Source organism: Nomascus leucogenys, chromosome 21 (genome assembly GCF_006542625.1).
Source record: "Nomascus leucogenys isolate Asia chromosome 21, Asia_NLE_v1, whole genome shotgun sequence".
Taxonomy (NCBI): domain Eukaryota; kingdom Metazoa; phylum Chordata; class Mammalia; order Primates; family Hylobatidae; genus Nomascus; species Nomascus leucogenys.
The window spans coordinates 56,598,389-56,742,567 of NC_044401.1; the positions used below are offsets into that span (position 1 = coordinate 56,598,389).

A 144,179-nucleotide genomic window follows, 5' to 3' on the forward strand; every position below is an offset into this window, starting at 1 on the left:
TACGTCTTCCTCACACATGCTGCTAGTACTCTGTGCTACCCCCTCTGGGATTAGGGCAGCTGCATTTCAGGGCCCAAGCACAGAGCTTTCCACCATCTGTCCCCATTAAAATTTTGCCTTGTTGGATCCATGCTATATTGTTTCAGGATGCCTGGATATTTTTGGGTCCTAATTTTCTCATTCAACATTTGGCAGCCCTTCTCATCACAGTGCCACCCACGCCATTGATGAGCATGCTGTGTGCCTTACCCCAAGTCATTGATAAACATGCTGTCTGGGCTGGCACATGCATCCCTCTCAGGCTCGCGTGAAGCTGTTACTCAACACCCTTTTGGGGGTGGTCATTCAGCACATTACAGGTTGTACATCCACATAGCTCCCATTTCTTCACCCACTCATAAGAGTGTTAGGGGAAGCCTGGTTGTGGTCTAGATTTTCTGTGTCTACACACAACTCCTGACTGAGGTGTCTTGTCTTAGGCAATGAGACAATGAGCTGAAATACCTAAGTGCGTAACAGGCCCATGCTACCTCCTAGTGATCTCTGCCCACTGTATGGAAGGTTAACAATCTCCAGGCTGCCCTGGAAGCCAGAAGGGAGGCAAGCCATGAGGCAGTGGCGTTCAGTGGGGCAGCTGCTTGTACAGGGTCCTTGGGGCTGATTAGCAGGTGATGGAGACTCTGGGCTTCTGGCTGAGGTCACAAGGAAGGGCTGCATCCTGAGTGACAGGTGCAAGGAAAGGGGAGCCTCCGGCTTCGTGCAGGTCAGCTCCCCTGTGGAACATTTCCCAGAGGCTGAACTCAGTGGGTTCATAACTAGAGGGACAATAGGTCTTACATTTCTCTGCTTTATTTTCCTTCCTCCTGTCCTTCTTTCTCTGCCTTCCTTCCCTTCCCCTCCTTCCATTGAAAAGTTTTTTTCCTCTGAGCATGGTCTCTGTGTTCACCATTGCCCTATGTATTAGTCTGTTCTCACGCTGCTGATAAAGACATATCCAAGACTGGGTAATTTATAAAGAAAAAGAAGTTTAACGGACTCACACCTGGCTGGGAGACCTCACGATCATGGTGGAAGGCAGAAGACACGTCTTACATGGTGGCAGACGAGAGATTGAGAGCCAAGCGAAAGGGAAACCCCTTATAAAACCGTCAGATCTCATGAGACTTATTCGCTACCACGAGAACAGTGTGGGGGAAACCAGCCCCATGATTCAATTATCTCCCACCTGGTCCCTCCCACAATGTGGGAATTATGGGAGCTACGATTCAAGATGAGATTTGGTTGGGGACACAGCCAAACCATATTACTCTGGGTGCCGGGTGCAGAGACGACTGAGACACTGACTTGTCCTCCATGTCACAGAGCAGCGGGAGAGACACATGGCAATCACTAACCTCCATGCCTGTGGTAAGAGGCAGGCTGGAGGGGCACACAGGGTGCTATGGGAGCATGGAGTTGCTGGGTTGTCCCAAGACCTGCTACTCTGCCCCATGGCCTTCAAAAACCATTGAGCTATCCCTGGAATGACCACACTCTGGTATCCAAATGACAACTTCCCAGACTGACTTTTATACCTGAAGGAGAATAACATTCGTCTGTTGGATCCCGGGCTTGCTCTTTGGTTTAGAAAATGTGTTCCCCTGAAGAGATGACTTTAAAGTCAGTCCAGGTCATTTTGGGATTCAAGGTGCGTTGAATTTGGAGACGATGCTTGACAGGCACCGAGTGACCATAGGTCAGTGTGATACGTAGATTTAACCAGGCCATCTGAGGGCTGGGAGCTCCCAGTACCATCTGGAGAGACTCTAGACTCTAATATCAGATAGTCTGGGGTTTGCCCAGTGGTCCCTCCTGTCACTAACTGTGTGGCCTTTAGCTTCTTAGCCTCTCGGGGCCTTAGTTTTTCTCATCTGTGAAATAGGAGTAGTATTTTGCAGAGTCATTGTGAGGATTAATGGAATGAATGCAGTACCCGGTACACAGTAGACTGTTGCATTTGTTACTTCACTGCCCTGCCTCTAATAGTACTATGAGCTCTTTTGAAAAAGCTGTGACTCTTTTAAAAAGGAAAAAATGCTGGAGAATGTGAATTATTTAGGTTCCATATGGGGCTTGAATTATGCTTTCAAAATGATTCCTAATTTGTGTTTCTCAAGCAGGTGACATTTTGTAAGTTTGCTTTTCTTTGCTGTTTTGTTAGGAAGTCTTTATAGAGAGGAAAATGCAGCTGCATTTCAAAAGTAAAAGCCTCCAGGCCTTGCCTTTGTTTGGGACAGCTGGGGCCCATAGACCAGGGGTCCAGCAGTGTTTCCTGACAAGGCAGGGCCGAGGCCTGCCTTGCTCTGTGCAGTGAGGTGTGGCATGAAGCAGGGAGCTCCAGGGGTGCCGAGCTGGAAGTGCTTTTGAGTGGCTAGCACCAGAGGAGGGAACAGTGCCATGCAGCAACACACAGGACAGACATGCGGCTTTGCCACTCACCTCTGGGCTACTGGCCGGGGTTCAGGCTGGAGGAGGCTCAGGGTGGGGAATATTCCTCCTGCGCCTCTGACCTTCACCTCTCATTCCCCATTTTCAATGCCAAGACCTGAGTTCCATGTTCTCCATCCCAGCCACTGTCCCCCCTTCTCCTCTGGCAGGACTCAGGCCAGCCTTAGATGCCAGCTCACCACAGGTCAACCTGATCCTTGTCTGATGATAATTTCTCTCCTGGGTTGGTCTCTTTTACTCCCCTTCCTCCTGAATCCCAACATTGTGTCATTTCACTAGGATTTCCCAACTGTGAATTCCTGCGATATGGCCAGCTCATGTCATTCCACACCAAGTTAAGTCAGCAGATTTTATACTATTTATAGAATGACATGGAAATTCAGACCTGGCACCATGTCTGCTGGCCTGGTGGCCACAGTAGAATCTCTTTTCTCTTTCTTCTTTATTCCCTAAAGTCTTAAAGATAACTATTTTCACAAGCAATATATGCAAATATATTCTCACTGGAAAGAATTTTAAAAATAGAGAAATATGGCTGGGTGCAGTGGCTCATGCCTATAATACCAGCACCTTGGGAGGCTGAGATAGGAGGATTGCTTGAGCCCAGGAGTTTGAGATCAGCCTGGGCAACATGGGGAGACCACATCTCAACAAAAAATACAAAAATTAGTTGGGTGTAGTGGTGTGCGCCTGTGGTCCCAGCTACTTGGGAGGCTGAGGTGGGAGAATTGCTTGGGAACAGGAAGTCAAGTTTGCAGTGAGCTGTGATCACACCACTGCACTCCAGCCTGGGTGACAGAGTGAGTCCCTGTCTTTAAATAAACAAATAAATAAAGGAAGGAAGGAAGAATACATAGAGTAAAATATTTAAGTTCCATTTCAATCAATTCTGACTATTAACAGTTTTATTCCAGTCTTCTTTCTATGTATTTGTATACACTTTGTATTGTTTGTATAAATACAAGTGCAGCTATATATGTGTGCGTACAGTAAAGAGTTTAACCTTGCCTACAAGAAGGTCTGGTTTTGCCCTCAACTCCTGGGAGGTGATCTTTGTTTGCCTAGGGCCCCAAGCTTGCCAGATAGTAACATGTGATTTCAGCTGGGGCTGACCACAGCAGAAAGACCAACAGTGCGATTGAGGGTGGGGGCTTTGGATCATGCAGTATCAGTTGACCTGGAGACTAGATCAACCATGTGGGCAATCAATCCACCAATCAATCAATCACACCTATGTAATGAACCCTCAATAAATACTCTGAACACCAAGGCTCAGACAACCTTCTCTGTTAGGCAGTGCTCTGTGTATATTGCCACATATGGGTACCAGGAGAGTAACATGTCCATGACTCCCTGGGAAGAGGACAATGACAGATCCACCTTTGGCACTTCTCCTACACTCTGTCCTATCAGCTTATTCTCTTGGCTGATTTTAATCTGTATTCTTTCACCATAATATAAATTGCACTGCAAGTGTAATCACTTTTAGTGAGTTTTTTTTAAGAAAATTATTGAAGCTGAGGGTTTTGGGAATCCCTCTGAGTATACAATTGGCGTGAGAAATGAAGGTGGTCTTGGGGACAGTGCCCTCTAACTTTATAGTTGCCTAAACTAATTGCAGTGTGTGGTTTTACCTATGTATACATGTGTGTATTTAAATTACCTAATAGTGAATTCTATTCATGGTCCTGGGATTTGAATTTCATCTTTCATGTGGTTGGAAACCTCCTTTATGCCTGTTGTGCCTCAGTTTCCTCACATGCAAAATGGGGTTGGTAACTGCAGCTTCAACTATAGGATTGTTATGAGGAGTAAAGGAATGAATGTTTGTAAAGCTCTTAGGTTGGTGCCTGTTATGCACTTAGGGTTACAAAACAGAGGATAATGATTTTCATACCAGACCATGAAAATATACCTTGTTGCTTTTAATAACTGAATGCATATCATTTCTATTAGTTACCTCTGGGATTCTCACAAAGAAAGTAGTAATTAGGGAACTAAAATGTGTTGTTGGAAAATGACTCTTGTTGTACTACAAGGTTGAGTAAATTAGTCAGCTAGTCTAGAACAACATATCTAGCACCAATTATTTATCTAGAAAACACTAAGTTGGCCAACACTATGTGCAGAGGCCCAGTGCTGATAACTGTATGGCTACAAAAACAGGTATACTGAGAGAAGCAAAAAGGGAAGGGAATGAACATCCTTTGGAGATCTAATAAGTGGCCATTGCTATTCATTTGTTATTTTATTTAATCATCACACCAACACTGGAGAAAAATAGTATGAGCTCATTTTCAAGAAGACAAAAAAAGAGTCTCAGTTTAAGAAATTTGCTTAAGTTGACAAGGCCACGATATGTTGAAGGTAGAATTTAAGCCTAGATATGTCTCATTTCAAAACCTGTTCATTTTGAACAGCATTTCACTGCTGGGCAAGACACAGATCTTGCCTTAAAAGAACTCGTTGTCCCTTTGGAGGAGGGGTGGTAGAAGTGGGAAAGATGAGACACGATGCAATTAAAGAAAGTTCAAACTCTGATAAGCACTTCTCCATTTGCAAAGTTTGTCACTCAATGAGCCATTGGAATTTTCAGAACGACTCTGATATAAGCAAACATTATAGTTTGCAGGTGAGAAAACTGAGGCTCAAAGAAGCTAAGCATCTAGCCCAGGGTCAGTATCTAATAAGGGGCAGAGCTGGTAGTTGAGTCTGCATTGCTGCATGAGTGGCTGTAATAATACTGTGAGTGAATTTCTCTATGAAGAGAAGAGCCCCAGGAAAGGAGAGATCTGGAGTTCTTGCCTCGCTCCTGACACCTTCCCACTGAACCCTGGAAGGTTGTTTGCAGATTCTTTAACTTTCAGCTCTTTCTCTTGTGACCTAGCTGTTGAAATCATTGAGACACTGCAAACATATTCCTTTGGTCTTTTGATAATAGTGCATTCCAAAATTGAACATAAATTAAAAACAAAAGCCTTAATTAGTTTCCTTTGCATCTTTATCTGCAACCAAATAAATGGCTGCCTCTGGAGAGTTTTCTTCGTTTCTTTTCCAGGCATGAATCATCCTCAGATCTATGCCTCCTCCAAGATACAGTAGAAAATGAATGGGAATTTAATGTCAGCCAAGCATAGTAGGAAAAATCCAAGTCGAATACGGGGATGGCCACAGGGCAGTCAACAATGACTTAGAATGCTTCGCTTCATTCCCTAAGTGTGGGCTTCGAAATAGTGGCTGCGCTTCAAGCCAGCAGAAGAAGGTCATGAATGAAACTGGCATTTATTTTTCCCTGTAAACTTCCATTTATGAGACCTGATGGATTTACCTTCCTTGTGGTGAGGGCCTCTCAGGCAGGCTGGGGCACAATTACTGCAAGATACCAACCCTTCCTAATCTGGAACAGCTGCTGCTGGCATAAAGGTAACCTAATTCTTCTGGAATCTGGGCTCTGTTTTTACTCTTTGGAACCACAGTTAAACCGGAGGCAAATATTGTAACCACCCTCTTGGGTTCTCGTTTTGAAGACCACAGGAGTGTTGGGATTTTGGAGATTATTCAGGAAACATCTGCTCTGAGAAACCTCCACTCAGCAGGAAGCAATAACAATGAATTTGCCCAATTCATCTAAGCTACTTTCAACTGGGCACCTACTATATCCCAGTCCAAGTGCTAGGAACTGGGGAAACAGTCATGGACAATACAGACGTGAACCTTCCCACCCTTGACTACAGGGCCTTGCTGGACTGACATTTTAATTATGAGGTGTTTTTGTAGCTGTAGTCTCAGTTTATGCATAGCAAGCATGTGGAGGAGGCATGGATTGGTTTTTCGTATCTTCCAGATGAGGGAAACTGAGGCTGGGGAAGGCAAAAGAGGGAAGGTTTGTGATTTGACAGTCACACACTGGTACTGGAACCGGATCTTCAAGGTCACAACTTTATCTAAGTGCTTGGACTTCAAAACCAGTAAACTGGTTGTTAGGGAAACTTTAGGGAAGTTACTTAACGTTTCAAAGCCCGTTTCCCCTCCTATAAGACAGGAATAAGATAATCTACTTTGCAGAGTTGTTGAGATGGTTGACTTAGATGACATAGATGGATATTAACAGATGGATGGCTACCTGTAGATATAGATAGATACAATAGATTGTAATATGCTTAAGCACTGGACATACTGCCAAGAACGTAAGAATACTTACCACTGCAATAATAACATTGGCAGATATTTATTGGGTGCTTACCCTGTTCCAGGTAATTTCTAATATTATTCCTATTTTACTGTTGACAAATTCTAAACATAGGGAAGCAAGATGACTTGTCTGAAGTTACACGATTCATTGAAAAGGTTATAAAGCAAGTATTCAAAACTTATAATTCAGGTGTGTATTATCTATAACTCCGTTGTATATATCCCCCTTTTATTTCACCAGTGGAAAGAAAAGGCAATTAGTTTTGAACTACCAGAGGAAAGGATAAAACCTGTTCTCAGGTAATTTATAATATTGCATAGCCTTTCCAGATATCGAGCTCTATGTAGCCTCCTGAAGGACGACTGGGGTCTAGGTTTTTTCACCTGTTCCATGGTCATTGTGATAAGCCCTCCAGGGTTGTTGTGAATGGCCAAGGAAATGTTTTGGAAATCCCGAAGTGCTGTACACAATGAGAATTGCTTGTTTTCGTGTGTTGAACTCTGAGGGCCTCAGCACTTTGTGCTCTAAGTTTGTAACGATGCCATTTGGCACAGAGAGAGATGAATCAGTCTGCTGAATCTACAGCCCCAAAGATGATATTTTACTTGGGCAAAAGGACACCAGCTGACTATCCAGGAAGGAGTAAACTATTTAAATTAAACTCTTGGTTTATTGATACCTGCCGTTCAAGCTGAAGCGCTGACTTTAATCTCATTTTTTAAAGACTTGTTCACAGCTGTTTCTTGTTTCTCATTTTGCCTTTAATTACCTGTCTGTTGTCTTAAAATAATAGTGTCACTGCATTGAGGTACGTAATTCAAAGTGGAGAAAAAACAACAGAAAATGGAAATTTCTTGTTTCTCAAGAAACAAGAAAAATAGAAGTACTCTTCACTATTACACCAATTTTCAGATGTGAAAGAGAAGAAACTGTCAGTAATAATTTCTTTTCATAGTTTTTTTAAAAGTATTTTTCTTGGAGTAAAATATATACAACATAAAATTTACCATTTTAGCCATTTTTAAGTGTATAATTCAATGGCATTAAGTACATTTGCATGACTGTGCAACCGTCACCACCATCCATCTGCAGAATTTTTTTTATCATCCCAAACAGACACTATGTACCCTTTCTATAGCACAATAACTCCGCACCCCTCCCTCCCTTCCCCCAGCCCCTGGTAACCTCTATTCCACTTTCTGTCTGTATCAATCTGGCTACAACTTTAGGTACCTCATATATGTGGAATCACATAATATTTATCCTTTTGTGTCGGTTTATTCATTTACCTTGGTGCTTTCTAAGTTCATCCATGTTATAACATGTTATAGGCTGAATTGTGCCTAGACATGTGTGTATAACATGTTATATTTTGAAGTTGTAACCTCGGCATCTCAGAATGTAATTTTTTTTGGAGATGGGATCTTTACATTGATAATTAAGTGAAAATGAAGTCATTATGGTGGGCCTTAATCCAATAGGACGGGTATCCTTATTAGAAGAAGATATTAGGACATCAGTCATATTAGATTAAGGCCAAGGAGAGAGGCCTAAAGCAGATCCTGCCCTCATGGCCCTGAGCAGGAACCAGCCCTGCTAACACCTTGATTTCAAACTTCTAGCCTCCAGAACTGTGAGAGAATCAATTTCTGTTGTTGAAGTCACTTAGTCTCTGGTACTTTGTTATGACAGCCCTAGGAAACAGCATGCATCAGAATTTTATTCCTTTTTTAAAAAAACCAAATAAAATTCCATCAAATGTGTATACCACATTTTGTTTATCCATTCATGTGACTGTTTCCATCTATTGGCTATTATTAATAATGCTGCTATGAACATTGGTGTACAAGTATCTGCTGGAGTCTCTGCTTTCAGTTCTCTTGGGTGTTTACCCAGAAGTAAATCCATATGCTGAATCGTATGGTAAATCTATGTTTAACTTTTTGAAGAATCACCAAACTGTTTTCCACAGTGGCTGCACCATTTCACATTCCCACCAGCAAAGCACAAGGGCCCCAATTTCTCCACATCTTCACCAACACTTGTTATTTTCCTTTTTTTTTTTTTTTTGAAAAACTCGTATCAAGGAGTTCTACTTCTCAGATGGCAGAATACGCTCTGTGATGGTTAATACTGAGTGTCAACTTGATTGAACTGAAGGGTGCAAAGTATTGATTCTGGGTGTGTTTGTGAGGGTGTTGCCAAAGGAGATTAACATTTGAGTCAGTGGGTAGGGAAAGGCAGACCCACCCTTAATCTGGATGGGCACAATCTAATTAGCTGCCACGCAGGCAGAAGAACGTGAAAAGGCAAGACTGGTTTCGCCTCCCAGCCTACATCTTTCTACTGTGCTGGATGCTTCCTGCCCTCCAACATTGGACTTCAAGTTCTTCAGCTTTGAGACTTGAACTGGCTTCCTTGCTCCTCAACTTGCAGATGGCCTATTGTGGTACCTTGTGATCACGTGAGTTAATACTCCTTGATAAACTTCCCTACATATACATCTATCCTATTAGTTCTGTCCCTTTAGAGAACCCTGACTAAAATACCCTCAGAGAACAATGATAAACTCTGGATAAAATACAAAGATCAGCTCCTGAGGTTCTAAAAAGTGCATCAAAGTAGGCAGATTTTGGAGAGGGTCAGGCCTTGAAAGAAAGGACAGGCACCCACTAAGTTTCTGGGGTTTATGGCTTTTGCTTGAAGGCAGGATGCAGCCGTAGTGAAATGAACCGTAGCCAAAATACCAACAGAAACCTGCCATATTCTTGGCCTGGGAACCAGAGCTAGGTTCCACTGGGCTTGTAACCACTGAGGAGTGAGGGTGGACACCAGGATGGGAGAGAGCTGAAGAAGAGGAACCCCCAAATTCCTTATATTCTCCCAAAAGCCTCTGGCTGAACCCTAAAAATGCATGCACAGAGCAGATGAAAATGCCTTCAGGGAAAGTCAAACAAAATCAGTTGTGTTTGTATATATTGGCAGCAAACAACTGGAAAATAAAATTTCAAAAAATTACAATGTTGTCAACAATTTAGGAATAAATTCAACCAAAGATGTTGAATCTCTACAATGGAACTGTAAAATGGAACATATCCATAATAAGAAAAATGAAAGAAAACTTGAATAAATTGAGCCATATACCATATTCATGGATTGGAAGACTGAATAGTGTTGAGATGTCAGTTCTTCCCAAATTGATCTGTTCATTCCACACAATCGCAGTCAAGAATCCCAGCAGGCTCATTTGTACAAATTGAGCTGATTCTAAAGTTGGTGTAAAAAAATGCAAGTGACCTAGAATAAACAAAAACAATTTTGAAAGAAAACAAAGTTAGAAGACTCACACTATTTGATCTCAGTATTTATGATAAAACCATAGCAATCAAGACAATGTGGTCTATGGGTAAATATGAATAATAGACATACAATTGGTCAAAGCAGTTCACAAGGCTAGTTTAGACTCAAGGAATTGGAAAGTAGACTGTACCTCTTGATGGGAGGGACAGCAAAATCATATTGCTTGGGTCATGGAGACAGAAAGACGGGAAGGATTGGATCTATTTTGGCATCTACCACTGCAGGCAACCTGGATGTACCTCTGGGACCACTCATCAGACAATTCTGCAAATCTGTCCAGGCCTCAGATCAAAAGGCCACCTCCTCTGAGAAGCCTTCCCAGATTGCTGTACCTCAAGGTGGCCCAAAATAACCATTTATCATCCTGCTCTGTTCAGCTCCTTTACAGCTCTTCTACAATCTTGTTCATTTGTTTCTTCACTTGTTCATTATCTGTCTTTCCCATTAGAATATAAGTGTAGTTCAAGACGGCTTTACAGTATGTGAAAAGAAAAGAGGCTGGAAAAGTAGCTAGAGGCCAGACCCTGAAGGGCAGGAATACCCCTGTAAGGAGTTCAGACCTGATGTACAGAAACAAAGACTCAGACATTTAGACAGGGTGTGACCTGATGAAACTGGTAATAGAACCATACGCCATATTCATGGATTGGAAGACTGAATATTGTTGAGATGTCAGTTCTTCCCAGATTGACCTGTTGATTCAATACAATCCCAATCAATGATGGTATGGTATACAGTATAGTAATAGGACCCCTGTTATATTAGGTTGGTACAATAGTAATTGTGGTTCTGCCATTACTTTTAAATTATTTCAAAATCCCTGCTACAAGGGCACTGGAGTAGATTTCCCTGGGCCCCCTGTAGTGGCAGGTGGTGTAAAGGGCCAATTGGAGAACAGGGACAGAGGGAAGTTTGTCTGGAAGCTGCTGTAATAGCCTGAGGGAGAGTGGATGGCCTGGCTGGAGGGGACAGGGGAAATGGGCAGGCAAGTCCCTGAAGGCTGGTGTCTCTGGACCTTCTGATTTTTCAACAAAGTATGGATATTAAGTTGTTCTTTGTAGACTCTTACAATTTTTCATTGCTGGAAACTAATAAAAAAGTTTAAGCTGCGTTGTGGGGGGAGCTGTGGCTTAAATCCCACTAGACAGCTATGTAAGGCTGGTTGCCTGTCTGATAAGCATAATATAATTATGATTTCACAGGTGTTAACTGTAACTTAACTTGAATTCCTGGAATCCAGGTTCTTGTTCTGAATGGCTTATGTGTGCATCCCAAGATACAGTGCCAGGAGACAAGATCAGGAGGCATGGGGGGCAAGGAGCAGTGGAGAATGTGAGCCCCATGGGGTGATGAGACCCAGCTCCCTGTCTGTACTTGGGGGAAGTTTGGATTCTAATATGTTATGAGTGGTCTAGATGCAGCTCTACCACTTTCTAGCCTGGTGAAATTGAGCAAGCAATGTCTTCACTTCTTAGAATGTTGGTTTCCTCCTCTGAAAATTGGGAATAATAATCCCTGCTCCTCAAAGCTGGATGATGGAGAAAACAAGAAAATGTAATTGCTTACATGGTGACAACTGTGTACCACATGCAGCTTTGTACCCTTTGCCTCAACCATTCATATAAGAGTCCCAGTAACTCTATGAGGTTATCACTATGTTTTCCTTTTTTATATGGGAAAACCAAGGTTTGGAGAAGTTAAACCACTTGTCAAGTCTACATAGCCACAAAGTAGCAGATCCAGAATTTAAACCCAGCCTTTAAAATCTGTGGTTCCACCCAGTATGCTATGCCTCCAGATAAGAAAGTAGCTGACACTTAGCAGAGCCTCAGTGAAGTCATTCATCCATTCAACTGATGTTTACTATGCACCTACTGTGTGCCAGGCAGTGTGCTAGGCTCTGAGGGTGGAGTGGCAGAATAGATAGGTGTGGCTCCTGCCCTCATTTGATATTTGTTGAGTGTTAGTTGAGTGCTGATCTGTGTTTGGGGGCAGGAGACTGTATCAAAAGGTAGGTTTTGCTTTTATTCAGGTTGATGAGACCAACAGATCAGAAGATGATGGCTACTGAAAAATAGTTTGTTACTCACAGTTCTGGAGAGGGGGTGTGCCATGCCATGCAGGGCCACATGGGGAAGCCCCAGGGCTGGTCCAGAAGCAGAAGGAGTGAGGAGAAAACATGGGCAGGAGCCCTTATTGTGGTTTTCTTGGGAAGAAATGAGCGAGGCAGAGTGAGCAGGCTGAGCAGCCTGGGAATTGGAGAGTTTGAATAACATGGTGGGCTCTGGACCATAGGGGTCAGGGGTAATCCCTAGTTGCCTGGTACCTGGCCTTGGGGTGATTTAGGGCAGGGGAATAGTGTCTTGCGCTGCAGGAGCCTGATAAAGGAGGCAGATGGGAAGTGTGGACTCAGGATTTATTGCACATCAAAGGCAAACCTATTTACTATCTCTGAGAACTGGCTGGCACTGGGAGGGTCAGTCCCTCCTCTGTCAGCAAGGCTCCAGATGCCAGCGTATCAAGAATACAGAAAACAAGAAAATATAGTTAATTCAGAGACACATTCTCTGGGATGAAATAGACATGCTTCTGCCCTACGGTAACTTATAGGCCAGCTTGAGAAAGGACAGTCCCGTTGGTAGCAAACAACAGCAAACTTAGATATAGGAATTCTTCTCCTGTTCATTCCTTTGTCAAATCTTTATGTATTCACTCAGGATAGTATTTATTGATTGCCTATGTGTGCCTGCCAGGCACTGATCAAGGTGCTGGGGAATAAGGCACGGACAATCCCCCACTCCACGGAGTTTACATCCTAGTAGGGGATATCATTAACGAGTAAACAAGTAAATAAACAAGATGTTCCTCCTATATGTGCCACACAGAAAACAAAGCAGAGGATGTCATGTGGAATGGCTGGTGGGTGATGCCTTTTAGATAAGGTGATCAGGGTCAGCCTCTCTGAAGAGGTGACATCTGAGTTGATCCTGGATGGCAAGATAGAGCCTTGTGATGATCTAGGGAAGCAAGGAGCATCCCAGGCACAGGGAACAGAGTGAGAAGGTCCTGAGGTTGGATCAGGGTTTGCCTGTTATGTCTCAAGCATGGTTAAAAGGCCCCATGTGGCTGGAGCACAGTGAGCAAGGGAGGGGGTGGTAGGAGATGAAGCTGGGGTAGTTTGCAGGTGCCAGATCTTCCAGGTCATGATAAAGAAGTTGGATTTTATTCTATGGAGAGACATCACAAAGTTAGAAGTAAGAAGGGACTTGAGCTGATGCATGTTAAACATTGGCTTGTGAGGAATGGGTTACAGTGGGCAAGAGTGAATACCAGGTGAGAGCCAGTTGAAGTCAGCCAGGTGAGCAATAAGTGTCTCCTGAGTGCCTGGAGCCATGCCAGGAAGTGAAGACACCACAGTCCTGGTCCTCAGGGGGCTCATGGTGTATAGAGCAGACCACCAGTGAATAGACCCTTACAGAACTGGGGCACCCATGCATGAACCTGGTGTGTCAAACTAGGCCACTGGGTTCTCAAAGTGCCCAACTTTCTCTCCAAAATAACTCTCCTGCCAGGAGAAGCCAGCAAAGCCTGTTTGTAACGTGGCCCTTGGAGAGCCTTCTGAAGGACTGAACACTCTGAGCTCTGCCTTCAGATGCCAAGAAAGATTCTGGGCCCTGAGCTTTCCTCTCCACTGTGGTCTGAGTGAAATATAAACAAGACTCCAGGGCCCTTGGAGTGTGCCTTGAATCTGGGTGGCTCTGTTGGGGTCCCGGGCCATTTTTTTCTGCCTCTTTTTACAAGTTTCCACTGGGATACGTGGCTCTGAAGTATTTCCCCAGTACAGTCATTATCTTGGTGTGGATTATTTGAGAATGGAGGTCATATTTGTCTCTTGTGGTTCAGCAAGCCACAGTCAAACTCTGGCTAGCACAAGGATTCCATCAGCTGGCAAAGACCAGGCTCAGTATGGATTAAACTAACTGAGGTGGCAGGGTTTTGTTGAGAATGGAAGACAAAATTGCATCGCTAGCAGAGTCTAAGTGAAGAATTACAATAAAGAAACAAGAAAAAGGAGGGTTTGTTTAGAATCAGTTCTTCCTTTGCTCACTTACTTTAATAGAATTCTCTGAACTTTGGTCCAAAAATGAGAAGAAAAACAACAAAAATATGGACAACAATATGATTAATAAGTGCTACTTGTTTCACTGGTTCTATCACTGCTCTTAACGAGGAGTAAAGTAGAAAGATCTCAGGAGCAGGAACCAGGGCAACTGGGATCCAGCCCCAGCCCTGGTCCTCTTAGCTGCATGGTCTTGAGAAAGTCACATTTCCCTCCAGACCTGTTTCCCCATGTATAAAATACCTACAACACATTTTATCATCTATGAAGTGCAGTAACCCCTATCCTGTTCCGCCAGCCACCTTGTGACCTTGGGCTTTCTAAGCCAAGGTTTCCTCATTTCAAAAAGGGGATTGCTTGCACCTCAACTTACCCATAGGCGAAACACCAGGCCATGACAGGCTCCCCTGGACATACTATTTCTAGGCTGTATTACTGACAGTAACTAATGCCGACTTACCTCAACTGTCCTGATATTTTCCCTGTATTTCTTTTTTTTTTTTTAAGAGGTGGGTCTTTCTATGTTGCCCAGGCTGGTCTCGAATTCTTAGGCTCAAGAGATCCTCCTGCCTCAGCCTCCTGAGTAGCTGGAACTACAAGTGAGCATCACCACACCCAGCTATATTTTCCCTGTTATAATTTTTCTCTGCTCCATGCTGAATATCTGGTGATCTATGATGACGCGGGCCAAAGAAATAAACATAGTTGTTTTTGAACTTTGTTTTCCAAGTGCCATGGGGACTGTCAGTTTAGGAAGAGAACAGGACGGAGCAAGTCCTCCCCAATTATCTGAGGCCAGGAGCTGCCATAGGTCATTTTTTATGTGTATAATCTGTTGTTTCCCAATCAGAGTTGGTTAGACAGAAGGAACCATCTGGGGGTCAGCACCAGGTCCTTTTCAAAGGTGTTTCCCCCACCGGACATCAGCATTTTGGGTGGGACAGAAGACTCATGTCCTCTGTGTGGAAGACCCTGAAATCTGGTCTGGAAACCGGCAGCTCTGGGGCCAAAATGCTGCTCCATGTGGTTGGATGGTTAAGAAAAACAAACTTGAGGAAACCTCCCGTAGTTCTTCTCCTACTCAACACCATGTGGGTTGTCTGGACAGAGTGTGGGTGGTGGTTTTCTTTTTCTTTTCTTTTCTTTTTTTTTTTTGAGACAGAGTCTCACTCTGTCACCCAGGCTGGAGTGCAGTGGCATAATCTTGGCTCACTGCAACCTCTGCCTCCCGGGTTCAAGCAATTCTCCTGTCTCAGCCTCCTGAGTGGCTGGGACTACAGGCGCCTGCCACCACACCTGGCTAATTTTTGTATCTTCAGTAGAGACAGGGTTACACCTTGTTGGTCAGGCTGGTCTCAAATTCCTGACCTCAGGTGATCCACCCACCTCGGCCTTCCAAAGTGCTGGGATTACAGGCATGAGCCACTGCGCCTGGCCGGAGGTTTTCTTTTGCATGATGTGTGCAGAAAAGCTGGGCTGGGCAAGACTTGGAAGGGATAATTAAACGTGGCCTTGATAACCTTTGCCCAAATTTCCCGCCTCATCTGTAGGCACGTTTTGCAGTCCCCTCCAAGCCCCTGATGACAGCCCCTTTCGTGCCTCTTTGATTTGAACCATGCTGTCAAGTTGCCTTCTCTCCCCTCTCAAAGTCCTTCCTTAAGGAACTGGCAGACTGGGAGGGGCAGGACACTTCTACTGCTCTCTGTTAATGTTGCCACTAGCCAGGAATGAGCCTTTTGGCATGGTCTGGTCTAGAGCTTTTTGCACCTGGTCGCTGGGAGCCCTAGGGGTCTGTGCAGAGGCCTTGGATGCTGCCATGAGAGGCTGATGGGTGGGGTGGTATTGGGGGAAGTCTCTAGCTCCCCTCTCCCTGCTGATTCTTGCAGCCCTACTTTCATTTATTTTATATATGGAGAGAATGTGTAAAATTTCATTGACATTGATAGTTCAAAAAATGTTTGAATATATCTGACTTAGCCCATTAAATGCTGCTGAAAGAATGCCCATCTCAAATCAGATTAGGAGGGAGCCATTATGCAGGCCACACATGAATAGGGCTCTTGACAATGTACACAGCTCTTTCGTATTGCCTACCCCATTTCATCTGCCTGAGAGGCTGATGGGACAGATAGTCCCATTGTACAGTTGAACACGGAGGTTTAGAGCCACTGTGGTAAAGCTCAGATCTGAACTCAGACTTTCTGCCTTCTTGGCCAGGGCTTCTTTTTATATCTAGAGTCCCCAAGAACTGGGTAGCCTTGGGTGGCTGAAAGAAGACTCTGGCTAGGAAAAGCCTAAGCTACTCTGCTGGCAGGGCCCTGATACCAGGGTAGCTATGGGATGAGTGTAGTGAGAGAGCATCAGAACGGTGTTCTAGTCTTCAGAGACCTCAGAAAGTCCCTCTCTCTAAGTAACACCTGGCACTGACTTCTCTGATGAGTCATTTGGTTCTGGGTTATAGTGTCTGCCATTGTTCCTCTTCCTAGACCTTTTCCTAAAACATAGCCATTGAAACGCTTGCAGGAGGGGAGAAGAGCCCAGATGTCTGGCCTCAAATTAGGGGCGTGTGTGTAACCCCTTTACTCCCCCACTCCCAGAAAGGAAGCCTGATGCTACATGAGTCTCTAACACAGCAGTCACTAGCTCAAGTCCATTCTTTTCAGGCAGCTGCTCATTTGCCTGCAGATGACTTAGTTTTTTTGGTAAAAGCCGTCAGTGAGGAAAATAGTTCTAATTCTGCATTATAAATGGAACAGACAACTCCCAGATTAGCCTTGTTTATTATTATAGTTATTTTTTCCTCTTGGAAAGTTTTCTAGCATGGAGGACGCCACATTGTGTCATGAAACCTTTGCCTGGAACTGAGTTTGCCTTTAAACTTTTTAAGTGGAAAGAAGTTTCCTAGAGTGAACAGTGCCCTGACCCCTAAAGTGAAGTCAGTTCCCAAAGTCACTCCCCATGGTCAATGGGTGGCCTATATTTGAGGCCATGTGCACATTCTCATGAAAGAGGATTCCTACTCAAGACAATAGAAAGCAATCCCAATTTTAGCAAAGTCCAGAGGATCTCATTCTAATTTGTAGATTGACAGCCCAACCAAATGGAACCAAAAAAATACATGTACCCAATCAGAAGGCACTTGTGTGACTTTGAATATGGAAGAAGAAATGAAAGTCAAAAGAAAAGCAGGCATCCATCCTGAGGACTGTAGTAGACTGCCAGGCATTTTTAGACTTGAATGATTTGACTTCTCATTGTTAATAGCGAGAGTCTCTGGGGCTATTTAAACTTTTGTTTCATCATTCCAAGAGAAGGTGTTTTAGATTTAGACTGTGGGTGTTCCCTCTAGAATTTTTGGCATTTTCTTCTTGGCCCCTATCTTTAACGACCCTTTGTTTAAAAAATGCTTTCCTTAAAAAATGTGAATATACTGGTGCATCCTGGCTCATTCTCTCAGACCCACGTACTAATTTGGAATTTGTGATAATTCAGCCACTACTGAATTGACTTCCCTAAACGAAGTGACACTGGTCATATATTGTGTTTTACTTCGGAAAAGAAACAGCAATTTTCTACTGCTGGTTCCAAATGAATTCAATTCGTTTACCAAGGCAAGACATGGAGTTTCTCCTAGATGGAAACATGTTGGCTTCCTTGACTTAGAAATTCAACTTGTCATATCCTGTCACCTTGTTAGCTGAGGAGCCAAACATAATGTCTCATACCAGTTCCCTTTCTGAGGCTGGTTTCTTTTATTTTCTTTCTTTTTTTGGACAGGGTCTTGCTCTGTTACCCAGGCTGGAACAATCACAGCTCATCGCAGCCTGAACCTCTCAGGCTCAGGTGATCCTCCCACCTCAGCCTCCCAAGTAGCTGGGACTACAGCCACAAGCCAACATGCTGGGCTAATTTTTAATTTTTTGTGGAGGTGAGGTCTCACGATGTTACCCAGACTGTTCTTGGACTCCTGGGCTCAAGCAATCCTTATGCCTCAGCCTCTCAAAGTGCTGGGATTACAGGTGTTGAGCCACTATGCCTAGCCATTTTTTTTTCTTTTTAAAGAGACAGGGTCTTGGTCTGTCACCCAGGCTGGAGTGCAGTGGCATGACCACGGCTTACTGCTGCAGACTTGAACTTCTTTATACAAGTTGTTTCAAATTGATCTGATGTCACTTTATATATGTCTTTTCACTTCACTGTGCATACCAGTCCGTTAAGAAACAACCTTGTAGAGGGCTGGAGAAACGCTACCATGTTAAATGTATGCTGCAACACTAAGATGAATCCCTATTTTAGGAATGCAATGTTTTTATTTAGTGTGTACTTTGGAACTGAAGAAACAAGACTGTTAACTTCTGCCCTCCTTTTAGCTCACAGAAGACAACACTTTATTGACCTTGAAGACACAAGTTACATTTTTAAAATACTGTTCTATAATATCAGTCACACTTTGTATAAATAGAGACAATTTTCTCCCCAAGTTGTCTAATCTGCTAAGACAGGGGTTAGCAAACTTTGGCCCACCTCCTGATTTTGTAAATAAAGTTTTATTGGAACAAAGCCATGTCTAGTTGTCTACAGATTGTCAATGTCTGCTTCCACATTACAACAGCAGAGCTGAGTAGTTGCAACAGAGCTCATGTGGCCTGCAAAGTCTAAAATATTTACTATCTGGCTTTTAATAGAAACAATTTGCTGACCACTGGTCTAAGGTTATAGGGAATGCAAACTGGCTGCCCAAAGGCCAATTGTCCTCAACAACCATGTTTTGCTAGTGTTTTAAAAAGTGAGCCAAAGCAGCTGAGCCCCTGCTGTTTGGCAGCTGGCTTGCATCAGACATTTTCCAAACCGCCTGGCTTTTGCAGGCACCGGCACCGGGATTTGATCCCTGGTTTAGTAGACTCAGAATGGGTGTTTGCTCGGGAGTGAAAGACCCAGGTTGTGTTCTTGGTTCTGCTTTGAGCTTGCTGTGTGATATTGATGTAGCTACTTCTACTCTCTAGCTCTGTTTCCCCACTTCTTAGGTGAGGGGTCAGATAACCTGACTTCTAATCAGCCCTTTCAACTCCAGTGCGCTCTGGCCTTGTTCCTCCAGGCTTGCTAAACCAGCATCCAGGCTTGCTGAACCCGAGTCCAAATTTTAACCATCTCCCCAGGTGATTCTTATAAGCACTCAGGTTTGAGAGGCAGTTTTCTAGAAGATCACCTTCCTGGAGTGATGTTAGTGGTACGTGCTGGTCTCCACTTTTTAAATTGAAGGCCTTTGGAGATTTCAATTTCTGAGTTTGAATCTTAGGGTGAGTTAGGTGAGACATAAAAGCATGGCCCTGTTAGTATAATGTTTCCCCAGCCCCTCCCAGGTAGTCTCTTAACACTTTGTGGGACCCAGTGTGAGTCTGAGGGTCAGTACAGACACTCACCATTCTTAGAACGTGCACGGCACAAATACAGGACAGGCAATGTTTGGCTTTGAAATGGCAGGTAGACGCCACCAGAAGAGCATCTACATTCACAGGTGTGTGTGTGTGTGTGTGTGTGTGTGTGTGTGTGTGTGTGTATCAGGATGCTGAAATGTCTCTCTTGGTGGGGAGGTAATATTTGAGCATTTCCTGGAAGGTCTCAGACTAGAAAGAAGAAAATTAGTGAGCAATTGTGCTGATGGATTTTAAGAAACTTACATAATAATTTTTTTTTAATTGCTGTTTCGAAGAGTAGAAGAGATTGCAAGTGAGTCGTCTTCTTCCAGGGTTCACTGCTGGGTAATACAAACAACAGCAACAACAAGGGCAATGGCTGGTACTTGCTGAACACTCACTATGTGCCAGGAGCTGTTCTAAATCTTTTAAACATGCATAAACCTATTAAATCCTCAGAACAACCTCATAAAGTAACACCATTACTATCTCCATTTTATAATGGAGAAACTTGGGGACAAAGTGAAATGACTAATCTAAGGTGCCGGGATTAGAATCAGAGGCAGTCTAGCTCCTAAGTCCATGCTGTTAATGACAATGCTACACTGCCAGGCCTGTTGAATCTACTTGGTCAGTGAGTGGGAAAGACCACTCCTGCAATGACTATTTGTGGGAGGCTGAGGGATACCTTGGAAAGGAACATAAGGTGGGATTCTGCTGGGATTCAGGCCTGTCTTATTAGATAATTGTCTACTTGTTGCTCTCCTCTGATAGACCATCACTCCTTTAGAACAAGGGCCATGTCTGCTGTGTCCACTACTGTGTTTCCAAGGCCTAGCACAATGTTTGGGACATAGTAGGTGCTAAGTAAATGCCTAGTGACTGAATGAATACAAGAATCTACTAATGAGTGAGTGAGCTTCCCATTGTTCAGAAGACAAAGCACAGGGTCTGACATGAGTATGGTGTGATCAAGGGCCAAATCAGTTACATAGTCAGTTGAGACTCTGAGAACCTAAAGGAGTATTTGGAGGAATCAGTGGGGCTTCCTAAAGAAGGGAGAGCTTGTGCTAAACTTGGAAGGCAGAGGCAGCTGGAAGGAAGGCCTTTCAGGTGGGAATAAGCTGAAAGCTCAGTGTTTGCATGCTCTGGCCCAAGATGTCACAGACACCTCCCCTGCAGACAGAGACCACATGGTCAACGTACTAAACAGACAAACACTGTTCTATTTGGCCTGGGTCTTTGCTTGGAGCATGTTCTTCCCTCCAGCTTTGGCACTGGATGGTCCCCTTGTGTGGGCCAAGGATGCCTGCCCGTCTGCTCTTTCTCCCTGTCCCCTTATCAGCAGAAGATGAACTCCGCAGAGATCTCCTGTCAACTGAAGCACAAACCATTCCCTTGTAGGGCAAAGGCTTGCCATTCCTTGTAACAATATTTCATAATTTATATATTTGATTAAAAACTGGAACCTGGGCCAGCAGCCTGCATACTCTAACATATTGGGATCATTAGCTGCTTGTGTCACTCTTCTATTTTAAAACTTTCCATATTTGAACTCATGGAAGTACATCCTTCACATTTATTAAACTTTCCCCATAAAAACAGTTTAGTAAGTCTCCATCATCTTTCATAGAATTAAAGAAAATAAGGCCAAAATAAAACCCTCTGGATATTTCCTTCAGGGAATATCATTTTATTTAGGCCTTTAAAAACATTTGCCTTATCTTGCCAGTAATTAAAAAAAATTAATACAAATGAGAATTTTAGTGGCATTGTAATTACTTCAAGATGAGCTGTGCCACTTGGCTTCTCTCCTGGCTCTGCTGCAGCTCCGCCCAGGCCTCCTGTGTGAGCTTCTGTTCCCCAACCCTGCACAGTCTTAGTCTCTTGGATTCTTTGGGTCGGTTCTCTTCCAGCTTCTCCAAGATTGCTTCTTCTCCATGCTTTGCTCCTGTTGCTCTCACAGGGACTTTTTTAAAATAAAGGGGACTGCTTCATGAGATTTGGGTGTGGCTGTCTTTTCTAATCCCTCCCCCTTCCCCACAGTGGTTGGCCCAAGATGAAGGTATTGCCAATCAGAGTACCCCACCCTCTGGGCACAGAGATTGGTCAAGGGGTAAGCATAGGAATGACCCTTGTTGGCCGATCAAAGTCACCCCTGGGAAGCCGCAGAAAGAGAAGCTCCTTTTTCACTGGGCTCACTGGCTCCAAGGACAAAAGTGAGCCCAGCTGCCGCTGGTGGCTGTGTTTGTGACTGTCTGGGTAAGCCTACCTAAGAATAAAGCCAATGTGAAGGAAAACAGAAGAGAGATGGAGAAAAGAAGCAGAGACTTAACTTGTAATTTGAACTATTGCATCCAATTGTTCCTGAAGCTAGCCCTTCTTCTTCACTTTCTGACTAGAAAACAGATTCCAGAAAGCAAATCCCCTCTCACCTTTTTTTTTTTTCTTTTTCTTTTTAGGTTTAAACCAGTTTTAATTGAACTTCCCTCACTTGCAACAAGGGACACCTGAATAATATTGCTTCTGTCTGCACATCCAAATACTTTCATTTTTCTTTTTTTTGTGTGTGTGTGTTTTTAAATCCAGATTTTAATTAATTTATTTATTTTTATTTATTTTATTTTGTTTTTTAATTTAATTTTATTATTATTATACTTTAAGTTTTAGGGTACATGTGCACAATGTGCAGGTTTGTTACATATGTATACATGTGGCATGTTGGTGTACTGCACCCATTAACTCATCATTTAGCATTAGGTATATCTCCTACCAATGTCAGAACAAAGAAACACTTTATGCTGAGCCTTGCAGTTTCCATTATTAGAGACCCAAAGGAATCAGACCAGGACATCGTTTTGCTTTAAACTAGTAGAATCTGACCTAAGGCAAATATCAGTTGAGAAAAAGGAGAAAACACATTTCTTCCTTCAACAGCGTCATCTCCATTCTTGGCAGAGAGAGATGTGAATGACCAACAGCTATGCCATTGCATAGTTTCATCTTTCATGTAACTTTTTCATATTTGAAGCCAAACATTTGGAGCCAAAGCCTGATAACCCAGCGAGTCAAGTGCTCATGTCACTATTGCTTGTGTCTCCATGGGACAGGCTTGATTGAAAATTGCTAAGACTATTTTTAAAATGTTCTCACCACAAAAAATAACTATGTGAGGTAATGGATACATTAGCTTGATTTAGCCATTCCACAATGTATACATATATCAAAACACCATGTTATAGACCATAAACATATGCAATTTTTATTTGTCAACTTAAACAAATCCAAATAAACTAGGAAGTGTAATGGCTTCAGAAATGTGTAATTCACCCAAGCTACAATGTGAAACATCTTGGGTATCCATCACATTGTTTTTGGTTATAATTGACAAAAATTCCCACTAATGAAAAGCTATATGTTGAAGAAATATCTTTCAAAATGAGGAAATGTACCGCCCTACATAGAAAATAAGAAAATCAATTGTCTCATGTAGCAAGCAGTCTAGAGGTTAGTTCACTGTCTCCGTGACATAACTCAGTACCTAGGCTCTGTTTAACTCTAAGCAGCATCATGGAAAGCCTATTGGCTTGGTTCGCTTGTTTCCTTAAGGTTCTAAGATGGTACCAGGAGTTCCAACACAACAACAGCCAGATTAAGAAGGAACTCCTTGAGAATGGCTGATTTCAAAGACGGGGCAGGAAAAATACAAGATGGGTATGCAGCACATTATTGTGCCAGATGTAAAATGTGTTTAAAGAATGATAGGCCATGTCAAAAGGACATAGCAACCAGTTTGAAGGAGCTTTCTTTGGCCATAATTTGGGACAATTTGAGCATTAAAATAAATAAGGATGGTAATCAATTATAAACTATTTAATAAAATAGAAATCCATAACTCCAAGCTGATGTAAATATGTGAATTAATAAATGGGGAGAAGATAGTGCTTTTCCTTATAGTAGAATGCTAATGAACACTAAAGAAATGATTGAATTAGAAAAACCAACATTTGGCAACTATCGTAATAATAATTAGTTCGATCAGTAAACATCAATGAATACTAAGAATGAGTCAGTGGAATTTTGATGAAGAACAGTATATTGACATAGTCTCAAAGTCCTTAAACATACTAATTAAATACAAAGGACAAAGGAATGACTTTACAATGGAAAAATCTGGCTGATACTGGCATTATCAAATGTTCAAAATTAATGTCAACAGTAATGGAACAAATCAAAATCCTGTATCATCGGATTGGATGCAACAGAAAGAAAACAATGTCACTTCTGTGGTATTCCTTCCAAAAAATGCATAAGCTGAATCTAATTTTGAGGAAATATCTGACAAACCTAATTTAATGGATATTTAACTCAACAACTTTAAACAAACTTTAATCTTCTAAGATGTCAAGGTCATGAACATTCAGGAAAGAACAAAGAACATTTCCAAATTGAAGAATAAAGAGACAAGATAACTAAATGGAATGAGTGATCTTAGACTGAATGTTTTTGTTACAAAAGACATTATTGGGACAACTGGTGACACTTGAATTGGATCTGAGGATTACATGGTAGAAACGCATCAGCGTTAACTTCCTGATTTTGATGGTTGTATTGTGGCTATGTGGGAGAATGTCCTTATTTGTAGGAATTACACATGAAAATATTCAAGAGTGATAAAGCATTGTGTCAACAATACCCTCCAATGGCTCTTTGTTCTTCTCTTGTAACGTTTTTTGTAAGTTTGACATTCTATCAATAGAAAAGAAAACAAAAGCAGGGCTATTTACTGCACAGTATCTCCTTTCATTAAGGAAGAACACTTTTCTAAGACCCTCCCAAGAAAGAAGCCCCAGTGGCTGGTAATAGAGGCGCATGGCCTTTCTCCAGCTGCAGACAAGGTTGGCAAAGCCAATTTACATAAAGGTCAGTGGGCTCTTCTCTCAGTCCTTTCTCTCCATCCTCCCTTTGTCTCCATCCCCAAAGTCATATCTCACATATCATATTTTCTGCTCAGACTGACAAGTCTCCCTGACCGGAACTCACCCTCTCCACCCACCGCTTCCTTGCCACTGGGAAGAAGGAAGTGGGGTGGGGTGGCAATGTGTAGGCTGCCAGCAGTGTCTACCTCAGTCTGAAATTTTCATATTTGACCTTTGGCCATTTTGGAACACAGTGCCATCAGCAAAGACGAACCATCCCAGAACCCCAGGTTGTTTGTTCTTTCATTTAGTTGCCAGGATTTGTACTAAGAGTTGGGGAAATAAAGATAATATGATTATTCTTTAGAAATTCACAGGGGAAGGCTTTCATGAATAAATAATTATAGCACAATATAGGCCGTGGAAGAATTACTGTAAGCCTGGGATATTATGAGCTTACAGATAAAGGGCACCTAGTGGGAAAGTCTTCCTAGAGAGTGGGAGGGGTGGGGATGGCAGCCCCTCTTCCTGCTGACATGGGAGATAGAATCAGGCAAGAGTTAACATGGATCTTCCCAATTCTGGTACAGAATCCCACTCAGCTATTGCAGCCCCCCGGCAGAGGCAGCAATTAAACACAGTGCGGGGAATTCCAGGCAAAAGGCACAGCCTGAGTGATGGTACAGAGGTGAGGAAAGCAGGGGCACATACTGTGACTGCAAGCTGCCCATTTGGCTTCTGGAAGGATAACAGGAAGGAAGGAGGGTTGGAGCAGGAAAAATAAGAAACCTGATTGCAAGGTAAAATAGTTTCAATTTTTTTCTGTGTGTGCAACAGGGAGCCCCTGATTGTTCTCGAAGAGGAGAGTGCAAGATGAGGGCTGTGTTTCTGAGCAATTCATCTGGAAGTGGTGGGTGGAGAGGGTGAGTTCCTGTCAGGGAGACTTCTCAGTCTGAGCAGAAAATGTTCAAGGTGAGACATGACTTTGGGGATGGAGTGAAAGGGAGGATGGAGAGAAAGGACTGGACTGAGTGACCCATCAGATATGAAGGTGAGTGCCAGAGATGATTCAGGTGCTCCTAATACAAGGGTGGGTGTCATTAACAGACATGAGAAAGGCAGGGGCAGGCGCTGGGTGGTGCCCCATGGGGACTGTTGTGGGAGATAATGCCCATCCATGATGGTGTGACCCAGTGGACAAAGTCAGTCATACATTGTGCTGGGGTTTCAACAGAGAAGAGATGATGTATCTCATGATCTCCCTGTCCAGCCATCACCACCCCTGCTTAAGGCTGTTTTAAGGCTCCCCCTTGCTCCTAAGACAGAGACCAGTCTTTTGAATTGCCCCAAAACTGGAGCAGGCTGGCCATGCCTGCCTCTCATGCCCCAGGCCCACCCTCCTCACCATGCTCTGTGCTCCTGCCACACCAGTCTTCTTTCAGTTCCATCCATGGGCCATGTTCACCACTGTATCTCCAACACTAGCAAATAGGTGTTGAATAAACTGGTGGGGCTTCTACCACAGGGCCTTCGCACATGCATTCATGTATCCATCTTTAACCATTGTCCTTTCCCTCTTTGTCAACTTAGAGGCAACCCATCCTTTTTTTTTTTTTTTTTTTTTTTTGAAACAGGGTCTCACTCTGTCACCCAGGCTGGAGTGCAGTGGCATGATCACAGCTCACTGCAGCCTTGACTTACTGGGCTCACGTTATCCTCTAGAGTAACTGACACTACAGGTGTGCCACCATGCCAGCTAATTTTTGTATTTTTTGTAGGGACAGAGTTTTGCCATGTTGCCCAGGCTGGTCTCGAACTCCTAGGCTCAAGTGATCCACCCACTTTGGCCTCCCAAAGTGCTGAGAATACAGGCCTGAGCCACTATGCCTGGCAAAGCTACTCATCCTTTACAGCCCAGTTCAAGTGTCACTTTCCCAGGGGCACCTGTCTTGATATTCCTAAGTCCAGTTTATATGCATTATAGTAACACAAATCTTCCTTTTATAGCATGCACAGTAGGTGTAATTTTGCATTGACTTGTGAGATTATTTGCTTCAGGCCCATCTCCCCCACAGACTGTAACATCTATGGGTGTAGGGGTCACTGTTCTTTTTGTGCACCCTGTATCCCCTATATTCAGCATGGGAATTGGAACTTGGCTGTGCTCACTGAAATACCTGTGGAATGGATGAATGAATGATGAATTGGTGAATATTTCACTGTTGCTTCAGGAAAGTGCCAGAGAAGCAGGTTATGCTTGAGAAGCACCTTATAGGATGAATAGAATTTCAACAGCCAGAGTTGGTCTTCAAGTAGCCAGTCCTCAACTAGCAAAAGCAAAGGGAAGGGCTTGATCAGAGGGAGCTTTTGCATGCTTAGGAAGAATAGAGAACTAGAAATCTAGTGAAATAAAGGGCTCCAAGGCCAGAAAGACATAAGCCAAATTTTGGAAGGATTCAAATGTCCATGAGGACTTGGTTGTTAACTTGGCAGGCAATGAAGAACCATGGAGATTGAGTGAAGGAAACGACACACTTGAAACTTATCTTTGAGAAGATGAACATGACGAGGAAACTGAGGGTGACTAGAGAAAGGAGCTGGGAGCAGAAAACCACTGCCTTGGGAGGATATAGCAATGGCTTTGGTGAAACTTATAAAGCACATGAATGGGGGTTTTCTAGGTACGAGATGGTCAGAGTGAAATTTGGCTGGTGAGGTTAAAGAAAACTGGCAGCAGATGAGGAAGTTCAAGAAAGAAAACCACTGGCGACCAGACTGTAAGCTCCTAGGACTTGTGTCTTTTTCATCCTTATACTCCCAGTAGAAAAATATGTTTTTCTTAGAAACTGTGGGAAAGAAATTAATTTAAGAGCTGAAAATGTTCAGAGAGACCATAAAATGGAGATACAATTTGGCCCGAAGACCTATTCTACTTGACTCATTCAATGTTTAGTTGGCAACATTAAAAATTGAGATTTCTCATAAAAGTGGCATTGTTTAATTTTTTAGATGAATTTTTATTGAAAAAAATTTATTTCTGATTGTTTTGGCATTTGAAAAAGTGCTGTATTTTTAAAGATCTGCCCACATTGGTCACCACATCCCATGTGGCACCCATTGGTGGAGCTTAGGTGGCCCCTGTTCAGTGGCTCCCCAGTACTGGTCTTACTCCCAGAGGGGTTCATTCACTATCTTCCTGGGCTCTGAGGGCAGCTGAATCAGGTCCCTGGCTAAAGGGAAGCTCATCAGTTCCCAGCAGGCCGCTTTTTAGTGTACCATAAAACATGATACCTTTGTTACATTAGTGATCTGGGAGTATCTGGAATAGGCAGATGGGGCGGGGGTTCTGTCCCAAAGCCTACACTCCCAGTGGAAGTCTGATGAGATACATTGATTGAGAGGCTCATTAGTATTTTACTGTATTTTTTGCCAGCACCGGGTGTTGCAAAATCACTGCCATGGTGTAAATAATTAGATAAGGGTGTATGTGGAATTCACAAGACTTTTATTGATCTGTTTATCATGCCAAAAAAAGTTGTTTATTTAAAATTCAAATTCCACTTGAAAAAGAGGCAACAAGCGATAGTTGGGATCCCAGCCTGCTCCTGGAGGAGCTCCTGTGTCCACAAAAAAGCACGCACATTCTACAGCTATGCGATTTGCTCACTCGGAATTGCATTCTGGAAAACTCCTCCTAGAGTCCCCTTGCAGAACGCCATTTGTGTCTTTAGTTGGTTGTAGCTGGGAAACAACAACAGAAAGAAAAGGAACTCCATCCTAAGACTTCTTAGAATATTTTTGGTTTTGAAACTACTGACCCTCAAGGATCTACCACCACCCAACCTAGAATATATATGTATCTCATATATATATTCTCACTGAAAAGCTAATCATTGTTTATTTCACTTGCTTGCTGTCACGTCAGACCCTTAGGATGGCCTCGGCACACCTGGCTCTCCTTCTCGGTGGGATCCTGTGGATTCTGGCTGTGGGTGGGCAGCCCTTCAGGAGCGTTTGGACTTGCTGCAAGTAGGGCACAGAAGCTGACCCTTGGTGACAATGTACGCCCGGCCGCTCAGCAGCTGCTCACAACCCTCACAGACAAAGTGCTTTCGGTGCCAGGCCAGATCTTCCACACGCTGGTAGTCCTCAGAGAATATTATCTGGGGAGGGGAGCAGGAGAAATGCACGACTCAGTTTCTGTCCCTAGGTAGAGAGATGGTATATCTAGGACAAGTTATAGGGTGGTGGTTCATCCCATCCTATTGTTGTTTTGACCTTTAAAAGCCTTAGCAGAAAAATCTGGCATAAATTTGAGGCAGTAAGGATAGTATTTGGTGAAGGTTGTGGTTGCATCTTAGCTTCTCAGATGGAATAAAAAAAAATCCTCCACCACAGGCAGGTTTTACTTATCTAGCATCTGTGATACTCTTTGGGCCAAATCTAAAGTTTAGTTCCAAGGTGGGATTACACACCCTGGTGAAGAAAGCTTAAGGATAGATAAGCTGCCAGTGGCCAATCATCAAGAGCAAGAATACAGAGGGTCACTTGGGCTTGGAATGAAGTGACACTTGGAACAGACATATTGTAAGGATCCCCTGAGGCTCAGGAAGTGCAGAGGAGCATAATGTTTAATGGGCTTTCAGTATTGGAGTCAAACAAGAACTGGGTATGAGTTTTCACTTAAGACATCTACCAGCTTTGTGACTTTGGGCAAATTACTTAATCCCCCTGTGCCTCAGCTTCTACATCTGTAAAATGGGGATATAAATACTTTCCATCCCATAAGGTTCTATGATTGCCAAATGACCAGCTACATATGAAAGGCTTAGAATGTTGACTGACACAAAGTCAGGCCTATCTGATTAGCATTGACCTTTCAGAGCTGCACTTTTCTTAAATGTGAAATGAGAAAAAATCATGCTTATCTCTCCCTAAAGGATTGTTGTGATATAAATGGCATGTTGCACATAAAGTATGTAGCAAATTACTGACCCACTGTAAGCCCTTAATAAATGATGGAGAATTGTTATTGTGCATATACTGTTGTCACCTCAAAAATGAGGCTCCAGGGCAGGCCTGTGACAGTCCTTTTCCTTCTTAATATCACTTAATAACAGAGTTATTAGGTAAGAGGACTACAGGGTCTTAACTTCATATGGTGACCAATTCGTAGAAGGTGGTAGAAAATAGATGTTGGTTCAATATAAAGAAGACATTTCTAACCTTCATACATGCCAAAGATGAAGTTAGTGTACTGCCTGCAACCAAAGGCATGCAAACAGTACGTACTATGATCATAATAAGTATTGCCATTATTAATACACCTTAGAGTTACTTTCATCAAACCACTATCAGAGCCTTGAATCCCTTTCACAGCATCTCTATCATATTATATTGTATTGTGTCATATTAATGTTAAGTCTTGTATTATGTTATAGTATAGTATATTAGCGTAAGACTAACAGCAGCTACCATTTATAAGTTCCTAGGTCAGGCCCTGTGGCAAGCATTTTCATGCATTATCTCATTTATCCTCATGGCCACTCTATGGGATGGGTGCTGGTCTCATCCCTATTTTATAAGTAGTAAAACTGAGACTCAACTGAGGCTCTGGAGTTAGGTAACCACATGATTATAATAATAATAGATGCATACACAGGTTTGAACATGGGCAATGCCTCCTGGTTCATCCTGCTATGTTCTGAGTACTTACTAAGTGCTAGGGATTATGCCAAAGACAAGATTCACTGGCACTGTGTCTGACCCCTCCCAACAACCCCATGGTGGTCTGCCTCATTTTGCAGATGAGAAAATGAAGGTTGAGTGCATGCAGTGAGGCCTGACCTCAGTTTCCCAATCTGTAGAACACATCATCCACAAAGCCATACTCCTTTTGGCCTCTAGGCTTTTACCCTCAGCAGTGTCCCTCAAGCCCCTCAACCCATCTCGCCGCTATCTCCCACCTCATCGCAGCCAGAGCACCGGGGCCGCAGACTCTCGCAGTAATGGCGGCCGCACCAGGGTGCACCATCCTTCCAGAAGTAGATCAGGTCCACCAGCGGCTCGGAGCACTTGGCACACACAAAGCAGGTGGGGTGCCACTGCTTGCTGTAGCCTGCCCTGTCCGAGTAGACCACGGGGCTGTCAGGAGGGGCCACTCCCTTGCAGAGCTCGCAGACCTGAAGGATGGGGAAGGACCACAGGAGACAAGCAAGTCAGAAGAGCACAGTGACATGGGCTCGAATTCCAGCTCCAGCCTCTCTACTTCCTGAGTGACCTTGGGCAAGTCACTATATCTCTTCGTGCCTCAGTTTTGTCATCTGCAAAGCGGCACAATAATATTGCCTACCTAACAGGCTATTCATGAGGACTAAATAAAGTTATTTATTTAGCACAGTGATTCCCAAATTGTTTGGTCTCAGTACCCTTTATACTCTTAAAAATTATCAAGACCCCCCCAGAGTTTTTGTTCATGTGGGTAATAGCTATTGATATTTACCATAAGAGAAATTAAAACTGAGAACAATTTAAATAGTTTTTATTCATTTAAAAATGACAATACTAAACCTGTAATACATTAACATACCTATCTTGTTATTAAAATAACTATATGTTTCAAAACAAAAAAAGTAGTGAGAAGAAAATTTTAAGACATTGTTTTATATATTTGCAAATCTCTTCAATGACTTGCAAAAGATTGCTGGATTCCCATAACTGCTTCTGCAGCCCATCTTTTGCATGCTGTGGTTTTGGTTGAAATATACGAAGAAAATCTGAACTCAAACTGACATAAAGTTGGAAAAAGGAGGACAATGCATTTTAAAAGACCTTCCAAGTAACTGTGGATATTCTTCTTTGATACTATATTAAAATTTGACACAGGATAGTTTCTCAAGTTAGTTGCAGTGTGAAATCTGAAAGCACATCAGTGAACCTTTCATATTTGGTTACATTAAAACCTGTTTGTTTACCTTGCACTTTGAATGGATCTTTTTACCCATGCATGAATAGTTTTAAATAATATTTATATTTAATAAATAATATTTTTGCCTAGAAGTGGTGCCTTATGCCTTTAATTCTAGCACGTTGGGAACTGGAGGTAGGAGGATCATTTGAGGCCAAGAGTTTGAGACCAGCCTGGGCAACATAGCAAGACCCCATCTCTACAAAAAAATTTAAAAATTAGCCAGTTATGATGGTGCTCGTTTGTAGTCCTAGCTACTCAGAAGGCTGAGGTGGGAGGACTGCTGGAGCCCAGGAGTTTGAGTTTGAGGCTGCAGTGAGCTATGATCGTGCCACTGCATTCCAGCCTGGGTGACAGACTGAGACCTTGTCTCAAATAATAATAATAATAATAATATTTGAGTAGTTCTAGAGTTACAGAAAAATTGCAAAAATAGTACAGAGAATTTCTATATACTCCACACTCAGTTTCTTGAGTTATTAACATCTTACATTGATAAGGTATATTTGTCATAATTAATTAACCAATATTGATATGCTATTATTAACTAAAATCCAAACTTTATTCAGGTGTTCATAAACTTTACCCAGTGTCCTTTTTCTATTCCAGGATCCCAGATTCACTTAATTGTCATGTCTCCTGAGGCTCCTCCTGGCTGGGACAGTTTCTCAGACTTTGTTTTTGGCCACCATGACAATTTTGAGGAGTACTGGTCAGGTGTTTTGTAGAATGTCCCTCAGTTGGGATTTGCCTGATGTTACTATGATGACTACATTGGGAGGAAGATCAAGGGGCAAATTGCTCCTCTCATCACGTCCTACCAAGGGTACATACTGTCGCTCTCACTTGTCACTGTTGCGGTTTACCTTGACCTTCTGGTGGAGGCAGTGTTCGTCAGATTCTTAACTGTAAAATGACTCTTCTCCCCACTTCCATACTATCCTCTTTGGAAGGAAGTCACTAAGCCCTCCATGTCTAAAGAGTGCTGCATCTCCTCCAGGGCCAAGTACCTACATAAGTTATTTGGAACCCATGCATGATTTTGGCAGATCCCCCAAAAAGACTCCATGTATGTTAGCTAACATTATTTTTTAAATACCTATGGGATTATCTAATTTATATCTGTTCCCTCCACTAAGTGGCTAGCTGCAGAGGGCAGAGAGAGGCTGCTTGGTTGCTGCTCTGACCCAGGACCCTCTACTGGGCCCCACACACAGAAATTCCCCATCAATAGTTGCTGAATGAAGGAATGCTCCACCTTGCCACAAGGCCTTTGCCCTTGCTGTTCAGGATGTCTGGTACATTGTTCCCATTCCTGTTTGCCTGATTAACTCCCTTTCATTCTTCAGATGTCAGACTTAAAGATCTTTTGTTCTGGGAAATCTTCTCTGACCTCCTTCCAGGGGCAATTAAGTCCATAATAAAGCTTCTCTGCTTACCTTTCTCTGTATGGTTGTTTGATACGTGTTCTTTCTACACTAGATGGAAGTACCTTGGGAGCAGGAGCCACATCCAACTATGCTTGCTTTCACATCTCCTCAGTGCCAGGCACATAGTAGATGAACAATGAATATTTGGAGACCTCTGCCCTCCAACCTCATACTTCCTACTTAGGGGACAACAGATGAATGTGGAAGACACTAGCAGATGATACATCTATCTGCACCTTAGAGACAGGTTTAGACTAAGTGCAGCAGAGAGTTGGGCTCCAGAGACAGTTGTGGAAAGTTCTTGGGAGCTTTCAAAACACTCTTGTCTTTCGGGGGCTTGTCCATGTTTAGTTAGCATCTACTGTGTGCTAGGCCCTGGACTAGATGCTGGGGATACAGCAGTGACCCAGGCAGATAATGCCAGAGGCTTCAGGGAAACTGGGGCTGTGTGTGTATGGAGGCAGAAAATAAATATATAAAAAAACAGATGAGACAATCATGGAGTGTGATAAATACTAGGAAAACAATCACAGGGTAAGGGAATGGAGAGTGACTTTGGGGGTGGATGGCAGGGATCACCTTAGCAGGAGAGGCCTCTCTGAGGGATGAGGGGCTAGCGATCAACCACATTCCTATTTAGCTCACAGCAATCCTCTGGGTAGGAGATTCAGGTACATAGGAAATGCACTCATTTTATAGATAAGACCAGCGAGGCCCAAGGAAACAAAACAGCTTATGAAGGCCAAGAAACAGCCAAGAAACAGAGCTGGGATTCAAACTGCTGCCCTTGGCTCTGTGGCTTTCTATGGGAACTGAGCTGGGTTGGGTGGGGAGACTAAACTCAGGGAATTTTCTGAAGGACTAGGAGGGCTCCCAGGAGAATGCATTCTGGCATGGCAAAGGAGCAGCATGCCCAATGGCTAGAGGTGAGAAGCAGCTTCCCTACAGTGCCTCTCAGCAGTTAATGCAGCCAGTGCCCGGCTGCTTGTCGTCCTCTTTCCATGTGCGGCTCCTTTATCTGTCTTTTACTGCCAGTAACATTTTCACTGGCCTGCTCAGAAACCATGACAAGGTGGACCTCAACTCATGTTGTTCCTCAGCTTCAGTTAGGATTAGGGCTTTGTGGGGATGGTGAGTGTGCCTGGGAGAAGTTCTCTGTGACTCTAGATTTCTGTCTCATGCCAGTTCCCAGGAGCAGTGAAAGTTGCCAAATGCTCATTCATTTACTGGTTCATTCAGGTATCCATCCATCGCACATTTATAACTTGTCCATTCTCATCCTCTAAAGAATGGGAACTTGACATTCTCAATCCATACAATCTTTTGAGCCATTTTGGAGTTATCCTCTGCTGCGGTAAGCCCTGATAATGATGATGGAGACAACAACGGCTGTCATGTCCCTACGGCGTGTCTGCATCCAGCACTGTGCTCAGGACTTTGTTCTCATTACTATTACCCCTTACATAAGCCCGAGAGAGTTATTTCTCCTTCTAGAGTTATTTTTCTATTTGGAAATCATCTTCTCTCCTAGAAATGACAAAACTGAAGTTCAGGGAGATTCAGTGATTTGTTCAGTAATGCACAGCTGATGGGAGGCAAAGCTAGGATTTGAACAGAGGCCAAACCTGACTCCGAAGCCAAAGTTCTTTCTACTCTATCATGTGGCCTTGAGATCCGGCGTCAGTAAGCTACGGCCCATGGCCAAACCCGGCCACTGTCTGTTCTTGCAAGCCCCATGAGAATGAAGACTGGATTTTACATTTGCCATCCAATTCAGTGAAATGTTTTCTCCCAAGAAAGAATTCTACTTTTCTCATTAGTAGACCTATATTGGAAAAAAAAAGCCTGTGCTCAATTATTTTTATTATCTTTTGAATTTCATTTAAAAAAATCCATGGAAAGTTGTTTTCTCTCTTGTTACATAAAGTGCCCACATGATATTGCAATTTTGGCTCTTGGCTCAATCTCCTAAAATATTTATCACCTGGCCCTCCAAAGAAAGTGTTTGCTGACCCTGGCTTTAGATGCTAATTTAAACTTAGCAAGTTTCAACTATGTTTCAGCCAAAATAGAAATATTTATTGTTTTACCATGTGAAGACAGGGAAGCGTATAAGAGTTTGCACACTTACTATTCTTAACTTATATACTTTGATTACATACTTAATATATTCTTATATATTGAAGAGGAAATGAACATTAAAATGGTGAAAATTAGGAAAAGAACACTGAATAACAAAGAATGTCATGTACTGATAGCAGTTTATGAGCATAGGAGCTCTTGAATGACTGCCTATATAAGGAATGTGTTTGGTTAACTAGATATATCTTGAACTGGATCCTGACTGTGCCTGATAACGTTCCTTAGAACATGCTAGATTTGTGGTTTCAGTTATACCCCCAAGAATGAGTGGTGTGAGTTTTTCGCCCAAATGAAAACCCTGTTCCTCTTCACATGACTGAGACTCAGCTGGCCTGGAGCCCATCAGGGGGTCTAGACAAAAAACCAGTGACCAATCATCATCTACTTATTTTCACCCTCCCTCCTGCATAGCTAGGAACTGTAAACTCTTTGGCCAGGGCTGTCTGAGTACAAAGTGAGTTGTCTGTCTGGCTTCTTATTTCTACAGAATGAAATTTCCAGCTGTTTCCCTCCCACACAAAAGGGGCTTCGTGTCAGTTCACCAAACTACACCCCATTGGGAAAGACCATGATATATCAATGGGGCTCCCCACTCCACATTTCCAAATGTGAATTGACATGAAAGTAGGGGATGGGAGAGGGATAGAAATGCACCTGGATTGGTCTGGGGAGCACCGGCAGGCACCCTGATGATACACTGAAGGAAGGAGGGGGATATCAGGTCCAAAAGGCAGTTTAGGGTGATCATGGGTGGCTTTAAACCCAGGTTATGGGTTGGGACTTCACTCTGGAGGCAATGGGGAGCCACGACTGGTTCTTTTTAAGACACTTTAAAAATATTTAAATTTTTTGTAGAGACAGGGTCCGACTATGTTACGCAGACTGGTCTTGAACTCCTGAGCTCAAAGTATCCTCCTGCCTTGGCCTCCTCAAGTGCTGGGATTATAGGCGTGAGCCACTGCACCTAACCTGTTACTGGTTCTTGAGATGAGGAGTTCAAGGTTGTAATTTGCACTGTAGGGAGATATTCTGGCAGCAGTATGAAGGAAGGAAGGAAAATTCTTGTTCACAGAGCTTGTTTGCAACCTTCTCATCTGTTGGAAAGCACTTTGTGAAGCCCCTCCTGAAGGAGTGTTTCTTCCCTCACTGTTCTCCCTAACATCCCTGGCTCTTGGCCCGGTTTCTACCAGTAGCCAGCCCTTTTAAGCAAACAGTGTCACTATCACTCTATGAAAACAAGATGTCCGGGTAAGGAGCCCTGTCAACATGTGTCAGGATGAAATGTGCTCTTCTTGCCTCTGAGCCATTTTCTGCGTCCTTAACCCAGTCATCTCAAAGGATGAGAGAGCTGAGGTTGTCCTGGATCTATCGTCTGGTGGTCCCTCAGCCACCAGAGACAAGCTAGCAGCCGAGTCAGAATGCCGGGCTACTTGGGTCCCATCATCCTGGCCCTTTCTCAGCACAAACTTAGTCTCTCCCACAATCCTTTGTAGCGAGGTTTGCAATTTCTAAATTGCAATAGGTGGCTGAGACGGGAGATACCAAGTCAGACTGCCTGGGTTCATAGCTGTGTGACCTTGGGCAAATGAACTAATTTATCTGTGCCTCTGTTTTTTCACCTGTTGAATGGCAATAGTAATGATAGCAACATCATAGGATTGTGGTGTGAGTTAAATGACATAACGGAATTTTTGGACTTATAAGGGCTCAATAATGATTTGCAAAAATCTCGTGTATTCCTTAACTCTGCCCACCTTGCAAGCTAGAAATGTAAAGCCCAGAGGGATTAAACCACTTTCCTAAAATGACAAAGATATGTTGAAGGCAGGTTTGGAGGCCTGGATTTCTTCCCATGATACCAAGGGCATGTAGACTAGCAGGAGGTCATTCCTGCCACTGATGAGCTCTATTTTTTCCCCTATCAGTTCTCTCCATCTGTGCAAGGCCAGAGAATCAAGTTGTGTGAGTTTTTCATCATTTGCCACTGCTCCAGACTCAGCTCCACTCATCCCCTGCTTGGAGAGCCTGCTCCTTCCCATATCTGATCCTGCCCCTGGAGACAGTGGTTCTCAGGGTTGAGCCTGCCTCAGTATCCCCTAGAGGGCCGTTTAAAAGATATCTCTGCTCCCCCACCACCACCACCTCCCCACAGTGTCTGATACAGTAGATCTGGGGTGGGGCACAAGAATTTGCAAGTTCCCAGGGGATGCTGGTGTGGTCGGGGCCACACTTTGAGAACCGCTGTTATAGACTGTTTAAAAATAACTTTATACATAAGCTCTGCAAAACTGATATCACCAATTCAGTTCAGTTACAACAAAGGCTCATTTGAATTCCTGGGATGTTTAAATTCAACACTATTTTTAAGAAAGACCAATGAGGCCATTCTCAGGTTACTCCCCCTATTAAGGAGCTAGTATGGTCAAATGGAAGTTCTTTGGGACTATGGTAAAAGGCATGGAGAAGAATGCTTTATAATTAGCATATCAGTTGTTTCTTGTTCATGTTCCCAAATATCTAAGATTGGAGCTTGCTCATGAGAATGTGTCCAACATTTGTCATGTGACCTTGTTTGCAGACTATTTCCCACCTGGGTAGAGGATGTGTGAAACAAACCTTTCAGAAGTAGAACAAATGGGAAGTTTCTCCCTGTGCCAGTAAAGTGTTGCCTTGTTCCTTATTCTAATGGCACGAGATTCTTAATTGAAATGAAATATTTTGAATATTGGGGCCTTTGCAATTTATAAACACCTGCCTCAAGAAAGCTGAGGAACATTTTAGATTCAGCTGCTCAAAAGCTAAGACCCTGCAGGGTTGTGGGGTTCCCTCAGCCATGGTGTGTTTAAGTCATGTTGGCAAATTTCTTGGATACCCTTCCAACCAACATAGAATTTAATTCCTTTTCCATGAATATGGTCCCACTTTAGTGGCTCGATTCTATAGAACAGAACATGGATGAAGTGATGCTATGCAGCTCCCAGGGTAGTAATAAAGGCAGTGTTTTCCCCTGGGCTCTCTCTCTCAGTACACACACCTTGGGAGCCCTCGGCTGACAGGAAAGAAGTCTTGGTATCCTGAACCTTCCATCCGAGGGCAACCACGTGGAGAGACCTTGGAGGTCCAGGAGGTCAAGGGAGGGTCCCAGCTGTGTGTGTCTTCCCAGCCTCTAGCCCAAATAAATGAATGAACGAGCTTCAGGTGATTCCAGCCTCTGGCCTGCAAGCTCCTCCAAATGACACCGAATGGACAGAGACAAGCTGTCCCCACTGAGCCCTGCCAAAATGGTGATTTGTGAGCAAAATACATGTTGGTTTCAGCCATATGCCTTGGGATGCTTTGATATGCAGCCCTAGGTGACAGAAACATCAAATGTGTACATGCAGAATTATTAAGGTTTCTGAAATGGGAGTAACCAAGACACAAAGTGTTTTAGGCAACAGCAGACTTGGGACAATGGCCAAGGGTTACTCAGCTGAAGAACTGTCTCTAAAAACTGAACTGTGTTGGCCTTCAGAGAGGGATCGGCAGATATGGAGGAGGCTCTAAATCAGCAATAATCTCTGTCTCGGGTTTGCCAGAAGTTCTGTCTGCATTGTGTTGTTTTCCTCCGAAAGGCTCTTATCCAAAGGCCTATCCAGTCTAAACCCAGAGTGCCTCGTGGAAATCTCACTACTACAATACAGTAAATATTAACACAAGGGCCTTGAATTCAGGCACTGGGTTCTTTCCAACACAAATACTCAACAATTTGTTTATAAACAGCATCTCCCCATTTCCTCTTATGGTGACTATTTACCATCTTTGCTTTGCAGCCTCATGTATCCCAGAGGTTTTTATGTATGTGTTTCTTTCTTTCGTAGTCTAACATCATTTCTGGCATCCTTAGCTCTCTTAAGTTCTGCTTCCCCACACTGTATAGTCTTCCCAAGGCTCCCTATGGTGCAGAATGTGCAGGGTGGGTGAGCAACGGTTTGGGTCATGTGCTTTGGAACATGGTTCATGCCATTGCTTCATCACTGGTGAAGCTCTTGGACAAATTATCCAACCCTCTGAACCTCAGTTTTCTCATCGGTAGCACATCGTGGCAGGCCCTGGCTCATAGGAAATGCCTTAGCCTGGTGTCGGTGGTCACTACTGTTAACTGACCCCTTCACCTTGCGTTTCTTCTTGGGGCAGATTATCCATTATGGGACTCTCTGCCAAGCAAGGCAAAATATTAAACATTTCTAACTGAATCTCCCTCCCTGGTTATGTGATGAAGTGAGGGAGATGGAAAGGCTTCATAAATGCTACACGTGTAAGAGAACATCAGTGTGGGTTGTTCTCAAATCCAGCTCTGACAAGCATGAGCCCAAGGACTGGCTCCTTGCAAAAGGATGCTGCTTGGTCCACAGCTGAGCATGGACAGAGTCTCAGATGTGTTCATTCCCATTGCAACGGCCTTGCCCGGGGCTTAGAACTGCGTGGGTGCTCCAGAGATGGGAGCACCTGTTAATTAGAGTCTGTGTCAGGTTTGGAGTGAGGCAGGTCTGGATCCTAGCTCTGGATTAACTACTCACCATCTAGGTGACTAGACAATTTCCTCAGCTTTGTTTTTTGAAATTTTTGTTTTTGTCTGTGATCCACAGTAGGAAGTACATTTCATGTCCTGATCCAACACACACACATACACACACACACTCCTGAAAAAAAAAAAGCTTCCTAGAAAAATATTTACTACTCCTGAAACACTCTTCCTTTTTCAGTTAAAAGAAATTCTGGTTGTAATCCACTAAATTGATGTATTACCTACTGATGGATTGTGACCTGAAGTTTGAAAACACTGTTTAACTTTGCTAAGAGTATCTTTTAATTCCCTTGTTTGTAAAAAGGAGGATGATATACTTTGTAGGATAATTCTTAGGATTAAGTAAAATAACATGCAAAATCTCTGGCACAGTGCCTGGTACAACCTAGGTAGTCAATGAATGGGAGATGACAGCATCATCATCATCGTCATCATTTAGCCCATATTAGCAAAACAAAATTGAGTAAAACCAAAGAGATTAATAAAAAGCTAAAACTATTCTTTATGATTCTTCCAGTTCAGGGGTCAGCAAACTGCATCCATCTGTGGGCCAAATCTAGCCCACCACCTGTTTATGTAAATACAGTTTGATTGGAACACAGCCAGGGTCATCTGTTTAGATATTGCCTATGGTAGCTTTAGTGCTTCAAGAGCTGTGTTAATTCGTCGTGACAGAGACCATGTGGCCTGAAAAACCTTCAATATTCACTATATGCCCTGTACAGAAAGTTTACCAATCCGTTTTAATCAATGGAATAATATGCAGCCCACTCAAAAAAAAAAAAAAAAAAAGCTTGTGAAGGCCATGTGGCAACATGGGAAAGTATTTACAGTATAAAAAGTGGGAGAAAGGGAAGTTTCTTTGGAAGAAAAAAAAGATCTCCCTGAAAGTCACTAAAGTATCTCCACTGCAAAGCAAGAGGCAGGCAGATGCCGAGAAGCTGGTAACCATAGTGATTTTGCGGCTGCCCCCAGGCTCCTGCCCATGGTGCCTGAGCCAGGGGTGGCAGGACTGTGGGGAGCAGGGATTCCTCTGGGTGAATGACCCCAGTTTTGTCTCTGGGCCTCTTACCCTCCTGTCCTCCAGCTCAGATGGGGATCACTAAGTGGGGAGGAGTGGCAGTTTCAAATTCCCAAGTGGGGCTGGCAGGAAAGCCGGCCAGCCTGCCTGCCGAGCCCACAAGCCAAACATCTGCTTAGACAAAGACTTGGAAGTCCCTTGCCCACAAATATGTCCCTCTATTGGGGCTGGAGTTGGGCTGAGCCGCCAGCTGCTGTAAGTTTCCATCTGAAAGACAGACCTTTGGCGGGGAGGGAGGGGACGGAGGCCTCCCGTCCCCCTTCAGCATTCTTGTGGGGAAATGGGGCAGAGGGGTCAGACTGTGCTCCCAGCATCCTGGAGGATGATTTGGGACCATATTCACACGTTTTTATGACTGTGGGGAACATCTTCACTTCTCTCAACCGACTGTCCTCCTCCTAAGTTTGCTCTTTTGGGGCAGTCACTTGGCCTGAGGAAGGAGTGGTTGGGGAAGGGGCAAGACAGGGAGGCGCCCGGCAGGAATGGTAAATGCTAAAGAATAGAGATCACATTAAAGGCTATGTTCTGGCTTTCTTTCCCCTTTCTTCAGTTACAAGTTCGGGGTGTGGATAAAGGCGGAAATTCCTGGGCAAAATAACCATGCCCGGGAAATCTGTGTATTTAATTTCTGAGAAAATATTCAGCAAGCTCTCTAAATGCAGGGCAATGGCTTGGTGGAGCTGCTAACAGTTAGAACATTAAGATCATTGCCCACCCAGCTCAGGGGCCCATCAATTCCATCCAGGTGGTGAGTGCAGGGCTTGGAGAATGCGCGAGGGGCTCCCACCAGCCTGGTGTGAACGGGTCCAGGTTGCTGGTGTCGGCAGCTCCCTGGCCATGGAGATCTCTGATACTCAAAAGGCCCACAAGAACCCACAGTGGGTGGAACTGGGGTTGGACAGGGGAGTCCTTTCATTGTTCTCAGTATGCAGATAAAAGGCTCCCAAATGCTCAGTGGGCTGAGCTGCGAGCTACCCCATACAGTGCTGCCCACCCTGGAGAACCTAAACACTCACATATATACCCCCTGGCATGGTTGGACCCACCCTGCCAAGGCCCCACCCCAACACAGCTTCAGACTTCACTCTGCCAGTGAAGCAGAAGGACTGGGGATTGAACCGAAGCCCCACTCTCATCAGCAAGTGGGGTAACCTCACTGTGCCCCAGGTTCCTCATCTGCGAAATGGGTATCACAACCCCAACCTCTCTCACTGGTTGTTACAAAGAGTTAAAGAGGTTTATTACTTGGGAGGTTGAGGCGGGAGGATAGTTTGAACCTGGGAGTTTGTGGCTGCAGTGAACTATAATCCTGCCACTGCACTCCAGCCTGGGTGAGGGAGTGAGAGCTGTGTATCTAAAAAAATAAAAAATAAAGAAATGGAGACCTTGCACAGTGCCTGCTGCAGCCTCACAGTTTCCCCTTTCTTCCCTTGATTCTCATCTTGTCTTCTTTCCTACCCTCCATCCCCGCACAATGGGACATGTGAGGAAAAGAGGGAGACTAAATATTTTTGAATTGTATTGGCCTCACTGACTGAAAAGGGCTCGCCTCTTCAGGGGTGACAGCAGGTGCGGTAGCATCTTGGACTGGGATTTTTCAGGCTTGGTATTGCCCCATGAAGAGGGATTACTCTGACAACTTGGTGGCCAGAGGAACCTCCCATGATATCCTGCCTCTCCTGACCTCAGTGTAATAATAACACTTTCAGAGGACTGCCCTGAGGTAGGCATGGACAGCCACAGCTTTTGGTTCATTTCTGAAGTGGACCGAGGTGCTAAGGCTAATTTTAGGTGGCCCCGTCCTGTCAGTAGGGCCCGTCTGCTGGCCTGGGGTTGGGAAGCTGGGGGTAGGGTCAGAATCTGCTCACTGTGTTCAGATCCGTGTAACTGACAGCCCCGGCCATGCAGGTGGGCTGGGCTCAGACGGCAGTGCGTCCTGGCCACCACTGTTATCTGGGCTCACTCAGAACATGGCCCCTTAGTAGGAACTCCATACAGGCATTTTGGCAATAACACTCCTCTGGTGTGGACATTATTTTCCAATGAGGATGGTTGGGTTGGGGGGGCTGGGTGGGAGGACTTGGCAGGCTGACCCTGCCATCGCTCTAATAGGCCCCCTCCCAAGGACTCAGAGGAAGGACGTCCGCCAGCAGGTGGACAAGGTGGGAGGGAGCTGAGGGAGCTCACAGCTGGTGTGTGGGGAGGGTGGGTGTAGGGGAAAGTGGGGCCCTGGCCTCAGATTGCAGAGACTTAGTGTCATCAGGGATGGGGGCTGTCAAGGTAGGGTACAGAGCATAGTGTGGTAGATTCTGCACCTGTGCTTCCAGAACTCTCCAGGAACAGGGAGGCTTATGCAGTATTCTCAAAGGTGGGCTCACTTGGGGTAATCCACCGCCCATCCCACATAAATAAATACATACATAACTTTGGGAGGCCGAGGCGGGTGGATCATGAGGTCAGGAGATCGAGACCATCCTGGCTAACATGGTGAAACCCCGTCTCTACTAAAAATACAAAAAATTAGCCGGGCATGGTGGCAGGTGCCAGTAGTCCCAGCTACTTGGAAGGCTGAGGCAGGAGAATGGAGTGAACCCTGGAGGCGGAGCTTGCAGTGAGCTGAGACCGCACTACTGCACTCCAGCCTGGGCGACAGAGCGAGACTCCATCTCAAAATAAATAAATACATACATACATACATACATAGAGCCAGGAGGCCAAATACATCTGGAAAATGCCGATGTTACCATCTAGACTCTCACTCTAGGCCAAATTGGTGATATCATTTCTGCTGAGCTCACATCTAAGGCACTTTTTAACACTGTTAGCAGCGGTCCTCAAAGTGTAGCCCCAGACCAGCATCATCCGAGGACTTGTTAGCAATGCACGTGCTAAGGCTCCACCCCGCACCTACTAATAAGCTCTGGAAGTGGGACCCAGCCTTCTGGAGTTTAACAAGCCTTCCAGGTGATTTTACTTTAAGGACCACAGCATTGGCCAACTAAAGGCTCTGAGAAGTTCTGCTGTAAAGAAACCCATGTAGTTTCTTTCACTCCTGCTGTAAAGAAACTCATGTAGTTTCATGTTCACTCTAATGTCTCCTGAGCCAGCCACATGATCCTTCTATGGTCCAAAATATCTGGTAGCTCTCCTAGGAATAAGCTTTGGGAAATGGGAAAGAGCATGGACTTGATTTTAGGCAGATGTTCATTTGAATCCCAGTTCTGAGGCACAGCAGCCTGGGGAGGCACAGCCACTTCACATCTTGGGGCAGTTGTAAGCTTTAAATCAGATACTTGCTTAGTCCTGTCCTTGGTTCAGGCAATGCCCAGGGACTTGCCGACACTAACGACAAACACAATGAACACGATTAAGATGATAAACAGGCAGGTGTTACCGATACAGTTCCCCGTATGTTCACGTCTCTCTTTTTGCCCTTCGTTTTTCTCCCATAAATCTCTGTTTGGTTTTGGGGTGTTAGGCTGAGTCCTACAATTTCTTCCCCACACCTTTATTTTCAAGTTGAATGCCTGGACCACTTCTTGCAAAAACCATTGCCCTTTACCAGGGGAGCAGAAGTCAGGCTTCCTGCCCGATGCTTGGCTCTGGAAATTGTTCTATGCTGCCCTTTTATGAGAAAGGAGAGGGCGCAAGCATACAGCGTGGCCAGCACACACGTCCACTTGATGTGAATGCTGGTGAGGCAAGGCAGATGGGTCAGGAGTGCAGCCCACACCCACTCCTAATGGTGGGGTTGCTGGGAACACACTGTCTGTGGCCTGTCAGCCTATCTAGCTACCCTTATCAGGATTCACTCCCCTGCTTCAAGGAGGTAAAAAGGGAGTTAAATAAGGGCACACGGTCTTCTTCCTGCCTGGAACAAATAACAAGCAGGGTTTTACAACTTAGCATCTTACCACAGAAAGGGTATTGGATCCAGGTTCTGCCCTATAGAAACCGTGGGATCTTAGAAAAGTTACCTATTATCTTTGAATCTCACCTGTAAAATGGGTTTGGTAAAATTCACCCTACCAGACAACTATGAGAATTAAAGACAGACCCTGACAGTGTGAGCATAGTGTTTGGCACAGAGCAGGGGCTTAATAAATGCGGAACTGGAATCGCGCCGTCCCCCTAGGCAAATTGGCCATCCAAATAGATCCCATTTTTTAAGGCTTAAGTTCAAACTTTCATTCATGGGTCACATATTTATTGAGCAACAGCTATGTATATCAATGCAAATAAAGAGATGAACAAGATCTCAGCATCTACAGACGGTGACAGACGTCAATTCACTAATTACATAATAATTAAATTAAAATTGTGGTTGGGGCAGGGACATAGAAGTCTGTCTTCCACAGCTAGCCCAGCCCAGCCCAACCAATAAAGGCTTCCTTTGGAATCCCTACTTATTTTCTAACTTTGGCCTTTTCCATTTACTGTCTAGTATTGCTATTTAAATGCTTCCCAAGTTCACAATCATTTCCTAAAGCTGACTGTAGGCAAGGACCCGGGTTCTCGGGCTGCCTTTGCCTTTGTTCCACACTGAACAAATGTGCGAGGCTCAGTCAAGAATAAAATACGATGTCAGATCCACATGTTTCTTGGGAATGGTGATTTGGAAATGCTACAGTGACTTAGAGGTCTCCTTCCAACTTGGAATTATCTAGTATTTAGGGTTTATGAACAAACAGCTATTTGAGGGTGGACAGAAGCCAGGATCAGGGTGGGGCGGGAAAGACCAGTTTATAGACCATGGTAACTAGATCTAATATTTTTTTCTTTTTTATATCCCTAGGACATGTACTCTTCCTGAGAAATGGGCCTTTTATGCGTCACTACCAAATCTGTAGTAGAGGAAATAAATCTTGTTCTTTGGTCTTAAGAGTTCTCAGATAAAACAGTTCCTTGGATGGCAATCCCAGATGGTGCTAATAAGATGGGGCTTGGAGATGGAGGATGCAAGTTTTGGATGATTAGCTTGAGTGACTCCAAGGGAGAAAGAGTCTGGCCCTCTCTGGATGTGGCAGCAGCTTCGTTTGGGCTGGCATTTCCCTGGGTCGCCTGGCTCACGGGTGACTGCCAGACTGTTCAGCAAGGTAGATAATGTGCTTGGGGATCTCATGTGCTGGGACTTCTATCTCCAAAAGTTAATTGCCATAGAAACAAATGAGGACACTTGGTTGATGGGGCAGGGGGAGCAAAAGTAAAACAGGGGCTGGGGACCAGAAATGCAGTGCACACTAGACCCACGTGGTCCAGCCTCAAGCATTCCTTTCGCCTTCTGTGGGGCAGTTTAAGACAAACCAAGCCATGAGGCTTTCATCTCCCCAACGCTGGCTTCTCCTTTCTGTTTTCTCAAAATGGCCCCCAGTGGCTCACTCCTCAACAGCACGTCTTCCATACTGCCACTTCCTATGGGTTGAACATCCCCTCCAAAAACTCAGGTTGAAACATAATCCTCTGCATGGCAGTATTGAGAGGTGGGGCCTTTAAGAGATGATTGGGTCGTGAGGGCTTAGGCCCTCTGGAATGGATTAATCCACTCATGGCTTAATAGATTAATGGGTTATCACACGAGTGGGACTGGCTTCTAAGAAGAGCAAGAGAGACCTGAGTTAGCACACCCAGCCCCCTTGCCACGTGATGCCCTGAGCCACCTCAGGTCTCTGCAGAGAGTGCTCACCAGGAAGAAGGCCCTCACCAGATGCAGTCCCTCCGCCTTGGACTTCTCAGCCTCCACAGATGTATGAAATACATTCCTTTTCTTTATAAATTACCCAGTTTCAGGTATTCTGCCATAAGTAACAGAAAATGGACTAAGACACTGCTAGAGGAAACTTCTGCAAGCACAGTGTGGACCATGTACCTCTGACCAAAAGCCTGTCCATGACCTTTGGAATGAAGTCCTAAGTTCATGGCATTCTGCAGTTTGGGGACAGTGTCCTCTGCTTGTTTGATTTCCTGGGGTATAGAAACTAATACAAGCTAATCAGTATTTGACTGATGAATGGATGGATGGAATGAACCCTCCAGGAATCCAGCCTCTGCTGCCCTCCCCAGCCTCATGTCCCCAGCTCCCCAAGCATGCCACACTTTCAATCACATGAGACTTCTTTTAATCTTCTAAATGCACTGTGCTTTCTTGAACTCCTGGCTCTTTTTGCAAATGCTCACCTCTTTAAGGGGGTACACATCCTCCCCTCAAAGCCTGAAGGCTTGGATGACCCCTAGACATTCTTCATAGACCAGCTTGTACCTCACCAGCTTCTTGAAGCTTACCCTCACCACCAAGCAGGCTTAGATGTCCGTTCTCTAAACTGTTTCGGTTTTGCCTGTGACCTCCACTGGACTATGAGCCTTTCAAGGGCAGTGGTATTGTGTCATTTTCCATGGGACAGTGCCTGGCACAGAGTAAATGAGCAATCAATATCTGCGGAATGCACAGATTCATGAATAAATGCACGAATGAGGGAACAAAGCCCCGTGATGGGGCCCTGACTGTCCAGCCCTGGGCCTGCATGGTTTCAGCCTGGCTGGAAGCATGGGAGAAACTTACGTATTCCACTTCTTTGGACGGGTCACTGAGGCTGCCGTTGGTGGTAGTGGCAGTGGTCTCTGCCCCCTCTGGCTTTTCCTGTTGCTTCCCCTCCTCCTTGGGCAAGCCACCCTGCCCCGGGAGGGCCACTTCTCCCACGCCGAGGGCCTCGCTCTTATATTGCTTGACAAATTCTTCCATCAGTTTCAACTCGTTCTCCAAAAGTCCACGGCAGCGCGAGGGATCCTGGTCATAGATGGGGAGCTGGTGCATGAGCTGGCGGCGGCGGTAAAAGGCGCCCTCTGTGCCTGTCACTGGTTGCTTCTCCTTGGGGATGAGCTCCATGTACTGCAGTCCCTAGGGAGGAGGAGCAGGAAGAGACAACATGATGTGGACGGGGCTTCATCAGTCAAAGAAACTATGACAGAGCTACCTAAAACTAAAAATGCGTTCTCTTCCAGCATTCTCAGCAACTGAAAGTTTTTATTTTCTTAACTTAATGCAGTTAGATTACTTTTGTAATTTTAGAAAAATACAAAAGCAATACTGTCCATTGTGACAAATAAAACACACATAAGAGAAAAAACTTTAGTAAAGGAAAAACATGCATCCCTTAGCTACCTTGTGTATGTAGGGAGTGTTCTATGTCTCAATCTTGGTGATAGGGCCATGGAAGTGTATCTGTGTCAAAGCTCGTCAAGCCGTACACATCAGATACATGCACTTTGCCATATGCATACTGTATGATCGTGTGCTACATGACGGCATTTCAGTCCACAATGGGCCACATATGCCACAGTGGTCCCATAAGATTATCATACTCTTTTTTTACTGTACCTTTTCTAGGTTTAGATATATTTATATATACAAATATTGACTGACCATTGTGTTACAATTGCCTATGGTATTCAGTACAGTCACATGCTGTATAATTTGTGGCCTGGGAGCAATAGGCTATACTGTGTAGCCTAGATGTGTAGTAGGCTACACCATCTAGGTTTGTGTAAGTGCATTCTTTTTTTTTTTTTGAGATGGAGTCTTGCTCTGTCACCTGGGCTAGAGTGCAGTGGCATGATCTCGGCTCACTGCAAGCTCCACCTCCCGGGTTCACACCATTCTCCTGCCTCAGCCTCCCGAGTAGCTGGGACTACAGGTGCCCACCACTGCGCCTAGCTAATTTTTTGTATTTTTAGTAGAGACGATGTTTCACCGTGCTAGCTAGGATCTCCTGACCTAGTGATCTGCCCGCCTCGGCCTCCCAAGGTGCTGGGATTATAGGCGTAAACCACAGCGCCTGGCCGTGTAAGTGCATTCTTTGACATTCACACAAAGACAACATCACCTGAGGACACATTTCTCAGAACAAAACCCCAGCATTAAGTGGTGTATGACTGTCCTTTGTTTTAAAAAGGATTTTAAAAACTTACACCTTATTGGCTCATGGTAACAGCTTGCCAACAACTTTGTGTTTATCCTTCCAGACTATTTCCTATGCATATTTATTAAATAAGGGCACCCAGTCTTCTTTCTGCCTGGAACAAATAACAAACAGGGTTGCACTTAATGTATTTAAATGCTATTTTCTGTGCGTGTGTACCATTTAACATGAGTCCTTGGTCAGTGAGTTCTGTTTCTCCTGTGATTGGGCCAGCCCATGTCATAGTGTGGGACAGGGAACAATCTTGCGTGTGAGAAAGAGACACTTGTTTGCATCTGCTAATTTGTGCTCTATCTGTTCGTTAAGTAGCTAGCTCTCTACTTGCTAATAATAATCATTATTTTATCGCTTATTCTCCAAGGAACACTGTAGTTTTCAATTTTGGATGGCAGTGGAAAGAGAAAGGAGTCTACATTTACTCATGGGCTAGGTTTTCCATCAGAATTTGAATAAAGCTCATTTTGCTTTGTTCTCTGACTTTCAGTTACTGGTAATAATTACGTTTACTAGTTTGCCTCTATCCCCAAAGAAAAGTTGCTGCTTTTAAACCTCTTCTTTAGTATCATTTGCTAGATGGTAGCCAGTTGAGAAAACTCTTACAGTATAATGTCAAAAGTTATGCCAGCTGGCTGCCCTCACAAAACCTGTGTCCCACTCGGCGCTCTCTTCTCACTGGCCCCACAATTGATGGGCTTGATTTCTACCTTCACTCATGGACTTACACCTCCCCCTGCCCCTGCCCCTGCCCTCTCTCGTCTTTCCTGTTCTTACAAGCAGCACAGTATGCTTTGGTCTCTTCCTAGTCCTTAACCATTCCTAGTGTATTTGAGCTGACCCTCTAGTGGGACAGTTCAATCCCTGAGGGCAGGCCATGTCCCTTCTACTGTAGTAGCAAGAGCAAAGGCTCTGGAATCAGCTTGTCCTGAATGGAAATCCTGGTTGTAGGCATGCTGGCGGTGTGACTGTGGCCATGTCATGTCGTCTCTCTGCACAGGTTCTTCAGCTGTAAAAATGAGGATCGTAAACCCTAGAGTCGCTACAGGATTACTTAACAGAACCACAGCACCTACCAAGCTGGTCCAACCACAGCCCATGGGCCACATATGGCCCAGGACAGCTTTGAATGTGGCCCAACAGAAATTTGTAAAAAATTCGTAAACTTTCTTAAAACATTATGATATTTTTCTGTGATTTTTTAAAGCTCATCAGCTATCGTTAGTGATAGTGTATTTTATGTGTGGCCCAAGACAATTCTTCTTCCAGAGAAGCCAAAAGATTGGACACTCCTGATCTACGTGCTACTGACTTTCTCTTTCCTTTTTTTTTTTTTTTTGTTTTGTTTTTTTGAGACAGAGTCTCGCTCTGTCGCCTAGGCTGGAGTGCAATGGCCTGATCTTAGCTCACTGCAATCTCTGCCTCCTGGCTTCAAGCGATTCTTCTGATTCTCAGCAGGAGAATCCTGAGTGGCTGGGATTATAGGCGTGAGCCATTACACTCGGCTAAATTTTGTACTTTTAGTAGAGACAGGGTTTCGCCATGTTGGCAGGTTGGTCTTGAACTTCTGACCTCCACCCACCTCGGCCTCCCAAAATGCTGGGATTACAGGTGTGAGCCACCGCACCTGACACTCTTTGCTTTTCTATCTGTGGCTTTTCTCTTTTCAAATCTCTGATTACAGTTAGACTCACCAGCTACATATGTCAAAGTAGTGTCCCTCAATGGACACAGTGTACAATAACCCTGTGAAAAACTACTAACATGCAGGTTTCTGGGCACCAAGCCCCAATCAAGATCTCCATCCAGTAGGTGAGGTGTGGGGTACAGGAATCTGCATTTTTAACAAGAATCCTGGTAACTCTGATGCAAGACGTTGGCTCCTGGACTTTACTTGCACTACTGTTTCAATAAAATACTAGCAAACAAAAAAATTAGTGAGATAAACAACTGGGATTCTCAAGCACTGGACAGAAATCTGAGGAAAGGCCAGTGGATGATTCCTAGCTGCTTCAGGCTTTTGCAAAATGTAAGGATTCTCAAGGAAGAAATACGAATTTTGCTAACACCTGAGAGAGGCCTAAATGAGCTCTTAGTCTGCTCCAAGTTATAGTCAGAGATTCACATTCTTGATCAGAATGGTGTAATTTAAGTAGATGTTCATTTTAGATTTGCTGGCTTTGCAACATGAATTTTGTTTCTCTCAAAACTGAATATTTTTGCTTCATTTACCGCCTGGGCAACATTCCTAATTAAAAAAAAAAAAAGTCGACCTTGTCTAAAATCGCTTTTTCTTAGAAAAGTATAATTAAATCATTATGGACATAAGGTATTTCATGGTTTATTAATTAAAAAATATGCAAAGGCAACTTCTAATAGTAGAATCGACAAGGTCTCAGGTCAATAACATTTCCCCATCAATATGACTGGTAACTGTCTGAATATTAATGTGTTCACAAGTAACTGTCCAATTTGGCCTCATTTATATATTTGTTTTTATTGAACATAATTCTTACGCATGGGTGAGTCCCAGGGACGGGGAGATTAGGGGAAGATACAGGTCAGGGCCACAGCCTGAGAAACTGTGAGAGGCAAATTGTTCATCCTGGAAAACCATTTTCCATTTCTGTGCCTGACCCTGACTCTGAACCTTAGCACCCAGTCTCCTGATTCCCATCACCGAGGTGGCCGCTGCTAGGTTCATCCTCCTAGAACCCATCTGGCCCACAGCTTATCACTTGGGGCTGGACTCATTTGGGAATTGTGGGAGTGAACATGGAAATTCATGCTGAAATGCATATTGTACAGATGCTGCTGCTGTCTGATTTTAGGGAGCAGTGGTGAGGAAGCTAGGGTTGTTGTGGGGTGGGGGAGTACAAGTCTAGGGCTTCGTACCTGCTGGGATTCATAGTAAATAAATTCTGGGAAACAGCACAGAAAGGGGAAAGGCAGGTGACCTGAGCTCCTGTGGGACTCAAATTGAGGGGTGGCTGCAGATGCCCCATTGGTCACTCTGCCCTAGATCCCAGAGGACACCTATCTGAGACACCTTCTGGCACTGTAAGCTCACAGCATACCCAGCTAATCCCAGATATGTCTGCACACTTCTGAGTGCTTTTCAAGGTGCTTTCTCAGACACAAGAGACGACCTGGGTGGTGGAGTGTCAGGAAGTCAGGGTTTTAGGTCCAGTCCCCCTGCTGCTCTCTGTGTCAGACCGAGAAAGTATCTCCTGGGCCTCAGTTTCCTCATCTACAAAGTTCAGGGTAGACTATGGAATCCCTAGGGTTCTGACCATCACGAGAAGTCCCTGGCAATCTCGCTCACTGGTCACCACAACCAAGAGAGAGAGAAGAGCAATATCACTAACCCGAGTTTACAGCTCAGGAAAGGGGAAGGAGACGGTGGATTCCTGTCAAAGAGGCCAAGACAGTTCACCAACCACGTGGATGAGCAGAAGCCCCTGTGCATCACACAGCTGCAGAAATATCTGGGAAGGGCTTCTTCCTGACCCCGGTTTAGGAGACTGGGGTATCTGGTAGTTTTCTTCTTGATCAGTATGAAATTACAGGTGGCTTTTAGCACAAATATGTCAGTCAGGAGGTCTGAAGAATCTCAAACTTTAGGGTGCATAAGAATCACTGGGAGACCTTGTGAAAAGTTTTCTGGGTCTATCTTTAGGTTCTGATATAGGAGGTCTGGAGGGCCCTAGAGATGAGCACTTTAAGCCAGGAGTGGTGGCACATGCCTGTAATCTCAGCACTTCCAAGGCTGACCCAGGAGGATTGCTTGAGGCCAGCCTGGGAAACATAGAGAGACCTCATCTCTACAAAATACTAAAAAATCAGCCAGGTGTGGTGGCACATGCCTGTAGACCTGGCTACTTCAGTGGCTGAGGTGGGAGGATTGCTTGAGCTCAGGAGCTTAAGGTTATAGTGAGCTATGATCACACCACTGCAGTCTAGCCTGAGCAACATGTCTCAAAATCTATCTATCTATCTATCTATCTATCTATCTATCTATCATCTATCTATCTATCATCTATCTATCTATCTAATCTATCTGTCTGTCTGTCTCTCTGTCTATCTATCTATCATCTATCTATCTATCATCTGTCTATCAAATCTATCTATCTATCTATCTATCTATCTATCTATCTATCTATCTATCAATCATCTATCAGCAGTTTAACAGTTTCTCCTGGGTGGCTCTGACACAGGACATCCCAGGGTTGGGGCTTCTCTGGGGGCAGTGAGTGGGGAAAGAGGATGTGACCAACAGAGGCAGTGAGAAGTGGCAGCTGGACGGCCAATAGGCGGGGGCAGGCACAGAGCCCTGCAGAGATGCGTTAGGGTGTAGCCTTGGGTGGCAAATTTGCTCATACCGTCCCCTTCCTATTTCTTGCCCAGGGCCTGCCCCTGCTTCCAGAATCTAAAGAAGGATTTTGGAGAAGTGGAAACAAAAGCTTAGCTCACTCTGCTAGAGTGGGGATCAGGCCTGACTAGCATCTTACTAACATCAAGTGCCAAAGCAGCCCCGTCCAGGCTGATTCGGCTCATGGTAGAGTAATTGCCCCTCCTGGGAAGACTGCTGACTTCCCCAGGTTCAGCAGTTGAAGAGATGATAGGAACAGCCAACTCTTAGGGAGGGCTTGCTAGGCTCCAGGCACTCTTCCAAGTGCTTCACACACGTTAACCCATTTAATTCTCACAACAACCCTAGGAGGAAGGTACTAATGTTACCTTTTGGAAAACAGAGGCAGAGAAGTTAAGTAACCTCCCCAAGGTCACACAGCTAGTATGTGATAGAGACAGCTTTGAACCCAGCAGCATGGGTCTAAAGCCCTTCTCTGCTGCCTCTCTAGAAGATGGACGATTTTCCAAGAGGAAAAATGTTCCCCCATCTCTGGAGGCATTTCTTTTTGTCATCATTTCAGAGTGAGCAGGCTGTGTAAGTATCAGGTGGTAACAGGATTCTCCATTCCCTGGATGTGTCTGTTTCTTGCCCAGGGCCTGCACCCTTTTCTTCTGAGCTTTACAATAAATGGTGTGCTAGGGATCCTGGGGCAGCGGCTTCGCCAGCCAGATGTTAGTTGATCCCTGTGTTCACGGTGTCCTTTCACGGCTCTGCACTGGCTTTGGGTGTCTGTGGCTGCAGGGCTAATGTGCTTCCTGGATGGAGCCTTGGAGAAAGGGAGTTTCCCTTCTCAAGGACTCAGTGATCCTTTTGCAGCTCCAAGCTTCAGCTGGGGCTGGGCATGGTGGCTCATGCCTGTAATCCAAGCACTTTGGGAGGCTGAGGCGGGCAGATTGCTTGAGGTCAGGAGTTTGAGACCAGCCTGGCCAACATGGTAAAACCCCATCTCTACTTAAAAACAACAACAAAAAAATTAGCTGGGCATGGTGGTGTGTGCCTATAGTCCCAGCTACTTGGGAAGCTGAGGCATGAGAATCGCTTGAACCCAGGAGGCGGAGGTTGTAGTGAGATCAGATCCTGCCACTGCGACAGAGGAAGACTCAGTCTCAAAAAAAAAAAAAAGCTCCAGCCTCTCTGTCTTTACATTGTCAATGCCACTGCATCCAGCTGCCACTGGTGTGTATTTTGTGATGCCTGGCCTTGCCTGGCTGGTCTGAGACTTCCACCACTGCTCCCTATTCACAAACGTTGCTAATCAAGCCCTTAGAATCCCTCTTAACATAGCCCTCCAAGCAACCACTACTGACTGGCATGGACTTGGGAAGGGGAGGACAGGGACAGAGGTTTGGGCCGGAGTCAACCACCTGGCACTGCTCTGACTCTGAAACAGAATCTCCCAGGTATCTCTCTGATACCTGACTACGTCATAGGAGCTAAATCAGGTTGCCATAACCTTTAGCAGGAGGTGTTTTCTCAGACCAGTTGGAAAGGTTAGTTTAGGTTTTATGTTTTTCCTGAGGACCTTTCTTGATTTTTCTTTTTTCTGAGATGGAGTTTCACTCTTGTTGCCCAGGCTGGAGTGCAGTGGCACAATCTCGGCTCACTGCAACCTCCGCCTCCTGGGCTCAAGTGATTATCCAGCCTCAGCCTCCCAAGTAGCTGGGATTACAGGCGCCTGCTACCACACCCAGCTAATTTTTGTATTTTTAGTAGAGAGGGGTTTCACCATGTTGGTCATACTGGTCTCAAACTGCTGACCTCAGGTGACCCACCCGCCACGGCTTCCCAAAGTGCTAGGATTACAGGCGTGAGCCACTGCACCTGGCCCCCTGAGGACCTTTCTGAGTTACGTGGTGCTCTGCAACCTGGTTGGGACATCTTGGGTGGAGAGGTTCCAAGAATCTGTCTGTATCAGGAAAGAAACTAAAAATGCAAAGCAAAGTGGAAGGTAAGGCACTCCTGTACCCTGGATTAGGCAGTGAAACACACATGGGCTCTGGAATCCGGAGACCCTGTTCTGATTCTTCTCTTCCTGATTCTTCTGCTGACAGCCAAGAACAGTAAATGGGCTTTATCTGACAAGTCAACCCCAGTCCATAGTGGTGACCTAGAGTGCTGTGTGAAGAAGGATCCTGAGGGCTGATAAGCAGTCAATGGGAAACAGTACTCTGACTGACAAGCAATGCCTGCCATGGGTCTGGAAGCAGAGGGTGAGGTATGAGTAAGTGCCACCCCTGCATTGGCTCCTCACGGGCCTCTGTCTGCTCCTCTGTAAAATGAGCCTGTAACATACTCAGCACATAGGGAGTGGTGAGATGCTCATGAGATACATATACAAATGCTCAGTGGATGCTGGTTTCCTTTGTCTTCTCCCTTTTTCCTTCCTCCAAATCCTGGCTAGCTTTCAAAGCCACATTCAAGCTGCTTCCTGCTCATGATAGCCTTCCCTGAAAATGCTAACCCAGGGTATCTGCTCCTTCCTGCCTCCCCTCCCACCTGCCAGTTCGCCTGGTCTGGCCTGGATTGGTAGGGAAGAGCCCAAACTTTGGAGTCAGGGTGGCCTGAGTTCAAGACCTGGCTCTGTCACTTAAATCGGCTGTGGGACATTTGGCTAGCTGCATCGCTGCATCATCTCTCTGAGCCTCAGTTTCCTTCTTTGTAGATGAGGGTAATGATAGTATACTTCTAACAGTGCTGGAAAATTAGATGAGATTGTGCATGGACAGCTCCTAGTATAGTGGCTAGTACACAGTAAATACTTAACAAATATCCACAATTAGGCTTATTGTTGTCAGCATTTGAAGGCTTAAGAATTGCTCAGGCTTTCATTCTGGTTGCAAAGGATGAGAGATAACAAAATTCGGTCCCATTCCCAAAATATAATCAGTCTTGATCATTCAGTAATTAAAAAAAAGTTGGTCAATTCCCACCTATGAGTGAGAACATGCGGTGTTTGGTTTTCTGTCCTTGCGATAGTTTGCTCAGAATGATAGTTTCCAGCTTCATCCATGTCCCTACAAAGGATATGAACTCATCCTTTTTTACGGCTGCACTGAACAATGAGAGCACTTGGACATAGGATGGGGAACGTCACACACCGGGGCCTGTGGTGGGGTAGGGGGTTGGGGGAGGGATAGCATTAGGAGATATACCTAATGTAAATGATGAGTTAATGGGTGCAGCACACCAACATGGCACATGCATTCATATGTAACAAACCTGCACGTTGTGCACATGTACCCTAGAACTTAAAGTATGATAATAATAATAAAAATGTTGGGAAGGTGAGTGGGAAGGGGGAGTTGCCCAATCTCAGAAATGGGACTTGCCCTGGACGCCCAGATGCAGAGCAGACAGACGGGTTCTTTATAGCCATGTGGTTTTATGAGCCAGCATTAATCACTGCCTGACGATGCCTTCCCTTGATTAGTCGGGGGTCAATGTGTTTGGGGTTTTCACCAGCTGGTCCCTGACGCAGCCAGCTCTTTCATGAGCTGCTTGCTTTAGTTTCCACTGACATCCTGGAGACCTGCTTGATAGCTTACCCAGACCTGGGACTGGAGGGAGACCTGAGCTCTGAACTACCAGGCATGTCCTGGCTCTGCTGTTGTTCTGTGGCCACACTCTGTGGCCCGGGACCAGCCCCTGTCTAGCACTAAAAACTTTTGAAGGCCAATTAACCATTCTGTTTTTCCTTACATGTAAAACAACTCTGCCTTACAGGGTGATCGAGTTCATGGATGCTGAAGCGTTCTTTTAAAATGTGCTTTTGTTTATCAAAAAGTACAGATGAAGAAAAAAATCTTAGTCTCTCTTCACTTTATCTGGAAGGGATTTTCCCCCCTTAAGGCAACAGCTTAGAACTGTGCCTCTCAAATTCTCTTTGGCGAAGGATCAAGGTTTGTTTGTTTTTTTACTTATTGCAGAGTGATTTGTGGTCTCTCTCATGTGATTAGAATGTAGTGCATGCCCCATGAGATTTCAGTGTGAGTCTTACCACAGTGGAATTCTGTTCAATGATATGAGTTCTCATCCCATCACACAGTTGCATGTCAAATTGCTGTAACATTTTCCCAACATACATTCTCAATTTCTCTACTTTTTTCATTGGGTCCAGGTCACAAAGACTGTGTGGAACAGCTCCAGTCCACAGAGCATCTCTGGCCTAAAAGGTGACATTGCACTAAGACTCGTCACACCTATCCTGCACCTGGCACCGTCCTGGGTGCAGGGATGTTACAGTTTACAGGACAGGCAGGGTGTCTGCCCTCATATCTAGGCACAGAAAAAAGATAATCTGCTTGCAATAAAAGTTGTTAAAGAAACCAAAAGAAAGAAAAAATGTGATAGGATGGCAGGTGACATCTATTGTAAATTGAATATCTGGAGAAGGACTATTTGGGAAGAGCAAGGAAAGAATCTTTCAGAAAAGGAGCAGGACATGCAAAGGCCCCAAGGAGGGCAGGAGCTTGGTGTGTTCTAGCACTGGAAGGAGGAAGTCGGAGTGTCATAAGGTGTTGAGACGCTGGGAGTGAGAGCACAGTGATGGGAGCCATGGAGGAGCCTGAAGTTTAGGGCCATGAAGGGCTCCCAAGGCACTCCTTTTCTTCTAGCAACTATTCAATTAAATGCCATGCTTGCATTTTTAAAATTGTTGAACCTTCTACAAATTGTATTAACTTACAGAAATCATCCAGCCTCTTGTTACTCCACGTGTGAGGTTCTGGGGACCAGTAGCATCAACATCACCTGGGAGTATGTCAGGCATGCGGTATCTTAGGATGGCCCTAAACTTGCTGGATGCATTTTGATGAGCTCCCCAGGTGATATCTACACATGTTGAGATTATAGGAACCCCGATCTGGTGCATTGGATCTTGAAGGTGGTTGCATGGGGAGTCATTTAAAATGGTCACATCTGATGATTTGGATTCTGTAGTCTGGAGCTTCTGGCTCAATGATCTGGGATGAGACCTGGGTATGGAGACCTTCTGCAGGTCCCGGGGATTCCAGTGAGCAGCTAGGGTGTAACCTTGTGTGAGTCACTTGCTCTCTCTGGACTTGTGTTCTTTCCACCCTCCTCAGGGTTTCTCTGATAATTTACTTGAGATTTCTCTGGTTGCTTTTTTTCAAGGTTGTATAAAACCAGTTTGGTTCTCCCTTCTAAGACCAATAGGTTTCAGCACTTAGGCAGAAGAGAGAACTGTTTCTCTGCTCTCCTACAGGTTTGCAAAGGGCATATCCCAGGCTACTTCGAGGGAAAATGAATATCTTGCAGATGGAGATAAGCACTCAGAATTTTGAGTGATAAACTATCTCCTGTTCAGAAGTGAGGAGCCCAAATGGAAAAATCAATGCCCCTGTACTAGAGCTGCAAGGCCTCTTGGGGTCCATATGAACACCTCTACCCATTTCATGGATAAGGAAAACTGAGGCCCAGATAGTCTTCATTTTTCAACATCACATGATACAAGGGCAGGGCTAAAACCACAGCCACTCCTGTCATTTTTGTGACCTTGATCTCTTGCCACCCCATGTTTGAAGTTCAGAAACACTTGACATGGCTAGTATTTATGAGGATAGGAAAACAACTGCTTGGTTGGGGAAGCTCTCTTACCAGTTTCTGGGTGACTCCAGGGGGAGCCCACTCGTAGGTGATGGTGTCAAAAGTGGGATCTTTCCCAGTGGCAATAGGGTTGGTCATGATCATCCGGTTCCTCTTGTAAATCCGGATGCCGTCCCCGCCTTTCACCCGAGCAGTGAGGGTGGAATACTTGGAGTCCATCAGCAAGCGGCCAATTTTCCGATCGTCTTCTAGGTCGGAGGTTAGGCAGTGGTCCTCTTGGCTGCATTTGCAAGACTTGCATATTTTCCTGGGGGTGGGTGGATGGGGACGAGTGAGATTAACCTCCAGGAAAAAGAGGCAGATTCTCCTGCTAGCAGCATCTACCCTTTTGAAAGCAAGCTAAAACTTTAAGTTGGAAAGGTTAGCAGCAGACAAATGGTAACCTGAGACAAAAAGGCCTTTGGAATTGGGAACTGCATTTGGGAAATGACAGTGTTTGTATTAATCTATCAGTGAGGAATGTAGGATATAACTTGTGCTGGTAAAAAGAGTGGCATGTTTTCCTCCTGGTGGTTGCCACGGCAAAGGCTGATTTGTTCATCAGAGATGCTCTAAAGCTGGGCTGGAGTCTGTGTGGCCCATAGCCTAAACTTGGCCCACAACCTGCTCTTGTAAATAAAGTTTTATTGGAACACAGCCATGACCGTTCATTAACATATTGTCTGTGGTTGATATGGGGCAACAATAGCAGAGTTAGTAGTTACAACGGAGAGTATCTGGCTCACAAAGCCTAAAATATGTACTTAATTTCTGGCCCTTTACAAAAAAAGTTTGCAAACTCCTGCTTTAAAGAATTATTAAAATTGTTTTCCAAGATCATAGCCTCGGAGCTTCAGCAACTTTTAAACACTTTAGCATAAATACTGCCATTAGAATGCAGTGAATATTTTCTTCAAGAAATTTGTGAACAGGACCCAGCAGGGAGAGGGCTCAGAAAACCCCTCTGGCTGCGGAGATGGATGTTTGTTGGGAAGGCTTTGTCAGAAGAAGGAAACACATCCTGGGGAGGGTTCAGATTTACTAAAAAGCCTCATGCTTCTCTTTGACAATTAAAAACAAAAATCTGCGGCTACTTGGTGTCATGCTGTTAAGATTTAGAAATCAAGAGAGTTCCATGGCGTGAGAGGAAAATTGCTCCCCTCCGTTTCCGGCCTGTCACCATGGGCAGCCTGTGCTGGGTCTCAGATGCTGTTCTGTATGCAACTTGAGAGATTGTTAAGTAAAGTGAGCAATGTCAAGGCCAACTGCAGGGATGAGGGAGGCCCACCAAGAGAGGTCACTGCAGCTGAATGATCGGCAAGGCTGAGGGAACCCTCCTTTTCCCTCCTATACTCAGGAGGTAAATATGTCTGACTGAATATCACAAATGTTGATTGTGGGGCTAGTGGGGGCAAGCCTTGATGGTCTGCATTAGTGGTTCTCAACTAAGGTCAATTCTGTCCTGACGGACAGAATTAGCAATGTCTGGAGACATCTTCGATTGTTCCAGTGGGGTAGAGGAGTGCTATTGGTATCTGGTGGGTAGAGGCCAGGGATGCTGCTAAACATTCTACATTCCACAGAATAGCTCCAACAACAAAGAATTGTGAGGCCCAAAATGTCAATTGTGCTGAGAGGTTGGGAACCCCTTACTGAATACGAAGAGAAGAAGGCCTTGTTGTGACCTTTAAGGAGCTTACAGTTGGGATGGGAGAGGGAGAGAAAATCAGATGGAAATTATATAAAGTAGAATACATTCAGGGCAGAAGAGAGTTGCCTATAATCTGGGGGTAGTTCTACTGGCCTGGGCCAGTTCTCCAGGAGATTAGTATGTGTTACATAGAAAAAGGCTTGGTGCTTAGTGGTCATGAGTTTGGAAAACAGTGGGCTAAGGGAGATTAAACACCTCTCTTTAGTGCAAAGCTACTCCTTTGACTTTGATACGGTGATGTGCAGCATGATATTTTGAATGCTACTGGAGAAGCTTGCAGTACAAGTTCACATTTAGTGGGCTGCAATTTGAGAAATGTTAAAATTGACAATCTCAAGGATGTGTTCCAGTAGCAAAAAGGAGAATATGACCCTAAGGGTGCTGCAGGGAATAAATGAGAAGGTTTTCCTTCTCAAAAAAAATTAAATAAATAAAAATAAAAATGGGTTGTTTTGTTTTGCATTTTATTCACAATCAATAATATTCTCTTGCTTATCCCTTTTTAGAGCCAGGCATGAGGAGCCTGCTTCTTTAAAAAGACAGGCACTAGGCAGTATCAGTGGTTGACAAGTGGGGAGTGAGAACAGCAGGGCTGGAAGTGGAAGGAGAAGGAAGAGGCAGAAAGTGAAGGAAATCCTGGCATGGAGGGACACGGAGGAACCTGACTCTTCAGTGTCCCATCTGACCCTCTAACCTCCCCAATACTTTCCATAAATAGAACTAGATTAGGAGGCTGCCCATAGCTTTTTCAGTTAATGTGGAATTTCAGAATGCTAATTAGAGAGGCTAGGAATGCAAAACATTTCAAAACAAAAAAGTTAACAGATCTGAGATGTTCCTTGAAATGGTGTCCACACAATTTCTCCTTTTATTCACACTCTTCATGTGGCCAGGCACATTTCTGGGACTTTATACATGAGGGACACACCCCTCTCACCCCACCCCACTCTTTCCAGGTGCCCAGATTGTAGAGGACACAGGCACACCCCAAAATATCCTCAACGGTATTAAAATGGCCATTTCTGCAATCTGGCATTGGTAATCTGGGACTGAATTCTGTCCTGTGATGATTAGTTGAAGGGCTTTCCTATTAAACCATGTTGGTTGGCACTTTGGTCATTTAAATGTATTTCAAACAATTGAGAGTTTAAAACGTGGAGCATAAAAAAGTTTAACAGGATTTCCCTCCTAAGCTCCTGTGATGTTACTGCTTCAATTTGAGTCTAATTTAAGTCCCTATTTGGATTCTTCAAACCAAGGATGACACCTGATACGCAGGACCTGCAAGCTTCAATCTGTATTTCTTAAAGACAAATTCACTTGATGTTCAAATCATTTGTACGATGACAAGGAAATGGAGGGATTAAAACAATGCTAAGAGACTTCGCTTGTAGCCATGAAAAATAGGGTCCAGAATTGTCCTCTCTTCCTAAACAACTGGAAAACCAGAAAAAATATACCAAACGATCATTTTCAGATGTTGGACAGAAGGGAGCACAGGATTGTGGTCCTTGAGAGAAGGGAAAACTGATTGAATTGACTCGGTGGGTGCATTTAGATAACATTTTCCCCTGGCTCAAGAAGCATGAAAGGAGACTTCCTAGCTGTCTTCAAATTGCTGAGGAGGAATCAACGCTGTCCTGAGATTCTAAGGGAAGATTCAGGACCAGTGGGGTTGAAATGATAAGGAAGTTGACTTTCTTTCCAGGCCAGAAAGACCTCGAATGGCCAAAATAGAAGTGTGGAGAACTCCTCCTAGGAGTGTTTAAATTATAGAAGGAATTTTTGAAGGGGATAGAAGCCTGAGTTGGATGACCTTGAAGGTCCCTAGCAACCAGAAGACAGTGTGAGCTCCTCTGAGGTTGGGAACTGTCAGGGAATGGAGTCAGGGTACAGTGTTCTGCTCTGAAAGCTCATAGCCCTGTGTACTGCAGAACGGTTAGGAGCATGGGATTGGGATTCATGCAGATCTGAGTTCAAATCCTGCCATCTGGTAGTTGTCTCCCCATTGCCTACCTTCAATGTCCTGATCAACAAAATGGAGATACTAATACCTACTGCTTAGGTTTATTTCAACATTTATATAAAAAAGATTTCATTCAGTTCTTACGTAGTTATTTTTATAATTCCCATCTCATAATGGAAGTCAGTATTGCTGTGAAAACACCTTCCAAACTTTGTCCCCTGACTGAGTGCTCAAGGCAACACTACAGCAGTGATGATAAAAAGTCTTTCTTTGCTATGTGCTCCACAGAACTTAACTTTCCTCTCCCAGGGCTGCAGGGACAGACTCACAGTCTGTTCCCTGCACACTCCAGAGGTGCTGTCCACATAGATGCTGACATGAATGCTGCCCAGGGACTTTGCAGTGTGGCAGCCTCATTCTTGTCCTCAGAATCCTCAGTGGAAAAAAAGAAAGAAAACCTCTGCAAATCCAACTCCAGCTGGATCTTATGGTCCTCCTGTGCAGATATGAATACCAGGTCCTGGTTTTTAAGTACTATGGACAGAATGACCTCTCTTTCTGTCCCAGGGGCCGCTCTAGACCAAAACCCATCCACAGCGATGTTGGTGCAGTGTGGGGAGATCAACCCCATCCACCGAACCCCAAAGCATACCCCAAAGGCACAAGGGACCAGCTAACCTCTGCCTGGGTCTTCCCAGAGCAATTCTTGCTGGGCTGGGCTTGGTGGACTCTACCTTGAAATGGTTTAGTAAGTGCTAAACTCCTTCTTCACATCTTTACTGCCCCCGCCACCCTCCCTCAAGGACTTTTTTCGTTTCTGAATTGGACCAAGCAGGAGTGCCTTCCCTCTGCAGCCATCTTTCCCTGACAACACATACAACCAAAGCAGTCTCAGCGAAGAAAGCAACCAGGGTTCCCCGAGAGGACAGCCAAGTAACAAAGGCAGACAGGGACCCTCCTGACAAAATCTGTTACCTCCATGAATGTGGCTCGAAGCCTGAACACGTCCCCTTGCATCCCAAACATGCCACACCTCTTGCTGACTGCAGCTGGCCCAGGGACATCTGGAAAAGGAACAGAAAAGAGGGTGTTTTCCTTCCAAACATCTTGGACCGGAGATGCTTGACCTCTAAAAGACCTGGCATGCTGGCAAAGGGACTGTGTGGGGTTCAAAGGGCTTGAGATCAATAAGCCATCACAAACTGTTTACCGGGAACTGAGAGGACCAAACGGGAACATGGAATGGGGCCAGAGGGTAGGCAATTGTGGAAGGGTGGGGCTCTTCCCAATAAGAATGCAACGGGGGTTCTTTCCCAGCCTCCAGTGCTGTTTCAAAACAGCCAGACTGGTTGGCAACGCCCTGCTGTGAGTGACCATCTATCTATTCCATCCCCCACCCTTACCCACTCTCACTTGTCACTGGAATGGAATCTTCAGTGAGTGTCTCCTCTCCCTCATTTGTGATTTATTGATAGAGTATGACTAAACCAAAGCTACAGGCACAAACAAATGTGCATTCTGCCAAATGTTTATAGCTCGAAGCATAACTTAAATATTTTGCTAAAACATTGAAAAATCACATGAGCACTTAAAATCTCCCATGGAAGGGGAACAACGCACGAGGCAGGTTTTATTACTTGTTACCAGCCAAAGATACCAAAAGTGCATTCCCTGCTGCTGCTGAGGTGTTTAAACCAAAATGGCATCTTCAAACCAGAAGCATCACCTGGGAGCCTGCCAAGAATACAGACCCTCAGACCCGACTCCAGCCTGTTTGAATCAGAATCTGTACTTTAACAAAATTCCCAGGAGATCTGCATTACATTAACATTGGAGAAGAAGTGGGTTAGTAATATGGATCTGCTGGCTGAGAAACTTAGCCAACTCTCCACTGGGGTTGGGGTGGGGACGACTTGGTACAGGGATGTACTTTATTATGATTTCACCTGAAACAGGGCTCAATCAACTAGTAATGTAAAGGGATACGCTTCTTATCCAACAAACATACCATTTATTTAGCATCTACTAGGTACCAGACACAGGAATACAATATAAGACTCAGGTGTGCCCTAGTGGAACTCATGGTTAGCTAGGGGGATATGAAGAGAAAAACACATTCATCTCCTGCTCCTGTAAGGGGCAAGTCTGAGGTAAAGGAAGCTGCATGTTGTGTAGTAAAAAAGGCACGGATTTTGGAGTCTGAGAGACTTGGATTCCAAATTGAGCTTTTCAGTAACTTATTGGCTGCTTGGCCTTGGACATACTAAGCCTCAGTTTCCTTACCTGCCAAGTGGATACAGAGATAATATAGTAACGTGCAGGACCACATTAGGCTCTAGACATGGTAACTGCTTTCATTTTGCCACAGATTTTAGAAGCACAGGAGAAGGTGTTAATAAATTCATATGGGAAACATGAGTTTATTAGAGCAGACTACTTCTTCTTAGAGGAGGTGACTTTGGATTTGGGCTGTGCAAGATGGACAGGCAGAAAAGGGAAAGGAGATGCCTAGCAGAAGGAAGAAAATGTGCAAGGTAAAAAAGGTATGAAAGGCATGCTGAGTAGGGTATGCAATCTGAGCATGTCCTTTGGATGCTACTAGTCTACTCTCTGCATTTAAGAGGGAAAATACAAGCAGTGAAACTTGCGAAGCCATCCTCATTGCCAGTGGTAGAATTCAGACATATGGAAAGAGACAGCTGTCCTTCACAATACTTCTCTTCAGCACCAAATCTTCTCACGATAATGCCTCACTCCATGCCTTCTATTTGGTGACTGCTGTGTACACCACGTCCCCACACACTTTGTCACTTTGTTCAATACATATTTACAGCTTCAGGGAGTGAGAGTCATGTTGCACATATGTGGAGTGTGGAGGGAAGCAGGTTTATATTTAGGCCTATTCAATGCTAGATTCATGTGAAAAGTGAAAATTAAGACAACATCCACTGCTAACTCATTCTCCTAAGCTGGGGAGCTTTCTTTCACAGGTAGGACTTTGCTCCCTAAAGCCACTGGCATATAACCTTGCTCATTTCCACCTCTCCTTCTTGACACCTTCAGTTCTCCTAGTTGAAATGCAGTGATCCTTAGACACTTAATATTGGAGTCACTCAAAGTTTATTTTGGGAGATATACAACTTGTGAATAAGGCTTCATTGTTGGACCATTTCAGATATACTCAGAAGGCTGGAAACTGGAGAGGTAGGTGGAAGCATTTCTAAGTGGCAAATCACCCTGCACACTTCAGCTTTATTGTTCTTCTAATGATAGGCCGATTTAACCCTCATTCTACAAGGGGATTAGTTCTGATGCTTGGCTTGGAGAATGGAGCTGCAATCTGTCTGCAAACTTGGGGTTTGATTTAGAAATAGTGATGTAGGTAGCACAGCAGAGCAGAGCAGAGCACTGGCTGGTGATGCGGGGGTCTGGCCTTTGGGTGCCAACTCTGGCATTTATTAGCTATGTAACTGGAGACGAGTCATTTCTTGCCCAGCCTAAAGCATCTTCTCTGAAAAATAACTACTGGCTTGCACTGGGGCTGCCCACATTCTGTTCTGCAGGATCCTCACTTGGTGAGATGTTACAAAGTGGTTCCTGGTTGAGAGTGGGAGAATTACCTGATCAAATACAAATGGCAGGCACTGGATGTGTAGAGATTCCCGAGCCTTTAACAGGCCAGCCTACGCTAGAAGCAAGAAGTGAGGTAGAGAGCAAGCAGCTGTTTCCGGTTTGGAGACCCAGGCTTTAGTCCCGGGTTTTAGTTCCAGTTTTTCCCCTTTCCTCCGCTGTACTTGAGCAAGTAGGCTTGTTGAGTTCCATGACCTGCGTCATAGGGATAACAAGAATGCAACCTGCCTTGCAGGGTTACCAGGAGGTTAAATGGGATGCTGCCTGAAAAGGGCTTGGCACACACTTATTATGCACTGTGTTTTTTGTTGTTGTTGTCATTAATTACATCTTGTGAAAAAAAGTTTGAGAGACCCCGAATTAGATGTTCTCAACACATTTTTTTTCTAGCTTCAAAATGCTCGGGGACTTCAGAGGAACTATTTTTTCTAAATACACACCCCCTATACTTTCTTATTCTCTACTTTTTTGACTTGTAAAAAGAGTTGCCTCTCTGACTAGGTTTTCCTACAAAACGTAAAAACAAAATAAGCTCACACATGTCCCATACTTAATGATTAACTCATTAAGCAAGGCCATCCCTAGCCCTTTGCCCTCGCGGTGCTCTGCTACCCATCACCTGAAGAGGATCGACGTTAAAATCTCAACAAGCACAAAGAAAGCCCATGCAGTCAGGCAAGTGGAGACGCAGGCGATCTGGCCTAGTTGGGCAAGAACGCTGAACTAAATGGAGGTTCAGGAAGCAGAGAGTTGGCCCTGGTCTCCATCTGCTAGTGGGACGGTTTCCATGGCAACAGAAATATGTGGGAGAGAAAAATAAATAGCCTTGCAAGGAAGAAATTGATTCAGGTCATCAGGCCACACTTGCAGCTAGTTTCCTGGCTGACTGTTTAATGCAATAAATAGTCATTTGTCCACTGCATGCCATTCATCCAGAAGCCAGACAGACCCCACTATCTTCAACACAGAGAGAATGATCTTGTTTACTGAGGAGGGGAAAACATCAGTCAGCCACAGTCCCAAGTGAGATACTGTGGTTTATAAACAGTAGGTTTTTCTGATGTGGGCTCTGTCTCTTGAAAGACGGCACAGTGTCTCACAGTAGCTGAAAATAACGAGTTTAAAAGAAACCATCACTTAAAAAAAGGTTTCTTGGAATGCGGCATCTAATCTGTCCTTTCTCCCGAGAACAGGAAGAAATGTTTTGACGATTTTCCTTGGCTCGGGTTAGTAGGATGTGGTTCATCTGATATTATTGTGAAACTGAATGGTGGCAGGGACTTAAAAGGACTGAGATCAGACCAGGAGACCCCTGGGGATGCAAGGAGCAGGGGCAACTCTGGGACTCCTCTCTCAAGCATTTGCCTTCAGGTGAATCCCAAGGGAAGTCTTGGAGGGAAAAAAAAGTCACCAAGAACAATGTAGGGTTGAGAGGAAGAGGGATGTAAAAGAGAAAATGCAATTGGGAATTTAGGGATGAGCATGGGATTTGGAATTAGAAAATGGGAGTTCTCCTTCCAGCTCAGCTTCTTCCTCATGGAGTAACTCAATTTCCTCCTCTGAAAAATGAATTATCCCTGCCCTTTCTTTGTCTCAATGGGGCTGTTGTAAGCATCATGTAACATTAAAAGGCAGTAAATTGAAATAAGTATTTACCATTGTTAAAAAAATAATTATATGTGGTGGCTCATTCCTGTAATCCTAGCACTCTGGGAGGCTGAGGCAGGGGGATTGCTTGAGGCCAGGAGCTGGAGACCAGCCTGTGCAACATAGTGAGTCCCCCATCCCTACAAGAAAACAACAAAAAAAAACACTAGGTGTGGTAGTATGTGCCTGTAGTTCCAGCTTACTTGAGAGGCTGAGGCTGGAGGATCGCTTGAGCTCAGCAGTTTAAGGCCACAGTGAGCTATGACTATGCCACTGCACTCCATCCTGTTCCCCTGGCCCCCCAGGAAAGTATTTAAAACTCAGACATAAGGCAGAAAGGTGAGTTGGCACATCCTCTCAATGTCATATGGAGGCAATATGACACTGGCTCTCCTCATCCCCATAGGATTATCTACAGAAATTTACTTTGCTCAGCTCCGAGTCTCGGCGAAGTAACACGTTAACTTGCAGATCTTGGTCCAACAGAGATACAAACAATTTCTGTCCTTTCAAAAAAGACAACCCCAAATGTTATGGTTTACTGTTCTGGAAGACATTAACTAGTTTTGTAATTAACCCATCAATCTTGTCCTAACATTAAATTACCTATAAATACCTAACTCCTCGAGTGCTTTTTAAACTGGCCTAAATATCATATGGGTTCCCTCATTAATGAGTAGAACACAATCTTTGTTAAGTTTCACTTCATATTTGCACAACAGTCGTGATTGTATCTTTTTGAAAGTTGTATCTTAGTACTATCACATGCCCTAATGATTACTCACAGGTTTCCTTTCTGAAGTGGTGCGTTCCAAATTGACACAAAATTCTATTCAATGCAGACTTGTCTTTTATAGGTTAAGTTCTATAAGCATACATGTTATTAAAGATTATTGGTCAACATGACTTGTTATTTAAAACAAACCCTCCCCTAGGGGTTCCGAGAGAGATGGTGGAGTGAGATGGGTTGAGTGGAATAAAATTGTCAGAAGGTCTGGGAAGGGACTGGAATTGTATTTAAAAATATGACCCTGAAAATACCCTACCGCCATGAATTTTACTCAGTGATTTTACTTAGTAATTCTCTTACTTAATAATATGACTTCCCATTGAAGTATAATTATTATCATCATTATTCCCAGTCAACAGATGATGAATGACCTTGAATCTGAGAGTGGAGAAGCAACTTGCCCATCCAGATGGTCTCCACTGGAGCTCCTTTGAAGGTGGTGATGGTGGGGTATCCTAAGTCTACCTTTTCCTATACTGACCTTTAATCAAAAGTGTTTTATCTTTCCCAGTGATGATGATCATAGTTAACATTTATTGAGTACTTTCTATGTGCCAGGCACATGCCAAATATTTTCATGATATTTCATTTAAGCTTCTTGACAACCTTGTGAGATAATTTCATTAGCCTCATTTTCAGATAAGGAAACTGAGGCTCAGAGAGTTTAAGCTCTTCTTCAAGATTCAACAGCTAGTAAGTAACCTGTCCAAATTTGTCTCTATTTCCATATTATTTACTGTTTCCACCCAGATTCTCTTTCCAACCACCTGAGCCTCTTGCAGAACTAAATCCACGCAAACTCTGGGATTTTGCTCATGCTCATCTAAACCTCAGAGAGCTTAAAACCTGCCGACTCTTTAGGGACCATCTTTAGTCCCATCTTTTCCATAATCAAAAGTAATAATAGTAGCTGTAACAAGTACTAGAATTTGTAGTTTTCCAGGCCCTGTGCTAAGACTGACCTTGTACAAATCTTACAAGAACTCTACAAGGGAGGTATGTTGTAGTGGTTCTCAAGGTGTGGTCCCTAAGCAGCAGCACAGCAGCGGCGAACTTGTGAGCACTGCAAATTCTCAAGCCTCACCCCAGACCTATGAAATCAAACATTCTGCAGGTGGGGCCCAGACATCACTGTTCAAGACCTCCAGGTGATTTTGATAAACAACTAAAGTTTGAGACCACTGATATATTGTTAGTGCCTCTAGGTTTCATATGAGTTAACTGAAGGGTAACTGTCCTGGTTTGCACTAGACTATTTGGTGCCTAGGATATAGAACCTTTTAGTATGAAAACCAGAAAAGCCTGGAAAAATCCAGTCTCTCTAGTTAAGTGGGGTTCAAAGGGGTCAAATTAAAGTGCTAGAGCTTAGATTTGGACACAGGTATCTGAATTCCAGATCCACATTTTAATTTAACCAATGCACTACAGTTCCATGCCAAAAAGCCTCTTCCAGATATTTTGGGGCCCTCACACGGTTTTCTCAACTCACACAAATGTAAAATTACAAATGGAATCAGTGCTAGGAAGGAGAAACAATGTGTCATGAGATTGTCCTTTAGCAGGGGATTTTGCCTGTTCTGGGTGTGTGAGGAGGGCAGTGCTCCTTAAATTAAGTAAACACTCTGATTAGCACAAAAATCACCTGGGATCTAGCTCAAATGCACACTCTGGTTCAGCAAGTCTGGGCAAGCCTGACATCTAGTTCTACCTACCTCCCAGGAGAAGCCATTTCTGCTGTCCCAGGGACCACACTTTGAGTATCGAGAGGCTACAACAGTGGTTCTCTAACTTGTCTGCAACATTAAACTCTCCTGGGGATCTTTTAATGCTTCCAAAACTTGGGCTGCACTCCAGGCCAATTTTGCCACAATCTCTGGGGGTTGATTACAGGCATCAGTATTTCTGGAAGTTCCCAGGGGATGCCAACGTTCAGACAAGTTTGGGAATCATTTGGTCTCACCATTGTAACTTCAACTGTTCCAACTTGGACTTTTAGGCTCTCAGCTCATTGGCTTAATAATCTCCCTTCCTGGACCTTTGTGCACTGTTGGGAGGAATGTAAGTTGGTACAGCCATTATGGAAAACAGTATGAGGTTCCTCAAAAAATTAAAAGTAGAACTTCCATGGAATCCAGAAATCCCACATCTGGGTATATATCCAAAGGAAATGAAATCAGTATCTCAAAGAGATATCTGCATTCCCAAGTTCACTGTAGCGCTATTCACAATAGCCAAGATATGGAAACAACCTAAGTGTCTGTCAACAAATAAATGGAAAAAGAAAATGTGGCACACACACCCACATACACACAAACACACACACACAATGGAATAATATTCAGCCTCAAAAAGGAATAAGAATAATGCCATTCGTGACAACATGGATGAACTCGAGGACATTATGCTACGTGAAATAAGTCAGGCACAGAAAGACAAATAATGATTTCATTTATATGTGGAATCTAAAATAGTCAAACTCATAGAAACACAGAAGAGAACTGTGGTTGCCAGAGGCTGAGGATTGAGAAATGGGGGGATGTTGGTCAAAGGGTACAAAGTTTCAGTTAGGCAGGATGAGTAAGTTCTGGAGATCTAATGTAAAGCGTCATGACTATAGTTAACAACACTATATTCTATACTTGAAATTTGCTAACAGGGTAGATCTTAAGTATTCTCACCATGTAAAAAAATTAGTTTGATTAGTTCACAATGTATATGAATATCAAAACATCAATTTGGGCTAGGCTCGGTGGCCCACACCTATAATCTCAGCACTTTGGCAGGCCAAGGAAGGCAGATTGCTTGAGTCTAGGAATTTGAGACCAGCCTGGGCAACATAGTGACACTTCATCTCTACAGAAAATTAAAAAATTAGCTGGGTATGGTGGTTCACTTCTGTGGTCCCAGCTACTCAGGAGGCTGAGGCAGGAGGATTGCTTGAGCCCAGGAGGTTGAGGTTGTAGTGACCTGTGATCGTGCCACTGCATCCAACTTGGATGACAGAGTGAAGCCCTGTCACAACAACAACAACAACAACAACACAAATCCATCAAGTTATACCTCTTAAAGACATACAATTTTTATTTGTCAGTTATACCTCAATAAGGCTGAAAAAAATTCCCTTTCCATACTCAGCTTATGGACCACCATTCCCTATAAGGAGAGTTTTTTATAGCAAGCCTGGCTTTTGTTGTTGTCATTTCAGCATCAGCCGTGGCCACAAGCCTGCCCCACAGGTTTTGGTGCCAAATACAGTCATTCTCTTAAACAGACCGAAGGGAAACCACAGCCCTTCCTCTTCCTCTAAATTTCACTGACTGGCTGACTCCTCTCTGGGGCGCTCATGGATACTGAGACCCTCTGCTCTGCCTGAGGAGAGGGGTGTTCCCCAAATCCTCCCCAACTCCAGGTGGAAGCTTGGACTGAGGAATCCCACCAGATGAGGGGGCCCAACCTGGGAATGTGCAACACCCAAATGGTTGCAAGCTGAATGGGAAGTCTTTTTTTTTTTTTTTTTTTTCCTTAAGAAGTATGATTTTTCTGGGGAGTGCCCTGGCCGGGAAGGCTTTTTTCACTTTCCCACTTAAGAATCCTGGAGTCTATACCTACTATGTACCCACAAAAATTAAAAGTTAATAAAAACGAAGACTGGGGTCTTGACAAGGGTCTGGACTTCTTCCATTGTTTGAAGCTCCCAAGAATTGAAGCAAGGAATTGCCGAAACAGGGTTACACAATCTTAACAGAGTAATGGAATCAACATACTTACCAATATGATAACTGCCTGTCCATAACTTAAAGTCTACATTTGTTGCCCTTTCTGAAAGTAAATCCTCTGCCTGACCTCTCCTCCTGAGACAGGTCCTGTGTGTCACCAGAGGAGGAGGCCAGGGTGTTGGAAAGCCAGGGATGCTGAGGGAAGGCGAACAATGACTCTTTCCAGTCTATTTGCTCTTAAACATCAGGGTGACTTTTTGCATCCTATTCCATAATCTACATTTTTCCTGTTGTAATGTAAAACAAATGTTCCCCATCTTGCTCCCTCCAATCTTAAAGCAGAACCAGTGCTCCGTGTTTATCCTTTGGCTTCTTGCTCACTCACCTCCCCAAGCTTTGGGAAGCCCCACGCTAGGGCTTTAGGCTGTGGCCAAGAGAATCCTGTCTTCCCAAGTATGATATGAAAGAGTGAGACTTGCAGCCCACTTTTATGGCAGAAATCAACCAAAAAAACGACTTGGATAAAGTGCATCCTAAAACACAGTGAGTCTCACACAGACAGCAACAAAGATGTCGTCTACATTAGGAGTCATATGACAGATGCTCTTCAGGGAGATGTGTGTGCTTGTGCATGTATGTGCATGTGTATGTGTGTGAGTGTGTGTGTGTGTGTTCGTATCTACCATTTCTATTCCAGGGTTGCTCCTTGGGCATTCCTATTCCTCTGTCTGGACAAGCACAAATGTGAAGAAATCCCTTTAATTTAGAGACTCTTTTCCTGAATTGTGTAATGAAGATAAAAATGCACAGACTAAACAAATTGAGATGAGCCCTACTGATCTAGTACTTAGAATTCTATGGATGGAAACTTTTGTTTTGTTTTGTTTTGCTTTTAAAGATCAATACTATTTAAAGCAACAGAATGAGAACACAATTGGTGGATAATGAGCTGATGGCAGAAGTGCCTGAATCGGCAGCCCTTCAGGGTAAAGATTCCTATTACATGGTTTGTGCGTGTTAAATTTATCCCGTGGACTGGTTGTAGTTGGAAGAGTCAGATGGATTTATCTCATGATGTCAGGAGTTTCTGGTGTCCCAAATAAAATTTCAAGTAAATGCTGAATGAAAGAATAGTTTTTACTCTCTATGACAAATGATATATTCTCTTTAATTTTTAATTTTTAAAAATTAATTAAATTGTTCAATCATTCCTTTTTTTTTCCCTCTCTCAGGATTAGTTTTTCCAGGTTCAACTCAAGGGAGAATTTAGGTTTGGGGCAAAATATACCGTGTTCTCCTTAATGTCCCTCTCTCTCAACATGTCATGTCTAATGGGTGAGATTAAGCTAAAATCAGGATGGTCACAAAGGAGGAATAAATTCACAGAAGCCCAACATGCCAAACTGGAGCATGTGAGAGGCTGGAGCGAAGCATGGTAGTCCCAGACCCTTTGGGGAACTGATAAAAGGGAACTGTTGCTTCTGTGACTCCCATGGCAGCTGTCCCTGAAGTCTCTGTCCCAATCACCGTGTTCAGGCTCCTTAAGGAACACACCCCTGGGGCAGTTCTGGAAAAGGCCGGCCAATTCCTCCTATCACCTCTGCAGGGCAGACTCTTGACTTTCCTAGACTAGTTACCCACTCTCCTCCCCGCTGCAGTCTCCAAGCCACCACGGATGCCCTTTCATGGAACACTGCTGAGCTTGTAATCACTTGTGTAGCTCTGCCTTCCCCTCCAGGGGAGGGGATAATTGGAGACCACCAAGGCTCACATCATCTGTGAGCAAAAGGGGTTAATCTGGTTATAAAAACAGAGTAGAAAAGCAAATCCATATGTGGAAAGGGAAATACAAAATGAAAGCTTTCTCTGTTTAAGACCTTGCTCCTGCCTCCCCCAACCCCATCTCTGATAGCCAAGCTCCATAGATTTGAGACTGGTTCCAGGAAAGCCAAAATACCCAGACCCTGGGCCATGAAAGAAGTAAGTGTATAGAAGCCTATGATTCCCTTTGAGGGGTTGGGTGATGGTGGTGGTTCTAAAACTGTACTCCACCTGAGAAGCTGACCCCACCATCTGCATCTTGAAAAAAAAAACAAAACAAATAAAAAACCCAAAACCAAAATGAAAAAACAACTCTCCTTCTGATTAAGAATCCATTATTGCAATCACAGTTCCTTCTGTCATCTGGTCTACCAACGGAATCTACTAGCATTGTGTACCTGTCATCCCAGTATCACTTGGCATAAGGGAGCAGACACTGTGAGTGCTCTGCTAGCCAAGATAGGAGACTATCCGCCCGTTTTTCTTTTTCTTCTGTCTGCCTTTTGGATAATTTTACTCTTTTGTATTTTTAGCACTTCCATCAAAAATAGACAAAGAGGTGATAAGACTCAAATCAGCACATTTTTCAAGGGTTTGCAACTCTTGGAACAGCCTGATGTGAGGGACGTTTGGACAGAGGAGCTGTAAGCAATTCTATAAAATCATTTGCAGGCTGGGCTCCTTCTCCCAGTTGGCATGGGCGACAGCCTTTGAGAAGGGGAAGCATGGAAAAAGTCATAGGATCTCTCTTTTATCTGTCAAAGGGGATGGAGTTGGGGTCACTTTGAAAAAGAGGAGTATGGAACGAGGCAAAAAGTTTCAAATTCTAAATTCAAAGATTCATTGCTGGATGACTGGATCTGTGTGATGGCGCATGGAACATCTAGGAATCTGGCAGTCCCAGCCCAGGACACGGACTCCTTGTTGAACATTCTGTTGGCAGGGCAAACACGATGATGACCGAGGGGGAAAGGAAACCAGCCTTTTTGGCTGCCAGCTTCTTGCTGATAGCTGATGTTTACACGCTGTTGTATCCAAAGCAGGCCCACAAATCTTACGTATAAGGGACCCCACTGGGCTGAAGTGATAGGATTTTTAAGGTTGAACTAATATTTTCCTTTGACACCAGCTCCCTTTGAACTAGCTACAGACACTGCCCGGGCTAATGTGAATAGTGAATTGTACAAAGGCAGACTGAGAAAACCAGCCAAGAGGCAAAACCATTTTCTGCTGTTTCAGAATTGTCCACGTTTCTAGAAAAGTCAGCCCGTTATTTGAGGGGCTACCTGCTTAATTCAGTCAGTGAGAGGATGGTCCTCTGATCTCCTTCCATTTGTGGACTTTCTATGCATCTTTTGTGATCACTCAGAGTCCCAAAGGGTGGGCATTGTTTTAATTGCCTATGAAAGGGATTCCTATAGGGCAAAAGTTGACCTGGCATTTCTTGCCAAACTAAATGCTTCCAGAGGCTCCAACACAATTGTTTTTTCTCTTGGAGTTGTCTTTTTCTTTCCCTAGGTATGCCCTGCCGGCCTTTGGGAAAATGTAGTAAAGCCACCAGCATCACTATGACCCAGAAGTTATCCAAACCCCCTGGGAATCTTATTTAGTGATTTGCCAAGTAGCTTGAGGGAAATCAAGATAGAAGAAAATAAGGTCCCTGTGGGGACCCCTTACTCCCCTCCCAGCCTGCCTTTCCTAAATTAGAACAAGCTGTTGGTGTCCCCAGGCCTAGTGTCTTCAGGTTACACTTGGAAATTAAAATCTAATTGGTTTTGTGGTTCTTAGGTTTCCGCTCTTAACAGACTCCTTCTCAAGGATATATCTGTAAGCTTGAGGTCAGCAATACCTACTTATTATACCTCCCTAGTTTTATAAGATGCTCCTGATTTTAGCAGCCTGATGTCTTAAGAATGTCATCCTGTAGGAATGTCATTTGGTGTGTGTGTGTTTGTGCATGCATGTGTCTGAATTCCAAATTTGCAGCCCTACTGATCTTTCCAAGGATAACACACTTTTATTGGAGTTAATTTTGGAAATAGGGGAGACATAACACACCAAGTTGGTGGATTTTTAATCTTGCCTGTCTGAATCTTAGTATCTTAAAAGGAAATGTGTTGTATAAACGTACGGCACTGTTATTAAAAGTCTTAAGGCTTTGCTTATGCAAATGCTTCCTGCTGGGAATCTCACACCTAAATTTCTGGGTTAACTTTTATGACAATGGAAGCATTGACACACACACACATACTCTCACACACAGCACACACACACACACGTGTGCGCACATGGAAAAGGATTTCCTTCAACCAACATTGGAGCCCTGATGGTAAAATACCACTTGTGTTTTAGTGTAGTGCCTTCAGCAAGACGTTTTCCTGGTTTTAAACAAGCATCCTTCTTATAAAAGACTCCTTTTTCTTTTTCTTTTTTGCTATCATATGTTTTTAAAACTAACACTAAATACACTTTTTGGTTCAGATGTTTTATCCTTTCCTTGATTTTCCCCCTGCATAATGATCTAATTGTACACACTATATATACTTGGATTCTGCATGTAAGAAAGTAATAGATCTTTAGGACTAAAAGGAACTCACAGAGTATTTAGGCCACATTTTTCTAAGCTCAGTTTTATGAAACAGAAACTAGTGAACGGTTCTTCATGTTGCAAATAACTCACTTTCAAGGTCTTGTTTTTAAAACTCATTTGCCACAATTCAAATGTAAAACAGAACTACAGAAGCCAAGTTACTTTCCAGAAAATTATCTCTTGAGTAAATTTAGAATTATTCATTTAACCATACGTCCCAGGAAAGATGCCAAATTCCTGCATATTTCTGAGCCTGCCCACATACTGTTCCTTCTGTTTAGACCATTTCTCTCTCCCTTTACCTAACAAACTTCTATTTATCCCTCAGACACTCCTATCATATGGTCTTAGAAAACCCCATACCTTGTATTTTGTAGTATCCACCATGATGGTAATTATTTAATTATGTATATAACTCTTCAATGTCATCGTTTCCTGCTAGACTGTAAGCTCCATGAGGGCAGGGTCCCTTTATGTCTAGTTCATTGCTCTATTACCAGGGTCTAGAATAATGCCTTGCACATAGTGGCTCCTCAATAAACATTTATATAAAACACCTTCATCTATGCTTCATCCATGCCTTCATCTATGCTTCATCTATGCCATCATCTATGCTTCTTGGCACATCAAAAGCTAATATATGTTAGATATCCTGCATCTGAGGTTGATGCCCAAAAGGGGAGTTGGAAGGAAAGAGAGGCACCCTAGTTTCCTCTGGTTTCCAGGATCCTAGCCTCCTCTGGTTACACCAGCCCCTCTGACTACCCCTTTCTCTGCCTTCCTCAATAACTTTCTTCTCTCACCAAGGTTCTCCCACTGGCTCTTCTCCTCTCTTCTTAGAATCTTCTCATAGTTTCAACTATTCTCTCCAGCTCTCATCTTTATCTCCAGCAGTGTTTTCAGCTACTGGAATCTCTTCATGGATAGACGGATGAGACTGCCAACTCACTCTCTCCCTGCTTCTCCTATGTTTATGGTATCCTTGCCTGTCCAGCCACCCAGACCTGACATCTGAATCCCAGTCAACTGCTCAAGGCAAGGAGACTTGGAAAGAAATGCTGTCTTCTTGCTGCAGAACCCAGTTTTCCTCATCAAGTAGTCCGTTTCTAGTTTGTGTCATCCCTTGTGTGGCGTACTCAGAAGGCAGGAGATGACCCTCTGATGGGACAGCCAGTTTCTTGACCTTCTGGAAGATGACTCACTAGAGAGAGAAAATTAGACTGCTCTAGAAAAACTCTGCTGCAGGCTTCTCCATGAAATAGAATACAGACAAGCACTGGGAAATTGTGAAAACTCAGGGCAATCAGTGAGTCAGTAAGCCTTGCAGCCTTTCCATGGCATTTCTGGTCTGGGCTCATTGCTTTGGAATATCCCTTGATCCACTCCTGCCCTTGAATGATTTGCTGACAAAGTGTTGGGGGAGCTCTGTGCATGTTGGAGCTTAGTGTTGAACCTGAGCCCTGGCTATATTTTTACTACCTGTGTGGACCCTGGCAAGTAGTTTCTGTTCTCTGAACCTTGTTTTTTTTTTTCATCTTTAAAATGGATCATAATCCCTATGAGCTTCATGAGGTGGTTGTAGAAATCAAATATTTTAATGCACGTAAGATGCTTTGAAAACCAAGGATAATTAAGCATTACATGTTTATAAAACCTCATGTTCCTCTTTCATGAATTTTGTTCTCCATATACCATCTGTGTGATTATTAACTTTTCTTTAGACACATGTTTAAAAACATATTTTTTGAAAAAAATTATCTCTAAAGTGTATAAAAATTAGATGGTAATCACAACAAATGCAATAAATATGAATCATTAAATTCTAGCTAGGTATGATTGCCTTTTAAAAGTTCTGAGCCTGGGAACTACTTGCCAATTGTTTAAAGTGAAGTTCAGCAAGTGTTTGGGATGACAAAGATGTTTTAGCATCAGAAGGAGACTTCCTCCTTGATATAATCTGAAGAATGAAAGAACTGAAATGAGAGAAAGATGCTGACTAACATGGTTCAATGTTGTCAATGCATGCCTGTCTATCAACTAAATTCATCTTTAGACCAACAAGTCCATGACCCAAACTTCTGGAACACTGAAAACATGTTAGATATAGATTAGATATAGTACAGGTTGAGCATCCCTTTTCCAAAATGCTTGGGACCAGAAGTATTTCAGATTTTGAATACTTTTCAGATTTTGGAATATTTGCATCTATGTAATACGATATCTTGGGGACAAGATCCAAGCCTTAGCCTGAAATTGTTGTTTCATATACACACCATACACACAGCCTGGGGGGTAATTTTATACAATATCTTATCTTAAATAATTTTGGTGCATAAAACAAAGTGTATGTACATGAGATCAGGTGTGGAATTTTCCACTCATGGCTTCATGTCAGCACTCAGGAAGTTTCAGATTTTAGAGCATTTCAGATTTTCATATAAGGGATCCTCCTGCTGTACAGAAGGAAAAGGAAGAGCTATGGGTTGAATTGCCCACATTTCATTCACATTCACCATGATTAAGTATGGAACCATGGGACTTAATCCCTCTGGATCTTAGTTTACTCATCTGCAAAATGGGATGATTGTAAAATTTGGAAAAAATGATGTAGCACAATGCCTGGCACCTGGCCTGTGCTTGGTAAGAGCAGTTACTATGCCTCGTGCTAGAGTAAGGCCTCTATTTTATCTTCATACATCAAAGGTACGACGTGGTTGAAATTTCTGGGCTCTGTTGTTTTGGTTCTGAGGAGTAGAGGATGACTAATAACACTAAGGATAAAACTTGGGGCCATTTTTCTTACTAGCAAACTAAAGAGGAGAATTAAAGTGATTAATTGGATCATTCGGATTTTAAAACTATCAACCAACAAAGCAATTTCTCCTTGCAAAACTTTGAATAGACCTATCCACTCCTTCAAGAGTGTTGTGGCCAACATGGTGTCAAGGGCTTGGCTAAAATTATAAAGCACTTAGAGGTGTTGATATTAAACATTTTTTTTTTAAAAGGAGTGCCAACTCTAAGTCTTCAGGATAAGAAGAAATATGATGAATTCAAGGCCTTCTCAGAATTTCTTGCACTTCAAAGAGCATGTACTTGGCAATGATTCCGCCACTTTCCTGAGTTTGGTCAACGTGGCTAAGGAAAGGCAAAACTCTTAAAATCCACGCAGATGGAACTTTTCCACTGGCCCTATTTTGGTATAAATATTCATCAAGGACTAGAAACTTAAAGTAGATAGCTGTCTGAGCTATTACAGGTTTGCACTAAATTTCAGCCAGTTTTCGGTCGTCCCTCCGGTTCTTGTCTCTCAGGAGGGCCAAGCCTCCTGAGATGCAGCTGCTGTTGTTCCGTGATCCAGGCCAACCGCTTCCCCAGACCACGGAAATCACTGGAGTTTGTTCTTAAGAGATGTCCAGCCAGGAAGAGAGGGCCTCAAGGTTCAGATGAAGGTTCAAGTTAGTTGTTTGAAAAAGGGAAATGAATCAAGGCCTGGCTCATCCACCATCCTAAAGCCCATCTTTTTGTAGACAAGCTTGAAGAAGAAGAATAAAACTTGAAAGCATAAAAAAATTCAGGGTCTGGTTTGGTGCACTGCCTTCCCCAATTCCTCTCACTTTCATTTCCTTTTCATCTTAAGATCCCTCCTAAACGCTACCAGGGAGTCTCCTCCCCACTCCCCCCGCCCACTCCTACTTTGCCAGTTCTGATCTTGGTGCAGAATGGGAAGGGGCCACACTGAGGGGTGCTTAAATAGGTTAATGGTCTCCCCTCCTCTATTCCACAGCTGTTTTGTCTTTGTATCCTCCGCTGTTAGGGTCTCTCCTTCTTTCTAACCCCTCAGAATTCCTCGTCCCTGTCAGAAAGGAGAACAAAGCTGCTCTTACCTCTTTTGATGCCTTTCCTTCTGTCTCCTATTTCCCGATTCCATCCCACTCCCTTTTCTATCCATTATTATCACTGAGCCCATAACATGTGCCAGGGTTCCAGGGCACACCCAAAGGATAAGAGGGAATGGTCTCTGTTCTCAAGGAGCATGACGTGGAGAATTTCAGCATAAACAGGATATGATGGTACGGGAGTTAAGCAGGCAAGACAGCCACTGTAGATGCTTCAGAGCCATTCAGAAAAGTAAACATGCATGCAGCGGGAGAGTAAGTCCACACTAGGAGTTCACAGGACAGAGAACTTAGTCAGAACTGATGGTTTCATGGAGGAAGGCACCGAGGAAGGGGTGAGATTTGGGACCGTGGAGGAGGAAACCCTCTCAGCACACCCACAAGGAAGAAAAGTATGTTCAGGCAATGAGTGACAGGTCTGCCTGGGGCAGCAGAATGTTGTAGAGGAAGATGTGGCTGAAAAGGGACCCATCACAAAGAAACCTGGATGCCAGGCTAAATTCAATGGCAAGATTTGAAAGGGTCCTGGTGGCAGCTCCTGGAGACAAAGTTCTCCCTTAACGTGACACCTCCAGGGGGCTGCAGCAGGAACTCACTTTCCATGCTTTGCCCTCACATTAATCTGCTGCCTGGATACATATCACTTTCCAACTGTTTATCAAATACTGTCTCTATTATTATCTAACAGTACTGCAAAGGAAAACTTACATGCAGTAAAAATGCACCAATCTCCAGTATTCGCTCGATTACTTTATATGTATATCCCATGTGACCACCATCTAGATAAACACGTAGAATATTTTCAGTGGCCCAGAAAGTTCCTTCAGGACACTTTCTATTCAATAAACACCTCTTCTTACAAAGGTGGTTGCTATTCCGATTTCTATCACTGTTGATTATTTTTGCCTGTTTTCGAATATGGTAAATATGAAATTACACAGTGTGTATTCTTTTGTGTCTGGTTTCTTTTTCTGTCTAACATGTTTAAAATTACCCATGTTGTTACATATATTAGATTTTTTGTTACTAAGTAATATTCTGTTGTATAAATATAAAATGATTGGTTTATCTATTCTCCTGTTGATGGAGATTTGAATTATCTCCAGTTTGGGGCTATAATGAATAACATGGCTCCAAATATTTTTGCCCCGAATTTCTTTGTGAACATCTGTGATCCTTTCTTTTGGACATATACCTAGAAGTGTAATTGTTGGAATACAAAGTGGATATATATTTAACTTTTTAGATACTACCAGACAGCTTTCCACAGTGGCTGTATCATTTTATCTTCTCCCTGGCAATGTCTGTGAGTTCCAGTTGCTCCTCATCCTCTCCAGCACTCTGTCCTGTTGGTACTTAATTTTACCATTCTGCTGGGTATGTGACACTGTCTCATTGTGCTTTTGTTTTTCTGTAATGAATAATGATGTTGAACATGTTTTCCTATAGTTTCAGCTATTTAGACATCTTCTTTTGTGACATGCTTATTCAAGTCTTCACCTGTTTTTTAAAAATTGGATTTTTAAATTGATTTGTAGAAGTTATTTATATATTCTGAATACAACCCAGATCTATGTCTGTCTGTCTGTCTATCTATCTATCTATCTATCTATCTATCTATCTATCTATCATCTATCTATATACACAAATATATATATACACACACACATAAATATTCAAAATGAAGGTCAAAGCATCTATTTCTTGGGTTTCTTCCCACCTTCAGGGAGACTTGGTGTCAGCTCTTAGCTGAGTGAGATGGCCAGCAGACGTCCCCCAGGGTTTGTCTTGGGATCAGTATATATAAATACTGCAAATATTTTCTTCCTGTGGATTGCCTTTCACTTTCTTAGTGGTATCTTTTCATGAAAGCAAGTTCATTTTAATGGCCAGCCTTCATAGTTATTTGTTGAGTACTGCCTCCAGAGGAAAAGACACAAGCATGCAAAACTTGATTACCCTGTTACTGTTCTAGCATTCCATATAGTAATAAGCGATGACAACTTTACAAATAATTTTTTAAAGTTCTGGATATTACCTCTATTTATCAATCGTTTCTTCTTTGCCTCCTTAGCCTTCTTTGATTTTGTATACATCCCTCTCTCCCTTTTTTTCTTTGAAAGTCATGTTCTACATGTATGCATGTAGAACAGTGCTGATTTTTCTTGAGTGTTTATGACATGGGTTTGGAGTACTTCTCTTGGTGCTTTAAAGCTGCCTGGCACCTCTTTCTTGCCATGATTTCCCACATTAAAAATCCTCTTGCAAGAAACAGGATAGCTGGTGGCACAGAAGGGCTTCCCCACCTGAGTGAGGACAGGAGAGGGAACTATCCTAGCCAGGTGGAGGAGCTGGCACAAGTAACAAGATGGATCCCCAGACAAATCCTGGGGGATGTGCGCTGGCCATCTCACTCAGCTAAGAGCTGACACCAGGTTTCCTTGAAGGTAGGAAGAAACTCAAAATACAGATGCTCTGACCTTCATCCTGACCAATATGTAGGACTTAGTAGGTTAACTGGGACTGGGACTTCAGAAAAAAATGGCCATTACCTCCTTGAATCTGCCAAGGAAATAAAGAAAACCAATAAGGGGAAGTTACATAGAGAGAAATTTTAGCTCAAAATAACAAAGAGCTTTTCAGTAATTAGAAGAGTTAAAAAAATTAGACATTTTCAGGAGGTGTGAGTGTTCCTCAGTGGTATTCTGACAGCAACTGGCTGCCCAGCTCATCTCTTGTTTATGGGGAAGTGATTCTACACAACACAGTTTTTAAAAGTCTTTCTGAACTTGAAAGGCTATAGTACCTTGAATTCTAATCCTACCTCTCCCACTAACTAGCTCTGTGACCTCAAGCAAGTCATCTGGCTTTGCTGGGTCTGTTTCCTCATCTGTTAAAGAAGGCAGTTGACCTAGAGAATCCCTAAGCCTCTTCCTACCTCTTAAAAGTTACTTTTAATTGCTGAAATACACAGTACAAACATTATTCAAATAAATATGGGATGATTTCCCCTGTGATGGTCCCATTTCTGGGTTGGGCTCATAGAAATGTGCAAGGTGGGTGATGACAGCCATTTTAATTAGCTGGGAGTCTCATTACAGGGTTGTATCTTCCCCATGGGCTATTGAGGTCTGTTGGCTGTGTAGGAGGACAGATTAGAGGAAACAAAGCTTTTCCATCAAATCTTGCCCTTTCTTCATGTCCTTGCAGACACAGGGATGATCACCATACTGTTATTTTTCAGATAATTGCCAGGGAATCATCTGGGATTTTATTTTTCTCTGTTTAATGTACCATGTACAACTGACAAAAATCAAGGACAATCATCCTAGCAGCACTGAGATATCCAAGCCATATGTGTTTCATTTCAGTGTATCGCCTGCTCTAGAATATGGCAAGAAAGAACTCACATTTTCAGACCAAGTCAGAAATTTGAAGTAAGAAGTGTGTGAAAGAAATTGTTTTGATGCAAGATTCCAGATCTTGTTAACCAAGTTCCCATGTTTCAGAATGCTGGTTTGCTTCCTCACAGTTCATCAAAAAGTCTTGCTTGAGATTTCTTTTCCTCTTGTTATTAAATGGCTTCAGAGTGAAGCTCAGGGTGCACACACATGCTGTGGCATTCTGAACAGTATTTTCATGTTCTGCTCACATGTGCCATGTGCTGGATCTCACAGACGTATATGTGTGTGCACACACGTGTGTTCCTTTCTTTCAATATATATTGCATATTTTTGGTTACCTTTTTTTTCTGCTGTCAAAACACAAACATGTATCTTCCTGCAAAAATTCAAACTCAACTTGGGGGAGTTTGCTGGAACTCCATTGCAGGGCTTGTGAGAGCCTCAAGTCACCATCATGAGAAGTTTTCTACGTGCAGCCTGACAGGCCTTGCTATCCTGCCACCCCAATGGGTTTTGCTTGAGAGGAAGAGGAACAGGTTCTCAGATGAGAAGATAAAAGATGTGCATTTGTGGCTGGATGAATACAGTGGAATGTATTTCTCCACAGTCCAAGATGGGTGATATTCCCCAAGTTGGAAATCAAATAGGATGGAGAATATGGGTGTCAGATTCAGAAGGCATAAAACTGGACTATGGCCTGATGCTAACAGCTCATTCATCCTTATCTTTCAACACTCAGCTCAAATGTCCCCTCTTTGGGAAGCCTTTCTTGACCTCCCCAGGTAAGATTAAGTATTTCCTCTTCCGATCTCTCTCAGTTCCACACATGTACCCCGATCAAGGTCTTTAGGCACTGCTATGATTCTTTTATGATTTGATTAGGCTATTCCTTTTCTGAGACCATCGGATTTTAAAATTCCTTTCCTTTTATTTCTTCATTTCCCACCTCAGTCCCTGGTATATAGTATTTGTGTAATACAGGTTTGGACAAAATAAATTCTTAAGAGTTGGCCAAATCAAAGGTGAGTTTAAAAAGTTTCAACAAAGTAATGGTTTTATTCTCTTTACCATTTCACCTTCATTAGCTCTTTTAATGGTGAGGATGCCTTGTGTTTAACACACATTCCTTATATGTCAAGTACTGTGCCAAGAACTTAGATGATTGTTGTGAGTACAATAACTTTTAGGTCCCTTTTATTGATGAAGAAACTAAAGCTCAGAACTAATATGACTTGCTCGAGGTAATAGGAAATGAGTGGCAGAGTTGGAATTTGAATTGAGTTTGTTTACTCCAAGAGCCTCAGACCTCAATCCACTACAGCTGTATGTGTGTGCATATATGTTTACCTATGCATATATGTGTATATTTGTGTGTGTGTGTGTGTGTGTGGTGTGTAATGCTGCTAATGCCTCAGCTTGATGTGGAAAGAGTCTTTACATTTTTAGGCTCTTTGTCTATCTGACATGAGAATATCTCTTCTTAGGACAATGTCTTAAATGCATAAGATAAAAATACAAAGAAAACCAGTATTACTGAGATAGCATCAATATATAGAAACAAATTTGTGACTTAGTAACAGACGTGCCTTTACTAAGTTAATGAATATGATCTAGCAGTGGGTATAATTATGGCCATTTCAGAGCAGGGATGAGTATAAATTGTAGGATGAGGATCTATCTCAGCTGTAATGTGATATAAAAATACCTGCTTTCCATTGGTATCAAAGGCATAGGGGCTGCTAAACTTCTAGGGTGTTTGTCTTTATTCATAGTAGAAAGAAATGCTAAATTTCAGTTATAGGTTAGGGATAAAAAATGCAATACTTTTCCTAATTTAAGTTCCCTGACACCCTCAATTCTATCTACAGACCCTAGGTTAAAAGCCTCTCCTCTATTCACTAACAAGATTTCAAAACATCTCTCTCTTATACTTCCTCTAAAATAAGAAGCCCTCAGATGCTGACCTCTCCCCACATTAGTGTCAGATCCTCTTAACAAGGAGACTGGCTGGCCGAGCCAGGGTTGGGGTGGGAAGCACCGGTGTGCCATGGTAGGAGGGGTGGCTCTCCTCCAGGATGAGGGCAGAGCTGGGATCTACTTTCCCTTCACCTCTTTCAGCCAGCAGATTGCACGGGTCAGTCACCTCGATGGTCAGCCTCATGAATCAGTACCTAGAAACGCCACTGAGTCATACAGCCCAAATAGATGCTCTCTTCTAAGGGCAGGTTTCTTATGAGGTCATTAGTCAGCCAAGAGCCCTTTCCCTGTGCTCCTGCCCTTTGGTGTCCCTGACATCAGTACTATGAAAAATACAACCTAAACATTCAGCTGCCTCTGAAAACGTATGCTGAGCAAAGACAACTGGTCTACCACTGTATCGCTGTAGGAAGGCTGAGGGACCACTGGCTGCTGGTGGGACCTAAGAGCTGCCAATAGTCCCCCTTGCCTCAGCCTCCTTTTCACTCAGTGCCACTGGTGGTTGCTTCCCAAAGGCCCTGTTTAAAATGTGACAACTGGGAGAACTACCACACTCACTCTATTGTTACACTGTAGGGATGACCAGAGTTGAGATGTGGCTCTGAAGGTGTGTGTCCTGGAAAATCAGAGGGTGGTTGGAAAAGGAAGGAGAGGTATGTGTGTGTGTTGGGGAGGGGAGAGGTCAAGGAACACAAAGACACAGAACACTGACATTATTTGGCCTGTCTCCTGCCTTATGAAAAATAAATTCTACCAGACTCAAGTTTACTTGGCAGGGATCAAAGCTTTCCTATTCATTGTCATGTATTCAGCACTTAGCACAGTGGCTGGCACATAACAGATGCTAAATAAATATTTGCTATATAAAGAAATGAGTGACTGTTGCCCTATCTTATAAGCAAGACATTGGAGGGAAAGACCGGTAATGGAGCAGGGGAGGGCTGCTATGGAAAGGGTAGCGACCAAACACCCAAGACGAACTGTGGCTATTCTCATGATTTTGCAATGTGATGTGGCCTGAGTATATTTATGGCTAGGTCCAAGTTTAACTACAAAGAGAAGGTCCTGCAGTCTGAGAGCTTAGAAGCCCCACGTGATGTAGGTAAACTGAATTTGGTCTTCCACATTCCAATACTTAATAACCTATGGGATTTTTGCATCGTGCTGATGACAGCGGATACCCATAACAGCAGGAGGAAATGTTTATCAAGGGTATATTATGTATCCAGGCACTTTATGCACTTTACCTAATTAAACTATTGTTTAAATGCAGAACTACAGTTAGCTATCTTTCTCAAATGAGGAACCAGAGGTCCAAAGAGGATCAGTAACTTGGCAAAGTTTGCAGACCTGGCAAATTGAAGAGCTGCAGGTCACATCTAAATCTTTGTGCTTGCAAATGTTGTGTGTTTAACGGCTCCTCGAAGTGGCTTCTGGACCTTGTGGCCAAAGCTAAGTTCACAGCCAAAATGTCCACCTGAACTTCTGAGTTTCCAGGTATGAGGCTGACACAAAACTGGGATACTCTGGGGGTGGAAGTGACAGAATACAGCAGACACTCTTTTCTCCTTCATTCACAAAAGATGCTGTGAGTCAATGTATCTTGGTTGTGGCACCACTCATGTAAATGTAAGTTTATAAATTTCAGATATGCCATTTCTTATGTAAATTTCAGATATGCCATTTTTTTCTCTGTAAATTTCAGATATGCCATTTCTCCCCCTGTCCCATTTGTGACATGAAGGGGTTGAATGAGCAGATAACGATTCTGCTCAGCTCTTTCAGACAATGGCTCATTAGCCTTTGTCTCCAAAGATAAATTTTACAAAGGATTCAATATTTTTTAAACAGGAGGAGGAGACAAAATCTATACACAAAGCATGTGGATTTGAAATGGCCACCTTGAGTTGGACACTGGCACTCCTTTGTCCTTCAGTAGAGTTACTTGCCAAATGGAGCCTTTGTTTCTTCTCCCTTAGCAATTATGTTTCCTTTTAAAGCATGTCCTGGTGGGGGCCCAGGCCATGTTTGGCTTGGTCGTGATTTACATATTATTGGGTAGGCCATGGGTCAGGCTGACCAGACATGTAGAAATGCACATGTCAAGGCCAACCTTTTCCCTGGCCAGAGTTTCCTGAAAGCTCTGGGACAAGGTCTCTGGATTATTTTTAGAGTATTAGGATAATATGTATTATTCTTTAAAATAAGCATTCCCCTCTACTAGTCTTTTGCTGGGAGATGTCCATTAGCCTTCTGGAAAACCAGGAGAAATCAAGAAAGTCTTTATTCTATACCCGAGAAATGGCTCTGATTTGGTGTAGGTGACAGTATACTCCTGGTGGTGACCAAGAGATATCGAAGAGATGCAGATGCCTAGCAACATTTTGCAAATGCTGGGAAGCTGCTGAACCAGACTATCAATGAGTTCAGTGGGCTGGAAGAAATTGATCTGTGTATGAAAGTCACAGGAATAATCATAGTCCCTCCTCACCAGATTTCTGCTTTCTATGAATGCCTTCTGTTTCTTGTAGAGTGAAAAGAACTGAAGTTTTGGAGTCAGAGAGGCCTGAGTTTGAGTTCTTAATCTGTCATCACGTGACCTTAGGCAAGTCATTTTAAACTGTTAGTCTTAACTTACTCATGTGTAAAAAAGGACACTAATATTTTTTGCATGGTAGTCCTTGAAGTTAAAGAGCTAACACACAAGAAAATGTCAATCATCTCTGGACCCTTAGAGATGTCTTTCCTTCCTCTCTTTTGCCTAGCCCCAAACTTGCCTGCCATAAGAGAGAACAAGTCTGTTGGGAGGCAAGAATCCAAATAGATAATAAAAGTAAGAACAGACTCCTCTCTCTTTTCTGAGCAAAAAATGTAAAAGGGTTTGCTTCTCATACAAAAGAGCAGATACGAGACAAGGAGTTGATTTGGGAGTTTCACAAAATATTGTAATTGATTTATCACTTCTGTTTTTGTGAAAACACAATTTCTGCATCAAATATACAGGATTAGATACTAAATTTGTGTTTCAGCCACTAAAGGAGCCTTGGTGGACATAGGAGACTCAACTTCATATATAACTCTTTCTATAAAAGTTTTATAGAGAGCATTTTCTAGAACTTTTGCAGATCTATGCTATTGCTATATGTAAACGTCCAACAATGGTTTGGGACATACCAATTGTTCCATGTGGATTTAAGGAAATGTTGTGATCTTGAAGGAGTCCTGCAAAAGTGGCTGGTGGCCCTGCACCTGGTGAGACAGTAGCAGCTGCTGGCCAAATCCTCTTCCTGTTATCAAATGGTAGGGGATATGAGGATATTTCTAAACGAAGGCTCTTCAAGAGCAACAGCTGTCTCTTCGTTTTGGATGTCCTGAAAAGCTGCTCCACAATTCTGCCCTCAGTGGAACGAAGTTTTAAGCCTATTTTGCCATAATCATTTGTTATTTGGGAGATGGTCTGGCGTAAAGGAAAGGTCAGTGGGCTGGAGGCAGAAGGAACCCTGGTTCTCATCCAAATTCTGCCACTTCCTAGGAAAGGTGACCTGTCCAAAGTCACCCAGTCAGTAAACGCCTGCAGTTATTATAATGACTCACGCCCCTGCCAGAAATCTGTTCTTAAAATAAAGATTTAAATGGTGTTGGATGAATGGTTGGGAGATAAGAGCTCTCAAGGTCTGTTACTTATCATGGCAAATCTCCACTTTATGAGACACAAACTATTTTGAATGTGCAAGCTAAAAAGGACGATTTGCCTTCCTAAAGTCAAATTGAATACTTCTCCTGGAGCCCTCTAGTGAGTTGCGAGAGGAACTATTCCCTTACTTCTTTCTCTACTCTTTACCTTTTCCTCTTGGGAAGTGGCCTGTGTAAGGGCGGAAGGAAAGACACACACAAAAGCCTGTGCGCAGCCCCTCCTTCCTGGTCCCCAGCCTTTGCTGAATTCAGCCTATTCTTTTTTCATCCTTGTCACTTTTGGTCAGTTAGCATGAAGAGAGGATCAAACCAAGCATCCTCAGAGGGGAATGCCAAAGGCATTTTTCCACTTTCCAACTCATAGGAGTATTGGTAAGCTCTGAGCAAATTCCTAGCCTTGGAGCTGAGATGGCTTAGATTAAACCTGAAGATAATCTGATGAAGCTCTTTCCTGCCTCCCACTACCACAGTGGCAGATACATTGGTGAAAGTCAACTGTCAGCCCCCAACTCCACATAGTCAGACACACCTGCAGGTTAGGACAAAAATCTGCAATTTACAAAGTAATGGTTTCAGCATCTGTTTTTAGAAAGCCCTTAAAAGGGACTTGGATAATTTATTTCTGTTTTTAAAAAATAAGGCTCTATTATGGGCAAAGTTGCTTATACACCTATGGGCATGTCTCCAATGTCTTGGCTATTAAAGTCTTTAAGTGACAGTTTAATATGTTTTTAAGATTGAGAGAGCCAACGACAATTCTCGAGGAGCCATGTTTACATTGGATCAGCTCACCCGGGTGATGTGCCAGTAGTTTGGCACACTGCAGGAAGTGGAGGTGAAAGCAGGAAGGGCTGAGTACAGAAGGAAGGCCTAGCCTGAAGGACAGGAAAGCCAAGAGGGATGTGATGTAGAGAAGCATGGAGAGAGACATCCAGGTGGACCTGGCAATGGACTTAGACGTACCATCATTTAATGCCCCTTGGGCATTGTGCTGAGGGGTGAGAATTTCTAATTGGCTCCCTGTGGAGCCAGCCCACTGGTGACTGCACAGTCAACTATGAACAGGCTCCTAGCTCTCTTTCTTCTAATCCCTTCTAAATTCCTACAGATGGCTCCTTGACAGTCAAGGGGTCTGTATTCTTGCAGAGCCTAACAGGCTTCAGTACATTTTCTCTGCAACTTCTGATAAGGAGTTTGATCCCTCTGGGCCTCAGTTTCCTTATCTAAAAAGTAAGGTGCTCCAAGTCCCCTTTGAGGCCCAACATTATATAACTCCAAAGTGAAATGCTCAATAACTGGCAATCCATGTTCAGAAGGAAAGACTGTTCCACGTAAGCAGATTTTGCATCCGTTGGGTGAGAATCAAGGCAACAGCACTTGGTCATTGTCTTAGCTTGTCAAAGCTGAGCAATGGCTTAGGTTTAGCTGAATGAAAGTTGGGTGCTCTTCAGATGGGGCAGTTATAAATAAAAGTGTCCTTCATTCACCAAAAGATACCTTTCAGCATCGATGTACCCAATGAAATATACTGCCACCACCAAGGACTGCAATGACTAACTTTGAGTACTCATATGCTGAGCCTTTTATGTACATTATCTCACTTAATTATCACAGCCACCTTGGGAGGTAGATGCTGTTACTGTTTCTTCAACTTTCAAATGAGGTGAGGATACAGACTCAAAGTCAATTAGCTTGCCGAAGAGCACACAGCTAGTAAGTGGGGGAGCTGGGACTTAAACCAGATCTGAAGCCAAAGCCTGCACTAATAACTTGCATCCTTAATAAACAAGAACAAATCCATAGTCGAGATTGGTTTCACCCACAAAAATGGCATTTGGCCTTCAAGGCCCTTTGTTACCAAGAAATGTTGGCGATTTCACCATTCTCAGGGAACTGTCTGTGCTAGGAAAGCTTCTCTTTCCTAATAGAAAAAAAAAAGATGGTTCAAGAGCAGCCAGTGGAAGCATTTTACTTAGAAAGAAAGAGAGAAGTTAGGGAACTTGTAAGCTCTGCCACGATGTATGTATGTGGCCCCTAGTGAGTCTCTTTCCCCAGCCTGTCTGGGGTTGGTTAGATGACCTTTAAGTCTACTCCAGTTTTTAGATTTTATGTTCTCTGCTGAAGATCTTTTTATGACTTTCCAGTTGGTGGGGATTCCCGCCCCAACCCCTTTGGGAGTAGGGAAATTGAAACAGCCTGTATGCCATTTTAAACCATTTCTCATTTTGTAAATAGGCCCCTTGTAGCTCTAAGAGTCTATGAAATTGTTTCAAAATGTCTAAGTGTGATTATGCATCCTGAAGCCAAATGTTATAAACCTCCCCCACCACTGTTGCAGATTTAAAAAATAAATATGCAGTAAAAGCTTTTCAGCATGTTGCTGATATCACGTAGTACTTAATCACTTCTGTGACATTCAGTTCAGCAAGGGGAGCTTCTCGGCTCTCTTCCCTCCCCTCCACATTTTGAGTTGAAGACATTGGTTAACCTACAAAATGGTGATCTTCCTCCTGATTGTCGCAGTCCCAAGAGGTAAAAAAATATCTGCCCTTTCATCTCTACCCACCACATTCTTTCTCTAAGCCTGTAATTGGATCTAAATGGAAAACAAACCCTTTGCAGGCCAAGGAAGTTGGCACTAGGGGGTGACAAGAAGGAGAACATGTTCCGCCTCTAATCAGGATAATCACACTCCCCTATGCAAAGGAAAATAAAAACAAGGCTTCCTCCAAGTGGCAACACAGGACTGCGGTGAGGAGGAGGAGTCTCCATATACCTCATCTCACCTCATACAGTAACTATCAACCAGCTTATATTAAAAATACTCAGAATCATTTCACTTTCCAGAGGACAGTGGAACTCTGCCACCTTTAGCCATGAACTGTTCTGTGTCTGAACTTGGGGAGGCAGTTCAGACACACAAATATCAATTCTACAAGTTAAAAAATAATGCATGAAATGAAGCCTATGCAAACAGTGTGGTCTTAGCTGGACAGATATTCTCATGGCTCACTCATAGGTTTTTGAGTCCTGCTGTGTGGCATGGTGTGCTACGTTCGAACAGCGATGAACAAGACAGGTTTGTCCTCGAGGAGTCCAGAAAAATGTATGGAGAAATAAGAGCATTGCATGCATAACTCACTACTATGTAGCAATTAATAGGTATCTTCTAAGAGTCTAAAGTGTTATGGTAATTTCTGTAGGAGGGGAAATGACTTGATTCTGCAAATAGCTTGGCAAATGCAATGAGGCATGATACATTCCAGAGAAATGCCCAGATTCAATGTGACTTGGTACACACATTTAGAAGGATCCACTGGACTCTGTGACAGGGTCTGGGCAGATTGTCTATAGAAGAGCACAGCTATAAATTAGATGGTGAATGCTGTGCCTCTAAGTGGCTGTTTGTGTCTTTAGTTTGATTCCCACAGTCTTTTTTTTTCCCCCTCTCATTCTACCCTGCAGGTTAATGGCAGATGTTTAAGGAAGACTTTGCCCTGCAAGACTAAATCCTGTGAAATCAGAGTTTAACAATTACTGCTTTGGGAAATTAACTCACAGTGTCATTATCCCTGCTACCACTGCCATGAGGGAGGTTAGGCCTATCATCCCCACATCAGAGACAAGGAAGCTGAGGCTCAGAAAAGTGGCTTGGTGAATAATGTGCACTTAAAAAGTGGCAGGGATGGAGACTGGATGCCTAGGGCTTGCCTTACAGTCAGCAGCCTGTTAGAACCAACTCTCTGTGACCCCGGGCCTCAGTTTCCCCATCTGTAAAGCCTAGGTTGTCTCTCTGTTCCCTTCCCGTTCACATATTCTCTAAGTCTCCAGCCTGTGCCCTCTCCCAGCTGCATTCAGGTAAGCAACAAATGGTATTGGAGCTATAGGCACAGCCGCAGGCTCCTGTGCAGGAGTTTACCCGTGACCTTCTGGGCTCTGGGCCAGCCCTTCTTGAAAGGGAAACGTGCAGACCCTGGGGACAGAAATCAGTTCCCTTATGCTGGAACTGCTGCCACTGCCAACATCACCAACTAAAGAAACTGCGTGTGTGTGTGTGTGTGTGTGTGTGTGTGTGTGTGTGTATTGGGGGAAACACACAAAACACTGGGATAATAGCAAAAGGGAGACTGAGTAAATATTACATGCCCTATGCCCTCAACCCTTACTTCAGCCACCTGAGGACAGGGAGGGAGGAAGCTAGGGGTTTTTCCTTTACAGACTTTAAGATTATATATATATATATATATATATATATATATATATATATAAAGCCTTAATTAAATTTTAACTAGCATCACCAAAGACATAAGACCCTTTGCAAATATTTTACACAACAATGGGTTTGGGGTGTGTGTGCCTGTTAACTCAAACATGTATTCCCAACTATTTGTTTTCCATGCAGTTTTGGAATTTAAAGAGTTCCCTTCTCATTACCTTTTGGGAAGTTTCCGCGAATAGATGGGAAGGGGAAACAAGAAAAAGTAAGAATCTGGGTAAATACAAAAAGCTTTCCGCTCACCTTTTTAACTCCTGGGTTGAGGTCCTTAGCCACCTTTGCCATCCTCTTCTGGCGGGGTGGAACAGCGCCTGGCTTCTCAGGCAGAGGCGCGAGGGCGCGCAGCGGAGACAGCGGCGGCTGAATGGCCAAGTTCGCGGGCCTGGGAGGGAGCTCTGTGCGCAGCCAGGCGCAGCTGGGCCGCTTTAATTGGAGAGCGGGACTCCCTCTAAAACCTCGCCAGCCACTCCGCGCCGGCGCTCGCGCGAAGCCAGCCAATCCCAGCGCAAGGCTGTCCCCCTCCCTCCGGGAGGTCTCTGCACTGTGGCAGCGAGCGGAGCTGAGCGCCGGCTGCCCTGACGTCAGCATGGCCGCGGCCCCTGACTGCCCAGCTCGCTTCTATCCCTCGAGCGGCAGGAATCCGTCCCCACGCCCTTTTCCTTTAAAGGGCAACGGGCCGAAGGTGGGGCGGGCGGCGCGGCTCCCGCGATCCATTCAGGTCAAAAGGGAGAGTGATCAAACAGGAGAGCCGAGGTATTTTTAGTGAGCTGGATCCAGAAATAAATGCTGAGCTGTGCTCCCCTTCCCACCCTTTCTGCCTGGTCGTAGGGGGCGCGGGGAGGGCCGAGGGAGGGGGTGTTTTGCAGGAGCTGGCTAACTTTTCCCAAACCTGGGCGAGTTCTCCAATATCCAGAGAGGAGAAAAGATTCCAGCGAGTTATGAGTTTTTTAAACTTCACATTTGTAAAGTATTAAACTGCTTTCTTATAACTTGCTTTAACATAAATCCTTCCTATTCCATGAGCAAGAAATCACTGTCCTGATCTTAGAGATGCTCCTATGGACATATTGTTGTATGCTCATATTATCTCAGATATTATTATTATTATGACTGTAAGACGATAGATGAGGAAATAATCAGAGAGAATAACTGGTCCACAGCTGAATTATTGAGCAAGGCTTTAACCTGAGAGACTGAGAGTAATAGAGAGAGAGCTCATGGGGGCGTGGCGGGGGGGGCGGGCACAGGATTATAAACTATAAACTAGGAAGTTAGTAATTTTTAGATAAATGGGGTCATGCAGGCCTGGACAAACAAGATTCCATCTGAGTTCACAAATCCATGGAATGTGGAGTCCTTGCAACACATAACATAACTACTCTTATAAGACAGAATTGGCCAGGTTCCTCTCTTTATGCCATGTTGCTTGCCTATAAAGCCACATCTCTCTGCTGAGCCGGTTCCACAGACTTGGATTCCCAGAGGCATTTCCCCCCTGTCCTGACAGGATTAAACACAAGCCCTTTTTATCCTAGAGAGAATACTGCTGTCTCTGTTGTGAGGTGTTCGGCCTGTAACCCGTCTTTGCAGTGCCCCCTGCCAGAAAAACCAGGGCTCCTGTGGGCTAAAATAAAACTCGGTTGCACAGAGACTGAAGAGTGGTCCCGAAGTACACCATTCAGGAGGGATTCGGTGAGAAGGGGAGGCTGCAGTTCCCATTGTGGGGCTGTCTCTTGCTGGAGGCTTTTTCCTCTTGAAAGCCTCCTCCAATTTAGTTCTTATCATCATCTCCAGTCATCCCAAATCTTGGCCAGGGATCCTGAATTGTGACTTTTTATTACACATTCCTGGAAAGGGCTTTCTATCTGTGGCTTATCTTTTCCAAGATGAGGGATGACCTATTTCTTCTTTCACAGATTTCTGCTATAATTGATTTTTGCCTTGTTTGCTCCCAGCTATGTCCTCAAGCACCTAGCATGTGGTATAGGCACAGTACACATTTGGCAAATGAATAGGGGTTGGGTTCTGGCTTTTATATTTTTTTATTGATATGTAATGATTGTACATGTGGTATTTTGATACATGCTTACAATGTGTAATGATCAAATCAGGGTGTTTAGGATTTCCATCACCTTGAACATTTATAATTTCTTTGTATTGGGAACATGTCAAATCACTTTTAGCTTTTCTTTTTTTTTTTTTTGAGACAGAGTCTCGTGCTGTTGCCCAGGCTGGAGTGCAGTGGCACAATCTCGGCTCACTGTGACCTCTGCCTCCCAGGTTCAAGCGAGTCTCCCACCTCGGCTTCCCAAGAAGCTGGGACTACAGGCATGAGCCACCATACCTGGCTCATTTTTGTATTTTTAGTAGAGACAGAGTTTCACCATGTTGGCCAGGCTGGTCTTGAACTCCTGACCTCAAGTGATCCTCCTACCTTGGCATCCCAAAGTGCTAGAATTACAGGAGTGAGCCACCGCACCTAGCCTGTTTTAGCTATTTTGAAGTATACGATTCATTGTTGTTAACTATAGTCACCCTACTGTGCTATTGAATACTGCACTTTTTCTTGCTATCAGACTGTGTTTGTTCCCATTAAGCAAGCTCTCTTCATCCCCTCACACCCCAGCCCACCACTTCCCAACCTCTGGTAACCTTCTTCTACTCTCTACCTCCATGCAGTAAGCAGGCAAGGTAAGAATAGGGAGAGATGGTGCAATGGCACGCCTGGCCTCATTTGTCCAAACTTCCAAGGTGGGCTGCATGTTAAACCAGTATGTAAATAAACAGTGGCCAACAGAAGCCTGACCTGGGAGAGGAGATTTCCACATGAATAGTCCTTTCAGTAGCAAATCCTAGGAACAATAGTGCTAAATCAGGATGTCATGCCAGAAGCCTTTATATTTTAGAGCTATGGGAACAGAAGCCAGGAATATAACAAAGGCAAGCTTTATCCTTTTCAAACCAGGCAAACGCCTGCCCAGTGAAGTCATTTGCCGCTCCCTTCCCAGCCACCCTCCTTGCCCCGTCTTGAAAAATCATTGTTCCATGAAATAATACTAATTTTATTAACTTTAACACTATTTATTAATAGCTCCAACCACAAGAGTCTCTCCCCCTCCTTATTTTTACCCTTGGCTCCAGGTACAATTAAGAAGGCAGATATTGCAGCTGTTTCTCAGAATTTCTCAGAATGCAAGTGTCAGGAGCTGCTGCTTGGGGTGGCTCATTCCCTCCTTTCTGGAAAAAGACCTGCTGTAGGCAGAGAGGGGATCCCTGCTCTCTGTTAGAAGTTGCTGTCTCCCCAGCTGAGGATTCTGACTTTGACACTTTAAACCTTACACTTGACCTGCTTGTTCCAGGGGACCTATATTCAGAGACTTAACCGGACACCTGGACAGACTATTACAACTTGGAACTTTTCAGGAGAATGAGGGAAATATAGTTATTGCACCTGAGTCTCACTCCAGCTCTGAGGTCCTCTTCACTTCTCTTTGGAAGAAAATTGGATATCTTTTCCAAGTTGAAAGAGTAGAGATCTGATTTCTCCAAGAGTCATTGCTTTTTGGCACTGGGGCTTCTTAGAAGCATTCATTCATCTATCAAGGAGTTTTGGGATACTTGCCATAAGCCAAGCCCTCTGATAGGTGCTGGAAACATCAAGGTAAATAAAAGAGTCCTTCTGCTTAGAGAACATCTTGGTCTAATAACTACTTCTGGGGCTCCCTGGTTGACAGAGCCCTAATCTTACTTGAACTCCAAGACAACTAGTCTCAGAGAAAACAGAAATCCCAAATAGTCCCAGGGCTGTATCAAAGGTCATATAGCTGGCAAGTGGCAGAGCTGAAATTTAAATTCAGAGTTTTTAACTTCAGATTGCACCATTTCACCTATATTGCACTGTTTCCATAATGATTTCAGATGGTTGATTATAAGCAAAACAGGAAGCACTTGGATTAAGATGCTGCTGTTGTTGTCATCATTATCACTGGGCTTGTCCTAACTGGGATTTTTGACTCTGAGTCTTGTATTCTTTTTACCATTCATGAACAAATTAATTAAAGAAACAAATATTGAATTGGGAAATACTATGGATTAGGCCCTGAGCTGAGGATGCAACAGTGAATAAGACAGGAAATGTCCCTCCCCTCATATAGCTTCTATTCTAATGTGTGTAGGGGAGACAGGCATTAAAGAAGTGGACAGATATTTAGATAAGGTAATTAAGGATGGCAGTGAGTGCCTAGGAGGAAATAAATGGAGAAATTCACTGGACACAGTCATTTTAGATTAGGGGGTCCAGGAAGGTCTGGCTGAGCAGGTGGTGTGTGAACTAAGCCCCAGTGAAGGAGAATGAGTCAGCTGTGAGTACAGTCCCCATGGAGAGAACATTCCAGGAGGAAGGGGTCATGAAAGCAGAGACCCTGAGGTGAGTGCGAGTGTGGTATGTCTGAGGGATCATGAGGTCAGTGTGGTGGGACAGGGAGAATGGTATGAGGAGCCTCAGGTGAGGCATGCAGGAGCTGGCTCATGTGGGCCCCATAAACCATGCTAAGGAGTTTACATTCTCTCCTGGAAATGGCGGAAGGTTAGACATCAGTGCTTTCCCACTGGAACACAATGCAGGCCATGTATGTAATTTGACAATTTCTAATAGTCACATTAAAAAAAATAAAAAGAAACAGGTGAAATAGTTATTATATATTTTATTAAACTCAATATAACTAAAATGTCATTCCCACCTGTGATTAATATAAAAATTATTGAGATGGTTTACACTCTTTTTTATGTGTGTGATTCGTTTTGAAATCTGGTGGGTGTTTTACCCTTACGGCACACCTCTCTTCAGATTAGCCATGTTACAAATACTCAATAACCACATCTGGCTGGTGGCTACCATCTAGCTACCATCAGCCACATCTGGCTGGTGGCTACCATATTGACCAGAGCAGTTATAGAGAGTCTTAAGCAGGGGAATGACAATGTCTGATTTACTGTGTTACTCACAGCAAGGACACCAAAAGGTACTAATGGAAAGCTAGCCAGTAACTCACAACGTCTCACTCTCAGGTGGAGAAGCTGAGCAATTAGAAACTGGTAATTGGTGCAGTGTGGTCTACTGTGTGTTCTAAACACTGCATTGGGAGGCACAAGTGAGTTTCTGAGAGTCACAAAGCTAGAAAGGGGCAGAACTAGAAAGACCTTGAACCCAGATCTTTTGGTTTCATGCCAACACCTTCATAAATCCCCAATAATCATGGCTCACAATGATGTTTTTACTGTTACAATGTAGCAAGCAGGGCCCAAGTTATTTCAGTGTGAAAACATGAATAATATGTTGTTTGTATCACTAAATAGTACACTAGTTAAATTAAATTATAACCAAATCCTATTTGGTTATTTTTTTTTTTACATATTGTATTCATTAAAAAACAACTAACACTTTAAGCATCGGTAGACAGAAATGGTCCATGGAACACAGTATATCTGAGTTAACAATATAAATATACATGAACCTTCTACATTAATTTGTACCAACTTGGACCATCATTTGTACCATACATATGTGAATTATTCACAACTTAAGTTTTTTGGTTTCTTTCCTGTCATTTTCATGGTAACCTTCACTTTAGAATAACTGTCTAATTTTTTCCAGGTTTTTGGATGACCTCTTAGAACCAGAAAGGTTTTTGCCTATAAGGCTAAAACATCTGGATAAAAACAGAACATGATTGTTTGACCCAAGCAGTGTCTTGCCATGCAGTCTTTGACGAGGGCAGTGGAAAACACAAGGAAAATGTGCCTGTTACAAAATAACAATAGATCACAGCTCTGGAGCCCTGCATTTTGATCCCGGTTTTGCTAAAATTGTGGCTGACCATCATCTTGCAATTCAAATTTGTCATGATTTACTAGGGGCGAGTGATAAACTTGCCCTGCACATCAGTCACACATCCCACCTGATGGTGCAATGGGGCCATTCCCTTCTTTGACAGATTGATAAGGGAGTAGAAGGCACACACGCCTTAGTCCTAGAAAATCTGCATGTTTAGCTCCATTGCAGGGGCAAGCTGTGTGATTTGAACAAGATACTTTGGAGTCTCTGGGAGATGGGGATAATGATCTTAATTCCCCCTGTCTTACACAGTGTATCCACTTGTTTGTCTCTATCTGTAATAGGCAGAATTCTAAGCTGACCTCTAAAGATCTGGGCCCTTGTATCATTCCCTCTCCATTAGTATGGGTGGTAGCTTTAACTTGTTCTGAACCAATACAATACAGCCAAGGTGTTGGGATATCACTCCCAGAATACTGTTGTGTCTTATGGCAAAGGTGAAAGGGTTTTTCAGATGTGATTAAGATCCCTAATAAGGTAATCAAAAGGGACCTTTTCCCAAGGGGGCCTGACCTAGATGGGTGAGCCCTTTAAAAGAGATTATAGAAGTGAGAGACAGGAGTCTTCTTTCCTTCTGTCCTGCTGACCTTGAAGAAGTAGCCACCATGAGTTCCACATCTGCAAGGAAATGAATCTGCCAACAACCACATGAGCTTGGCAGAGGACCTGAGGCTCACAGGAGACCTCATACCCAGCTGACACCTGGCTTAGACCCTATAAGCTCTTGAGCAGAGAACCTAGCTAAGCCAGGTCTGAACTCCCAACCCATGGAAACCATGAGAGAGTAAGAGTATTGTTTTAAGCTGTGAAGTTAGTGGTATTGTTACACAGTATAGAAAACCACTGCACTATCTTCCCCATCACTCCTGGTTCTGTTTTAAAGATTTAATTCTCTTGGGGTAAAAAAGCTTGGTACCTATTTTTAAATGAAAGATTTCATTTAATTGATTCTTGATTCTTATACTTTCCTGGGGCACTAAGTACCGTAAGCTGAGTATCTCCTTTTTAAAGCAGCATTTTCTCTTATTCTAGCATCTAGGAGATGACTCTAGCTATGGTCCTGGAGGATTTAACCATATTACACATTTAATTTAACTAGTGTACTATCTAATGACACATTCAGCCTCTCCATCTTCTCAGGGTGTGTGTGCATGTGGTCAAGCCTCTATCATTTTTGTTTTGGGCAGCAGAATTGGAGAAGCCCCCATTCTGGGTAGCTGGAAGGAAGTGAACACATGCCTTTTATTTCCAATGTTCCATTAGTGCTTTATAAGTTTAATCCTTAAAACAACCCCAGGGGCAAGTGTGTTATTCCTACTTGCAGATGAGAAACTGAAGCTCCGCTAGGTTAAGTAAGCTGTTCCAGGCCTCATCGCTAGTTGGGATCCAAACTCACCTTGGGATTGCTCAGAAGACCCCTGGTTTCAGGGTGAGGACATAGCCTGGACAAGGATGGAGAGACTGGACCCCCAGCCTTTGGGAACTATTCTGGATGTTTTCCATGTGCCCCTAAGATTCACTCTGTTCCTTCCTCCTCCAGCTCTGTGCCCAGGAAGTTCACCCTTGGACTCCATCCATGAACTCCTTTGCTGTCTTCCCATTGGATTCAGCCAGTCCGCCGTCATGGTAGGAAATCAGGGGTGGGTGTATTTATTCTCCCACTGCCTCCCTGTTGGGCTGGGCAGGGTTTTGGAAGGCGTGGCATCCCCCCTACCTAAAGCCACAGCTCCCATTGGTCTGGCGACCACTCTCTCCCTTGGCCTCTTCAGGCCTAGGGGTGGTCCCTGCTTTCCGCTGTTGTGGGAACCAGTGGGGAGTCCTTGAATCATGCTTTCTCCTTTATAAATAACCCCTTCATTAAACTCCCTTCAGCTACCCCTTTGAGTGTTTCCAGCCAGAACACTAACCCACGCTGACACAACAGTGAGTCTGAGAGATGATCCTAGGGCAGCCTTAGTCGGCTTGCTCAGATATAGACTGCCCAGTATGTTTCTTTTATATTATCTTTGTCTATTGTATGTGGATTAATTAAAAGAATTGGAGGCTTGGAAATGAATTAGAATAGGAAAACCAATTAGAGGTGTTGGGAAGACAAGACAAAAATTTAGCAGCCTTCTAGACTGGTCTGCTGGCTGCTCTTGAGTCATGAGGAGACTGACTGCTGAGTTCTTCCTCAGCCACTGACAGTGACTTTAGGCACTGAGTCCCTTGTGCCAGGGTCTCCTCATCTTTAAAAATGCGGCCTCTTCAAGTATGGGAACTGCCTTATTAAAGAAATACAAAGAACACAAGTGATGCTAACAGTCACCACCATCAGTATTTTCATGGGGTCATGGAAAATAGCACCAGGGCCTCTCACTGGGCCACGAGGTGACAGGTGGGCAAACGCTTCTCATGAGTGGTTTCCTTCACTTTCTGTTTTGTACTTTTTCCCTCAGCCAATTTAATCCTGGGCCATCGGACTTCTTGTGCTCAGGAATGCCTATACATAAAAATGACTTGTAAGTTGGAGATGCAAGAAAAATATTGTCATTAAAATAATTATCAATAAAAATTGCCCCTAAAAAATAGGGCTTGCTGTGAGGAGTGGATCTGGGGCTGTCTGCAAAAGTATGGTTTGAGCCCTGATGGCCCTTCCATGGGGAAAGGATTCCTGGATCAGGGGGACCAGTTGCATTAATCTCCTCTTGATTCTTTGGGGATTAGGTGTGAGTGTGAGATAGTGGGGAACCTAGAGCAATTTGCTGAGCCAGACCCTCTTACTGAGCCAAATCTCTGTAACTTGCTGACCTTCCTAGAGTTTGCAGCGGGATATAGCAAAGTCCTTGTCATTATCTATGTGTCCCTTAGGGAATGAGATGTCGCTATGACTCACTGAGAAAGTGTGTTGAACAGGATTAAGGAGCAATACTGCAGTTCCAAGTTCTTAGTCTAAGAATCACTTTGATTCTTGGGGGAAAGGGAGAGTAGTGGCAGGGGTGAACTAGCTTGGAGGGGGTTGGGTTGTGGATTTACGTTGGCCTGTCAAAGAGGGAACTGTCAGTTTCAAGGGACACGCTAAAGATAATTGGTACCAGGTGCTGTTTCTGAGTTACCACCAACATGACGTTGCCAGGCTCTATCCACACAAAATTTCACTGAATCCTCCTGACACTCTCCTGAGTCAGGCGATCTTATCTCCATTTTACAGAAGAGCAAACTGAGCCCTGGGGATGTTAAGAAGTTTTCGCAAGGTCACATGGCTGTTTGCAGAGCCTGAAATTGAACTCACATGGGTCAGACTTCAAAGTTAACACTGAGAAAAAGTACAAAACCACAGCTAAAATACCAGTGACCACTTCTTGGGTGTCTACCATGTGCCAAGCTGTGCTATGCTACAGGACCTGGGATAGAGATAAAAACCACTTCCTCTCCTCCCTACCCATCACTTAACACCTGTGGGCTAATTGTAGGTGACCCTCAATAACCTAATTATGTGGCCTATTTAGAATAACATTCCATGTTAGAATAACCTTCTACCCACCAGTAAATAGGGAAAATTGGGCATGTTCCCATCAGGGAATCTCCAATTAGTGAGCGGAGGAGGGAAGTCTTATAGCACCTGTGTTCTCCAGGAGACTTTAAGAGACAGAGAGGAGATAAAAACCAGTATAATTAAAGCCTTAGCATTTTCCCCACTATCACATTTTCCATTCTGTTTGCCATGCTGGCATTTTAATTTTCCAAAGCCTCGTGGAAAACATAATGTTACCTGGTAACATTGCCCCATGGGATGTTGAAATCATGTCATTTTCTAGAAAAAAATAAAAAAGGTGAAGATGCTTCTGAATGTTACCTGTGTCTCAGCTCCTACCTATGACCCTGCGTTATTTGTGATTGGAATCAATTTCTGTAGCTTGGGCTCAAGGCCAAAATTAGACTCAATTGTGAAGGAGAAGATGTCTGCCTTGATCCATTTCCTTCCAGTTTTTCACCCTTCCTCAATGATGAAATTACCTGCCCGAGCCTCTCCCTCTGACCTAATGTCCTAGTCCTTTGTGTCCCATTCCGTGCTGCAGCCTCATTATTCATTTGCTGCCCATCAAAGTTTACCTGTCCTGCCTACTGTCCTCTCAGTGCCCTGTCTCACCTTCCCCTTACTCGGTTGGGTAGCATACTTTTGAGGAAAGAGTGAGGGTTTCCAAGTCAGGCATATCTGAGTTTGAACCCTAGCTCCACCACTTGTTAGCTATGTGGCCACAGGCAAATTGACTTCTCTCCCAGGTTGTTCTGGCTGTAAAATGGAAATGATGAGCCCGGCATCAAAAGGGAGGTACCCAGCTGAAGTGAGATTATGTGCATAGAACACCCAGCCATTGCCTGGCACAGAGTCACACCCATAGTTTCCTGCCTCTCCCAAGATTCCCTTCCCTTTTAATGTCCACCCAGTTCTTCCTTGTTTTCATGAATAGGATTCATAATAACAGTTCCCCATATTGCTTTCTTCATCACCAGGGAGATGAAACTGTCATGTCAGACTGATTCTGCAAAGATTCTTTTACATGCATATCTGCAACAGGAAGTAGCTGCGTGCAGGCAAGGTGGATTAGTAAGCATCTTCCCAAAGCAAACAGAGGGGCTGGGAGCTGGACAGAACCTCAAAGGTATCGTATCCCCCAACTTTGTAGCATCCCAACAGGGCGTGCTTCCCTCTGCTTGGATGCTTTCCATGGCAAGCAGCTCATTTCCCCCACTCCCCCCCCCTTTTTTTTTTTACCAGCTGGTTCCAAGTACTTTTGGACAGATCTGATGGTTAGAACGTTCTTCTTTACCTTGGGCTGACATCTGCTTTCCTGGGGCTGTCACCCTTCTGTGCTTTTCCAGCCTCTGGAATCTATTTGAAGGGCTCTCCCATTCCCACATGATGACAGCCAATCTATTAGAAAGCTAGGATCGTATGCATGAGAGGCCTTCTCCTCCTGTCCGTGTTTTAGGCACTATGGTACTCTGCTTAAGTTTGATTCCACCATTATATTCCACTTTGTGGGCAGTGGCCCTCCCCTCCTATCTCAGTGAGCTGGTATGACCTGTAAGGGGGTAGAAGCTCATGCTTTGGAGTCAGACAAATTTGGTTCAAATCCCTGGTTAGCTACTTACCATGATCCTCAATCCACCTATTATAAAATGGAGGCAATACTACCAACCTCATAGTCCTGGCACGTAGATTAAAGAACCAGTGTGCAGCCTAGTGCCTGGCATGGAGAAGGTGTTTGGTACTTGGTAGCTGTATAATTATTTGCTAATGGCCAGGTAGTTAGCTATAATGTTTGGTTCTCTGAGAAACTCTTCCCAGTGACATTTAAGATTTTGCTCAGGCAGTCAGGAGATCTAGACCATCCTGGCAAACACGGTGAAACCCCGTCTCTACTAAAAATACAAAAAATTAGCTGGGCATTGTGGCGGGTGCCTGCAGTCCCAGCTACTTGGGAGGCTGAGGCAGGAGAATGTTGTGAACCCAGGAGGTGGAGCTTGCAGTGAGCCGAGATCACGCCACTGCACTCCAGCCTGGGCAACACAGCGAGACTCCATCTCAAAAAAAAAAAAAAGAGATTTTGCTCAGGCTGCATTTGGGAGTCCATTCTTCCCTTGTGACAAAAAATGGCATTAAATAATTTTTCCACTTATCACAATCACAGATTTTTAGGAGGAAAATAGGATAGTCAGCATGTTGTTCAATGGCCATTTTAGTTTGTTCACACGAGGCAGGTAATAATTTAAAAACATAATTTGGATTTTCTGTGGCTAACCATGCACATCCCAAGAGGCCCCTTGGGAATGCAGCAGAATGTCCAGACAGCCACGGGCAGAATTCCAAAGCTTCTGAAAGATGAGTGTGTTCGTGGCTGATGAACAAGGTATGAAGACACCAAATCCCCCTGACAAAGTCCAGCAATGCCTTGCTGCTGATCAGTCTTTCTGGAAAGACTGGATGAGCTCACCCAGAAGAAAAGAGTGGGTGTGAGATTTCAGGAAAGATTCTTACTTATCAGAAATTAAGCTTTAAAAGTTTTGGGCCTTCCTGTTGATTCTCCCAGCTTTTCTCACAACCTAAGACACATGGTTTAGCAATGACGTCATCTGACATGGATAGTCACACTGAAGTCAGAAGCTGTCAAACAGATCCTGGATTATGATGGAGGGTGGAAGGGATGTACAATTTGAGGGCCATGTGAATGTGAAGTGAGTAATGCTTTGCAGTAGGGTATTACTCTCTAACCCATCATTGATGGGTAGCAAAAACAGGATTAAACTCTTCAATATATTCAGAAATAGTTATTATGTGTTCCTCTAAAGACCTTACTGTTTCCTAGGTAAAATCTACAGTTCTATAGTCCTACCTCTTGTCATGCTAGCAAAGTACTTTTATATACTCCAGTTGAATATAAATGGCCAATTTCTATCATTTAGTTTGTTCTTTTTTTCATTGAATCACTCAGTTATTCAATCTGTGGAGCAGTCTTTCAGGCATTTAACAAATAACAATTGCACATCTCTTTCTTTATCAAGAGCTCTGCTGGGCATGCAGCAATGTAAAAAGACACACACAAGATTCACTCTCCTGGGGAAGACAGGAGAGTTAAACAAACAATTACAACAAAAGGTAATGAATGGGAGCATTATGACAGGAAAAGAATGGGCCTTGAGACAAGAAAAATTGAGTTTGGCTGGTGCTTACAGTTCTGTATTACCAAAAGTATCAGATTCCAGTGGCTTAACTTCTAGGACATCTAAATAAATAACTCCAAACATTCCTCCATTAGAAAGAGTAAGAGCTAACATTTGTGGAGCTCTTGCCATGGGGGTAGACACTGAGCCAAGCCCTTTACAAAGATAGTCACACTTAATCCTCCCAATAATCCTAGAGTTAGGGCCTCTGAGTACTCCCATTTCACAGATGAGGATGCTGAAGCTCAAAGTGATTAAGCAACTTGTCTGTGGTCATGCAGAGCCAGGTGGCAGAGATGGGAGTTGAACTCTGGTCTCTCTGAGCTCCTAGTAATAACCATGAATGCTTGTCCCCCATCACATGCCTAGGAACTGGAAAAGCTGTGACAAAAGGCTTCGAGAACTCAGGAACTCCCTAGTTTACTCTCAAAAAGCCAGTAATCCTGCAGTGAGGCTCACAGCCCTTGGGAACAAGAGGAAGAATTGGGGTGACCAGGTCAGAGGGCATCTTAGGGTGAACTATGCTCCTGAGTCCCAGAAAGCATGAGAAAGGTTTTTCGGGAAGTTACTTATAACAGTAGAAAGAATGTTAGGCAATCCAACCCAGAAATGAATCAATCTTAGTTTCACGTGTGCATTTTGATTGTAGCTGGAATAATATAAACCAAATTAGAAAGCTTAATGTCCACATGACATCTTTATTTGGTTGTAAAGCAATCCATTACACACACTCTCTTTCCTTTTCAATGATCCAAAAAATAAAGTGAGTCAGTCATTTTTTGCAAAAATAGGTCCTGCCTTTCAAAAGAAAATAAATTGTTTTCTCAAAGAACATAGCCTTCTATTTTTTCTCACTCCTTATGTTCCCCTCCTCCGATATGTACCTTCTGTCTAGATGTTAGATCATTTTGAACTAATTTGGAAATCTTCATGCTTAATTTAGAAGTGATTCATGTACAGATCGTGTAGTACCTAAGTTTGGCCAGTGATGGGGACAGTTGCTAAGGGGGGTGTTGATTCAGGCTTGCCAGTAAGTGACCTATCTTCTATCATCTAAGATGTCACTGACTTGCTGCAATGACTCAGGTGGAGTCTTCATAACTGTGAGTATGCTGGGGAGCATCCTCAGAAGCTTCTCTTGGTGTCCCCTACATGGTTTGGGATGGCTCTATGCCCAAGGCATTGCTGACACAGTGCCGCATATTCTAATGAAGGCGTGAATGATTCATGTTTCCCTGCCAGTTCCACTTGATCATTTTACAGTTTTTTTCAGGCTTCATCCATATATCATCTCCTTCCCCTAAAGGATTCTTTTGCCCATTATCTCAATTATCACTAAAGTTGACTCCTTCTCATCCAGACTCAAGAAAAATGAGCCTCAGAATCCAACTGTATTAGTCCATTCTCACGCTGCTAATAAAGACATGCCTGAGACTGGGTAATTTATAAAGGGAAGGGGTTTAATGGACTCACAGTTCCACATGGCTGGGGAGTCCTCACAGTCATGGTGGAAGGCAAAGGAGGAACAAAGTTATGTCTTACATGGTAGCAGGCAAGAGAGCATGTGCAGGGGAACTCCCCTTTATAAAACCATCACATCTCATGAGACTTACTTACTAGCAAGAGAACAGCATAGGTAAGACCCACCCCCATGATTCAATTACTTCCCACCAGGTCCTCCCAAGACGTGGGAATTTTGGGAGCTATAATTAAGATGAGATTTGGGTGGGGACACAGCCAAAGCATATCACCAACTAATCTGCCTACACCTCATATTACTACAATTATTGCCTGTTCCTGAAAACAATTAGTACTACTCTACTTGTGTCATACTACAACTACCACCACCACCACTTCTATTACTACAGGTAAGCAATACTTTGGAACAATTATCCGGCTACAGGCACTGGGTTGAGTTCTTTACATGCTGTATCTTTTTTTTTTTTGAGATGGAGTCTCACTCTGTTGCCCAGGCTGGAGTACAGTGGCATGATCTTGGTTCGCTGCAAGCTCTGCCTCCCGGGTTCATGCCATTCTCCTGCCTCAGCCTCCCGAGTAGCTGGGACTACAGGTGCCCACCACCACACCTGGCTAATTTTTTGTATTTTTAGTGGAGATGGGGTTTCACCATGTTAGCCAGGATGGTCTCAATCTCCTGACCTCGTGATCCACCCGCCTTGGCCTCCTAAAGTGCTGGGATTACAGGCGTGAGCCACCGCACCTGGCCTACATGCTGTATCTTAATCAATCTTCATACCAGTTTTATGTGGTAGGTACTGTTTGGATCCCTATTTTGTTTAGAAACAAACCAAGGCTCACATAAGCAAAGTAACTCAACTAAGCCCCACCAGTAGTAAATTGCAGAGGCATTATCTAAACCCAGCTTATCTCGCACTATGACATCATCACTTTCTACTTTCATGATTTTTCATGCCACCTCTTATCATCTGTACTGTTATTTACTTAACATAGAGTTCCTGGCATGCACCACACTTGTATGATTAGGTTGCAAAGGCAGACAAGTCATTTTGAGCGTGCAGTCCTTTGAACCTACTGATACTTCCACTGCCCTCTGCATCATCCATTAAAGTAAATCCCATGAAGGAAAACAGAAATCCTAGCATTAACATGAACTTGGAAGTATGAGTTTGTCAAGCTCTTGGTCTCCTCTGTGGCAGATACTTTTCTTATAAATCTCCAGGCATGAGAGTCATTTTCTAAGCAGTTTTTCCTGTTGCTACATGATTTTTTTTTTCCCTCTACTGTACTACAGTTGTTTCTTCTAGCGAGGACCTTAGTTCTTTCCAGGAGTAGTTTGAGGGCATCTGTAAGATTTTGTGCAACTTTATTTCTCTAGATTAAACAACTCTAACCTCTGCCTAGAAGGACCTGGTGGTTTATTTGGAAACTGGAAATTATTTCATGGTTTCCAATTACAAAGGGCCTCTAGTGAGTGATGACTACCAGCATCACCCTCGTGCCCAGGCAAGAGTGGCTCCAGTCCTGAGGACCACATTCTGGCCCTCCTCTAGGCTACCCACTCCTTCTAGGCCAGGCTTTAAGTACCTTAGTCCCCACTCTGGGTCTTTGAAGGGTCTTAATCCCACTTCCAGAGCAGAGCGCGCCTCTTTCCTGGGTTTATTTGCTTCCAAGATGAACCTCATAACAATTTACCCCAGGCCCAAGCCATAACCAAGAGCTGGCTGTGTATGGGTTATAGATGGAGTTTGGGCATATATGTAAGCAAGACCCCTGGAGGTGTGGAACAGACCTAGAAGTGGGAAGAGTAGGTGTAGACAGACCAGTATCCAGAGAGAAGTTCAAGAACTTGGAATTCAAACCTTAACTGCCAAATTGTTTCAAAAACATTTGTCATGGTAGGAGTAGAGAACATATTTTTATTCAACAGTGTGTTCGCTTGATGTACAACTCTTACATATTTAGACCTATGCTATGTGGGTCTCCACTTATACACTTGCCCTGAGTTCACCAAGTGGTAGGGCCAGGTAGCTACTACTAGGGCAATGAGCTGTCCTGGTTTATCTGGGACTAAGGGGTTTCTCCGGGATGCAGGATTTACAGTCCTAACAGAGAAAGTCCCAGGCAAACCAGAATGAGTTGAAGTGGTCACTCTAGATAATCCACTATAATACAGTGACTGATATTGATTTCTATAACCGTACAGAAGTTAGCGTCTTTCTTTATGGGGCTAAAGAACCTCCTTATATTTATGTTTTCATCATAATAACCTATTAGAAATTCCATTTAATGATAGCTTTGCTCTCAGAGTCAGGAGGTAAGTAAAGGCCACTTAGCCACGGGCAGGCCTCCTGTCTCCAGGGCAGGATGAAGCAGTGGCTTTTATAAAATTGCCCAAAGTCAACAATGAGCATTCATCAAACACTAGAAGAAGCAGCCTCATGAAAATTCTTGCTGGAGGTCAAAATAGATTGGAATGCCAATCTATTGGATTTTCTCAGACTGCCTTGTTTTCACAAGAACAAGGAACCTGGAGATGGTTCCATGTGATATGATTTCCATCAGTACCCAATTCAGATGGCTACAACTGTCTAAAGTGACTCCCTTCTAGAGAGCCCACAGATAACTAAGAACTGTGGATATTTTGGGATATTTGGTAATTGAAAAAAGAGGGGGTAAAAACATCTTTAACCAGAAAACTCTCTAGGTCAAATTGAAAAGCAGGCAAAGTTAGTCTCAAGCCGTGCTGCTCCTTCTAGTTTTGCCATTGTCTTTTTTGAGCTCGTGGGAATAAGCTATTCATTCACTCAGCACATTAGGCCAAGATTACATTCTAAGCAAAAGGAACTGCAAAAACAAAGGCTGTGGGGGTAGGAACATACTTGAAGACCTGAATGTAGACCGGTGGGGTGGGCTGGGAGAGGAGAAAAGTGGAAGAAAATGGGGCCTGAGTGGTGGGTCAGGGCCATATCAGTAGGACATTGTGGGCCACAGTAAAGCCTTAGGATTTTATTAAGTGTAATGGAAAGGCAATGTGGCAGGCTAAATAATGGTTTCCAAAAGGTATCCAGATCCTAATCCCTGGGACAGGTAAATGTTATGTGATATTACAAAACCAGACTTTGCAGATGCGATTATGTTAAGGATCTTGAGATGGGAAGATTATCCAGGTGGGCTCTGAATGTAATCACACGTGTTCCTATAAAAGGGAGGTGAGGGAGAGTCAACACAGACAGAAGAGGACAAGGCAATGTGAACATGGGACAGAGATTGGAGTGATACAACCACAAGCCAAGGAATGCTGGCAACTTCTAGGAGTTGGAAGTAGCAAAGAATGGATTCTCCCCTAGAGCCAGGAGCACAGCTGTGCTGACACATTCATTTTAGCCCAGTGATGTGGATTTTGGACTTCCAGCCTTCAGAAACAGGAGATAAGGCCCAAGCCATAACCAAGAGCTGGCTGTGTATGGGTTATAGATGGAGTTTGGGCATATATGTGAGCAATATATGTTTCTGTTGTTTTAAGCCATCATCTATTTGTGGTAATTATTTGTTAGAGCAGCTGAAGGACATTGATACAGGCAGATCTTAGCCTCAGGCTGGGGTATGACATGGTCTGATTTATGTCTTCCAATGGGCACTGGGAACTCTTTGTGGAGTAGAGACCAGAAAAGGCAGGAGTAGAGGTGGAGAGATCAGCTGGGGGGTTCTTGCAGGCATGCAGATGAGACAAGATGTAGCAGTGGATGTGTAGAGAGGTGGAACATCCAAGATATTCTTTGGAGGTAGACCGAAAATACTTGCTAATAAATTGCCACTAGGAAAAGCGGGCTCTGAAAAGTCATCAAAAACTTAATCTGAGTGTAAGTGTGTGTGTGTGTTTATTCAAGAAAAAAATCTTGTAATTTTTAAAAAGAAGCACAGTTTAAGCCAGTGGTGGGGTTTTAGGCTCTGAACTCCTCCAGATATGGAGAGACATGCTCAGTGGATGGCAGGTTGTGGAGTTTCATTAGAACACATTCTATTATGCTCCTTAGCTGACTACCTGCTCTGTGTATAAGCTGTTACAATGCCTTTTTTAGAAGTTGATACATTGCAGGGCAAATCATGTTATTGCCCATGCCTGCTGACAGGGAATTTTTGTGACACTCCTGGGTATGGGAGGCCTATGAAGAACGTAGTTTAGATGCCGCAATATTGACATTCTTAGGACATTTCAAAGGTTTCCTGCCCTGGTGACCAAACTTTAGTGTGTGTCTGATTCATCTGGTGAACTTAGAAATTATGCAGATTTGAGAAATGTAGCTCCAGAGATTCTGATTCACTATGTCGGGACAGTGATTCTCAATTTTAAAATAATTACCTGGGGAACTTTTAAAGTGCAGGTTCTGGGTGGAGCCTGAGATTCTGCATTTCTGATGAGCTCCCAGGTGATGCTTATGCTGTTGGTCTCTGGACCACACCTGGAGGAGCAAGATTCCTAGGAATTGTTTTCAGAGCGGTAAGCCCTTGAGTGCCAGGGTTGAGGCTGCCTCCAGTGTGGATGTGATACCACATGTGGTTGAAAACAAAGGCAGCCCTGGACACATTGCTAAGCCCTTTTGTAGGATGGTCCAGCTGTGGTCTTGGTTCAGCAGATCGTTTTCCTTTCTAAACCAGTGACACTCTGCATTCCCTCCTGCTGAGCTCATACATGTCTCCTTGCCAAACCCAACAGAGGCTGGCTTCCCAGACTGGGTTATGAGGCTGAGGTTTGCCAGGCTCAGTCCTTCCACAAGTGCCACTCATGGGCTAGACGACTTCCTCAGCCCAGTGGTATCTGTCTTGTTCAGGACCCCATGTGGGCTGCACACCACCATCAGCATGCTGTTTCTAACACACAGTCCTGGCCATGCTCCTCCCCTACTTCCAACCCTGCCTTGGTCCCTATTGCCCTCCAGAGAAGGTCCAATTTCATTGGTCTACCCACCAACCTCTACTTCCATCTCCAGCCTTTACCATCTGCTACCACCGTTAGTTACTTGTTTTATATATGCATTATCTCTTCTCTTCAGGCCAGAGGACTCACAATTGAATTCAGAAACCATCCTCACACTATGGGGAAAACTACATATGGTGAGGAGAGAGAGGAACAAGATTTGAGAGGCAGTGCAACCTAGTGGCTAAGATCACAGGCTTTCGCATCAAGTCCCAGCATGGTCATACTTCAACTGTGTGACCTTGAACTGTCTCTGGGTCTTAGTTTTCTTATCTGCAAAATAGGGAAAAGAAAACATTTCATTTAGGGCTGTCGAAAGGATTTAATGAGGTCGTATATTTGAAACACTTAGCTTTGTACCAGGCATGTAATAAGCACTCACGTCAGCAATTGATGTCCATCCCTCTCTTTCCTCTCTCTTTTCCCTTCTTCTACTTCCCCTCTTTTCTTGCTGTACCCTCAGGATCTTGGGGCCTTCATAAAGGTACAAGTCTTGGGATTTTCTCTAAGTGAAAATTCCACAAGGGTGGGAAGTATTGATCATATTCCAGAAACTGTTTTTGATAATTGGCCAATAGGAACTGTTTTGAGCTGTCCACTTAGCTACATTAGCAGGAGCACTTTAAAAGGAAATGAATGAAAATGTTCATTATTCTGGCCATTAGTCCATACTTGGAGCAAACAGGAATCTCTAAGTCCAAACATTTCCCCTGTAAAGCTTTGTTTACCTTAGAGACCAACATCAACACAATTAGGTTTCAATATCAACAACATGGGAAGGTTGGAAGTCAGGAACAGCGGATGCCTTTTATAAATGCAGTGTCCAGGGCCACAGTTAACACCTTCCTTTCTAGACTGGGAAGGGTTGTTTTGCTGTAGGGGGTAGGGTGACATTTCAGAGTTGCTCCATTACATGAAATAATCAGGCACTGACATTGGATTGCAGATGTCATTGTCAGTAGCATTATGTGGGACACTCCTTGACTTGGTGCAGATAAAGTCCAAAGATGAGTGTTTGCTAAGGTCCAGCCACCTCCACTGCCAGTCATACGGGGTATAATTTGTCTGTGGGTCACACTAAGCAAAAGAAATACAGGCTTCAGGTAGGCTCAATTCATCCACTCAACAACAAATGTTTTCCAAGTACCTAGTATGTGTCAATCACTGTTCCAGAGGCTGGTGATGGAGCAACGAAGGGAATGTAAAAATCCTTGTCTTCGTGGAGCCTACTTTCTAGTTGGGTACATATTTAAATTAAGCCTATAAAATATCTACTTGCCTCAGCCTGAATTCAAAGACATAAATGATTCCAGGTCTTGGGATTTGGTGGGGAAAGCAACCTTAAAGATCGTTTATACTATTGATTCACTGTCTTTCTTAGGAACACACACTTCTTTGAGAATATTATAGAAGATGTGAATCCTCATTCAATCTATGCAAATTTTTACCTTCAGTTTCTGATAATTCATCCCCCTTACCTCCCCAGATTCAAGCCCTAGGTTAAAACCTTTGATCCGGTTCTAACATCTTGAGACTGTTTCTCAGTATCCTTGCAAATAAGGACTTATTGAAAGATAATGGATTTTTTTAAAATGAGGAACTTGCTCCCTCTCCAGGCAGCTCATTTCATCCTAGAGCTCTGACTATAGACTACCAATTTCTTTTTTGACACTGTTCCTTGTCTCTAAGGCTTGAGGCTGAGATCTGGTGCAAGTATGTCTGGCACCTTATTCACTGTGTTCCCGTTTTTCTTGAAGGTGCAGAGAAGTACCTCCTTGTATCACTGATATGGTTTGACTGTGTCCCCACCCAAATCTCATCTTGAATTGTAGTTCCCATATCTCCACGTGTCATGGGAGGGACCTGATGGGAGGTAATTGGATCATGGCAGGGTGGTTACTCCTAGCTGTTCTCATGATAGTGAGTGAGTTCTCAGAGATCTGATGGTTTTATAAAGAGCCTTCCCCTTTGCTTGGCTCTCATTCTCTCTCCTGCCACCCTGCAGAGATGTGCCTTCTGCCTGATTGTGAGTTTCCTGAGGCCTCCTAGCCATGCAGAACTGTGAGACAATTAAACCTCTTTTCTTTATAAATTACCCAGTCTCGGGTATTTCTTCAAAGCAGTGTGAGAACAGACTAATAAAATCACACTCCCAGGTTTGGAGGCTATTATGGGCTTGGCTACTATTCTTTTCCCTGAAAAGGAAAGGCTTCAGTAACATTGTTTCTCCTGGTCACTCTATAAAGATACTAGCCCAAGATAGGCCTCCTTAATCTCCTCCATCCTCTGTTTACCTTCTTATCTGAAAATATTACTGGATTTGCAAATTAGCCAAAGGAAACAGAGACATGTTTTTAAGGCTGGAAACTTGGTTTTTGAGCCTGCAAGAATTCATATGGCTTAAATGACTTCTCTGTTCCTTGTGTTGCACGGAAGGAAAGAAAAAGAAAAAAAAAACAAACTCTAACTTATGGCCAGGTAGAAGAGCCGTGTCAACAAGGTACCCTCACTCTCTGTGGAAAGCCAGTTTTTCTTTTAACCTGAGGTCCAGACCAAGTGAAATGGTTCAAAAGGACAGGGCCAGAGATCAAACTGTGAGAGCTCCTTATGAAGCAAAGGATAGTGCGGCACATCCCAGTACCTTAAAGAGCTCACTGTTCAAAACAAATCTGCTGAGATTTGGAAGTGAGTAGGTCTTCTTAATTTATCAGACAAGAGCTAGGCGATTTTTAAAAGCATGGGCCCCTCAAGAATGGAAAGATTGTATTTATTCTTAAAATCAATGAAGCCACAAGGCAGAGGGGGTTGGAGTAAAATGATTTTATTTTCGTTAGCCTACTTCAAGCTGTTTTCCAGCCACATATACACATAACAACCACTGCCCTATTACTATGGGCCTGCTGTGTGCTGGGGAGTTGTGTAAGAGCTGGGCTGTTCATTCTGCATCCGCACAGCATCCTGACCAAGAAGGAATTGTTGTCACTGGTCCTCTGCTTCACAAAATTAAATTAAGGATTAATTAAGTAAGGATTCTTGGTTTATACACATACTAAAAATTTCATATTTGAATCATGTAGTGAATACTCATGACCTCAAATTTAAAACAAAATCTCGGACTTTGACAATAACTTACCTGTAAGTGTAGGGCTCCTCCCTCATCTCATCCCTGCCCCCTCCATCATACTATTGTCCTGAGTCTCATGTCCATCACTCCCACCTTTCCTTTTTATATAACTTTATTTCACCTATACATATTCATAAATACATGTGTCTATTCCATTCTAGTTGTTTTAAAATTTATATTAAAGGTGATCACACTTTAGGTAATTTTAGGGACTTGCTGTCTTTACTTAATACATTGCTGAGACCAATCTGTGTTGTTGCATTTCTCTATAGTTTATCCATTTAGACTCTTACTATATTCTAAGTATCTGCCATATGCTCTTAAATATTCTATTGTGGGAATATCCCACAGTTTATTCATTCATTCTCCCTCGAATGGGCTGTTGGCTTATCACCAGACTGTTGGTCTTGTTAACAGTGTGGTCTTGAACATTCTTGTGCATCTTGATTTTCCAAAGTGGTTGCACCAATTTACATGCTTATGGAAATATATAGATTATAGTCAGTCCAATGTTTGGAACTGTCAGTTTTACATTTTTTTCCAAACTAATGAACATTAAAAAAATTGTGGTATTGATTTGCATTTCCTTGATCATTAAAGATTTTGAACAACTCATATATATATATGGCTCTATGTTTCCTCTTTCATGAATTATCTGTTCCTTTCTTTTGCCCACATTTTCCTATTACTTTAGTTGTGCTTTACTTAGTGATATGGTTTGGCTATGTCCCTGCCCAAATCTCATCTTGAATTGTAGCTCTTATACTCCCCATGTGTCATGCAAGGGACCTAGTGGAAGGTAATTGGATCATAGGGGCAAGTTTTTCTGTGCTGTTCTCATGATAATGAATAAGTCTCACGAGATCTGATGGTTTTATAAAGGGAAGTTCCCCTGCACATGACCTCTTGCATGCCACCATGTAAGACGTACCTTTGCTCTTCCTTTGCCTCCTGCCATGATTGTTAGGCCTCCCCAGCCATGTGGAATATGAGTCCATTAAACCTCTTTCCTTTATAAATTACCTAGTCTCGAGTATGTCTTTATTAGCAGCATGAGAACAGACTAATACACTTAGTGACTTTTTTTGTAGGAGTTATTCATATGTTCTTGCTACTAATCCAAAAAGAGAATTAATAGCTATATTTTCTCAGTGGGGAAACTGAATGTCCTAGAGTTAAATGACTTGGTCATGATCATGTAGCCATACATGGAGGGCCAGCATTCCTCCCAGGCCTGTCTGATTTGGTGTATATCCTAAATACCTGGTCCATGCTATCTTCCTACTGAGACGTCTATGGACCTACAATGCGAGGTCTGATGCTTTTCCCTGCCATAGCACCAATGGGCTGGAGAGTATTGAAATGGTCCCTAAGTCTTTGGGCTTAGTTTCTTCATCTGTACATCTGTGCTGTATTTTCTCCCAGTAAATCTCAGAGCACCTGTCCCCAACTTTTTAACTCTTCTTGTCATTAGGTTTCAAAGTGGCTGGTGTGCTGGGGGAGGGAATGGTCCCCACCAGCCTCCACTCCATCTGGCCAGTCCACAGCATGGTCTCCACAGTCTTGGATAATTGGGTCTTGACTGGCAGCTCCAAGTGTCTTACTTGATTTGGGGTTTGGGAGGCCTGGGGTGAACAAAGATAGTCCTATTAGGTTGGTGCAAAAGTAATTGCGGTTTAGTAATGGCAAAAACCACAATTACTTTTGCACCAACCTAATAGCTTCTTTTAAATTCTTCCTTGATTGTCAATTGCCATGATACTTGGCTATCATTTCCTGAATGCAGTGGTTTCCAGGGAGCCATTGATTAAGCATGGCAGAAGGGAAAATTAAGAATAATCATCATGACGGCTCTCATTTTTTGTTCATTCAACAAACATTTATTGAGCACCTACAATGCTTTAGGCACACTGGGCAGGTGGTGCTCATAGATGTCAGATAGACTTGAGTTTAATGCCTTTTACTGGCTCTGGAGACCTTGACCAAGTTCCTTAACCTCTCTGAGCTTCAGTTTTCCCATTATTAAAATGTGGACTAATATCCAGATAGTAGTTTTAAAATATGTCTGCAAATTCTTTCCTCCTATTAAGAAGTGGCATCAATGTCTCCTCCCTTTGTGGGGGGCCTTTGTGGCTGCTTCAAAGAACAGAATGGGATGAAGTGATGCTGCGTGACACCCAAGGCCAAGTTAGAAAAGGCCATGCAACTTTGCACTCTGGGGCCTTTAGCCATGGTGTAAGAAACCCAGAACTCAGAGGCTCCCAGGTGGAGACCCCATGTAAAAAGAAAACACAGAGGATGAAAGATTGACAAGGAGCCCCCGCTCTTCCAGCCCCAGCTGTGGAGACTTCCCAGCACAACATCTAGACACATGAGTGAATACACCATTGAGATGACCCTATCTCAGTCACCATCCAACTGCACCCACGTGAGGGCCCTGGGCAAAAACTGCCCAGCTGAGCCCAGTCAACCTCCAGATTCATAAGCAAAATAAATGATGGGAATTTTTAAGCCACTATTTTTATTTTAGGGTTTTGTTATACAACAATCAATCACCAGGACAATCCACTTTGCAGGGCTGAGGACAGGTTAGAAATGATGCATATAAAGCCCACAGCACAGTCTGAATTTGGAGGTGGGGACATACTTTCATATACTCTGTCCTTCAATTCCAGGGTGATCCCGGGAAGTAGGCACTGGCTACATTGTTCAGACTGGGTCATAATGATCTGCTTGCCTCATCATCTGTCCTGTCTGGTGGCAAGGCATTGAGAAATTATGTCTACCTGGTTATCTCCTGTCCCTAGGTCTAGGGCCTGGCATGTGGACATTACTCTGACAATCTAAATAATCAGATTAGAGGAATAGGTAAATACTGCACAGATAGTCTATTTATTATGCAATTGGGGAAATAGAAACCAGCTCTAATTCTGGCTTTACTCTTTGCTAGCCCTGAGAACTTGGGTCGTCAGATTTTCATGGTCTTAGCTTCCTTAACCACGTATGGCAGGCGCTGTGTGGACTATGGGAATCCACTGATGAATAAGACAGGTAACATCCCTGTGGTTCTTCTGGAAGGGAGAGATATCTTGTAGACATGCAAATAAATCAATAAACAAGACAATTTCAAATAGAAGTAACAGCTCCAAAGACAAAGTAAGTGATGGAGGTGGAGGAGGCTCCTGGTGGACAGGATTTTCTTGGTTCCAATTCCATATTTCTCGTTTTTTTTTTTTTCTTGATTACTGCTTTCACTTTCTGCAAATATTCTAATTTAGGTCATTATAAAATGAATAACTATGGATTATAAGTTTGAAACTAACTCATCCCAGAAACAAAGAGTCAAGGCCAGGCTGGGAGAGGACAGTGAGCAGGGTAATCCTGTGTGTGCCTGGGCCTGTGTTTGAAGCCCCCTCAACTCATGTCAATCATCTTGCAACTGCCATGCTTACAGTGTACAATGAGTCAGGCAAAGAGCAGGGGTTAGAAAAACACTCAGGATCTTGATTTCTAGCATTCAGATCCCAATTCTGTCCTTTTATTTTTTTCAGTTAATCATGAACTCGTTGTGCCTCAATTTTTTCATCTGTAGAATAAGACAAATGATAAAAACTGTCTCATAAGTTTGATGAATGAATCAAGTGTATTAAATGGCCTCTAACAGTTCCTGGTACATGGCAATGTTTAGTCGTCATCATCATCATGATCTCACATGCATTGTCTTTGAATCCCTGAAACAATATTCTGTGGTAGGGACTGTTCTCATTCCCATATTATAGATGAGGAAATGGAGGCTCTTTTGTGATAAGCTCAGGGGGCCATGAGCTCACTGAAGACAGGAACTGAGCCTCTTTGGGTCACTGTTATTGTCCTGCAGCCAGGCCCAGTGCCTGTCACATAGACCATGGAATGGATGAGTGACATGTTATTGACAATATTTGCTGGGAGCTGGGACTGTGGCTTCATTGAAGGTAATGAGCACACCCCCTCCCGTCTACCCCAGAGGACCAGGAATGGAGACCACTGAAGAGAAAAAGTGAGAGGGGGCAGAAGAGAATATTTGTTCTTCTGGGTTGGAGGAGCTTGTCTTTTCCCAGATGGAAGATCTCTCTGATTTCTTTGTTAGACCCCCAAGAGCTTCTGTGGAACAGATGAGTTGTTCTTGTTGATCCTTCGTGACAAGAGAGATAATAGAGGTACAATGAAGTTGGGAGACTCCCTGGAATGAGGAGGGTGGGTCCCCACAGTGATTGGCAGAGTTAGATGTGGAACCCAAAGCTTGCAAGATCAGGTCCATCTGAACACTGGAACATTTTGCTGCAACATATGCTATTCTGGTCCTTGGGCCAAAAGAAAACACCTTGTTGGAGACTTGTTTCTGTGTCTAGGGCTGGTGGTGCTCCAGGATTTCTTTTTGTTGAACCAAATAATGTCTAGGAGCAAGGCCTGTTTCTCTCAACCAGAATTTGCTAACCACTGAAACAGCCGAAAACCACACATTTCATGAAATGTGACCTAGATCTCAACAGGGTCGAGCAAGTCAAACAGGCCACACTGAATGGCTTGCACCTGGGATAGCCCTGCTAGTGGCCATGAAGGGTGTGAGAGGCAGGAGCATGGAGGATGTTCTGAAAAAGGAGCATGGAGAAGATCTGAAGGGCAGTGGAGGGTGGCACAGGGCAGGGCAGGCAGGTGTGCATTTTCACCTGAGCTCTGCCACTGACCAGCCATGTGGGCTTGGATTTGAGGGTGACTTAACCTTTCTGAACTTCTGTTTCCTCAACTGGAAAATGAGATGATCATAGTATTTTTAAATTGTAATAAAATACACAGAGCATAAAACTTAGCATTTAACCATTTCTAGGAATACCATTTAGTGGCATTAAGTGCATTAACATTGTTGTGCAACCATCATCACCATCCATCTCTACAACTTTTTTATCTTCCCAGACTGAAACTCTGTACCCATTAAAAACCAACCCTTCATTCCCTCTCCCTGCTGCCCCTGGCAATAACCATTCTACCTTCTGTCTTTATGAGTTTGGCTGTGCTAAGCACCTCATATAACTGGAATCATACCATATATATCCTTTTGTGGCTGGCTTATTTCACTTAGCATAATGTCCTCAAGGTTCTTCCACATTATAGCATGTGGCAGAATTTCCTTTTTCCTAAGGCTGCTAATATTGCATTGTGTGGACAGACCATATTGTGTTTCTCCATTCATCTGGTGATGGGTACATGGATTGTTTTCACCACTTGGCTACTGTGAATAGTGCTGCTATGAACATGGGTGAATACTTTTTAAAAAATGGAAATATTAAGAGGATAAAATGAGAGAAGATACGTAACAGTCTTTTGCAGGAGACCTTGGCACATAATAAGAGCTTGTAAGCAGTAGTGGTAATGACGGTGGTGCTTGCTAAGAGGAGGGAATGTCAGTGTTAGAAGCCTGCCTGGGGACAATAGGTGGGACTATGAGGGGGTCATCTGGCTGCATGCACACTTGAGGTTGTACAGATCAAGAGAAACTCATGTTCATTCAGTCAGCACTTTTGTTTAGGACTAGACACTGAAGCTATAGACTAATATTAGTAATAGCAACCATTTACATAGCACTTACTGTGTACCAGGCCCTGGTCAAAGTGTTTTAAATATATTAACACATTTAATGCTCACAAGAAGCTGATAAGACAGATGGCGATTATAAGCCCCATTTTACGGATGAGGAAACTGAGTCACAGAGCTTAATTAACTCTTCCCATGCCACAAGCTAGTCAGTGTTTGAGCTAACATTTTAATCAAGGCCATCCAGCCCCACACTGCCACTAAAAAATAAGTGAAGCCAATTCTCTGTCTTTAGAGGGTTTGTACTTCCTGAGACAGACAGATGTTCAGTGTAGTCTAGTGAAAAGCTTCTGGATGGAGTCACGCCAAGTGCTGATATTTACCTCCAGGAAGTGATTCTGGATTGAAAGGGAAAATTTACCTCAATTTCTATCTTTTATTTTTTTGAGGTGGAGTCTTACTTTGTCACCCAGGCTGGAGTGCAGTGGCACAATCATGGCTCACTGCAGCCTTGGCTCAAGCAATCCTTCTGTCTCACCTTCTTAAGTAGCTGGGACTACAGGTGTGCACCAGTACGCTAGGCTAATTTTTTGACTTTTTTATTGAGGTGAGGCCTCACTATGTTGCTTAGGCTGGTGTTGAACTCCTGAGCTCAAGTGATCCTCCCACCTTGGCCTCCCCAGATGCTGGGATTACAGGCATGAGCCACTATGTGCAGCCTCACTTTCTATCTTATTCCTTCATGTATTGTAAGACCTTTTTTTTTCATTGAGTATTTCTTAATTTGTTATTACAGAAATCACCATATAGACAGATATAAAATAAGGAAGTATGACATAGATGTCGACAAGCTGTGGGTTGAGTGCTGCAGGAGCCAGGAGAAGGTGGCACTTTCCTCTGAGAGGAGGAGGTGAAAGAGGGTATTGCAGGGTGAGTAGGAGATCACTGGATGCAGTTGAGCAGGTAGATGATTCCAGGAAAAGGGGACACTTGGATAGAAGCAAGTAAGAAAAGTGTTGGCCCAGGGTGTGGGGCATAGAAGGCACTCAGTGAATATCACCTTCGCAGTTTAGTGCCCCAGAATATAGAGGGTGGCTGTCCAGGCCTCTCTTCTGGATTCTACTCATCAATATTATTTTAGCTAGGATTTTTCAGTCACCATTGACAGACAAACAATTCTGCATTTCTCAGGGTACAACCCTGGTCACGCAGGGAAAGCTGAGGTCACTCCTGGCCATCTGGGGAAGGGTCTCACATAGGGGTGAGTGTCTCCCCAGCCCTCTCTCAGCTTCCAGGTAGAGCCCTTCTCACTGGCTCCCCTTCTCCAGCCCCTCCCCTTCCTCCAGGGGCAGAAAGGAGAGGAGAGCTGCTGTCCTGGGAGCTCCCTCATAAGTCTCAGACTCCCTCTGAGTGGACCGTGCTGAGCAGCCAGCCCGTCCTTGAACTGATCACTGTAGCCAAGACAATGGCATGTGCTGACTGCAGAACCCTGGCTTGTCTAGGGTTCCCTTGGGACTGGGAGTAGAGCTCCCCGCTCCCAAACCACATGGACCCAAGTGGGAGAGAGTCACACCCCTCCAGGAAAATCAGGGGGATACTCCCAGAAGGAGAGAGGACAGATGCTAGGTAGGCACAACTAAAACAAAACTGAAAAAGCAGGTTTAAAAATTTTTTTAAAAGCTTTTATTTATTATGATATAAGCTCACATTGGGAGCCCCTGATATGTCCACATGGAAACTCCTTGATGTCTCTCTGAGCTTATGAAGCATTGGGATTAACTAAGGGAGAATACGATAGAACATGGCTCTTTCTGTTTTTTTTTTTTCCCCATTTTTCTTTCTTATCTCCATTTTCAGATATTTTCAAGCCTGGGGAAATGTGACCCTTGGAATATATTTTTAATATTGTTTCTTATCCAATCAGCAACTTACTTTTATAAATTGCTTATTCAAATCCACTGTTGTCATTGTTTTCATTCTTGGTGTTTCCAAAGGTAAGCTCCAAAGGCTGAGTCAGCACAGTTGTGCAAGAGGGTAGAGTTTGTTCTCTAAGTATTTTTAATGCTTCAAGGTTGCTGTGGATGCAGGTCACATGTCTCTAAGAGGTCTGGGGTGTCTATAGCAGCTCTAAGAAAGCCATGTTTTTTTGCAGCATTACTTTTTTGACTTGTAACCACTTTTCAACTGGTGTGATGGGGCCATAGGTACCCCACAACATAAGGAATGGGAACACAATTAGGGATTCAGGCTTGTGTTCATATCCTGGCCCTACCACTTTTTACCTGTGTGATCTTAGACAAGTTATTTAACCTTTCTGAGCTTTACTTTCTTTCATCTATAAAATATGGATGATGCTAGTATTCAGAAGACTAGATGAGACAGTGCATGTAAACTTAGCGCAGAGAAAAAGCAGATCCAGTCCCTGCCCCCAAAGAACTAATAGTAAAATTTCTAATGATGAAATGGACAAGCCCCTGTGATGTATTATGGTGAGGATGCAAACACCAGTTTCTAAGAAAGTCTAGATTCCAACCCTGGCTCTCAACTTAACAACTATGTGTGCTTCGAGCAGGTTGCTTTACTTCTGTTTTACTATTCTTATCTGTAAAATGGGCATAGGGACACAACCTCACAGAGTTAGAAGGAGAATTAACACAACTTATGTAAACCACTTGGCAGAATGCCTAGCACATAGCAAGTGCCCAACCAACAGCATTATCCTTCACCTCCCTTAATTTCTGAGAGGCTGAGGCCAGCCTGGATCCCTGAGCTGGGGGGAGAATAGATGACACTGATATGGCATAGACCAGCTAAATTAATTGGGGTTGGGAAGAGAGGCTGTTTTACAAATATCTCAGGCACTGTTGCTTCAGTGCTGAAAAATGCCTACATCTCTACAGCTGGATACCCAGAAAGTACTTACTAAATTATTTCCCCTTTTGTCCTTGACTTATAGGACGAATATTCTGCTATGTCTGTAACAAGCATTTTTCAACACGTAGGGAAGCCAAGTGCCCATGGTCAGGAGTGACCTCAGTCTTCCCTGCGTGGCCTGAGTTGTGTCGTGCATGGCTAACACGTAACCCACACTGCTTCTCTCGCTGTCTGAGTTCCCAGGCAGCTGAGTGGAAGCATGTGTGGCATTTCACTGCCGTGACCCCATCTAAGAAAGCACTTCAGGAACAATTAATTGCAGTGTATGAATCTGGGTGGGAGTGCTTGCCTTCAAGAGTGAGTAATTCACTCAATACAAATAGTACCCAGCCACCTTCCACTGAGAGAATGCAGTTCTTCATCCTGGTGCTGCTGCAACTCCTCCGGGCTTGCTAAATAAAAGGCAAATCATGTGGCAGCCATGGTCAGAAGCAAGAGTAAATGAAGACAAATCTGGCTGGAGCTGAGACACTTAAAAATTCCCTTTGGAGCCATCAGCAGCAGTGAGTGAGAGTGAAATATGACATGATGTTTGTTGCTATTCACTTTCTTTTTACCCTAACTTGTTGCCTTGTTTTTGCGCATTCATTCTTGTCTTTCCTTCCCATCCTGTTTCCTACTCCATCCTCATTTTCTTTCTTATTGTCTCACCCAAGAGTGACTCTCAGGGGTAATGCTGATCACAGTTGGCTTCAGAGAAGTGAAAGCTCCCCATTCCCCCTAACTGATTCCCACTAAGATATATTCCTCACTATCTCCAAGCAAAGGGCCTCAAAGTCTTCCTCTGCCATAAATCACTAGGATTTCAGGAGTCTCATCTTGTAGGGGAAATAGATCACTTGCAAGGCTAGCACTGAAACTAATGGATGCTCAATGTGCTGTGGTCAGCTATTGCTAGGTAACAAAAACCCCAGAATCTTATGGTATACAACGAGTGTATGTTTTGCTTATATATTTGTGCATTGGCTTAGCTGTCTGGGTTGGCTGTAATCCATGTGTTTATTCTGGGATCAGGCTATGGGGGCAACATATCCCTGGCGGAGCCTACCTCATAGGGATGGCCAAGTAGAGGAGAGCAAGCTCAACTGCACAGCACATTTCAAGCCCTTGAATCACATCTGCTATCATCCTGTTGGCCAAAGCAATTCACATGACCAAGCCCAAAGAGAAGGGCTTGGACCATACATTCTGCCTTTGTGGAGGAACTGCATGGCTTCATGGCAAACAGTGGCAGATACAGGGAAGGGTAAATAACTGGGGCTGAAAATTCAATTTATGCCAACTATTAATAGCTAAGCATGAATTAGGTGGCTTAGTCCAGGGAAAGTAGGGATGGAAGGGCCTGGCAGATAGAACTTACAGGATCCCACGAGGGAAGGTGAGAAGAATATAGGCAAAACCCAGGTATCTCTAGATAGGGCAGCGATTTGGACACCTGAAGACAATGAGAGGGCACTAGATACCCAAGAGTAATGGCTGTCAAACTTTAGCATGTATCAGAATCATGTGGAGGGCTTGTTAACAAAGATTGCTGGGCCCCACCTCCAGTATTTCTGATGCAGTAGATCTGGAGTATGGCCTAAGAATTTGTACTTTTAACAAATTTCTTAGTAATGATCATGCTGTTCATATTGGAACTACACTTTGAGAGCCACATCTCAAGGGAAGTGATTACTACTGAAGACAAGCCTACATTAGTTATGGTCTTGCCTAAGCTTGGTCTAACTCTCACCTTTAAATTTACGCCAATCCTGGTCCAAGCCTTTTGCCTCTCCTGGTCACTTGTCTCTCTTTTCACTCTGAGCCCCTCACTTACTTCCCTCAGAGAACTCCTCCTTCTCCTGTTCTCTAGCACCTTGACCTATGTTCCCCTTCTTGCTCCTGGAGGGTGCTAGAATCCAAGGTGTGGCATGGGTATGCCCAACAGACACACTGCTTATAACCCACGCAGCTGAGTCATAACCTCCAGGAGGAAAACACTCCATGTTTAGAACAAAGATGGTCAGTAGACATGAAAATAATATCCTAGGACGTATATGGGTCCCCGGCTCTATTCTCTGATGGGTATTTTTTTTTTGCATCTGTATTACATCTTTGTACTTTCACTTCAAAAATATGTTTGGTGCCTAGTGGCAGCCATCATAAGACACTGATTTTAATGACTTGTGAAGAATGAAAATGGTTCCCATGGGGCCATAACAAGTATGTCATTAAACTTACCCAGGAGTTTGGGAAGTGGTTGGACCTAAAACCTAACCCACTCTCAGAATTCACCCCAGTACTAGCATTGTTCAGAATCATTATATGACATCCAGTGAGCCCCGCTCAACTCATTGGACTGAAGTGCCTGAGAGACCAAGGTTATGGGTGCCCAAGAATGCCCTTAAGTTCATGTCTGAGTCACATCAGTGGTCTGAAGATGTTTTTAGCTGATTCTCAGAGACAGACACAAAGAGAGAGACAAGGTAGCTAATACACTGGGATCTACCAGTGGCTCCTTTATTGCTAGGCACCTCCTTTACATTTAGGGCCCATGTTGTGCACGACAGACTTTTTTTTCTTTCTTCATTTTCCCACAAACACTAAGGTCTCAACCCACCATGTTCTCTTGTTCTCTTCTCAGTAGCTACCACTATATACCCCATACTTTGAAGCTTTCTGTCCCTAAGGCTGGCTGGGAAGTGGAGCAAGTCTCCTGACTCTCTTTTCCTGCTGCCCTAGAAGAGAAGTACACAAGGACTTTTTGCCTAATTTAATGCCAACTTCCAGGGACAACACAACCATACTGGGCATTGTTAACATTCCTTGACTGTCTTTGAAATGATAAATCAACATATCATGCTCTTTATTTTCTTGATAGGGAAGTATAGGCAAGGCTGTATAAATTCTAATTGCTTTTGTCTTGGCCTTGGTGCAGACATCTTTAGTGAGGGAACCTTCCTTTCTGTAAATGAATAAATGATTTAAATCTCCTCTGAATTAGTTTTATATTGCTGTGTAATAATATACCACACATCTAGGGGCTTAAAACAACACACATGTTTATTACTTCACAGTTTCTGTGGACTTGAAGTCTGGGCACAACTTACCCGGGTTCTTCTGCTCAGCCAGCAATCCAGGAATATTGGCCAGGGCTGTGGTCTCATCAGAGGTGCAACTGTGAAAAGAACCACTTTTCAGCTTCCTCAGGTTGTTGGCAGAATTAATTCCCTGTGATTGTAGGACTGAGGTCCCATTTTTTTCTCTGGTTGTCAGCTGGGGGCCACTCTGAGCTCCTGGAAGCCTCTTGCAGTTCCTTGCCACATGCCCTCTGCATAGGCCATCTTGCAGCATGGCAGCCAGCAACACGGTGCGTTTCACTCCAGTCTGCCTACATGGAGTCTTACATTGAGTTAGGTCATCATGGGAGTGAGATTTGCCATATTCACCTTTGTCGTTGGTTAGAAGCAACTCACAGGTCTCACCCACACTCAAGGGGAGGGAATTACATGAAGGAATGAATAGCAAGAGGGTCTATCTGTCACATCCTCTTTCCAATCTGAAGATTCAATGCAGACAAAATGATAGGCACCTCTTAGTTCCCCAACTCACTTTGCTTTTCTGAGTATATAGCACTCTGGCTGTATGTCACTTGGATCTGGAGAGCTCTTACTCCATTCAGAGATGAAAGCACAGAACATATCCACAATGATCCTACTACTTAGGAAAAGGACTCCAAGACTGTCAGACATTGAGTGGGTGTTATCCTTACTGCGTATTTTATTTTTATCACTCACTATTAGTTCATTTGACACATATTGATTAAACACCTATCGGGGCTGGGCACCTTTCAGAGACTGGAAAACCAGTTGTGATCATGACAAAGTCCCTGCTTTCATGGAATTTCATCCTATCGTGGGGAGAAAGACAATGAACAACCAAATGAAGATGTATGTAAGCAAGTGACAAGTGCTATGGTCACAGAACATGGATGGAATGTGTCAAGAGGAGTGCTTTAAAGGGGCAATCAAGGAAGGCTCTCTGAGGAAGTGTTTTTCGGGCTGAGCCTTGAATGATGACAAGGAGCCAGTCATGTCACAATTTGGGGGAGAACGGTTTAAGGTAGGGCAGCAGCAAGTGCAAAAGCCCTGAGGATCACAAGGAGTTGGCCTGTTAGGAACTGAAAGCCCACTGTCTGGAACCGAGAGAATAAAGGGAACTGGTGGAGGATGAGGTTGAGGAAATGGGCTAGGGGTTGATCTCTCAGGGTTTATGGGCCATGGTAAAGAGTTTGGATTTGATTCTTGTGTGATGGGAAGCCACTGGAGGGTTTTCAGTAGGAGTGTCATGTAATCTAGTGTTTACTTTATAAGGCTCACTGTGGCTGCTTTATGGAGGACAGAGTTTAGTGCAAGAATGGAACCAGGAGACCCATAAGGAAGTTACAGCCTTTTCCAGGCAAAGGTGCTATTGGCTTGGGTTAAGGTCCAGCAGTGGAGGTGGAAGGCCTGGTTGGGATTGGAATCTATTGGGATTTACCTTGTTTTCCTTCTAACCTTGTGAGTGGAAAGCTCTCTAGTTGCTTACTAGGAATCAGTTCTAAACTAAAAATGATCTTTTTTTAAAAATTTTTGTGAATGTTTGGTAATTTCTGTAATAAAAAATTAAAATAGTCATGGATGTTTCCCAGGAACCACCCTTGGGCTGCCCCCTCAGAGGCCCCAGCCATCAACTGTCAGTAGCACGAGGGCTATATCTTGAAATAATTAGAACTTTGCTTATTGAAGGATTCCACATGCTAAAGCCTAGTGCAAGCTGCCTGCCCCTATGGTGCAAGTGTGGGGCATCCATAAATATTTTTAAAAATTCATACTAATGTTTCCAGGGCAAATGAGGTGGCTGGATTTTGTGTTGAAGCTGGAAGCAAACACTTTTTGTTAATATAGGGGCACAGCCTAGCCTCATGTCTAAGAATGCAGAGTCTGGAGTTAGAGTATCTGGGTGTGAGTCTCTGCTCTGCTGCATAACCCTGAGCAAGTTACTTACTTCCCTGTGCTTCAGTTACCTCATCTATAAAATGGAACAACAATAAAAGTGACCTCCTAGGCTGTTACTAGGATTAGATGAATTCACACTTATAAAGTGCTGTTAGAGAGTAAAAGTAAATGTTCTGCAAGTGTTTGGTAAATTAAAAACAACAGGTCAGATATATCTTCAAGACCCTCATGATATGCAAGGAACCTATGAAAAATGCAAGTTGCTTCCTCCTCGTTTACTATAAATGTAAGAAAATTTATTGTGAAAAAAATGAACACATGGAATTTGAGTTCAGATGGACCTGACTTAACCCTCAACTCTGCCGTTTACTGGCTGTGTGACCTTGGGTAGATCACTTAACTTCTTCAGTAGCATATTTTCTTCATGGATAAAAATAGAATAGAGTGGAGTGCTGCTAAATAGTGAATAACTGGCTCTCCGAAAAGACAAAAACCCTTGTTTGTAAAGTTTGCTGATTTCTGTGGTGTAAATGCATCCACTATAGCTAATTTCAAGCTATCTATATGATGTCAGTAAGCACAGGCTTGGGAAGAAATGCACAGAAATCTGCTCTTGTAAGCCAGTCAAGAAATTACAGATGCTTGTGAGGTTTCAGAGAAAAATGAATGCTTATACCCTGTTGGTGGAAATGTAAATTAGGTCAACCATTGCAGAAAACATGTGGTGATTCCTCAAAAAACTAAAAACTATGAGTTGGCTCCAGAAAACTCATGAATGAAAGAACTATCTACCATATAGTGAACACTTAATATGCATATAGCAAACACTTAATATGCATATAGCACTAAGCAAAGCTATGTAACATAGAGTATTTCACTTAATCTCTTAAACAACCCTATGATGAAGGTATTATTATTATTCTTATTTTACAGTAGAAGCAAATCAAGGCAGAGATAGGTAATTTGTAGTAGGAATGCAAATGACCCAGTCCAGTGCTTGGCCCTTTGGAGGCACTTTAGAAAGGTAGATATTATTATTATTGCTTCTACAACAGAAGGAGGCTTATTAATATCTAGTCATTTCCATAATGTTCCATTGTTTTTTATAAAGTTCACTTCCAGTTGTCACATATCTAAAGGAACTGAAATATGTGGTCCTTTCCATTAAAATGAAGATAAAAGTATGAGGTTTAACGAATCAGTCTCTTAGTTAGACAAAAGCTGAGGATTTTACTCTGCTACGTGCTTAGAAAAAAGATTGGGGTGGAGAGAAAGTGTGGACATTTGTTGAGTACCTGAGGTTGCAAGAATTATTCTCACCCTGTCCATCATTTGACAGATGAAGATACTAAGGTTCAGAGAAATGCAGTGACGTGTCCAACTTTACTTTACTAGTAAGTGGCCAATGCTGGGATTTGAACTCCAAAGACTGGGCAGAACTGGGTTCTTTTCATTGTACCACACTGCCACACTTGAACTTCTCTGTGATGTGAACTTTGCCAAGGCTGTGATCTAGAACTCAGGTTGGAACTCTGTGAAATAATAAACAGAGACTTGCCATTCATGGAGCATCCCTTGGCGGCTTGCCCAGTCCTTCTGCCTCTGACCACCATCTGTAAGAGCAGTGGTACAGCCAATGTCATTACCAGTGGCCTAGAAAAACACAGAGGCCCTGCCGAGGGCTTCTGGGGCTGTTTAAATGAAACTGCCCAGACCATGCCCCTGGGATGTCCAAAGCCCTAGCCAGTTGTTGAGAGAAAATATCAGACAGTGCTCCATTTCTGGTCACCATCTGTACACATTCCAAAAGACAACAGTCCATTTTAGTTCATGACCAAGTTAACTTTGCAGTGACCCATCCCCGCTTCTCAGTACCGATGTTCACGTTATTTGCTTTAGGTCTAAGGCCTGTATTCAGAGCGATCCTGTATAAAACTTCTTTTCTGCATGGACAGAGGGCCTAAGTGGATGAGATGATATGTAAAAGTACCTTTGTAAACACTTACAAAAATCGGACTACTGTAGTACCTTGCATTTTTTGATCCAAAAAAGTGAATGGAAGGGTTGTCTTTCATTCCCGTTTAAGGGAGAGAGCAAGCCAGTTTATTTTTCAAGCCTTACAAGGAGCCCTAGAATCTCAAAATGGAAGGAGTCTTCATTCACTTATTTATTCATTCTTTCATTCATCAAATCTTATTTGAGCATCTGCCATGTTTCAGAAATGGTTGGGTGTTCAGGTAAAAAGATGAATTTGACATGATTCCCATTACCACAAAGATTATGGTCTAGGAGGCAGCTTAATAAAACAATTCTGTAATTGCATCCAAATGGAAATCGTGAAAAATATGATGAAAGAGAAGTACCTGGTTCTATGAAAGCACTTAATAAGTGACTCAGACTATAGGAGTTATGATCAAAGGAAGGCTTCCTTAGGAAGTGCAGTTTGAGTAGTGAGATAGAGAATGAAGGTGGGAGGAGATAGGAGTCCAGGTACAACAGCATATGCAAGGCCTAAAGGTCAAAAAAACTATGGCTTAAGAGTGGGATGAAGATCAGAGTGGCTGGGTTATTGAGTTCAAGTGAGGGGATAGGATAAAAAGAGATTGGAGACCGGGCACAGTCCCTCACACCTGTAATCCCAGCACTTTGGGAGGTCAAGGTGGGTGGATCACGAGGTCAGGAGTTCAAGACCAGCCTGGCCAAGATGGTGAAATCCCATCTCTACTAAAAAATACAAAAAAATACAAAAAAATTGGCCGGGTGTGGTGGCAGGCACCTGAAATCTCAGATACTTGGGAGGCTGAGGCAGAAGGAGAGAATTGCTTGAACCCAGGAGGCAGAGGTTGCAGTGAGCTGAGATCACACCACTGCATTCCAGCCTGGGTGACAGACTGAGATTTCATCTCAAAAAAAAAAAAAAAAAAAAAAAAAGAGAGAGAGAGAGAGATTGGAGAGGTAGGCTCAGTTCTGGAGGGTCTTGTCAGCACATGAGAACAACGGGAAAGCATGAGATGTTTCTAAACACCATAATAACATTATCAATGTTGTTGTTATAATAGAGCTTCTGTGGAGGATAGTATGGGCAGCAAAAAAAGTGGCTGAAGTATGGGGCTAGGGAGTTCAGGTATGTCAGTTCAACAGTCAAGGGGAGAGATGATGGTGACTTGGCCTAGGATGGAGGTATTGAAGAGAGAAGTGGAGACATTCAATTCCAGGGAGATTTAGGAGGCTTCATTGACAGGGCTTGGATATATATATTTTTTTCCTTTAGAGAAGGGAGAAGAGGCACCAGAGATGAATTCTAGATTCATCACTTTTGTGAATAAATGGATGTTAATCTCATTCATTGACATTGGGAACACTGAAAAAAGACCAGATTTGTGGAGTTCATAAGTTAGCTTAGGCTAGATTATGCTGAGATAACAAATGACACCCAGAGCTCAGTGGCTTACAAAAACAAAGGTTTATTTCTTTCTTGTGCTCTATGGCCACAAGGATCAGTTGTACCTCTTTTCCATATCATTTTTACTCTGGCATCCATGATGTTGGAGTGGAGGCATCAAAGAGGGTAAAGGAGAAAGAAGTAGGGCAACCACATGCTGATTCTTAAATCTTTGGGGATGACACACATCCCTTTTTAGATTTCCTAGTACAAATCTAGTCACATAGCCATGCCTGGGTATATAATCCTCTTATTGGTAGGGACACCCCAGGATGGGTGAAAAGCATTCTGAACTACAATAAAATTTACCAAAGGGAAATCCAACCTTCCCATCTGTAAAAGGAGGATGATAATAGCATTTACTCCATAGGGTTCTTGTGATGAATTAAGTGAATTAATGCATGTATAGTGCTTAGGGCATTCATACAATATAACTTGTGTCTCAGAAAGGAAAAAGAATTTGCCTAGCAATGCCTCTTATACAACACCTGCTTCACCTAACTCCTGGATGTGTGGTAAGAATAAAATTCCATCTGACAAACATTTACTGGTTATACAATATGTATATACTCAGTGCTGGGCTGGGTTCTGGAGATTCAGATGAGAAGACCTTCCTTTTAAGGTAAGGAGAAGTGGGGCAAAGACATGGTCAATAAGTAAAACACCTGGGGTCATGAACAGTGCTACGTCAGAGTGGCCAGCTCGGGACTTTTATATTTTTCTTTGGATGAGGAAACATGTCTGAAATCCCCAAGATTTCTCAGAAGTGTTGATTCTTGAGCTGGATCTTAAAACCTTAAAGGTTTCATCAGATAAGCAATGAGGGAAGGGCATTCTAGGAAGAGAGAACAGCATGTGCACTCATGGAGTCAGAGCTGCCTAGTACATTCGTAAATTTCACACAATGGGATGAAGTGGACATTAATGCCCATCTCTCCCCAGCCTGGGACTCATTCAAGCCATCATTGATTGATTGGCAAACCTAATGATCTTTGCTGAATGATTAGGCCAACCTAATGATCTGGTTTCACTGAAACCTCTCAGCTAGTGACCTGGTTCTCATTTTGTTCAGTGGGATGTTTGAACTGAAGGAGAGGTGGGGAGAAAGAGTTAAGTTCAACTGGAGAGCAGTTTTGAGATAAAGGGGCTGGGGGTAGAGATACATTTAACAATTATTAAAGCGAAAGGAACTTTGAAGAAATGTTATAAAAGGCACTTTAAAGGCACATTTGGCTAAGGATGTATAGTACAATTTCCATCCTCAGTCTTCTCCATAGACCTTCAGCAAAATTTTACTTCATTGTCCATATGCTATAGGGAATAGATTTGTGTGTCTATGTATTTGTGTGCATGTGTGTGTTAGCATGTGTGTGTTTGGAATAAGATGATACATTAAATTTGACTGTAATGCAATGGCAACCTGGCCAACAAGGTCCAGGTACCTTTGAGTCACAGGTTAAACAGCTCAGTATTGTCATAGTATAGGCAGTGTTAGTATATGAAAATATGGAAGCAATCAGGACTATTGTGAATGGCTTTGAACATCAAGCCAAGAACTTCAACTTGAGCACCCAAAGTTAAAAACTTGACAAGCATACAGGACTAATGTTGTATGGTGTACTAAAGAAGTAGAACTACAGTCCTTTGGTAAAGGTGACTAAGTGTCCTCACATGCCCTCAAGAGGACCTGCCAACACTGGTGTGATTGTGGAATGAGAGAAAAATGGGGAGAAATTGGTGCAGTTTCAAGATAAATAGTATTGCTTAAAAAAAATAGCAACCACAACACAATCTTGCCATGATATCTCTATGTGGTGTTGCCATGGAAAGAGCTATTTTCATTGGATGTGAGCACAGGAAGCCATATAAAACAGAGAGAAATGGCCAGAATGCAAGCTTGAAATATCCCTGGGCTGCCACAACTTAGCAGCATTTTCTAAACAGGGCAGTTTCTTTGTGTTTAGATGATAGGAATGAGAAAAATGAAAGGTCCCAATGATCTATTCCTTCCATTTTCCCATTGAAAGAGAAAGTATGCCTAAAATCCATGGAATGGGGGAGATATTCCAAGTAAACGACAATTTGCTGAATGAAGAATGATCCCTAATGGCGAGTCTGTGACCTCATGCCCATCACTGACTTCCCTTTCCAACTCCACCACCATCTTTAAATGATGTAGCATGTCTCATTGCCCTCTTGTTAAATGTATGCATTAAAAGTATTTAAACAGTTGTGGTTGACTTTTTAATGGATATTTTAAGGGGCATGTTAAGGGGCTCCAGTAAGATCCAAAGATTAATGAGGACATACAGATCTTTCCAATAAAAACATGTTTTTTAAAAGTAGCACATTTATAATATTGGAAAAAAAAATAAAGCATAGTCGGAACTTGGAATGAGATGTTGGAGCCACCTTAGGTTTCTGATAAAATGATTAGTGCCCTAGTAAGTGGTGAAGTTTTGGGTTGGAACAGGAATTTGTAGAGTCTTGAGACTCAGAGCTGAGGGCTCCTGTTGAATGCACCAGAAACCAGGGAAGCAAATAATATTTTGTTATCATGTTTGTCTCCCCTGTGGCCTTGTGGTCACAACCTTAAAGTTGATATAGTCCCTGAGGCTGAAAAAGGGAAGAGTTGGCAGTTTTAGGCAGCAAAAAGCTAGGGCATTAAGTCTTGTGTTTTCTGAACAATATGTGGAGAAAACAAACCTCAGCATGAGAAGTGAATGTGAAGACACACCCATTCCAGAGAGGGACTCAGATACCAACCAAATGTTAGTTTCCTGCCAGTTTTGAGTGATTGCTCCTAGTAACCTCTTGATTCCTCATATTAATAAACATTGGTTAGAAGGGCAAAGTGCACGGACTAGAACTTGACTGAAAACAATTCAGTTTGGTGTGGGAATGTGGGGTGTGATTATTTTCTCATGGATGACATTTCTTCTTAAATTTTTGCTTGTGACATGAGCCACATGGGTTTGCTTTTTCTGGATAGCTGCAAGTCAAGGAAAAAGGGTAGAGAAGCCACTTGAATTCCTGGGAAATGTTGTAATGATATCCAATTTAATTCGACACACATTTATTGAGTACCTACTGTGCTCCAAAAAAAATGCAAGGCATGATAACATAAAGAGAAGCAGCAAGTAGTCCCTTCTTGAAGAACTCACAACCTATTGGTACAGATATATCCAGAAATGACTATGATTGATGCTAGAATCCTAAAACAATAATGTGAGGTGTCAGGACTGGGCATTTTGTATACATTTGATCTCATTTAGTTCTCAAAGAAATTCTGTTAGTACTATCATGATTCTCATTTTTCAGATGAGAAAACTAAGGCTATGAGAGCTAAACATGTTTCTGAGCATCCATAGATAGTAAGTGTTGGAGCCAAAGTTTGAACATAGGTCTATCTGACTTCAGGGCCTGGGTTATTTCTGTTATACTCTGCCTTGGGCTGAGCTGGGGATCCAGGCAAGCTACAGAAAGAAGGTAACATTGGCCCTGAAGAATGAATGGGATTCATCAGGTAGTCCTTTTGTGTGAGGGTGAGTAAGGACATGGATTTCTGGTAGATGGAACAGCCAATGCAAGAGTTTGGGGCCTATGCAAGGAATCTGTGGTGGGCTCAGTGTTAGCCAGAAGGGGCCAAAGAAAATTAATTTTTTCAACAAATATTTCAGTGCCAGTCACTGGTGAGGCACTGGCCATCTACTGGTGACCAACATAGGACCAGCATCTGCCTTTAAGGGGCCATCCTGAGCCATAAAGTAAATGAGTCTAAGAACATGCCAACAAACCAAGTACATATCAGTCAGGAATATGCTGAGAAACCAAATAATGTCCTGTGAAGCAGATCATGGGGTCAGGCCTCTCTGATAAGGTGATATTTGAGCTGAGTTGTGAAGACAGAGGATGAGCCAGCCCTGCAAAGATCACAGAGAAGGGCAGTCCAGGTGGGGAGACCAGCAAGGGCAAAGGCCTATGGTGGGGAAACTGGGCCACAGAATACATCCTGATGATACATGGCATGTTTTCTCATATTTGTCATGTGATCATTCCAGGGGGGTATGATGTTTGATGCCTCCTATAGGCTCATTCAAGAGGAACCCTTTTTGGAAATTCTTCTGAAATGAGTGCAGTAGTTGTGGGTTCCGAATTACATGAAAACCACTCACGTGTTCAGTTCAGCTCCTTTTCCAAACAGACAGGCTTCCTGGCACGCTACTTTGGCTGTGCATCATTACAACGTGCCTGCCGTGTTTGTTCTGCTCTGGCCAGGTCCCCACCCCTTCCCATCTGAACAAAACTGCCAATGAGCAAATTGCCACTTTTTAACCAAATGACACCAATTATGTTTCCCCTTTACTTTCACCTTGGCTATGAAGAATAAAACTTCATTAATCATCTCCTAAGTGGTCCTTTCCTAAACCTAGGTTGAAGGAAGTTTTTACTACTGACATCATCTCATAACTCTCAGCTCCCATTAATTAGATGTGAATGTCTTTCTCCATCCACCCACCCAGCTCTTGGTTTGGAATGATTCTCAGAAGGCATTTTTGCTGTTTACCAGAGAGAGATGACTAGGAAATGTGTGGATTGCTTGGTTGTGTCCTATATGCCAAAGAAAAACCAGGCAGGAGCTGTGAGGAAACAATGGAAAATGACAAAGAGCCAAGTCACATCTCTCTTGAGGTTCTCCTCCCTGCCTCACCTTGTGCCTGCTCTGCCTCCAGTTCACCTGCTCCTGAGCTCTGAGAGACCCTCTTCCTGTTTCCCCTGTCCATGGGGGTCATGTGACCCCATGGCTGACCGATTAGTCCCCTCACAGCCGTAGTCCATGCATCTGAACCAGGCCATTGAGCTACAGATCAGGAACTTGGGTTGGAAGTCTGGGGAAGAAAAGTACCCAACAACCCTTAGGGTTGTTGACCTGGGAGGCTGCTGTTGACGGCATTGATACCTGAAAATAGTATGTGGATTACTGGATCCTGCTAAACCTGACTCTGGTACAATCCTAGACTTCTCAATTATAGGATTCAATAGGTATCATTTATTCTTCTCTGAAACAAGTTTGAATTTAGTTTCTATTTTCTTCAACTCAAAGGGTTGTGTTGAACATATGCCCATACCTGTTATGGTACCTTGCCTCTTGTAACCATCCCAACTTGCTTATTCCTTTCCTCATTCAGAAAACATTTATTGAGCTCTTACTGAATGCCAGACAAATGACCCTAATCCATTTTTTAACCCCTACTTTTCCTGGCTGGGAGAGCCCCTAATTGTTCAATTTTGCCTTCTCCACAGAGCTGTGGGTCAGGCATGGTGAAACTTTCTATATTCCCCAGAGTGGATCCAGTTCAAGCAATCCTCTTTATTTCCGTAACCAAATTTTTACAAATTAGAAGGGGCATGTGACTAATTTCTGGCAAATGAGGTATGGGGGAAAAGCTAATGGGGTGGGGGCACTTTTGGGAATAAGATCAGGGCAGATGAAGTCACTTTTCTTCTAATGAATATTATCTTTACATGAGACACCAGGAACCATAGAAAGATAAAGGAAGAGAGAAAATGCAAGAAAAAAATCTGGTATTTGATGACATCATTGAGCTATGGAATTAACCAACTCTCGGTCCTCTGGGCATAAAATCATAAATTCCCTTATTACTTAATACTTTGAATTGGTTTTTTTCTTGGTCATTGTTGAAAGAGTTTTAACAGATATAGATTCTCAGTAAACATTGCTGCATGAACTGGCTGTGGCATTCACCCCCGGGCAAATGATCTATCTCAGTCAAAAGGTCCATGCAGAGTGAGGGTGTCATGCCCTATGCCTATGTCTGCATTTGTGCTGTGTGAGCTTGGACACTCAGGTGACTGGACTCCAGGGAACTCAGGGGTAAAACCCAATTCATTTGAGACGGGCAAGAGAGAGTTGAAAAATCCATTTGTTAATTTGCATTTGAACTCTAGCTCCTGTCTAAACCTTCTGTCCCTGTAGATAACCCATCATTGGAAGCCAATGATAACTAGAAGGTGACTGAGTGAGCTTGGAGCTGGAGCCAGGATGAGGGGACTTAGGCCTCTTAGAGTGGCACATGTCACCCAGCCACAAAGGACTGAGGCCTCCATCTCCAGCATCAGAATGTACATACCAAGAGCCTGCAGTTCCCCAGTCTTTCCTTGCCCTCTCTTTCCTCCAAGTCATTGTGCATGTCATTCTCTCTGCCCAGGACTCTTTCCACAGCCAGCTTTATTTACCCAGCTGACTTCTGTTTGTCTTTCAAATAGCAGTTTGTGGCATCTCCTCCAAGAAGACTTTATTGACTGTATCCTCTCTCCCCTGGGGCTGTATCCTATCCCCCTCTCAGTTCCTTCGAAATGAAACCTTAGTGTTTCGTTTCTCCCATTCAACCGCGATTGTCTGTTGACTGTCTGTCCGCTTCTCAATTGTGAGCTCCTGGAAGGCAGCGACTGTGTCTGTTTTGGTTCCTGTTGTGTCCCTGATTCCTAGGGCTTTGTCTGTCATGAGATGAGCAGTGCATGTTTGCTGAATATACAATGAATGAATGGCCATGAAGATATTCACAGAGCCCCCACCTCCAACTCCAAGCTCTTACTTAGGCGGGTATTTCCAGTGACCGCTCATGACTGTGTTTTTGTGGGTCAGTTGCTGAATAGTCATCCATCTAAAGTTTTCATTCCTTCTGGAGTTGAGTTACTTAAATTCCCTTAGTTGGTAACTTCCAGCTACTCCAAGTTAGTCTGGGGACTCTGGTTTGGATTCAGACAGACCTGTGTTTAAGAGTCCACTTTGGTCACTTACAGGGTGAACTTGGGTGATTTTCTTAAAGCCCACAAGCTTTAGTTTCACCATCTGTAAAATGGGGCTGGTGTTGACAACCCTATCTCATAAGGAGATGATGAGAATTAAATGAAAAGATGTACATAAAATGCTTCACGTAGCATCCCCCAAAACACCAAATATTCAATTAACATTCTCAGTTGTTATTATGATGACACTTTGTGCCAATCCTTAGGAATGGGGCTGGAGAGAGGGGTATTTCTCCTAGAATGGTAGAAAGCTGACATTTTATGCCCTTTATCACAGAGGAAGAAAGAATGCAGGGCTTCCACCTTGCATTTCCAATAATTATGGTTTTCCATAAATAGTTTCTTTTTTAAAAACAAAATGTAAGAATGTTTGAGTCCAGCCCAAGAATGTATGTTATGTTCTTTAAAAAGGAAATATCAACAGAGTTTTGGGTGACAACCAGTCTCATGTCGATTTTTCAAATAAAGCAAAGATGGAAAATATTTACAAAGGATTTTATCCGAGGGAACTTAATTCTAAGTTTCCTTCTAATTCTGAGGACAAGGGGTCAAATCATTTTATGTAGCAAGACTTTTGGAATGGGCATTGCAAAAGTTGCAAGAACACAGCTGCTCCCTGTGGAGCATGGTGTGGTGGCCTTGGAGAGGCAGCCAGGGTGGTGGGAAGACAAGGTCTGGACTCTATCTCTCCTTGCATAGGTTGACATCTCTGAATCTCAGTTTGCCCGTCTGTGAAATGAGCATTATGGAAGGTAGCTGGCTAACAAGAGAGATGCGAAGACTGAGTATACAAAACACATTTTCCACAGCATCTGGCACATTGCAGGTCTTCATAGATGTTGGTGTTTTTTTCTCCCTCCTCCTCCACCTCTTTGTCCTCCTCGTCTTCTTTAAAAACTACTTCCTTTACTACTATTATGACTTCTTCTATCACTGTTACTACTACTTCTAGTATTACAACTTCATCTATTAACTACTTTCGTTTCTTTTTCTACTAATTCTGTTTTCACTGCTGCTACTACAACTATGTCTATTACTGCGACTGCCACAATTACTACTGTGATTTCTTCTGTAAGTTCTACTTCTTCTACCACTACTGTTACTACTACATCTTCTTCTTTTTCTTTTCCTCCTCTTCCTTTTCTTCTCCTCCTCTTTCTCTTCTTCTTCTACTACTACAGTAACTTCTACTGCTATTTATATTAATGTTGCTAATCCTCCTCCTAGCACTACTTCTATTACTACTGCTACTCGACTGCTACTACTTCTGTTATTACTTCTTTTCTGTTACTATTTTTTCTTCTATTACAGCTACTACTTCTATTATTACTACTATTGGTACTTCCAGGGCTTCTACTACTGCTACCACCTGAGTTAATCCAATCAGCTCATTTTTTAAGTGGGATAAAGAACCCACCCAAGATCAGAATTTGTAAGAGTTAGAAATGGGACCAGAAATCAGGTCCCCTATCATAGCCTCGTGTTCTTTTCATTCCTCCATAATCTAGTGTTGCAGGACTATATATTACAATAGTAATTCATGATCATGGAAACTGAAAACAATTGACTAATTAAATATGAGGCTCAAGGGTACACTTACTGGCTGTATGATTGTAGGCAAATACCCACTTTTCTCACCTGCAAAATGGAGACTATAGATTGCTTATTTCATCCAGTTGTTGTGAGGACTACATGAGTCAATACAGGCCAAGTGCTTACACTAGATACTGGCATGCTTCTAACCAATGGGAAACTCACTTGTCTTTGTCCCCCTTCCCAGCCCTCTGCAACCATTTGTCTCTTTGATTCTCTGTCCTCCCTGCAAAAGGAAGGAGTATCTCAGCCATTGCCTAGGCAAGTGTCAGATTGGATGACCAGATGATGTAGTTCCCTTACTCATAGGCACCACTGACTAACTACTCCAACCATCTCTCTGTCTCTGTCTTTCCATCCTTGTCTTCTTCCTTTCCCTCTCTCCATCTTCCTCCCTCTTTCCTTCCTTCTTGTCCAACACCCCCTTAGTCTCCTGCCCTGGTGGTGGTGTGGCTGGGGCTGGAGCTAGGGCTGCTGGCCAGGGATGGCTGCATCTCCATAGGTGCTGGTGGGGTCCTTGATGCCTTGGAGTCGGCAGAGATCAAAAGCAGACACTGCAGTCTGCTCAGGTGCAAATCCTGCTCTGACAGTACCATCTTTATGGCCTTGGGAAAGTGGCTTAACCCCTCTCAGTCTCAGCTTCCACATCTCTTGTGAGGACTAAATAACTTAATATATGAAAATCTCTTAGTACAAGGCTCGGCACATTTTAAGTGCTAAGTCAGAGGAAGTCCCCCTTCACATCCTCGGTGTGTGTGTATTATTGATGTGTGTGTGTGTGTGTGTGTGTGTGTGAATGAGAGAAAGAGAGAGAGAGAGCTGACATGCTAGGCATTCTCTGTTTATGCTTTGTGATGATGGGAGAAGAGGAACAAAAACCTAAGTGGAGGTCTGGATGGGGCCTACTGGAGCAATTTCTTCTGGCCCTGAGAGTGTGGAACATGATTAGAGACCTTCTTCCAGGTCTGTCTCCACCTCCCCTTCTGTAAAGCCAGACCAGAGTGGAGCAAAAAGCCTCAGGGTGTGGGAGCAGCAGTGACCTTTGGGTTCCAGGCCAGACTGTGAACAGCTCTGGGTCACCATGGACACATTGAGAAGGAGAGGGAGTACTACGCAGTGGCTTTGGAAGGGCTTGAGAGGTTACTGGCTCTGGACTTGTCACATCACAAAGGAAAAAGTGAAGTCCAGGGGGTTAATGACTTAAGGCCAGTGAGAGGGATAACGACTCAAATTGCTGGGTAAGAATGCAGACTCCAGAGCCAGCCTGCCGGGATTTGGGTCCTGCTGTGTTGTATTCTAGCTGTGGGACCGTAGGCCCATTGTTTGGCCTCGGCATACCTTGGTTTCCTGTCTATAATGATAGCACTTAATTTATTGGGTTGGATGAGCATTAGAGTTAACATGTGTAAAGTACACGGAAGAGTGCCTGGACATTGTTAGTATCATATAATTGTTCACTATTACAATTGCTATTAATTGTTGTTATATCATCAATTCTCCACAGAATTCTTTTATTCTATTTGCTCAGCCTTGCCATGCCACCTCCCATTGACCACACTGATACAGATTGGGTTTTCTGGAAGCAGACCCTGAATGTTTGTTAGTGATCAACACCAATGAAAGGGTGGGGAAGAAGAAGGGCTGGGCAGAGGAGAAGCTGAACTGTTATGCATGCCCCATAAAGACCTTCAACCCAGTGGAGGGCTTAGGAACTGGTACTGCCTGTTAGAGCTTTCTCCTGTGGTACAGAATGGCCAGGCCTTTATACCCCCACCTTGTTCAGTCACTGGATATAGGCTACTCCCAGGAGGCCATGACCTTGTGTGGAATGGCTCTCTGCATCTGAGGCAGAGCCCAAAAAGCCAAGAGCTAGAGGTAGCAAATCGTTTCCTGAAGGAGGATCTGGGAAGTAGAGTTCTTGGTCTACTGGGACACATGCATTTTGAATTTTTAGATATGCAAGCTTTATTGATCATTTTAAGATGATTCCTTCTGAGCTGTTTTCCAAGACTGGCCACAGAATCAAGAACACAACCGAGCTGGAAGAGATCTTGCAGACCTTCTGTCAGCCCCTTCTTTACCAGTTGGGATTTTGAGGTCCACAGATGGATAAGACCGGCCTAAATAAGTCACTGAGCTGGGAATAGAACAACTGAATTATGGATTTTGTTTTATTTCAAACAATTTAAATTTAGACATCTCACTGGGGCCAGTGGCTACTGTGTTGGACAGTTCCATAGCCCTAGAAGAGTGCATCCTCAATCTTACTTAAAACCCCTAATGGCATTACCAGACAGGCAACAGAGTTGAGGTCAGTTTTCTGCCCCTATTTTAGGTGTCTTTTAATATCCTTTGTTTGATTTCAATCCACTCGAAGGACTTTGTCTGCAGATCTGTAAAGATTGCTTACTTCCTTTGCTCTTCTGTGCCGCTTGCAAACGTCTAATTTTCTTATCTGCAGACTAGTTATCTCTTATATTTCATTCATAAAGCATTCATCTAAACCTTGCATTTCAGCTGCTTGAATTTTCACAAGGAACTAGCAATTCAACTCCCCAGGTGTCGATACTTTGGGTTCTCTTGTGCCGTTCCCCATCTCATTTTTGTGACTACTCATCATAATTCTTCCTCTATGAATAATATTTTCTTCCTGCCTGGATGAGGTGGCTGCCTCTCCAGCCATCCACAGAGATGAAGTCTGATGCTCAGTGTTGGAGGTGATTTTGCTGTTTGTGTTATCAGTGATTAGAAAGAGTCAACCTGTTGTTAATAATCAGAAAGCATCAACTTGTTTGATTCTGTCTTGGAGCCTTATGTCTCTGGTTCACTTGTGGAGGTCTAATTCTGGATACGAGATTGCTGGAGCATTTCC

The 144,179-nt window shown here is 43.5% G+C and overlaps 1 protein-coding gene across 2 annotated transcripts; it reads right to left on the reverse strand.

The window, feature by feature from the left end:
- Positions 1-27,495: 27,495 nt before the first annotated feature.
- Positions 27,496-94,295, reverse strand: LMCD1 (LIM and cysteine rich domains 1). 2 transcript variants are annotated; one of them, XM_030801838.1, is made up of 6 exons: positions 94,028-94,295; positions 63,317-63,405; positions 58,677-58,932; positions 47,236-47,571; positions 30,459-30,674; positions 27,496-28,655 (listed from the first exon to the last, which is right to left on the reverse strand). In XM_030801838.1, the coding sequence occupies exons 1-6, from the start codon at positions 94,067-94,069 to the stop codon at positions 28,497-28,499; spliced, it is 1,098 nt and encodes a 365-aa protein (XP_030657698.1). In that variant the 5' UTR covers positions 94,070-94,295; the 3' UTR covers positions 27,496-28,496. The 2 variants fall into 2 exon arrangements, with proteins under 2 accessions (XP_030657698.1, XP_030657699.1); XM_030801839.1 differs by lacking the exons at positions 27,496-28,655; positions 30,459-30,674 and adding an exon at positions 44,870-46,269.
- Between the last annotated feature and the right edge of the window lie 49,884 nt (positions 94,296-144,179).

Bases quoted from the DNA above. Each gene is read 5' to 3' on its own strand.
- LMCD1 (XM_030801838.1), bottom strand. From the start codon at position 94,069: ATGGCAAAGGTGGCTAAGGACCTCAACCCAGGAGTTAAAAAG. The intron at 63,406-94,027 runs GTGAGCGGAAAG...TTCCTTTTCCAG, and splicing joins TCAACCCAGGAGTTAAAAAG to ATGTCCCTGGGCCAGCTGCA. The intron at 58,933-63,316 runs GTAACAGATTTT...ACCCACCCCCAG, and splicing joins TTCGAGCCACATTCATGGAG to GAAAATATGCAAGTCTTGCA.